The sequence below is a fragment of the Peromyscus leucopus genome, chromosome 18 (genome assembly GCF_004664715.2).
Source record: "Peromyscus leucopus breed LL Stock chromosome 18, UCI_PerLeu_2.1, whole genome shotgun sequence".
NCBI classification, from domain to species: Eukaryota; Metazoa; Chordata; class Mammalia; order Rodentia; family Cricetidae; genus Peromyscus; species Peromyscus leucopus.
The window spans coordinates 45534654-45678832 of NC_051078.1; the positions used below are offsets into that span (position 1 = coordinate 45534654).

The 144179-nt window shown below is 47.9% G+C and overlaps 2 protein-coding genes and 1 long non-coding RNA gene across 5 annotated transcripts in view; 1 reads left to right on the forward strand and 2 right to left on the reverse strand.

Moving 5' to 3' along the window:
* Positions 1-19426: 19426 nt before the first annotated feature.
* Nuak1 (NUAK family kinase 1) lies at positions 19427-87119 on the reverse strand. 3 transcript variants are annotated; one of them, XM_028883620.2, is made up of 7 exons: positions 86546-87119; positions 57154-57274; positions 39030-39181; positions 37267-37332; positions 25842-25961; positions 23548-23680; positions 19427-20606 (listed from the first exon to the last, which is right to left on the reverse strand). In XM_028883620.2, the coding sequence occupies exons 1-7, from the start codon at positions 86786-86788 to the stop codon at positions 19453-19455; spliced, it is 1989 nt and encodes a 662-aa protein (XP_028739453.1). In that variant the 5' UTR covers positions 86789-87119; the 3' UTR covers positions 19427-19452. The 3 variants fall into 3 exon arrangements, with proteins under 3 accessions (XP_028739453.1, XP_037052790.1, XP_037052789.1); XM_037196895.1 differs by lacking the exons at positions 57154-57274; positions 86546-87119 and adding exons at positions 40219-40280; positions 50564-52550; XM_037196894.1 differs by lacking the exons at positions 57154-57274; positions 86546-87119 and adding an exon at positions 40219-40540.
* On the forward strand, positions 86787-88905 carry LOC114702986 (translation initiation factor IF-2-like). The gene is made up of 3 exons (XM_037211924.1): positions 86787-86870; positions 86943-87659; positions 88236-88905. The coding sequence occupies exons 1-3, from the start codon at positions 86787-86789 to the stop codon at positions 88521-88523; spliced, it is 1089 nt and encodes a 362-aa protein (XP_037067819.1). The 3' UTR covers positions 88524-88905.
* A 55201-nt stretch (positions 88906-144106) lies between these two features.
* Positions 144107-144179, reverse strand: part of LOC119089272 — a 1252-nt gene continuing 1179 nt past the window's right edge. The window contains exon 2 of the long non-coding RNA XR_005093139.1: positions 144107-144179. This exon is cut by the window's right edge and continues 101 nt beyond it. This is a non-coding gene — a long non-coding RNA (uncharacterized LOC119089272).

Sequence of the window (144179 nt, forward strand, 5' to 3'; positions counted from 1 at the left end):
CTTCACTCATATACTCAGAGGTACGTCTCCTAGGTGATTCCTAATGGAGTCGGATTGACAATGCAATGTCTCCTAGGCAATTCCTAATGGAGTAGATTGACAATGCCATGTCTCCTAGGTGATTCCTAATGGAGTTGGGTAGGCAATGCAATGTCTCCTAGGTGATTCCTAATGGAGTTGGATTGACAATGCAATGTCTCCTAGGTGATTCCTAATAGAGTCGGATTGACAATGCAATGTCTCCTAGGTGATTCCTAATGGAGTCGATTGACAATGCAATGTCTCCTAGGCGATTCCTAATGGAGTCAAGTTCACAATGAACCATGACAGGCTGAGCAGGCTTGTTAATTTTTATGGGCTGTAAATCAGCCACCACTTTCCTTCCCAGAGACACTCCAAAATGATTTATTTGATTTTTCTTTTTTTCCTGTTGCTTAGTCTAATGGTATTGCCTAGTAAATATTCTTAAAGTCCAGTCTCTCAGAATGTGCCAGAGGGAGGCAAGGAGAGACATGACACAGAGGGAATTCAACTTGGAAAGTCTTTAATCTGAAGTGGCAGGTGCTGTGGGAGGCAAAGGAGGTGCTGAGAGTTATGGGAAAGATAGCTGGAGATGGAAGGAGGAAGGAAGGGAAAGGAAGTGAGGCAAAAAGCAAGGCTGGTTCCTCCTAGTTGTCCATTCCTAGCATCTGGTATAAGTGAACATAACAAAAAACCAAGGAGAAAAAGGGTTGCTGGGTGGAAAGAGAATGATGTTGATTTCAGTGCATTGAACTAGGGACCCCTGACGATCATTGGAACATAGAGTCGTCCCCATGCCCATCAAAGAGGCAAAGGAAGTTTGAGAAAATGAAAGCGTAAGTTAGAAGGGAAAGCAAGGGAGAGAGGGGGAAGAAGCCAGAGTGGAAAGCACCCGCAGGGAGCAAATGTAAGGAGGAGCGTCCCTCCTGACAGCCTTCAGTGGGAGTCAGAGCCTGGCCGCCTCCACGACGAGCACGTGATTCCAAGCACGTGACCCCAGAGTCCCATCTGCTGTGCACTCAACCGCCCCAGCTTTAACTTCCAGAGCACAGGTTGTGAGCATCCTTGTGAGTCTGCAGCCCTGCATGGGCCTGCTGTCCTCATTCTGCAGTGATAAAGCATCTCAGTGACATTAGGAGACTCCAGATGGCACTCTGGGCTTCCTGCCCACGTGCCTTATGCTTCGCAGCCCAAGAAGGGCACCACCACCTGGAGTCTTCTCTATTTCTTCCGAACACACTCCATCACAGCCTCTTTCTTCCTCTTCATCCACACAAGCTTCCACTCCCTCCTCTCTGCCTTAGAATGTCTTGGAAAGATCATGGGCTGTGGAATCCCATAGACCTAGGCTAGTTACCGGGCTCCTCTGAGGTTCTGAATACTTCATTACATGCAGAATGCAATATGTAATTGTATACCAATGGCCCTGTCGTGAGTACAATGCCTAATTCCATGCTTGGCATGAAGTAAAAGCCACATTGACATTAGTCTGGGCACACAGTCCTGCAGACATCTTTTCAGAATCTAACAAATCTGGCCAAAGTTGGGGGAGAGGGGTACAGTGCTAGTCAAGAGGAGAGAGTTGCTGCCTGGCTTTTCCACTTAATTGTGTGATTTCAGGCTAGTTATCCATGTGACTTCTTTGAGTCCTGATTCCCTCATCTGTAAAAACGAGGCCACAGCTTCAATGTCTCCTATTCAAAATGCTCAAGACTAGATGCATTTTGGATTGTAGACTTTTGCAGATTTTGTAGTATTTTCATAAACATAGTGATCCATTGTTGGGGAGGGATCCAAGTCTGAACATGGGTTCTTTATACCTAACCTGAAAAGAAGCTTCCAAAAAAAAAAAAAAAAAGAAGAAGAAGAAGAAGCTTCCATTTGATTGCCTGGTCTCCTGGGAAAACATGCCACATGAGCCTTCTTGACAAACCTTGCCCAAGTTGTGTCCACATGTGTCATGTCCTTGTTGGTGATGTTCTGGTCTTAAAAAATTAGCCTTCCCTACCACATTCACCATTGTGGCTTTTATCCTGTGCAGATCCTGTGATGCCTTTCCCATGTCTAAAGAAGTCCCCTTCCTAGGATACTTACTACAAGGTAGAGGTTACTATGGAAACTTTGTCACAGATGTACAGGCACATGCTCAAATCTACTCCAATCAGACAAAGCCTTGTCTAACCCTGACAGGAATTTAGATCCTACATGAGGTCCATTCTCTGAAGGCCAGTTTTCAGAGTCAGCCCTGACAAAGGTGCATCATTAATGTTTGGTCCTCAGCACCACTCTGTCACATGTTGGCAGTGCATGGGACAAAGTCTGTGACCACTAGCAATGACCCTAAGATCTCCACCTAATTCTATAGCTGAGTTTTGGTTCTATGCATGTAGTTTTAATGACTTGTCCTGCTGCTCTGTGTTTATAATGAACCTTAATAATTTCTGTCTCTTTTGGAAGGATGCAGAATTGTCTCCCAACATTTGAAGCTAAGAACTTTGACCAGTACAACCAGTGAAGTGATGGACCTTTTGGACCACAGACAGGATGAAATCAGAAGCCAAGCTTGTCTTAATTACCACCGAGTTAGTCTTAATCTCACGTTGTGTTCAGAAACCACATCAGTTAAGAACCCATCCACTGCAAGGCAACAGACAACAAAATCCAACACATTGAATCCAAATAAGGGACTTTCCGTCTGCACCAGGAAGCCTCGGTTCTTGCTTTGGGGATGGGGACTCAGAGGGACAGTGACGCTGGCATGCTGCCTTCTGACCTTCCTTCCACTCACTTTCTCTTGGACTTCACATGTAACTCATCTCTTTTGGCATTCGAAGATAAAATCTGCCACCAGAAGCATCTCTAGGTTGACCTCATTCCCATGGAAATTTAGAGGGGAAAAAAGGAAAGAAGGAAGGTGTGAGGAAGAAGGGAAGAAAGGAAGAGTGGGGGAGACAGGAAAGGATGGTGAGCATTGTAAATGTCTCCCCTGGCACCTCTACTTCATTCCAATGTCACTCATGGACCCTGTTTGGATCTTGGCACTAATGAACATTAGGCCAGATGTGAATCCAGGAGAAGGAGAAACCTGAGCATTAAGATGATGAAGACCTCTCTGCTCTGGCCAGGTGATGTCCCTCCCACCCCAAGCACCATGCTGTGTTGAGAACATCACAGCTGTGGACATAATACATAACTGCAAAAACTGACTAAAAAAAACAAAACATCCCGTTTCTGTCACCACGGAGCTAAATGAGGACGTAATATAGATCCAGTAAGTAAGTGCTGTTGTAAAAGGGACTGAAGTTCTGCTGGTATGAAGCCCACTTTCCTGCCCGCTACATATCCACACTCAGATAGACCAGGAGGAGCCATCAAATAGGCCTTGGGCCCCTAACCAAGGAAATGGCACCAATCCCAGCAATACCCAAAGGAAAGAGCTAGGTTTCTCATGACACCCAGAGGAAAAGAGACACCATTAAGTGAGGTGTCAACTTCCTCATTATGTTATGCAGCCCTCAGTGGGCAGACAGCGAACCCTTGTCATTCTCAAATGGGAGGATGATAAGCCTAAGTCTCCTAGGACTTACGCTTCGGAAGCTGTCAATAAGTTCTCTTACAGTCGCATGGATAAAGGCGAAAGGAGTAGGCTGTGCCGCAGTATTAGAGGCTGCAAAAGAAAAACTATATACTGCTGCTGCTGGCCTTCCATCCTCACTCTATCCCTGTCCTGGAACTGAGTCACCCTAATGAGCCAAGAACACTATTCCAAACACTTAAAAAAATCTACCAGACATTCCTGCCATTTCAGCTTTATTGAATTATTATCTAGTTGCAGCCTTAGAAATAAAATCATGGGAAGGCAGGAAATGCAGTGATTTCATTAACCCACCTAGCACTAATTCCAGGCCTGCTCATGCCAGGAGCAATAAACCTCCCAACAGACCATCATTTGATTCTTACTTCTCCTCAAAAGCCCTTTCTTTCTTTCCAGCTTGGTTGCCCAGATGTTGTGCAGAGCTTTCAGAGAACATCTCCATGTCTTTGTTAGTCATTCCTTGGTCTTCCAGGCAGTAGCTGGCCTGATTTCTTTGTTGACTTCCACTCCAATCAGCCGGCCACAATGGGGAAGAAATCATTCCCAAAGTTGGCAGCAAACATCTGGATGACACGCAAAAAATCCGAGTGGCCTTGGACACAAACCCTGACGCTCTGTGGAGGGGTTGCACATGCAGAATGCTTAATTGATGGCAGCAGTAATGAAGACAAAAACCATTTGGTCATCCAAGCAGCTCTGCATGCTTGGATGACAGAACAGAATTAGGACCAGAAACCCTTAAGTTCAAATTCAGACTGTGGACTTACCAGCAAAGTGGCTTGAATCCGTGCCTTTCCTTCTCTGGGCAACCCTTTCAGCACCGTTTCCTAAGAAGCCACATTGCTTCCCACTCTGACTCTCTGGGGCCATTTGCAGGGGTGCAGGTGGCTCTGCCTAAAGCCATCTTGTTCGTCTCAATTGTCAACTTGGTGAGATCTAGACTTTAATAACCCATTTCTTCTGGAGGAAGCGTTGCCTGCCCATTCAGGGTACTTGTGTTCAGACTCCTCTTTTACCTCATATTTTAATTTGTTTACAAAGTGGAGGGCTTCCATAAGGCTTTCTCGTACATTCTTAGTTTGGGTTAACCGACACCCACCCTCCTCTCTCTTGTTTTCCTGCCACCCTTATTCAGGCTCAAACCTTTAATCTCCAGTATCATCCCCTCCATCTGCAAAGCATGTGACCACACTTTCGGATGGATAAAAAGCAATGCCAGTGCCCAAGTAGGCACCATCTACAGAATCCTGTTCTAAATACAAAGACTCAGATCAAATGTAAATAAACAAGTACAACAGTCAGTGTAACACTAATAATAAGCACTAGAGGGGCTGCACTATTATCTAATTTCATCCTAAGCAGTACTCTTAGGGAAAGAAGATACTTCATAATGCTGAAGTTCTTATACCAACAAGGCAACATGAATATCATAAATTATGCTCCTAACAAATGAGCTTCAGAGTACATCAAGAAAATTATGATTAGACAGAAGTAGAAGTGGCAAATCCTCAGGAATAGGCGCTTCTGGAAGTTTTCTCTGTGTTGATAGACGAAGCCAAGATTTGTAGTTACAGTGGTCCTGAGCGGTGCTATCAGCCAGCTTGACTTCATCAACACTGAGTAGAACAATCAATACAAAACCACATGAATGTTCCCTACCGAACATGGACTGCCAACCATGCTAGTCCAGATATTAAGCATTAAGCCAGTTTCCATGAAGCTAGAAGGATTAAAAATAAAATGTGTGTTCTCTGACTACAGTCAAACAGTATAAAATTAGAAGTAGAGAGTTATCTGGGGGAAAAAACACTAAGTTTTTGTTTTTGTTTTGTTGTTTTGTTTTGTTTTTAGTTAGGCTATACAGTTATAAATAACCCAATCAGGGAGATTATTAACAAATTTAATTAATTGAAAATAAAAAATAGCATACAAAAGTTGTAAGCTGTAGTGTTAGAAGTTATTTACCAGAATACACAGCTTTCATTGTTAATATGTGAAAAAAAAATAAAGAATCTAAAGTCACAACTTAAGCTTTTAAGAATCTGAGGCAAAAAAAGGGCAAATTAAACCTAAAGTGAGTGGGGAAAGTGACCAAAATCAAATATCATCCCCGAAAAATCACAAAACATAAAGACAAATACATCCAAAACTTTATTCTTTGAGAAAATTTTAATAAAATCAATGAACTGTTGGGAGAACAGACAGTGTGGGAAAAGAGAGAATAAGAAGACAGCAAAGTAAGAGCAAAAGAAGGATCGTTGCTAGGGATCCTATAAAATTTTAAAAAGAAAAACGGTGAGCTATTAGGAACAAATAGCACACACACACACAAAAAAAAAAAAAAAAAAAAAAAAAAAAAAAAAAAAAACGCTAAGCTGGGTGCTGTGGGCTAATTCCTTGAAAGAGATAACTTTTCCAAAGTAACCCAAGAAGCTGAAATCTAAATAACCATGTATTGGATGAAGAAATGAAACTCCTAATTTGAAATTCTCCTATATAAAAGAAGCTCCGAGTTAGGAGCCTCCACTGATATATTATTTATCTCATTGCTGTGATAAAACAAAAACAAAAAGTCTGGCAGAGGCTTCGGAAGGACCTTGGGGGCAGGTGTAGGAAGTGGCCATGCACATTGTAGCCACCATTGGGGAACAGAGGACGTGGGTGCTCGGCTTGTTTTTCTCATTATTCAGCCCAGTTGGCAGGCGGGCTAACCTAGAATAAACCTCTCTCGGCCACTCTCAGAGACTAGCCTAACCTATGAATCCTCACAGACAGCCTGGAGGATCGCCTCCATGTGAGTCTCTGATCAATCAGTATGAGACATCATAACTGCTGAACTAAGCCAGGTATTGAATGAAGAAATGATAGCTGCCCTACACAAAGCCTTCAGCTAATAGAAGGGATAGTTTATGATCAATGTTACGTGGATAATAAAACCAGGTGAAGACACACAGAGAAAGAATGAGGGGGATGGAAAGACAGAAAGGGGAACCAAGAGGAGGAAGTAGGAAAGGAGAGGGAGATGAGAACCGAAAGGAAATTCCCTTTCGAAATTTTCAGCAATTCAAAATTCAGATATACAGAGAGAGCAGTAGACGTGGATAAGGTGAAAATTATGCTAGGAATACAAGGTGCGTTTAATATTTAAAAATCAAACAAGGCTGTCACCACATTAAGATAGTAAAGGAGAAAAGTCACAATTAGCTTAATAAATTCAAGAAAAATACTCACCAAATTTGTAAACCAATTACTACAACAACAACAACAACAAAACATTACTCAGCAGTCTAGGGAGATGAGGGAGCATGCTCAGCCTGAGAGAACGCATGCAGAGCTAAGAGGCATAAAACTGAAGTCTAAATGCTAAGTCATTGATTCAGAAGCAACCCGAAGACATTTGGCTTGATCTCAGCATCCGAGCAAAGGGTTTAGACCTGGCTTGACCATTCTATCTGCCGCTGCGTCTCCTGCACCCATAACAGTGCATGCAACGAGTGTTCACAAAATGAATCAATTAACAGAGTGGGGTAAGATGTCTTTCCTACCAAGAGTGTTTCTGAAGGCACAAACAACAGAGAGCGGCACTGCCGAACATATCTACTACACCTAAGCAGTGAAAACCCAAACAGCCTGGTGCAGCTATTTCTCTGTGTGTGTTTGCATCACTTAGAAAACTTTGTATTTTGGAGTGCTAAGAGTTAAACTCACACGCTATACAAGTGAGAGGACGGAGCAGATGCCATAACAGGCTGCTCAGTCTTCTCTCAGAGATCAGGCCTCAATTTCAGTTTCCTGAGACTTGAGCAAGTTGCTTGCAATTTCTGGGAGGTGCCATGAACAAAAGACATAGTCCTCGCAGTAGCTCCCTTTCTGCACGTACTCTGACTGCTCAACGTTCAGCCAATTGTTTACTGTCTGGGACCCCTCACCAACTTAGAGTCACGTGCATGAGTCAAGAACAGAACCTGGGCCACTGAGTCAGCCCCCAGAGTCAGGAGATGTGAGGCCAGTCAGCCTCCACGGCAGCTCAAGGACAAAGACAGGCCTGTCCAAAAATGATAACTGCAACCCCCAACCAGTAAATTCAAAGGTTACAAACCCTCACCCAATCATATGATGCAAAGGCTTGTGCCACTCTGCTTGTGGTTTTTCCCTTTAAAAACCCCTCACTCTGAGAGCTGAGGGCCGTCCTCCTCCACCCGCCGTGTCCAGTGTTGGACACGGAGCAAGCCCAGACTTGCTTGTTATCAACAAACCCCTGTGTGTTTTGCATCAGGTATCGGCTCTGTGGTGGTCTTCTCAGGGGTCTTGCGACAGAGGCACACCAACGTACTCTGTCACCATACGGCACCCCTAACCCACGGGCCTGGCATTTGTGGAGGCTCAAATGCAATGGCCCATTTTCAGACTCCCGGAACCCTTTGCACCTGTTTGGTGTCGGATTGAAATCGGCTGTGACACGGATACTTACACCACGGAAATTGGTGAGCGCCACACATCATTGCCACAGTGCAGCCCCTCTCTTTACACATGAGGAAACGGAGCCCATAAAGGGTAAACAAAAGATTAAGGTCACAAACAGAATACGTGAGAGCCCTTGACTCTTTAAACAAACAAACCTGTACAGCTACTTTGGAAATCAGTATGGTGGTTTCTCAGAAAATTGGGAATCAATCTACCTCAAGACCCTGCTATACCACTCTTGGACATATACTCAAGGAATGCTCAATCACACCACAAGGACACATGCTCAACTGTGTTCATAGCAGCATTATTTGTAATAGCCAGAACCTGGAAACAACCTAAACCTAGATGCCCTTCAACTGAAGAATGGATAAAGAAAATGTGGTACATATACACAATGGAGTACTACTCAGCAGAGAAAAACAATGACATCATGAAGTTTGCAGGCAAATGGATGGATCTAGAAAATATCATCCTGAGTGAGGTAACCCAGACTCAGAAAGACAAACATGGTATGTACTCACTCATAGGAGGATACTAGATGTAAAACAAAGATGACTAGACTGCTATTCACAACTCCAGGGAGGCTACCTAGTAAGAAGGACCCTAGGAAAGACACGGGGATCACCCAGTGATGGAGAAATGGATGAGATCTACAGGAGCACACTGGGAGTTGAGGGGGGTAATGGAGGGCAAGGGTTGGAGAATGAGAGCTTAGGGGAGCGGGAGGTCCTAGCTGGATCAGAAACAGAATGGGAGAACAAGGAAAGAGACACCATGATAATTGAAGACACCTTGGGAATAGGGAGAAGCAGAGTGCTAGGGAGGTCCCCAGGAATCCACAAAGATGACTCCACTATAGACTACTGGCAATGGTCGAGAGGGTGCCTGAGCTGACCTACTCTGGTGATCAGATGGCTGAATACCCTAACTGTCATGATAGAAATCTCATCCAGTGACTGATGGAAGCAGATGCAGAGATCCATGGCCAGGCCCCAGGCGGAGCTCCAGGAGTCCAATCGATGAGAGAGAGGAGGGATTCTATGAGCAAGAGATATCGAGACCATGATTGGAAAAAGTACATAGACAACTAGCCAAACTAGTGGAAACACATGAACTGTGGACCAATAGCTGAGGAGCCCCCATGGAACTGGACCGGGCCCTCTGGATGAGTGAGACAGTTGTTTAGCTTGAACTGTATAGGGGGCACCCAGGCAGTGGGACTGGGACCTGTCCCTAGTACATGAGCTGGCTTTTTGGAACCTAGTGCCTGTGCTGAGACACTTTGCTCAGCCTTGGTTCAGGGATGAGGGGATTGGACCTTCCTCAACTGAATGTACCAGGCTGAGCTGAATCCCCAGGGGAGACCTTGCCTTGGAGGAGGTGGGAATGGGGATGGATTGGGGGAGAAGGCTGGAGGGCAGGAGGAGGGAGGACAGGGGAATATAAAATGAATAGAAAATCTCTTAATTAAAAAAAGGAGAAAAATTACTCTGTGTCTTTTACATCATATATCTTGATCCCATTCATTTCCCTGTGCTTTCCCATCTGCCCTCCACCCCTGCCCCCCCGCCCCCCCCCCATTAAAACAAAATTTAAGAGAAAAAAGGGAAAAAATTAAAAATCTCACCATGGAAGCTGCAGTGTGACACAGTGGGTCACACAGTAACCCCCTTTGTCCCATGAATCTTTATTTTCAAATGTTCATTGCAAAGCGTCATTGGTCTGGTTCAAGGCCTCTGCTTTCTACTACACTGTCGACTGGGTCTTCACTAGGACTCTTCTAGGACATCCTGTTGTTGCCCTGTGGCATGGAGATCCTGTAGCTTTGGGTCTGCAGGACCGGTTCCTTTACATGCCCCAGCAAATCATAGATGGGGGTGGATGTTGGGGCGGGCCAACTCATAACCCTGGGCCTGGGCAGCTGTAGGGTTGGTCTGCCAGATGAGAAATGGGGACAGCTCTTCCAGGTTTACCACTTCAGGGCTGACTCACCTATACCTATACTAATAGGGTTGGCTTTCCTGCTCTTATGACCACCGGGCCAGCTCTCCCACAGGCTCCAGGCAACTGGGGGGATGGGAGGCAACTCTTCCCTGTCCATGCCACCACAAGACAGATGGGTAGTGGGGACAGCTCTTGCATGCTCACAACTTCGGGGCTGGCTCACCCACACCTCCACAAACAGGGTTGGCTCTATTGTGCTGCCCTGGCAAAGTGCAGGGCCTGTTTTCCCAAGTGTTGCAGCTGGTGGGGGTCAGGATGGCTCTCTCACTCTTATGACCACAGGGCCAACTTTCCTACCTGCCTCAAGCGTTGATGGGCGGGGAGGGCATCATTCCCCCATCCATGCCACCCACCACAAGACAGATGGGTAACAGGGACAGCTCTCCCATGCTCACAACTTCGGGGCTGGCTCACCCACACCCCTGTGAACAGGCTTGTGCCCTTGACTCTTCTTCAGCATTGGTGTCTATGTTGGGTCCCATGCCATGACTTGAGTTTGAAAGGATAATTCTCAAGTGAGGCGTTGGATCAGAAAATGTTGTCCAGTGCTGAGTGTCTCAAGTCTATGCTAACTAAGAAAGTCACATAACGACATTCAAGGAATGGGCATGAGGCTGAGAACAAAGATAAGACCTTGTTCAGGGCCAAGAAAAGGCAGAAATGGTTTGGTGAGTCGGGAGTGGGTAGGAACAGAGCACGGAGGCTCCAGAGATTGGCTGCAAGCATTATGGTTGACAATGAATCTGAAGCAGGATCACTGGAAATCAGCCAGAAAGGAAAGTCCAAGGCCAGGAAGACCTCATGGGTGTCATGATCAACCATCTTGAATCTCTAGAGGGCCTGATTGCAATCTTATTGGTTGTTTCTCTAGAAAAGGAGTTTATTTCCCACCTCCTTACTTCATCATCATATGTGTCTGAGAAGCCAGTTCAGCAGGCAGGGCCCACTTCCAGAGGCCATCTGTACTTCACAGGGATTGAACCCACAACCAGGACTCTTTGGAGCAAAGCAGCTGGCTGGCTCCGAGGTCTGCATCTGGCTTCCAGCTTTGCACACATGCTCTGTCCGGGCTCCAAAGCCTGATGGCTGCAGCTTCTGGAATGCCCTAGGCATTGCTGAATCAGATGTTTTTCAGCTTCAGTGATTCACAAATTCCAATGTGCAGAACATTCTTGGGGTAGCTAATTTTTGAAGCCCCCTTTTCTTTAGCTGCCTCTAAAATGCGGTGTCCTCTAGGCCCAGTTTCATCTGACAGTGAGATATGACTGAAGGGAATGTCTGTGCTGCCTCCAACTCCACCCCATGGCTTTGAAGACATCACTCTGCCCTGATGTCGGTATGACAGACGTTCCTTTTGCAGTACTAGACCCCCGGCAGGTCTGTGAAGCACAGCCCTGGCTTTCTATATGATTGCAGGCAGTTTGCTGTGAGCTCTGGGGCCTCTAGAAGGCTCCAGGGACTTCCTGAGGCCCAGCAACACAGGAAACATCACATGGAACCCTGTTAGCATGTGAGTACCGACAGCTGTGAATTGCACCTGGCCACTAAAGGCCTCCTGTCTCCTCTCTGGAATTCTGAGCAACTCAGCAAAAAGAAAGCTGAATCCCTCTATCCCATTCCACACTAGAAGAGTTAGGGTACATGACTCATCTTATGTTTCTCATCTGTTGAGACTGGATATTCTAGCACTTGCCGTCAATGGGGACCTGGGCGGGGTTGCTCTCTTCTTCCTATTGGTTTGAACAATAACTGGCTGTAGCCTGTGTCTTCCTTTCTAATGATGTCTACTGGGCTCGTGCAGGGAGATACTGTGTACACGAATAAGATGGTGAGGAGTCTGAGTTTCAGAAGGATCATTGTAAGTGGTCAACAGAGCAAACACAGCCAGCTCAGAAGCTATGCAGCCGGGCCCATATTTGAATCCAGCTTCATATTTCACAGTTGGGTGACTTGGGCAAGTCATTGCATTTTTTCCTAAAACAGTTTCCTCCTCTGTGATAATGGAGATAAAGGAGCATGAGAGGCATTAAAAGATGATAGATATGAAGGATGAGAACACAGACTACTTCATAGTCTCTTGGTTAATATTAGTTAGTTATAATTCTTTTTCTTCATGCTGGAGCTCCTCACAGGAAGCAGAAACAAGACGTAATGGAAATGTTGCCAAGAGTTCATCTGACCCCATTTTACTTTCTGCTACTAGATACTCCAACACTACCCATGATGGCAGGTTGGGGTCGGGTGACTGGGTTCTGACCAATGGGATGTGGACCCAAAGCATGGATCTAGGCCTGCTGTTTACAGGTTCTCATCCCTGGTCTCTCTCATTTGTACCATCAGGAATGAAGATGCCTGGGATGCCAAAGCCACAGGATGCAAGAACTTTAGCATGGAGAGGGCGAGAAGGGACAACTGCCCAACCTGTGCTGGCCAGAGAGGGACAGCCAGTAGCTTATTACATCAAGCCCCTGACATGTCAGGGAGGAACTAGTCAGTCAATATTCCTAGCTTGAGAGAGATGCTGTTATGAGTATTAAATGATCCCCTAACCTGCCCCAGGCTTGTGTTGAATGGTGACTCCCCGGCTGAGATGGCACTATTGGAGGAGGTAGAAACTTTGGGAGGTGGGCCTAGCAAGAGGAAGTAGGTCAATGGGAGGCATGCCTTTGAAGGTTATCCCCAATCCTTGGTCCTTTTCTCTCCTCTCTGCTTCCTGTCTACAAGGGGCCAACACCCTCTCCACTATGACTGATGGGAACTCTGAGTTACAATACACAATTCCCTCTTAAATTGCTCTGCCGAGGATTGGACCACCACTCTGGAAGACTAATATTCATGGGCAGTGTATTTTTTTCATCAAGAGGAAAGTAATCATTGGAACCTTAAAATAAAAATAACTGCTGACTTCTTGCATGATTCTCTGCTGGAACCAGACAGCTGTGCTGGCATGGGGCAGGTCTAGTCACAGGAAAACCTGATTGCGTAGACCCTGCTCTTCACGAATAGCATCACAGCCATTGCATGTCCATGCCCAGAGCCTTGCATGATCCTGTGGATTAAAAACATCTTTTCCATAAATTTCAGTAAGTGGCAGTCCATCTCTGCAGCAGAAACATATTCTCTTTTAAAATTGCACATCACAGCATGTGTCATGTCTGGGGACCACCTGTTGAAGGGTGCAGTCATTTGTAATTAAGGAAATACAAGGTCATAAATGATCACAGCCAGTCCTTGTTAGAATGTGGACACATATGTTTAAACAAACAGTACACTCCCTTGCCCATGACTGTCCTATGCCAATGGGGCAGAAATCAATCCTTGAATGTTTTTGAAGTCCCCGAGGTCTTTGCATCATCTACTGTGCCCTGTATGGAATAAATAGGAACGTCCACACTTACAGTGGCCAGCTCTTTTTTTCTTCTTCTGCAAGGTTTTATGGAACCCAGCATTCCTTCTGTGTGAGTGCAGACTTACATATTTCCAAAAGGTCCTACTTTAAGTAAATTTCAGCCTCGTCCCTTCCTCTGCAATGTCTGCCATTTGTTAATGGAGGCAGGGATGGCAGCGAGAATCAGCAGGGCAAATACACTAAAACTCACTGAAGGACTGGGGTGTAGTACGGCTAATACTAACGAAGAGCTTGTGAAGTAGTAGTGTGCCTTCCCATCCTTCATACTCATCACGCCCTAGGTATTGCTAAACTATCTGCAGGATCACTAAAAAAAAATATCTTAAACGAAGAAGAGATGAGTAAAAGCCAATGAATGTTGCTCCATAAAGAAGGGTCCATTGTTGCCTGCCCATGGAGTTTCATACTCAGTATAACTTCTTAAGAATTCTCTCACTTTTCTTTACAGCAAGAATGCTATCAATAAAGCCATTAGCAGCTGGAGAGATGGCTCAGGTGGTATGATGCTTATCTTGCAAATAGAGGACCTAAATTCAAATGCCAGAATCCACATTGAAAAAAGCCAGGTGTGATAACGTGTTTGTAATCCCAGCATGGAGGAGGTGGAGACAAGGGGACCCCTGGGGCTCACTGGCCAGCAGCTTAGTCTAAAGAGGCCTTTGTCTCAAAAACTAAGGAGGGTGGTACTTGAGGCCCCAAGACTATCCTGTTTTTTACACATACATGCAAACATGTGCACATATACACACACACACACACACACACACAATAGATAAGTAAATCAATGAATCAAAGAAGAAAGAAAGACAGAAAGAAAGAAAGAAAGAAAGAAAGAAAGAAAGAAAGAAAGAAAGAAAGAAAGAAAGAAAGAAAGAAAGAAAGAAAAAGAGAGAGAGAAAGACAGGAAGGAGGGAGGGGAGGGAGGGAGGAAGGAAGAAATCAAGCAAGCCATTAAACAGTTGAAAAAACAGTTAACATGTCCAGCCTAGAAGTGGAATTCTTTCTGCTGGAGCCTGACCTGTGAGGTGTGTTGTTTTGGATGAAAATGGCCCAAACAGGCTCACATGTTTGAATGTTTGGTCCCCAGTTTGTAGAACTGTTTGGGAAGGATAAGGAGGTGTGGCCTTCTTGGGGAAGACGTGTCTCTAGGGTGGGATTTTAAGGCTTCACGTGCCCACACCTGGCCCAGTTTTGCTCTCTACATGCAACTTTCAGATCAGACGTAAGCACTTGGCTAGTGCTCCGGCACTGTGCCCGCCTCAGCCAGTGCTCCAGGTGTGCCCGCCTCAGCCAGTGCTCCAGGTGTGCCCGCCTCAGCTAGTGCTCCAGGTGTGCCCACCTCAGCCAGTGCTCCAGGTGTGCCCGCCTCAGCCAGTGCTCCGGGTGGGCCCGCCTCAGCCAGTGCTCCGGGTGTGCCTGCCTCAGCCAGTGCTCCAGGTGGGCCCGCCTCAGCCAGTGCTCTAGCACTGTGCCTGCCTTCCTGCCACCACGCTCTCGGCCATGGTGACTTGGTCATGGTGATTTGTCACAGTAATAAGGAAGACAAGAGGCAACAGGACACTCTAAATCTGACAGGCAGAAGCCTATCACCCACCTTGATGATATCCAGCAACCACTGAGTTTAGCCAATCTAAGTCCCATCCAGTAAAATACAGGATGCTCAGGTACACTGGGATTCCAGGGGACATGTTTTTAAAGACATAAATATGGCCCAAATATCACATGAGGCACACACTAAAAATTATCCTGGTGTTTATCTGGAGATTAAATTTAACTCGGCATCCTGTACTGTTCGTCAGAGCTGAGGCTCTCCCTGGTCAGGAATGAGTATCCATTCTCATTTCTCTGTAAAGCCAGACTTTTCTTAGATGGAATGATGTTCTATGCTGAACTTTATGTCATTTGATATGGCCGGGATCCAAGAAATCCTCAGTTTTGCCCTATAAGACATCTCTTTCCAAGAGCTGTAGGTAGGGGCCCAGGGGTAGTGTTTGTTCATGGAAGACATCATGCTAACAGTATCACCAGACACCATAGGCAGGGCAGTGGCCCATCCCCTTAGAAACAGCGGCCCATTGACCTTGGCCCCAGAGAGTGGGATGGGAAGCTGGAGCATGGCGAGGGAACAGCATGGCTGTCAGCCCTTGGTGAACCTCCATCCCAGATGGAAGGGCTAAAATGTGAAATCTACCAGGAGTGGGGGTGCTGCATGACCAGAGAGGAGAAATGTAAAGGTGACGGCCACACCTGAATTCCTCCAAGGGCATCTGAAAAGCAAAAAAGCAAAGCATGCACCAGCCATTGCTCTGCAAAGTCACTTTTCTGGTGAGGAACACAGATGACCACAGCTGTGACGTGCAGAGCCTGGAGTGGAGACTCATTGTCCAGTCAACGTTAGCTACCTGACAATCCCTGGGTCAGCGAGAGACCCCGCTTCAAGAGAGCAAGGGAGAAAGCGCTGGAGGAACAGCAGCCCGAGGTCATCCTCCGGCCCTCACACGAGCGCACATGCACACACACATGCACACACTCCGGCACACACACAAGCACACACACTCCTGCACACACACATGCACACACACTCCTGCACACACTCCTGCACACACACATGCACCCACACTCCTGCACATGCACACACGCCCTAGGAGACACAGAGAAGCAAGCACAGTTAGCTCAGGTCCCATGGCAGGCCTTAGTTCCAGTGCAGTGACAGCCACAGCCCTGGGGGCTCAGCCCAGCACGGGTCGGCTTCGGGCACCTGTGCCACTGTGACATTTGAGTAACGAAAGACAACGAGCAAAACAAGGCCCTGGTTCAGTTCATTGCAATTTATTTAATTTAAAAATAAAAACAGAAACAAAAAAATGACAAAAGTCAGATTCCAATAAAAAATGAACACTTTGGGTAATTAGCCAGCTTTTATTTTATTTTCCCTGTAGGCTGTTCTCAAACCAGTCAAATAAGTGAAGACCGATTTTGACTGGAGCCATAAAAGCATGCTGCACCAATTAAATTACACCAATATATTATTATAATACCTTTGAAATGCCTTTTAGACCAATAAATAAAAGACAAGTTCAAATTAAAGTCAACTTTTTATTACCAAAAAATATAGAAATTAAATAAAAGTCACAACATGAATTTTAAAAAAATGTGCAGTCAAGTTTTCTCGCTCTCCATTCCTTTCCTTTTTTTTTTTCCTTTTTTTTTTTTTTTCTTCTTCTTCCTAGGAATGATACCATGCCAGTAAACCCCACAGAACGTTTCCAGTTTGGCGGCAAGCAGTCAGTACACCGTTCACATTTGTTCTCAAGACGGCAGGCCTGGGCGCACCCCACCCGAATTTCACCCTGCAGAGCGCTCCTGTGATAAGGAGTGCCTGGTCACAGAGACCAGATTCAGAGGAAATTTAGTCATGTTGCCTAGGGTCCTGAAGCACTTTCCTAAAAACTGATTGTGCCTTGAAGTTTACCTGTAAAACGAAGTACAATCCCACCCCTTTGGCAGGTGTGTAAACGAAGACCGCAAGAGGACCCGGGAAGCAAAGGAAGGACCAGGAGGCCTGACAGCCATCTCCCGGTCTGCCCGTGGGGGCCATCAACATGTCTCTCACTAGTGACCCCAGGAAAGTGAATTCAGCATACCATCTTTGGCTGGGGATCAGCTTGTAGGTAACAGGACTTCATTGGGAAGCTGCTTGTTAGGGGTCTACTCTGTTCTAACTCTTCCTTGCAGGGACAGTCGGCATCTGACTGAGGAGCAGACGGCAGGACCGAGCCTGGCCTTGGGAAACCATCCACCCAACTCTCCAGCCTCCACATATAGGAAGCAGCTCTCACACCACCGCGTGGGCCTGAGACCCCCAGATCTTACAGCAGTCCTGAACTCCATTCAGAGTGTCCCGGAACGGAGGACACACCAGAGCCTCTGTTCTGGGTGGGAAACCTGCTTTTCCTTTATCTTTGAACATTCTGGTGACCGGGAAGAGGGAAGGCAGAGGAGAATGGGTTTCCTAATGGAGTCACCAGAATGATGGGAAATACTAACCAGACCATCCCACCAACCAGCAATGGCCGCCATACCTGAGACCTGAGCCCGGCTGCATGCTCAGGGCCAGCAGTGAAGAAGCAGGGATGTTCACTGAAGGAGGCGAGGGGATGGGGTCAGAAGCTGCATGCTGCCGTCTATGCAGCCCCAAGCCCACACACCCAATTCTCTACCTGTATTTTTCTCCCTTTTGGCTCATACCAGAGTTCAGGAAGGGGGTGGAACTGAGAGAAAGGAATCCAAGCAGCTTCCCAAAATACCCTGCTCAGCTCAACCCAAAGAAAGGCACAGGCCTAAAGCCGGAGTGGGTGGTACACAGAGATGCAGAACAGCCCTGGAAAAGCAGGGCAGCATCTTCCTGACAACGTTCTCAGTGCTGTGGCAGACTCTGGGTCGTCCTCCTCCACCTCCTCTCCGAGAGGCTATCAGAAGGCAGTCACCTTAGAATAGGATTCTAATTTGCCCAAGCCAGTGGATTCCAAGGTCAGCGCAAAAAGACCATTTCAACCCCAGTATCACCAGGATGCTGACTGTGGGGATGACGTCACCTGGAATCTTAGTGTCTGGAGATTAGATAACTAGCTTGAACATTTTGAAGCATCCTGTCACACCTCTTCTCTGCCTCCTCCAGAGCCATCTGGATGACAACTGAAGACATGTCCCTACGCTTCCCCCAACACTCTCCTCTTTCAACATCTTGTTCCGGGGATGGATGGAACTTGTCTACTCCCCACAGCGCAGGAGAGCAGAGCCAGAATGCTTAGCATAGAGGAGACAAGAACCTTCAATCAATCCACACCTTCCACATTCACATGCCCATCTACACCCTAGCTCCCTAAAAGCAACACATGTACTGTTAAGGCTCCACACTTCTGGATGGACAGAGCCCGCAGCTGAACCAGTAATCCTCTGGAGGCCCTGACCACATCACATCCAATTAAAACATCCATGCAGGTGAGAAGCCAAGAGGCGCGTGTTCCAGTCAATACCAAGACATTTAAGAAAGTGGTGAGTTGCCCCGGCTGGCATGCCTCACCCTCCATCAAACCGTGCAAAAGCCACAGCAGCTCTTCGCCCTGCCAGACACGACGCCCTGGCCTCTCACACTACCATCCTTCTCTTCGCCCACTTTCAAGTTATGCTGAAGAACCAGGCAGGAAAGAGGAAGGAGATCCCAGGAAGTCAAAGACTTACCACCACCTGCCTATGTCCTTAGCAAAGTGTCCCTCTGTCTTCTACTCAAGGTCCAGGAGCAAATCAACAAATGCCATGGTCGACCATGAAGGGGTCAGCCGGCACCACAGGGCTCTGTAACCTGACTCCCAGGGCTCAGTCCTGGCGGGAGAGCTGTTATCGCCATTCCTGACCCCATGGCAGTTACCGGTACTCAGTCACAGCACCCTGTGCTGTGCCAAGGCTACTCAAACCAGCACACAGGACAGACACTGACTTGACCAAGTCAAGCTCAGGGTGCTGAAATCTTGCTAGCCCCTATGTAGTCAGACCAGGCTTGCTAATGTAGTCACCCAAAGCAGACGGTCTCAGTCTTCCTGCCCCTTCTCCAGAAATGCCTAGAAGACTTCTAGGGAAACACCCCCTTCCACATAATGCCCCCCTCCCACTTCACGCTGGCAACATCGCCTTCCCTGGAGAGCCAAGCCTATGTGAGATGCCATATGGGAATGCCAGTTAGGATCCACATTCTGAACTGGTAAAGAACCATTTCCATCCCTTTTAGGTGCAGACTCAAGGCTGCGAACACTGGCCGGGCCAGACCTTACCAGTTATCAGTCCTTTTCCAGTCCATTGCCATGGCCAGCAAAGAGGTAACCAGCCTGAAGCTGAGTTCTGTTCCCCACCTCCCTTAGACCCGCCCGCCCACCCATCCCATCCTCTGTGCCCTGAGGGGCTAGTTGAGCTTGCTGCAGATCTCCAGGGCTTTTTTATACACCTGAGTCACATCGTCCATATCAGTGAGGAGGGAGAAGCTACTGTCTGCCAGCCGGTTCCGGTACCGCTTCAGGTGCTGGGGCCGGGGCCGGCTGTGGGAGGTCTCAAAGTCCTGAAGCTGGAGGAAATTTTCAGCAGAGACGCAGCTGCGGATGCGCTGGCGGGCGGGACGATTCTCCTGGAGATCTAACAAGTCAAAAGAGTCACTGGACAGGACACTGTCATCGCTGATGACACTGGACGGGCGGCTGTAGCTCCGGGAGACGCCGTCAGGGGGGACACCAGGAGCTGACAAGGATTCCAGTGTGGGCATTTCGGGGCCGGCGAGGGCAGGGTCTGTGGCACCATCAGAGTACCTGCTGCTGTGTTTCAAGATGCCCTTCCTCCGGCAGGACAGGCTGTGGGAAGTCCCCCGGGCTGCCTCCGAGGAAGGGGAAGAGAGGCCACTGCCGATGATGACGTCGTTACTGTCCAGCAGCTCTGAAGACTCGCTGCGCTCCGGGGATGAATAATAACCAGATTCCCTCTGCTGGGTCTTTTTCAAGATGCCTTTCTTGGGCATCGTGGCTGACTGTTTGAGGCTGAGCTTCCCTGGCATCTCTGCCTCGGGGGAACTGGGGAGAGGGATGCCAGTCCGGCACAAATCTTGCTCCATTTTGAAAGGAGACGGTAAGGTGGGGCCCACGATGCCTTCGATGAAGCCGGTGCTGTGGGAGCGGTGCTCGCTGTTGCTCCGTTTCTTCAGAATCCCCTTGGGCCGCTTGGGACTCAGCTTGGATGGGCTTTCCGGCACGGCGTCCTGGCCAGGCGGGGGAAAGTCATTTTCCTTTTTGGACTTCTTCAGCGACCGCTGCCGCTCCAGCACAACCTCAGAGGCTCCGGGTTTGGCCAGGCCCTTCATCTTGGCTTCAGCCTCAGCCTGCAGGCTGGCGGAACGATGGTGCCAGTCAATGATCCGTGCCAAGAGTGGCGACTCGGAGTCGGTGAGGGCATCGCAGTCACAGACGCTGCTCTTGTAGCCCCAGTTCACCCACCAGTGGTTGGCAATGTCCTCGATGGTGGCCCTGCGGTCCGGGTTTACCATGAGCATCCACCGAATGAGTCCTCGGGCATCTAAGGAGTGAAAGACAAAAACCATCAGGCTGTCCGTGGGAGCTTTCCGCAGGGGATTCTCCATGAGTGGTTACAGAGACGTGCACACTTCAAGCAAAAAAAAAAAAAAAAAGGATCCATGTGGAGTGTGCCAGCCTCATGCTGAAGCAGGAAGCCAGCCCTTACACCACACGACACAAACTTAACCAAGGCTCAGGGCCACAGCCACAGAGAGGTCCCATCCTGACTTGTTTTCCTTTTCCTTCTGTGGTACATCTTCCCATGCGTCAGGTGCACGTGTGTGCTGGTGCATACATCTGTGTGTATGTGGAGACCAGAGGACAACTTCTGGAAACCCTTCCTCAAGCCCATCAGCCCTTTTCTTTTAAGATGGGGTCTCCCGCTGGCCTGGACCTCACCGAGTAGGCCTGGCTGGCTGATCAGCCAACCCCAGGGGCCCGTCTATTTATAACTTACCAGCGGCAGATCCTAATTGCGCGTTATCATGCCGGGTATTTGGGGGTGAGTTCTTAGGACCACACTCATGTTTTCATGCCTACCACCTGCTTTTCCACATGTTGAAGAAATGTCCTGGAACTACTGATCTCTCTGTCACCCCAGATCTGCATCAAGTCCAAAAGGCCAGGTAATTGGGAAAGAATTCAAACTCAATCTCACTACAGCTTTGGTCAGTATCATTCTTACCAAAACAAAAAGCAGGTGTTCACCAGAAGCCTTCCAGAGATGGGTACATGTAAACACACAGTCCTCAGTCACCTGGAAAAGGTGCTGGAGGCAGAGGATGGAGGGAGAGACAGAAGCTCACCTGTGCCAGGTGTGGCTCTTACCTGACACACCTGGGCAGGGAGAACAGCTTCACCCATGGCTGGCCCCACTCCCAAGGTCTTAGCCAGGATCTGAGAGGCACACCCAGTGAGCTCACCTCCTGTGGCTGACATAAGCCCTATTGGTATCCACCAAACCGAGGGAGGGCTGATCTTTATCTGCTACCCAGGTGGCCACAGCCTTTCTTCAAAAAAAGAAGTCCCTTTGTAAATTCTATTGCCAGGGATATAGGGGAAAGGCCCCCAAGGATGCTGAGGAAGCCACAGGAGCCAACCTCACAGCTGATAAACTTTCAGGATCAAGCTGTGCCCTGAGCCTCACCTGGCACTGAGTTTTACCCTGGGAGGCTGCCTCCTCCCCTCAGCCATGTCTAAAGGCTGATAAGAGGCTGGCAGAGCCTAGCAATGGGGATGGAGTGATCGACAGTCCTGAGAAGGGACAGAGTGATCAACCACTCGGTAAGGAGTTCCAGGAAGTTTACTGGTACCAGTTAGTGAGTAAAAGATCAGCACCACAGAAGTCACGTCTGTCTGTCAGTCTGTCTATCCTCTATCTCCCTCTCTCCCTCTCTTCCTCCCTCCCTCCCTCTTCCTCCCCCACCCTCATCTGTCTACCACTTACCTACCTACCACCCATGTTAGTCCTCATCTTTCTACACTGGCAAATTGACCTGAATCTGTTGGCGAGGCCCAAGCCAACGCCCAGAGCTCTTGTGCAGGCACCCTGTGTGCACAGAGCAGTGACGTCCCGGGCTCTGAAGCAGGCTTGCCTGGCGCTCTGGCTGCTGCTCTCAGGCTGGAAACATGCAGCCCTTTCTCCTTTTGCTTAGTGCTGGGTTTGTCACGTTTTTGTTCTTCCTGATAGAAATCTGCCATTTAAAATGTGCCCCCCCCCCACACACACACAAGGCAGAAGTTCTGTATACTGTCCTCAAATGCAAGAAGACCATGATGGAGAAAACATGTGTGGTAGATAAACTTCATTCAGACATGAGTAAAGGTGCCATTGGCCACTGAATTTGAGGTTAACAGATGCATACTAAATGACATGTTCCTAAACAAAAATATAGCAAAAAAAAATGTTACATACTGATAAAGACAAAAGTCCTTACCAGGCTCGGGGCCTTAAAGCTAAGCCTGTGTCCCCTAGCAACCAGGAAAGGTTCAACAGGCACTCGTTTTGTGTTTGTAACAATTTTATAAAACAAGTGTGGATAATTAAAAAAACGGTGTGTACATTAAACTGTTAACCACATTCTGTGCTGGCCACCTGCCCACACTCTTGTGTGCACCTGGTGCTCTCCCATGAAGACATAGAACTTTCTGACCAACAAAAAAGCCCCGGTGGTAACAAGAGCCCATTGCTAAGCACAATTAATAGGAACGCCTGACACCTTCTCCACCTTCAGAGCCCTCAGCTGGACAGTGAGGGATCCAGGCTCTGTTCCGGAATGACCAGCCATAGGGAGGCACCTCAAGAGTCAGAGCCCACACAGACAGGCCCAGAGGTAAGGGACACACAGCCCCAGCAGCAGCCCCAACTCCCAGATGGCTGAAAGTGGGTACAGAGACCCCAGGTGAAGCCAGAACCATACTACCCCACCCGAAGGACTGACAGACAGGAGTCCATGGTGTCGTTTAAACATTTAGGTTTGTTTTAGGGTGTAGCATGGTTGCTGTGTGAGAAGAAATGACGTAACAGCATCTGTGAGCCAGAGCTTAGGCAGCGGACATGGGGGTGAAAATGTGGGAGGAAGGGTCACCCTTGTGGCCCTTACCGGTAGGGGTGGGGGTTTTATGTTTACATGACCTATGAGGGACTTCAGGGAATAGAAAGCCTTTCCAAAGCTTTAATTTATGGTGGAGAACTGGCTTGCCATGTTTTATACAGAATGTAGAAGCAAGAAGGGCTCCTGGGCCAATCTAAAGAATAGCTGCTCTGAACACCTCACTTGGGGCAGTTGGGCAACCCTAAAAAGCCAGCTTTTCCAGAAACTATTATGAAAGAAGAATGGGAAATAGCAGGAGATGCCTTATAAACCAAGAACGTGTGTGTGAGCTTGGGCAGATAAACCAAGTACTGTCCCCTCGACCCCTGACCTCCACAGGACACACACCTGAGGGCTGCGTGGGTTCCCGGTATTCTCCGCTGCTGATCTGTCGAATGAGGTTTTTGTGATCAAAACCATCGAAGGGCATCGTTCCATAAATGAGAGTGTAAAGCAAGACACCCAGGGCCCAGCTGTCCACCTGGAGCAGAGAGACAGGACACATAGGAGCTAGGACGCAGACCCCAGATGCTTTCCAAACCACTGGCCACCCACTGTACCCCCAGGAGCGGGATTTAGCACTTAGAAGGCAGGTTCCCACCACAGCCCAACAAGAGAATGCAAGCCCACCCTGTTTAAGAATAGTCTGAAGTAGGGAACTGTCCCTGGTTCTCATAACGATTCCCTGAGGCAGGCAGGGTCTAGAATACTTCTAGCTCAATTTGAAAAATGAGAATAGAAAAAAAAAAAGAGATCGCTAAATGGCTTCCCCAGAAAAGCCCCTTCCAGGTAATGGAGGCGCCTAACCCAAGAATCGGATCCTCCCTTCACCACCTCAGAGGGCTCAAGGGTTCCAAAGTCAAACCCTGCCAGAGCCAGGCAGACAATAAACACACACAAAAGCAAGAAAAAACTCGGGGTGTAAATGGGGAAAGTTGGGGACAGAGACAAAGTGTAGCATGCATTCACCCATCTCAGGCAGGCAGTTTCTTCACGGCTTATACTACCGCGCACAAATGTACACCCAGCACTGCCAGAGGGTTTGGTTTTTATAGAGAAGTCAGAAATAGGACTTTTCTGGGGAATCTCTCAGCTATTAAATGTTTGTTCTTTTTTTTTTTTTTTTTTTTAAGGGAGATGAATGTGGCCAAATAAAGCATGTTTGCTGACCAGACCTGAGTGCCAGCTCCGTACCTCAGACACCAACCACCAACGACCAAAGAAGCATCCAACAACAAATTTACGGGCCTGTTTTAACATTTTTCTAAACTGAACCCTATGTTCATCTCTTATATTTTAGTTTTGAAGACCTTCTCTTCACTTTAATTGCTGGTGATTCTTGGCATTCTCCCCTTTATCCCAGCCCAGCCACCAGAACACTCTCAGACGGATAAACATTAGGAAGAAAGCGTTTCTACACACCAAGCAACTGCTATTTAAAGGCTAAGGGCTGGGTGAACCTCCACAAGGGGAGGCTCACCATCCGACAAGAAAAGTTACTAACTCATAGTTCCACAGACGCTGCGCTGGCTGATTTCTGTCGATTTGACACAAGCCAGGGTCACCTGGGAAGAGGGGGCCTCAACTGAGAAAAAGGCCTCCATCAGAACGGCCTATAGACCAGTCTGTGGGCACGTTCTTGGTTAATCAGACATGGGAAGGCCCGTCCCCTGGGGGCAGAGTCAACCCTGGAAGGCGGTCCTGGGTTATACAAGGCTAAGTGAGCCATGCAGGGCAATCCCGGAAACGGTTCTTCCACGGTCTCTGCTTCAGTTCCTGCCTCCGGGTTCCTGCCTTGAGTTCCTGCCCTGACTTCCTGCCCTGACTTCCCTTCGTGATGGACTGTGTGCTGTAAGATGAATTAAATCTGCTCTCCCCCAGCTGCTGCTTTTGATCGTGGTGTTTATTAGAGCAACTGAAAGCAGGCTAAGCAGATGTGTCTCTGACAGTGACCATGAGAGCCCTTCTAAGGCATGTCAAAATACAAAAGGTATTTCTCTTGAAAGAGAAGATGCCACTAAAATTTATTTCCTTAAACATACACACTACTAAATATGGGCAAAAGAGATAGACACCGATAACAGTTTTCTTTGTTCTCTTTATTTTGATACAATAGGGGAAAATTAAGCATCTAAAGGCAGGGAAATTATTAAATATATAATATTATATGCTAAAGCAAGATATTATGTGGTTATTACAAATAATATGTTAATAATGACATTGGAAGGTGTCACAAAATAATTATAAATTGGCAAGAAGTGTGTGAGTGTGTGTGTGTGTGTCACAGTATGCATAACTTGCCCTTTACTAACTTGATTTCAATTATTTTCAGATGATATCAACTATTTCTAAAAATGTTACCTTGGAAAAATCTAAAAAAAAAAATCAAGAACTCCTAAGCAGCTGCCGTCCAGTGGAACAGGCATCTTTATAGGAAAGGCATCCTGCTCTTTTAGGATTCTCTTAAGGTTTTCCCACATCTTCTCCGGGGCCTGTATTAACGTTCCTGAAATCAAACAATGGCAAGTTTTCTTTGTTTGGTCTGTGGGGGTTTTAAGAACTTTCCAAGATCTAGTTCTTGACTCCCTTCTTCCTCTCCCTGCAGCTTTCCATTCCATCCCGTACACCTGCAGGCTGCTCACCTCCGGCCCTCGGTAAGGTCTCCCATTGACAATCTCAGGAGATGCGTAGAGCGGGCTCCCACAAAACGTCTGTAAGTACTTGTCCTTCTGGTACAGGTTGGAGAGCCCAAAGTCAGCGATCTGCAAAGGGAAGCGAGACCCACGGAGCTGTTACAAAGTGAAGTGTCTGTAAACTGGTACCACCCAGGGCAGATAAGGACGCCTGGGCCACCACTGTCTCTCTAGTCCCTGGTCTGCATCAAACAAACAATGCTTCCCACTGCACCCAATACCAGTATGGCTAAACTAAAAAATGTCAAGGTTCTTAATGAACCACTTCCGCCTCGAACAAAACCACCAGCGGGGGATGAAGTGTACAAACACATGAGTTTTGGGGGGACATTTCACATGTAAACTACAGCATCCCAATAACAACAGCTACCACAAAAATCGCCACTTCGTGTTCCAAATAAGCATTAATGTGCAGGGTAGGAGTATATTCCAATGTTGCAAAGGGACACTTAAAACATTCAAAAATACTATCCCCTGTATCTGCTACATTTTTTTTCTATACATGCATGACTAGGATAATTTATAAATCAAAGCAGTAAGAGATATGCAATAATATATAATAATAAAATGGAACAATTGTAATAATATACCAAAATAAAATTAACAGGCAGCATCATTGCTCTGGCACTTTGTGCCATGATTAGGTAAAATAAGGTCACCTGAACACAGGTACTGCAACAGTCAATTTGACAAATGGGACAACTAGTGAATGACAGCTGGGTGGGTAGCATATACAACATGGATACCCTGGACAAACAGATGATTCATTTCCCATCAAGACAGATGGTACAAGACTACGTCACACCATTCAGAATGGCACACAATTTAAAACACATAGATTGTTTCTGGAATGTTTCATAGAATACTGTGGGTATTTAAAGGCGTGGAAACTGAAGTCTCAGTTAAGAGGAAGCAGGATTTTGAATTTTTTAGTTTGCTGTATTGAGGGCTGGGCCTAGGGCCTCAGGCGTGCTAGGCAAGCACTCAACCACTGAGCTACATTCCTAAGCCTCACCTTTTCCCTTTCCTGTGGCACTCAGGACGAAACACAAGACCCTAGTCCTTTCATTAGGATCTTAGGATCTTAGTAATTTCTCAGAATGGCCTTGAACTAACTGTATTCCAGGCTGACCTGTATGCTGTGACTCTCCTGCTTCAGCCTCAACCTGCTGGGATGAGAGGTGTGTCACCAGTCCTGACTAAGGGGACTAGTGGGCAACTTCATTTCACTACACCCACAGTGGATACATGTCACACTGCAGACCTTTTCTGCGTTGTATATGCATGTGACGCAGGATGAAATTCAAATTGTGAATCATTACATTTCGACCTAAACTCTACCACAGGCCAACTGTGTGACATGGAGATCCCCAAACCAGCTCCAAGCCAGGCACACCACCAGAGGACAGAAGCCAGGACCTCTACCTGTCCCTTTTCACAGGCCTATTACGAAAATAAGAAAACCATCCACTGAGATATGCTGGAGCACACAAGAGTCCTCCCTAATGTGTACGCTCAGGGTGAGTGTTTGAGCTAGCCTCGCTTCTGTAGTATTGTGCCCAGTGCTTTCTGTAATGCCCTTGAGAGCAATGCTGGTGTATCTGTATGTGTAAAGTATATGTGCACACATATGCGCATCTGTACATGCTGCACACACACACACACACACACACACACACACACACACACACACACACACGTCTGCCTTTTCTACCAGACTCTGAGTCCCTGTGGCAGGCTTCACGTTTTTGTACCGCCCTCATAGTAGGGTCCCTGGCCAAGACATGCTCATCACTGAAACAGGCGCTGTGTTTTGAAAAGCATAAGAAAATAAGAGTTATATAAAATAATAACAATCCCAATTACCATTTCTTGAAAACTCCCAATTATCCAACCCCATCGAGTCCTCTGATCCAATTCTATCAAAAGCTGTATTTATAAAAATATGAATATACTTTTTGTCAAATGTCATAAGGTCACCTAATACTTTGTATGCTAATTAAAAACGGATTTAAATTTTTTAAATGCTCAAAAATGTCAGTTTTATGTTATGGTAATTTTACCACAACATTTTAAGAACTCCTCTTAAACAAGGAAAGATGTCTAGGGAGCTGGAGTTATTCATCTGAAGATATGTGAGCACTGGACAGCCATGCACATGTGCGTCTCTCATACTTGGGGCTCCTCGGTCTCAGCCAGCCTTGCGAACTTGTTCAACTATGCCCAGCCTGATTTCCACTTGAGTGTTAGCAATGTGCTGGAGAAGCCGCATGCCGGGGAGCCGCATGCGGGGGGCCTCTGGTGCTGACTGCCAAAGACGCTTTTTTGAATGAAGCCCCTCCAATAAGCCTACTTTTGTTTAAAAAAAAAAAAGTCATCCTTGGATGAATGGAATGTCCTTCAAAGCAGCTGTGCATAGCCACCCTTAGAAAAAGCATTCTTGGGGCTCAGATTGCACTTAACTGCTCCGAATTCCACTTGCTTATCAAGGCCCCTGACTGGCTTGCAGGAAGTTGGTGGGAAGCTTTACAAAGTGTGCCCTGTCAATCAGAAGAACGGACCAGCGTCAGCTCTGGAGGTTCCATGGATCCCTGAGGCTTCAGCCTCTCTGCCTACAGCCCCAGCTCTCAGCCACAGCGCAAGCGAATACACTCAGCACTGCCAATACTGTCTGGGGCACGCTGGAGCTTCCAAACACATGAGTGTGAGCACACCCATTGCACACGCACAGAGTCGCCCGCCCCAGGAGCTTTCACACATGGGCTGGGCATCTCTGCTTGCCACGCAGGCACTCTGGGGAAAGTGTGTTTACATTTCAGCCCACTCCCATCCTCGCAGACTGGTGCTTATCAGCCTCCCTGTAAAACTGTCATTGCCGCGGACACAAGATTAATAGAAATCAAGATTAGCCGTGTTCTTGGCCCTTGAATGGAAAAGCAGTATTAATCAACACACAGGCAGTGTTTTCAGACCCTGAGCCACTCAGCTCTAGGATTTAAAGCCACATGGAGCTTATGCCAACTATTGCTAGTGGGGAGACACCACTGGGTGCGAATTCACTTCTTGGAAGCCTCAGTTCTCCCATCTGTAAAATGGGAGTAAGAGTCTTCCTGCCCGTGTTGTGTCATGACTACTGAATGGCATAAAGCATATATAAAGTGTATCCAACAGCGATGGCAGATTTGCCTTTAAATCCTGATAGGTAAGTGATCTGGGGACACATGAGACAGCCTTCACCATAACACTGGGGGCTGTCAACAAGAAAGGAACAGAAAGAAGTTCAAGGAGCTGAGCAGTCGCACGAGTGAATTACTTTGAATTAGGAAATGAAGAAGTCATTCTCTTCTCTGACATGAGTCAGGAAGGTGGTGAGTCACATGGGTCACATTAAAGCATCTCCCCATTTCCCAGAGAGACCCAACCAGCCTTGGCTCGCAGCCGGGAGCAGCGACCAACACCAAACAAAATAACGCTGCTATTGGTGTCTATTATTTTCACTCTTAAGCTTTTCTTTGGCTCGTGGTACTAGTTTTCCATCAAATGCCATTATTTAAGGCCTCCTTTCTAAGTAAGTACCACTCTACAAAGAGACTCAAACTAAATACAAAAGCCAGCAGCCTGAGAAAAAGCAAAATGCACAAGTGTGAGGGAAAAACCGAAATATGTAAACATAACTATGCAAAACCATCACACTTTAGAACCGATTGCCAGGCAGAAGAGACCTGAACGGCAGGAAATGAAGTTGCTGAAGGTTGGGGGTCCTCAGAAGATTTGCTGATGGTCACAAGATACATGGGGTCCCTCTGGCTGCCCAGCTCTGTAAAAGGACGTCTCCACCCATCACTCCATCTCTAACTAACGGAGGCAGGCCAGCCAGGCTGGCCCCGCTCCCATCTGGTCCTTGAACCAGCATCCCCAGCATCATTACACAGCATCTTAGAACACAGACTCCGAAGCCCCATCCTGGTGCTCTTTGCTGACACACTGTTCAGCTTTGGAGAAAGAGGCCTCTCTGTTTGGGGGGAGGGGGTAATTTGTTTTTGTTGTTGTTGCTGATGCTAAACTGTTGCCCTGTCATACTGGATCAGAACCACCCTTTGATCTCACACTGCATCCTGCATGCAGCTCAGCTTCCACCCTGAAAGGCATCAGAGAAGGTAAAGCTCATGAGTTTCATTTGGACTGTCTTTGTGGCTATCCATCCTCTGCAGAGGTGTGCCCTGCTAAGTGAAAATTGGAGTGAAAGAGATAAATTAGGGGGGGATCATTCCCATGTCAGCAGGATTAACCCCACTTCAACACAGGTGAACCCTGAAGACAAGTGCAGTTTGAAATAAGCCAGGCACAGAAAGACACTCATTGTCTGATTCTATTTATACGTGGTCCCTAGAGTAGACAAATTCATAGAAACAGAGAGTCGAACAGTAGTGATTGCCGGGGGCTGGGGGAAGAGAAGCAAGGAGCCAGAACTTAATGGGCATGGAGATCCAGGTACAGAGGAGGCCTGTGGTCTGCAGCTGGGTGCTGGGATGCTTCCTGCTTCTGTGCTAGATGCCCAAGTACAGTAGGTTTTCAGTTACATTACACATAGTGTGCCACCATCAAAACAGAATTAACCCCAAGCTCACTTGATGGAAAAGGAGGGACCAGCTGGTCGATTTGAACTGCTAATAAAGGAAGCTTGTGACGAGGCTTCTTAGGAATGTCCGCCAGTCCCTTGCACTGTCTTAGAGGAAGTCCCCTGCACTCAAAGACCAGAGGCTTAGGAGTCACAAGAATCAGGACTGAACTTTGACCTTGTCATCACTAGGTAATAATTGGTAGGCACCACCACGCCTCTCAATTGTCTATCTGCAAAATGGGCTCAGAATGCTCGTCTATAGAGTTGTTAAGAGGACTGGAGACTATAAGTTACAGCCATCTCCATTAACAGCTGGAGGCCAACTCAGAACAAGAGATACAGTTTTCACCCACATATAGGAGAGGCAGGTCCTGTGTGAGTGGCTACATCACAGGACGGGAAAAGCTGAAGTACTCTAGTTCCGACCCCAGATCCATCCCTTTCCAGCTCTGAGGCATGCCAGCCGGTCTACCACTACCTGGTCCTTGACCCGGCACCGTCAGCATCATCTCAGAGCGTCTTAGAAAGCAGACTCCCAGGCCCTGCCCCAGGCCTGCTGAATGGAAAGCTGTACTCCCAGCCCTCCCGAGCCTACGCTTCTTTATCTGTAAATCGTGGCTGATGGTGACACCATGGTCTACACACGGCAAATGCAAACCCCGCGTCCACCATACACAGGCTTTCAGTAACAGGGTTGTGACACATCCTTGAGTCTCAGTTGCCTCTGCTAGGAAACGGATCTGCAATAGCAATAACCAGGGCTGAGAAAATCACTCGGTGTAAGGACTGCATTGACCACAGCAGCATCGCTGTGAGCCAGGCCCTGTCCAGGAGCCCTCCCTAAACCCCTGTAAGGCGGTTCTCACAACAGCCCTCAGAGAATGGTCTCGTTATTATTCCCTCTTGGCAGATGGAGAAACTGAGGCAAGTGGCTTGCCTGAGGAGTCTGCACAGAGTCATCCTGGCTACTAGACTCCACGTCAAGGGGAGTTACTGTTCACAGGAAATGGACTTTCCATGACTGCAGCAGGGTAGTAATTCCATGCAGGAAGACACAGTCCATCGCTCCTTTCCGGCCTTAGAGCTAATTACTGTGGCTTTACAGGACAGCCGCTGTCCTGTGCAGCTGCAGGGAAGGCATCCAGTGGAACAGTGAACAGGAGGGGTGAACTGGCTTTCATCTCCAGAAAGCTCACATACCACCAACGATCTGGGAAACTCAATAGAAAGCGTGGCAAGGGCCACCTTGCAAAGGATGCTAATGCACAGCCGATGCCACCTAGCTGCATACACATCTCTCGTGTCCCGTGTGGCTGTTCTGCGCACAGTGACTCGATCAGCCTGGTCACTGGTCACTACCAGCACTTGGAGTTTCTCTCCCAGGGACAGCTGTCTGCAAATCAAACACTCTAGATAAGAGGAAATGGAAGGGCTCCCAGGTGAGCCCTTCAGACAGAGGGCAAATGTTGGAGTTGGCAGTAAACAGTAGACTCTGTGGCTGAGTGGCAGAGGTTTATAGCCAGTCTCGTTCCTTAGTAGCCATAGGACTCTCCCTTTCTCCCACAATGAGGCTGTCAGTCCCCCTCATCTGAGGATGTTCTAAAGAACAAAGGAGACACACAGAGGATCTGGCCCAGGCCACTGGCTTCCAGCTGGAGTTCAGTCAAGTTTCTTTTCCTCTGCATGCTCAGCATCATATCCCTTTCCATGGGACCCTTCCCCAGCCTCCAGAACTCAGATTGTCCCCGTTTCCTCCACAAGGCCTTCTGCTCCATCTGACTAGACAGATTCACTTCCTCCTGCTTAGCATGCCCAGATGGCATGGGAGCATCTGGCCTGCCAAGGGATAAGAACTTTCTGGAGGAAGATTCCTGAAGGACAGACAGACAAAGAGGAGTGGAACGGGCATTCCAGACAGAGGGAACAATATGTTCCAAGGTCAGGAAGCCAGAGAAAGCTCTGTAGATTTGAGGAGCCCAAGTGCAATGCAAAGGAGGCTTCCTGCACCACGCTCACTGGACAGCACCACAGGCTCCATCCCCACCTGACCTGACTTCCTTCACTGGACAACCGCATCATGCATTCCTTTGTTTATTGCTCTCAGCCCCAGCTGGAATCCCAAGTCCACTCGGGGAAAGAACCTTATCTTCTTTGCCTTCTCAACATCTGGTGGCTCATTATCACTAGTAGTTAAGATTGCTAGACTCTGAGCTCCAGGACAAAAGGGACCTGGCCATCTGACTGAGCATTAAATTCCCCAACACCCAGCACAGGATTAAAGATCTAGTATTTGAGGCTTGGTAAGTATTTTATGATCAAAGAAATATTGCCTACAGTAGATATTCAGCTCCTGAAAGAACAGGTGAATGACTGCAGGCAACAAAGGTATACTGCGATATAAACACGACACACATGTACACATGTGAACACACAATTAGTAAATGAACTGGTTAATGCAAGAATACAAGGTTCTCACACTCGTCTAACCAGCACGAGAGGCCCATGATTCCTAGCCTCATCGTGCTAAGCTGCCAAGATTCCTATCTCATCTCGTCCCTGCCATTCAGAGCTTCTTTTCTCATCCACAGTGGCCATGCTGTCATTGTCACAGGGGCAGCGGATCATCTCCCCTCCGCTCCTCTACCCTGAGCTCTGAGAGCTCAGCACATTCCCAGCCCTCTTGGAGGAGGTCAGCTGACCCGGGTGCCCGGCCCTCTTCCGGGGAGGCACTTTTACAGGAGCCCTCTATGGGAATTGTCAGCATTCCATTCTCCCAGAGAGTGGGATGTGAATCTGGCCTGTTTTTATTAATTGCAAATTAATGCTAGGCTGGGTGCTGTTTTCGTCCTCGCTTCCACAGCGGACGGAATGCAATCCGAAACACTGCATCGCAATCATTCCTTCTGCCGTTGGACTGCAGGAATATTTTTAGAAACCGCACCCTCTTGCCGTGGCCAGATAAATAATTTCCAAAACCAGATGTGCTCTTTGCAAATCATCCTCAGGCAGAGAAGGGAGAGGAATGGGCCACACAGCTCACACCAATCACACCAAAATTATATCAACATCTAACAAGCTTAAGCCAGAAGCATCCTTAGGGGCTTCCTGGCTGCCATCCTACTTCCTTAAATCAGGAGATGTGGACCTCCAGTGTGACAACCCCCACCCCACCCCACACACAAACACTCTTAAAAAGACCTTGCCACTCACATCTGGCTGGTTGGTGGACCCCCATTGTGCGCGCGCACGCGCACACACACACACACACACATATGCTCTTAGGAAGACCTTGCTGCTCATATCCGGTTGGTTGGTAGCACATTTGTACCCATGGTCCCCTAGGCCCAGGCAGCGATGGCCTCTCATTCACACAGAGGCCAGCTTGTGGACATGTGTCTGACTGCTTCTGTCAGCAAGTGTCCTTTCTAAATACGCTTCTGCAAAATGCTGAGTCAGGAAGAGGGGGGCCCATACAGCCGGAAGACAGATCAACACCAGCTGAAACACATTTCTAAAGAACCTTGGAAGTGGGTGTGAGAAGATGAGAAGAGTCTGCCTGGCAGTAAAACATGTGAGTTCTAATCCTAACTCAGCACCCCTTTGCCCCCAAACCAAACAGTTCTAAATGCCTACGGGTGCCAGGCACCATGGGGCAGGCACTCTGGGAAAACAAAGACACAATAAACTACTGATTCATGGCGTGATCTCAGGCACATCCCTTAGACGTTCAGGGTTGGTAAACGACCCTTCACACATTTTTTCAAGTAGAAAAAGAGGTCTTTGTTGAATTCTTTGAAACAATGGAGAAAACAGTAAATAATGACTTTTTAAAAGGAAAGATTTTATTTGTGTGTGTGTGTGTGTGTGTGTGTGTGTGTGTGTGTGTGTGTGTGTGTGTTCCCACCCTGGAAAATTTGAGGAGCAGAAGCAGAGATCCCTTAGAAAAATACAAAGTGAATACAGGACCAAACTTGAATTTTGTAAAGTACCATGTATGCTACTTGGCTACAAAAACATAGGGTCCCAGGTTGAAAACCTGGTCCCCGGGATCAGCTCACCCCAAGGTCACTGCTCCCTTGCATTTTCAAATGAGTTTTTCTTCCAGGCCGCTGCCCCTATACAGTTACTTTCTGAACTCCAGCCATTCTTCTCCTCTATTAGGGAATCATATGACTCCACAGGAAGCTATGCGTCTTATCACTTCTGGGACTACACCATGGGACCAAGAGGTCACACTGTGCCACAGAAGCCAGTCCCCAGGCGAGAGGCTCACATTCCAGACCTTGTAAAGACCACATTTAGTTCTGAGGGCTCTGGGCGACAGGTGGCAGGAAGAATCTGGACAGAAAGTCACTGAGATCAAGGGATGGTACAACCCCTCAGAAGGCAAGGCTCCAATCTTGCAGCAGGGCCTGGCCGTCACCTCCCGAAGCCACTTTGCCGGCAGCTGGCTTCCCTTGTGATCCCTCCTCCAGGGCCAGCCACTTAGGACACTCTGGGACGGACACAGTTAAGTGCTGGCTCCTTCAACTATATTTTTAGCTACAATTTTCACATTTGTTACCGGTGCCTACAATTGGCCCACAGAAACTCCCAGAAAAACTCACTGGAGATAATGAATAAATAAACTCTAGACACAGAGCTGGCCTCCCTACCTCACTGGGAAAACTAAGTTCAATGTGAGAAATGTATCTGAAAGCCTGCCATCAATAAGAGACAGAGCTGCCGCACAAACCTAGGCTTCCCAACTCCAGAGCCACGCCCCCTGACCCGGACTCATTTGTACACAGTGATTTCAACAGTTGAAATCTGAACACAGAGAATACCTTGGAAAGGCCCCAGAGCAAGTCTGTGGCTGTTACTATTATCAATTTTGTAACTGAAGAAATTGGGTTCTATGGTGTTCTAACGTCAAGGAGCTAGGAAACCCCACAGCCCTTAAGTTGATCCCCTGCCCCTTTTAATACCGAGGCTAAACCCAGGGCTTCATACATGATCAGCAAGTGCTCCGCCACCGAAATATATCCCCAATCCATAATTATTTAACCTGACAGTCAGTGTTCCTTCTAGAATAATGCAGCCACTTGCCGGAAAGGAAGAGAGAGGTCTTCAGATTTCACTTCCTGTTCCTAGGGAGATTTGCTTCAACCAATTATTTTCACCAGACTCTATGGATCTCACAGAAATATGTGAGTGAGGCCAACTATTCTGCTGAGAAGGAGGTCGTGGGGATGGATCTTTCAAGGGCTGTCAAAGGACACTGGTGACTAATGGCTGACTGTCATGTCCTACAGAGTCCAAGTCCTAAAACAGCGCCATCCTCCCAAGCAAGGACGTGGTCCCATCACACGGCCATCGACAGACAGCGGCAGCAAAAGAGGAAGGTGTGAGACTGTTTGTACGCCTTGTCTGGGGACCAGGGACGAGCCATTCACGTCACAAGTGTCCAATGGGAGGGCTCCTGCTGGGCTGAGAGTACTGAGTCCATTTCATAACGAAACCCATACAGCGAGCTCCGTTTATTTTGAAACGGTGTTTGCTTATTTTGCAGCCATGGTCTAAAGGACATCCAGAGTGCTCCCCAGGAGGCCCTTCAGCCCTGTCCAGCTTTCTCCAGCTCCAGCAGCAGCCAGAAAAAAAAAAAAAAAAAAAAAAAAAAAAAAAAAAAAAAAAAAAACTTGAACTCCATCACTTGCCCTTTCTCTTTTAAAGATTGATTTTTATTTCTAATTCTGTGTATGTACACGTGTCTGGCACGCAGGCCTATGCACACGTGAGATCAGGTGTCCACAGAAGCCAGAAGAGGGCGTACCATCCTCTGGAGCTGGGATTACAGGTGTTTGGGAGCAGCCCAGTGTGGGAGCCGTGAACTAAACTCAGGTTCTCAGGAAGAGCCGCAAGTGTTCTTAACTGCTGGGCCATCTCTCCAGCCCCCCACTCACTCCTTCTGAATAAATGCTACCATCATTTTATCCAGCTCTCAATTCCATAGCTGGTTCAAGTGTGGGAGAGTGAGGAGGAGGGAAGTCACAGAGAAGCGGCCAGGGAAAGGCTTCCAAGTCAGGTGTTCGCCTGTACCCTAACCCTCAGCACTTGGGAGGTAGAGGGAGGAAGCATCAGTTCAACGTCATCCTGAGCTACATAGGAAGTTTGAAACCAGCCCAGGATACATGAGACCCTACCTCAAAAGCCAAAAAAAGGGGGTGGGTGGGTGGGGGAGAATTGTAGGTTTAAGATAACTTGGGGCCCTTTTTATCATATCTGCATAGTGATGTAAATTTGGACCAGTGGGCTCAGACTACAACCTTTATACACCAACCGATGTTATCCTGGAGGCGTTAACTGATTTGTCTGTGCCTCAATTTCCCTATGTATATGTGAGTTATAAAATAAATGCTGCCCATCCTATGTTATCCAAAAGAAGTCCTTAGGAGAGCATTAAGCAAATGGGAACAGAAGTACATATGAAACATGTATGTCACTTTTGTGACAAGAATTCCAGATTGTGAGCTTCCTGCGGGCAGGGAATGTGTCTCAGTCACTGTGCTACCAGAGAGAAGAGAGTCTGGGAGGTTGTAGGGGTTTCCTTAAAGCCTGCTGGCTGAATTACACCGTCTCAATGAGCTGATTGCTGGGAGTCTTTCCCAGAGCCTGCCTGCCAGCAGAGGGAGTGGCCGCCCCAGATGCAGGCCTCTGGGAAGCCACACCCACCGGCCACACCCACCCACAATAGCCAGGCCCTGTCAGCTTTACCTTAATATTGCAGTTGTCATCAAGCAGTATATTCTCCAGCTTCAAGTCCCGGTGGACCACACCATTCTGCAAAGAGGAAACGGAAGAAGTGAACAGGAGCTGGTGAGATGACAGACACCAAGAGAGCTGGGGGGGGGGGGGAATAGAGGGGCCGTCTGACAGATGAAAGAGACGCACCAGCCCCGGTGGTCTTCACCTCCATCCTTCAGGCCCGCTCCTGCTGTCAGGACGCTCCCCAGACAGCATCCAGCGACAGGATAGCATTAGTCACTTGCTGTGTGGTTAAAGGAAAAATGACTGGAATCCATTCTCCCCCAGAGCCTGTAAACCAGCAGGGGGATTCTTTGTGGGAATGTAATTCCGCTGTGTGAGAGCAATATAATCCCAGGCAATGCAGACCCTGTCTGAGATGGGTTCCAGGGAAGCAGCAGACATCTCAGCTGGGGACTCTGGAGCATAGGGCTCCAGTGACTGCCTGCCTGCCTGCCTGCATCCCTCATGCTGGAAAGAGGCCTGACCCAGTCTCCTAAGCTTTGTCTGGGATACTTCCTAAGCAGCCAGCTGGAAAGACTTGAAAGTCCCTCTCCACTCTGCAGGCTGATGAAAAGGGAGATGTGGTTGCAGGCCAATGAGACCAGAGCCACTGGGGACTGTCAACCATGTGCCCTTTTCATTCAGGCAAGCTCTGACCGGTCTGGAAGCTGAACTTCAGAGCCAGCTTAAGGAGACGAGGACACGAAGGGCTGGGGGCGGGGCTCCGCCCAGCAGTGACGCCTGGGCCGCCACAAGTCTGTGGGGGAGGGGCAGAGCAGGGGACTGGGAATGCTGGGGGCTGTGTGGATGTGGTGGAGAGTGGGTTTCCAACACCACGGTGCAGAAGTAGCTTCCCTGGGGGAAGCTGCTGTGTTGAGCAAACTGGTGGGCATGGCTATAGCCGGTTCTTGGTAATTTGGTTTTCTTCCTGTGTGTCAGCCTCTAACATCTCAAAATCCCCACTGGAGAGAGATGGCTATTCCCACTACCCCTTTTGCTAATCCAAGCTCTGAGGAGTTGTCCTGTATTCACAAATGCAAAAAAAAAAAAAAAAAAAAAAAAAAAAAAAAAAAAAAAAAAAAAAAAAAAACACCAAGTCTCCTGGAGAAGAGGGAAGCTAGTTCACTTCAATCAAATACCAAGAGGAGCTGGTTCCCATGTCACATTCCTGGCTGACAGAAGAAGATGGAGCGTGTCTAAGAACGTTCCATTCATAACGAGCCACACATTCACACACTTCAGATAACGGAAATACAGTCTGTGGGGCTTTCCAGTGTTACTTGCAGATAAGTCTGATCACGCGTGCCTCTCATGTCCACAGAGGTCAACCAAAGGTTGTGGGGTGCATGTCTCTAACCCTAGCACTGACAGAGACAGGCAGATCCTCAGGGCTCACTAGCAAGCCAGTCTAGTGGAACTGTTGAGCTCCAGGCTCAGTGAGAGACCCTGTCTCTAAAACTAAGGTGGGAAGTGACTGAGGAGGACCCTTGACATTGACCTCTGACCTCTATGCACACATGCACAAATGAACACACCTGCACACACACACACACACACACACACACACACACACACACACAAGATTTGAAGATTTGAACAGGGAGGTTTTTCTTTCCCTACTCTGTAAATTCCCCACACTCATCACAATGAACTAACAAGGCCTTTGTGATATCAAAGGTGTCACAGGGTGTCAGAAGGCCACCTACAGCCGAAGTGGCAGCCCCACATACCTTGTGGCAATAATGCACAGCAGACACGATCTGCCTGAAGAAGTGTCTGGTCTCCCTCTCGCTGAGGCGTCTCCGCTCACTGATGTAATCATACAGCTCTCCTTTGCTGGCATATTCCATGATGATCACAATCTTATCTTTGTTCTCAAACACTGTGGGGGAGGGGAGGGAAATAAACACTGTTACCCAGCAGGGTTAATTATGACGGCAGAGATGGAGCAAGGACAACGACCATGGAGATGTCGCTGAGCCAGACGGGGCTGGGGGAGGAGGCGGGAGTCACAAATCTGTGCATTCAACATTGGAAGGACCTGGGACAGTGGTAGCTTCACTCTGTCACCACCTTGTACAGTTGAAAGAAGCATCCCTGGGTCTTTTCTGCAGACCCCACTCCCATTAACCAGGTCATTTCTCACCAGTCCCCACCTGCTTCGTTCTCTGTGGAGACGGCTCAGGAGGGAAAGTGCTTGCTGCCCAGCTGTGAGGACCAGAGCTCAGAACCCCAGACACCAAGTCAAAGTCACACAACAGCATGACATGTCCGTGACCCCAGTGCTGCTATGAGGGGAATGGGAGGCGGAGACACAAGCGTCCCTGGAGGATACCCAGGCTAGCTTACACAGCACAGAGCCAACCTGGAATGGAGTCAAGTACAGTTGAAGCTGACAAGGTAGGGGTGGGCAGAGGGAGGGTCTTCCAGGAAGGACGCACTTCAAGATGTGCGTAGTCATATCTTCATCTGAAGACATCATACACGAAAGCCTGGAAGACTCCGGTGGCCGTGGAGAGGCCGACTGAAGGGGTGCCAGGCCCAGAGCTTCTCTCTTCCTTGACTTTTTCTCTTCTGACCCTGTGTTGGCCTTGGGTGTCTGCCTACCTCAACGTCCAGCACCCCAGAACTGTCACCCGAATTTCTTACATTTACACATAAGCTGTGGCTCCCCCTCCCTGCTCTCCCCCTGCCCCTCCCTATCCTGGCCTAAGGATTCATCAACCATCCAGGCTTTGCTCATATTTATCTGCCTATCACATGCCTTCTGCCTCTTACATCCTGGTCCATACTTGCTCATGGCAACTTACTTCCTGGTTACATATTCATTTTCCTCGTCCTGGACTCTGAGCTTGGGCTGAGAGAGCTAAAACCCAGGATTTTGTCCCCCTGGCTATGGGACTCTAGGAAATTGCTCACCTTCTCTGTGCTTCTGTTATATCCAATGTGAGATGAGTGAAATTAGTAAGCATTTCTTACAACTGTTGGGAAAATGTATTAATAACAAGGAGTTAGATGCTTAGAACAAAGCCTGTATGCACAGCACTCAATAACGTTGGCTATTATTGATTATTTTAATATTATTGGACCCCAGCACCTGGCACCAACACACACACACACACACACACACACACACACACACACACACACACACACACAAAATGAGCAACTGCGTTGAACTGGAACCTGCCTGAGGCCTGGGTCTCCTGTCCTCCCAAACCTTGTCACTGGCTGCTAGAAGGTCACCCTCCCCACCCCACCCCTAGTTCCTTTCTGGCTCCTTCAGTCCAGCCAACGCTCTCTGATAAAATGAAGGGGAAGGAGGTAGGAAGCTGGAGAGGGAAGGGTACAGTCAGATAACACTGGCTGCCCGGGTGTCTGCTGGCCTCTCAGTACCCAGCCACTTTGGCTCCTACCAGGATTTCAGCCTGGAGTGCACTTTTCATTAACTCTAAACTCTGCCAAGTGGGAAGGTGGCCTCGGGGTATACGGTTGAGCTGATGAGGGTGTGCCGAACGCGGAGGAAGGGCAGGCTTTCTAACTTTCTCTTTCTTTTAGGGCAGGGAAAAGGAAGAAAAAAGTTAAGTGCTTTGACATGTCAACAAGGACCTCACTCTCAGACTCTGGAGCATCCCTAAAGGAGACTGAGACTGTCATCCGAAGAACAGGTGGCAGAGGACAGGACTATCCCAGAGGCTGGCTGGCTCCTCCCTTTCATCCTCATACTTCAACACAACGCAGTGACAACTTTTCCACTAAGTAACTCCTGCTGGCATGGCCTTATGGTGTGACTTCTAAAACACATGCGCTGGGTCCCTCTACCTGGGTCACCCCACCACAGCTCCACCCTCACTGGCTACTAACACTTCTCTGTCACCCCACGGCCAAATGGCCAAGAAGCTGAACGCCAGCACGGTTCTGCTCCTGGGAACACAGATCCCGCAAGGTATTCTGGGAAAAAGACTTTTGACAAAGCAGATGAAACATCTGGAAGATGCTCAGACCTGGGCTTGTCTTCCCTTGGACTGCAGGTTCTTATCTCAGGTTCTGCAGGTGAACCAGGGCACCTCCATGTTCCTACTTACATCCAGAGGAAGGGCTCTGGACCCAGTACAGGAAACACTGGGTGCGTGTGATGGTATCTGAATAAGACCACCCACCCCCTGGTTGTTATGAGAAGTCGGCAAGGCCAAAGAATTCCCTATGTAGCTAGGCCTGGCTATGGGACACCATCCACACACCCTCTATAGAAGGCAGGCCAAGTTTACAGTCAAGGCTCGAATATCACATTAGATGAGCTAAATGCCAAAGAGAATTCTACATTTGGGGAACATAATGACTCCATCAAGGAGGCTACTAAAGCCTCCTGAGTCCTTTCTTAACAACAGCACCAAGTACTGTAGGCCTACTATGTGCCAGTCCTGTGCTAAGAGGCATTTTGTGTGAATGATGTCACGTGGGTGTAGTCCTTTAACCTTGTTTTATAGAGGGGAACACGGGTAGAGCGAGGCTCAGAGCAGTCACCACGATTACAGAGAGCTCAAGCCGGGCTGGGACAGGACTGTGCAATCAGCCTGCAGGCTCCAAGCTCAGCCTCTGTTCCCATCCACACACACCCATCCCCCTGGCCTGACTCTCCTCAAACAATGACACTGAGAGAATTCGGGGACAGAGTCAGTGAGCTGAGTCAGGACTGCGCCTCCATCCCACTTGAAGAATTTTTTCCACCTGTCTCTTGGGCAGCTCTTCCAAGACAGCTTTCACTTTTCCAGTACTCACAATGGCTAAGGGTAAGGTCTTGGGGATCAGCACTGAGGAACAACCAGCTTCTGCCCTAGACCTGAGACGCCTTACCCACGATTAAGGTCACTATTGGAGAGTGGCAGGAATACTCGTGACCATTCTTCTCACAAAATGGGCTGTTCCCCTTGGGCACTATTACAACTGGTTATTTATAAGCCCAGAAATCTTGTCTGTGTTTATGTTATTAGTCACTAAGCAAAAGCTTATTTTCCATCAGTTGGGAAGGGTTTCCTTTCTGAAAAATGAAAGCCTGTGTCTCTTGGCCAGACAGTTTTACCCAGAAGCGTGGTGGCTCCAGGACGGTAAGGAAAACTGAGGCCCTTGACATGCCAGGCCTACCAGGAAACTGCAGGCCCTGAATAGAAACTTAGCTCAGCCTGAGTCAGCCCACAGCACTGTGCCAGGACCCTGTGGTGCCCAGCCTGGTGTCTGCCCAGCAAATCGGCAAAGCAGCACAAAGTGCCTACTATGTGGATGGCATTAAAAGGAGTCATTACCAGCTCAGGAGAGGGAGAGGACAGGCTCGCTGGCAGAAACCACGCGAGAGCGGCAAACAGGAGTGTGACCAGCCTCTGGCAGGTCCCAGAGAACGAGAAACAGGAAGAGAGCTATGAATGAATACTGAGGCAGCCGAGTGCCCATGAGACACTCCCAGGCAGCCAAGCAGGTGAGTGAACATTGCCAAGACAACAGAGAGGTGTGAAATGAAGGCCAGAGAAGAACAAGGAATCCTGGACTTGTCAGACCATTCAGAACTCGCTCCCTCCCACAGTGACCTCTCCCTCCCTCACGACCCGTCTGTGTCTCTCCATCATGCCACACACTCGGCACCGACTGGTCTCGATGGTCCTGTGAAACCAGTACGGGGACCAGGAGCTTGGGACCAAAGATGGCTTCCCTGGATCTTAGAATACCTGCATATACAAAATGATACCTTGAGGGACCCCAGTCTAAGCATGAAATTTACTTGTATTTCATAAACATCTCACACAGATAGGCTGGAGGTACTTGTGCTGGTTAATTGACACAAACTCAAGAGACACCAGACAGGGACCCTCAGCTGAGCCCTCACTATTTCGGTCTGTGGGGCATCTTCTTGTTAACTGAAGAAAGGCACGGCCCACTGTGGGCGGCGCCCCCCTCAGGAAATACACCCCCAGGCTGTATAAGGAAAGCAGTTAAATGACACCCCAAAAGCAAGCCGGCCAGCAGTGTTCCTCCACGGCCTCTGCTTCGCTCTGCCTCGGGTTCCTGCCTTGAGTTCCTGGCCTGTGTTCCCTCCGTAACAGACTGTAACAAGTAAGCGGAAATAAACCCTTCCCCTCAGCATTTTTTTAGTAACTGTGGGCATGAAACCAAGTTTCATAGTATGGGGTTTTCCATGTGTGGTCTATCACCTTGGTGCTCAAAACATTTATCACTTCGGAGCATTTATCACTTCTCTGACTTCAGATTTTTGGATTAGGGACACTCAACCTGTGTCTGCATTACTCCATTTCATAATTGGAGAACCATTACTCCCACCAAGGGCAACTCTGCCAGCACCCTTCAGTCACCCCACTCGGTTCCCTCTGCCACTAACCATCTCCCTGAGCTTATGAATAAGTCAATAGCATGGGGACATGGCTCAGCAGTTAGGAGCACTGGTTGTTCTTCCAGAGGTCCTGAGTTCAATTCCCAGCAACCACATGGTAGCTCACAACCATCTACAATAGGATCTGATGCCCTCTCCTGGTATTCAGGTAGACATGCAGAACACTCATACATAATATAAATAAATAAAATTTAAAAAGTAAGCCATTATCACAATAAGTTGATTATAAGCCAATCAGGTGGATGAGTTTTGCTTCTTAAACAATGGATCATGTAGGATGTATTCTTGTGTGTGACTTCAATAACCCCAAATACTGTATGTGAAAAAAATTTAAATTGTTCTGTGTCGTTGAAGAGTCCTCATTCTTGCTTGAACTCTCCATCTTACTGGGGTATTGTGGTGGTTTTAGCCATTCTGCGTCAGGTAATCATTAAGCCAATTCCAGTTGAGGATCCTTACGAGCAGAGTTGCTGGGAACATTTATTGCTTTTATTTTGTTATTGTATTTACTGATTTTGGTTTTATGTGTATGAGTATTTTGCCTGTATGTGTGTATATGTTCACCAGGTTTGAGCCTGGTGCCCTCAGAGGTAAGAGGAGGGTATCAGTGCCCCTGGAACTGGAGTTACGGGCAGTTATGAGCCACCATGTCTATGATGGGAACTAAACCTAGGTCCCCTACAAGACATTTAACTAGTGAGCTGTCCCCCACCCGACTGGGAACGTGCTTGCACGCCACGTCTTCTGATGCGTATCTGTCTGTACGCATTGTTGTTGGGCAGACACCCCAATGAGGCTTTGAATCCAAATGTGTGTGACTGAAAAAAATGCATGGTTCTACTCTGACTCTCCCTCCATTCATCACTCTTCCGGCACTCTGCTCAGCAAAGTTTCTGCTTGATGGAGTCCAACTCACAGCTTTTCCTGAACACCCTTTATCAGCCTATGAAGTCGCTGTCTGAGCATTCTGCTGTGTTAAAGCTGGTAAAAGGATACAAGGCACAGTCTTTGCCTTCGAGGAGCTGTGTCCTACTTGGAAAGAAATGGAGCCTACCAAATGATCCACGAGCCACACTATGCATGGCTCAGACTTTCAGTATCTAGAGGACCAGAGAGAAGGACGGTGATGTAAGTATGAACGAGTCTGAAAAGATTCCTAGAGAAAAGAGTCATGGAACCCAGCAGGCCAAACGACCAGTTCGCTTTCGTCGGATATCTTTGCTATTGTTCCAGAATAGCACAGAAAATCCAGGCGCTCCCCCTTTCTTCTACCAGTGTCTTACTTCTTCCCAGAAACCAACTTGGATTACTTTTCTTGTTTTCTGTTTATTTCTATTTCAAGGGAGAGAGTGGGGGCTGGTTGCTAGGGTAACGCCTGCTCCTCCACATTAAACCTGAATTTTATCAGATGTCCATTCTGACAGTTCACGTCTGACTTCTGATGGTCTGGCTTTCTTTCACAACTGCACTAATTAATCACAAGGTTCCTAACGATTCCCTTCTGCTGCCCCCAAGGTTAATAACACAACTTGTGTAGCTTGAGAAAGGGCACAACATAACAACAATATTCTGGCCTGGGAGAAACCCTGATGAGTCAGGTGACCGTGGGGTTTTTAACCATCCACTGGCCATTTTCTGAGCCAAATACACTAGGCCTTTTATTAGCAGGAGAGTGAGTGGGGATCAATTTACAGGATGTTCTAGGTGGGGGCAGATGGTTCTAGAAAATGAAAATCTTCTTCCTGTGGAGATAGAGGAGAACTTTGTGATTCACATGGCCTCTGAGGAAGGAAGATTGGCTTGCTGGTTTTAAGGACAGTGCTTAGGAGGTGACTGGTCAGAGTTCTCCCAGGGTCGGTTCAGATTCTATCTGTCCAGGGTACCTCTGCTCACACCAGACAGCAACAGTGCTTTATCGACGTCCTCAAACTGACAGAAGAACCTTCCCCTCCCAGGGGACTCACTTTTATTAAAGACAGGGAGATTCTCAGGGAAATTCCTAGCCTGCTTTTTATTTCAGAAACACAAGAATCTCTTCTTAAAGAGTCAGCTGCCACCTAATTAGTCACTGAATTATTACAGGATTAATTCTTCAAAAGTATTATTCCCAAGAACTAAATGCAAATACCTCAGGGGCGAATGCTTCACAAAACAGTCCTGTGATGTCTGGAAGCCCCCTGCAGTGAGGGTGAGAAAATTCAGCTGGACTAATAGCTCCCATTGTCAATGGGGTGGTCAGAGCTGAATCACAGACAGGCACTTCCCAGTTTGGACAATGGAAGGCTTTCTGGTTCACACATGTCTTACAATACACCAGCACTCTTCTGGCTGTTGGCGGGAATGCCTGAGGAGAACCATACCCAGGCTGGCCACCCACTGCCAGAGGTAGGCTTCGGGGAACTTAGAAGAAAAGGGGTGGCAGTGTAACCAGCTGTGGTGGTGTGTGCCTAGAATCCTGACTCTCTGGACACTGGGGAGGGAGGCGAGTCGGGGTTAGAGACCTGGTCTCAAAAACGTCAGATAACCAGAAAAAGGCAAGGCATGGGCACTGTCCGGGGAGAGGAGACACCGGAGGCTCGCTAAGTACTCTGCCGTATGCCAGGGCTATAAAGGCTGTGGGGACCAACGCCAAACTTTAGGAGATCCAAGGACGAGGCTAGGATAAAGAAGAGGGTCTCGAGGGTACCAGCCTGGACTAGTCACAGGGCTTCATCCTCCCAGTAGTGGTGTGGTGGGGCATCTCCATGGCAACTCAGCAGGGCTCTGAGGTGGACTTGACTCCATTGGTACCACCACAAACTCATCAGACTGGCTATGTCTTCTTCTACTGCTGTGTCGCAGCCTTACACACACACACACACACACACACACACACATACACACACACACACACCCCAGAGGGGGGCATGCGCATACCAGTCATATGCAAGGATGAGTGTCAGTCAGTGAGCATCCCTGGACTCTCACAACCACCCCAGAGAGAAGCAAGGGATCTAGACTGACACAGTCAATCTCTTTCAACAAGCATGCTACCCTGACCCGGCAGTGGCAGCCTTGGCTCCTCTTCCACAGACCTCAGCAGGAGGCTTTGCTGTGGGGGCTTGGCTCACTCTCAGCCACCCGGAAGAAAAGCCAGTACAGTACTCATTGCCCCTCCACTGTGGACAACTGAGTCATTCTGCAGAGCGCCTGTCACTCTCCACTGGGGCTCCCTTCTAAGTGCCGGAACACGAAGATGTGCCAGCCAGCCGCTGCAGCGGGCAGCAAGTGTCACGGCGTAAGACAAGCCTGGATGAGAGCCAGGGTCACAGATCTGCAGCGGCAGAATCCACCCACAAGAGCACATTTCTGTGGAGGTGGTGGTGGCGGCGGCGGCGGCGGTGGTGGTGAGGTGGTGATGGTGGTGATGGTGGCAGTGGTGACGGTGGTGGTGGTGGTGGTGGAGGTGATGGTGGTGATGGTGGCGGTGGTGGTGGTGAGGTGGTGATGGAGGTGGTGGTGGCGGCGACGGTGGCGGTGGTGGCGGTGGTGGTGGAGGTGGAGGTGTGAGAGAGAGAGAGATGGGAGGAGGTGAGAGGACAATGATGAAGTCAGTGAATTCACTTGTGTAGACATCAGACTCCTATGGCCCCGAAAAATTAAGTCCAGTCTCTCCCAGTCTCTCTCTCTCTCTCTCTCTCTCTCTCTCTCTCTCTCTCTCTCTCTCCCTCTCCCTCCCCCTCTCCCTCTCTCTCTCCTTGAAGATTTTTATTATAAAGTATATGTATGCATGTTTGTCTATGTGTGGATATGAGCTTGTGAGTGTGGGTATTTGCCGGCCAGAGAAGAAGGTATCCCTAGTGCTACTCGAAGTATGGCCATCAGTGTCAGAGTCCAGTGAAGTCGATGCCACAAATAACAAGTTACCGAATGAGGTATGTCAGAATTGCTGAATTGGGGGAGGGAAGCATGAATCCCCAATCAAAAGAGCCCAGACAGAAGTCATAGGTCACCAGTCTTCCTTCAGCAGCCACATAAAAGACCTCTCTCAGGGTTCTATGAGCCTTCCTTCCTAACGGCTGTTAACAGTCTAAACAAATGACTAAGCGGCCCCAGTTCATCTCAAAAGGCTCTATATTAAACATAATATAGTTTTATTTATTCTTTAAAAAAATTAGCTTCAAGTACAAGTGGCATTATTTAAAGCATTAGAAAATATTGAATTCCAGGAAACTCAGGAGGGCGAGGCAAGCCAAGCAGGGGGAAACATTGGTTTTCTGTTTGTTTTATTTCTAATCTCCGGCCTCTAGAAAAATGACTTGGGTGTAATCAAATGAAAATAAAACACTTGAAGGTCAAAGAGCTAATTTAACAGGAAGCTCATTTAAAATGTGGTTGCGCCGACACACAGCTGAGGCGCTCACCCCCACAGTTAAATGTGAGGAGAGCCCTCGGGGACTTAGGAACAGAGAGCTGTGCACTTGGGTCCAGTCTGCAAGGCCTCCACTGGGAACTTGTGAGGCTGGTAGCAGAGGGTGTGTTCAGTCATACCCAGGAATGTGCCATGTATTCAGAAGAGTAAACATAAGCATAACACACCGTTTTGCCAAGTTCAACAAATGGTTTCATGAGGCTCTGAGCTCCCTGAGGGCAGCATCCAAATGGCTTATGAAGTCAACCCAGGGCTAATGGTGTCATCCACTGTCACAGAGAGTATGTTCTCTGACTCCCTGACGGCAGACGGTTAGGACCAATACAGGTTTCAAGAGCAATGCTTATCGTCCTCGTGGTTGCAGGAATCACTCCACATTTCTCAGCCTGAGCAATTCAGTCAGAAGCCTTGGGGCTGAGGTGCAGACATTAGTGTCACAAACGCCACAGGAGTGTCCACGTGCACCTAATATGCCAATCAGGGGCCAGGGTAATCCGGTCTCAGCCGACTGCGCTGGTACCCAAACATCCACCCCAGTAAGTTTCACTCCAACCAGAAAGGACATCTCACTTATCATCAGGTATCATCAGGTATCATAGACATAATAATCAGGACAAAGAGACAGCTCCCTGGGTGACGTGCCTGCCACTAGAGTTTGAATCCCCAGAACCACGTGAAAGCCAAATGAGCATCGGTCCCTCCTATACCCTCAGCTGGAAAGAGAGAGAAATAGGGTCTCCCAGAGTAAGATGGCTAAAGAGACTAGCCATATCGGGGGTGCTGAGTTCAAGTGAGGCACCCCACCTCAATAAATAAGGTGGAAAACAATCAAGGGAGACCAACACCAATCTTGGGCCTACACACACACACACACACACACACACACACACACTAAGCTAAACTAAACTAAACAGTAATCCTCTTTAGCGTTCATTAAGCAGATGCCAGCACACGCCTAGCACCTCTGTCCATTTGCTCATGTGGCCCTGCAGCTGTGTGGAGTATCAGGACAATGAATGCCCCACTGGGGAGCTAAGGAGCCCGAGCTCCCTAGGCTTAGTCAGACCTAACCCTGACCACTTCCACACTTGAGCAACCAGGACAGTACTGAGACCGCAGGAGCGCAACACATTTTTGATGAACAAAGAATAACTCCGCAAATACAGGATTAACTCAACCCTCTCTGCCTTGTGAGAGCCCAAACCAGGACCCTTCCTAAATCAGGACCTGCTTGCGCATCTTGTCTCTCAAGAGCCCTGGATAAGCAGCACACTGGAGTCCACAAACACAAGGCACTCCCACCATCAGTGTTCCCAAACAAATAACGTAAGACGCTCAGTCCCATTTCGGGTCTGAGCTGCTATGGAGGGCGGGGTTTTCTTCTCACGAGTGGTTCTCACACCTGAGGACACATCACACTCCCGGCAGCCTGCTTGTAAACAGATGGCAGAGCAAGCCAGGGGTTCTGACTCTGGGGACTGGGCGGGCCCATCTGACGCTGATTTTGCTGGTTCTGGATCCCCACTCAGATGTACCATCAGGCAGTTCACCAAGGTCTTGGCATACTCCAAGGAACTACCTTCACTTGTCAGGGGATGGGCAGCAACATGCTCTGACCCCTAGACCTCTGTTGGATTCTGTGAAACATTTTACACAATCCCCCTGGCCCTGGCCACAGGTGAGGGTCTGTGGTGCACAATGTAGGCTATGGCCTTCTCCACAGACCTGTCTTTTCATTTCTCCTCTGCTGATTTGGATTTCTGGAACAGAGATTCCCCCCACACACACACAGGGAACAAAAGAGATATCCCATTCTGGAAGGGTCTATCAAAATCCCACATGGCACAGACAGCTTTTAAGAGGCGTATTTGGGGCTGGAAGATAGTCCACCTGGCAGAATTTTTTTTTTTTTTTTTTTTTTTTTTGGTTTTTCGAGACAGGATTTCTCTGTGTAGCTTTGCGCCTTTCCTGGAGCTCACTTGGTAGCCCAGGCTGGCCTCGAACTCACAGAGATCCGCCTGGCTCTGCCTCCCGAGTGCTGGGATTAAAGGAGTGCGCCACCAACGCCCGGCCTGGCAGAATGTTTACCACACTCTGGTCCTCAGGACTCAATACAAGATCGGACTGTGGCATTGCTGGTCTGTACTCCCTAAAATCCTAGCTGGCCAAGTGCGGTGGTGGAGAAGAGAATCCCTGGAGCTTATGGCCAATCTAACCAAATCAGTGAGCTCGGTCAGGTTCAGTGAAAGACTGTCTCAAACCAAGTGATTGAGAAAGAAACTAGACAGACAGACAGACAGACAGACACACACACACACACACACACACACACACACACACACACACACACATCAATAACTAGCATCCACCTGCACATACCCATGGACACGCATGCACATATGCACACTCGGGTGGGTAGGGTGGAGAAAGTTTTGTCATCAACTTGGTAAAATCACCTGGGATGAGAACTTTCGAGATCTGGCTGACTATGGGTTTGTCTTGGGAGATTGGCTTCATTACATCAATCGGCGGGCAGAATCGCCCACCCCGGGCAGCACCGTTCCTCACGCTCTGGGTCCGGGACTGTGTAAGTGATGCACGAGAGCTGAGCACAAGCAAGTGTTGCTGCATTCATTCTTTCCTCTTGACTGTGGATGTGACCAGCTGCTTTAGGATTCTACCTTAATTTCCTGGCAACAGTGGAGACAGGGCAGGTAATAAATAATATAAAAGCCTATGTTGATTTGCCTTCTAGAGAGGTGGGAAGAACTTTTCACAGACAGTAACTTCATCCAAAGTGCTCTGTGGTGGGAATCCAGCGCTCACTTGAGAATACATCTCCCACATCCTCTCAAGGCGCAGGGCTCGTATGGCTGCACAGAACTGACATGCTTATCAACAGAGGAGTTCATCGGCTTTGTTTCTTCTTTCTTTAAGTTTAAGGATAATATTTTAAACATTCTTACTCAAGAGAACGATCATAAGTAATGGATGCCAAAGTAAGTCTTTCTGTGTGTTGCCGGAAGCCAGGATCCCCCTCATCTAAGATCAAAGGAACGAAGGGGTCATCCACCCCCCAGCACACCACAATATAAAGAGCCAATAAAGAGATGCCATCAGCTATGTCCAGGAGGAGAGATTTCCAGAACCCCAAACAGAGGGCATGCAAGGGGAGGCCCAGGCTGCACCTCCCCTTTTTGCTTTCCAGAGCACTGCCAGATGGGATGCTGGAATTCCTGAGCCTTGTGCTGTGCAGTAAAGATGTTAGTCTCAGGGGGCTTGTGGATGGGGCTTCCTGGGTTTTCAAAGGGGACGTGGAGGGGGGGACAACCTGCCTTTTTGTCAGAACCACAGACAAAATCTGTTTTTATCTCTTCCATTCTAGGCGACCAAATTGAAAGCTCCTGTACTTCCTTTTTCTGCTGCTTTTCCATATTGTCAATCGGTTCCCTGCTGAGAGAATGGAATTCCTTTGAGTGGGACCGGGGTCCACCCTGAGATGCTGCCTGAGATTTCTCCCTTTGCTCCTGATTAGGTTACCCCGGCCGGTATCACACACCAGAAAGGGCATGCCTCTTCTCTTACTGGCTTGGCAGTAGACGCCACTGATGGTTTGTGTCCACACAGAGGTGACAAATTTGAGGGTCAACTGGACAGCTCACCCCGGAGTCTGCTTCTGGAGAGACATGTTTGGAAGGAATTAAGTTTGGGATCTGGTGACTAGCAGAGTCCACTCAGTAAAGTCCACCACTCGTGGGCCTGAGGCCACACAGCTTAGAAAACACTTGCTCTGTGAGCTGACTGGTGAGGGCTACAGGCTTCTTCTCAAGACATGGGCAGGAACGGCGTCTAACGCACCCCCCGCAGCTGGAATCTGTGCTATCAGGTACAGATGCCAGAAGCCTCCGTGTCTCACAGGGACAACGCCGTCCCTCAACGCAGGTCCCTACAGACCACCAGAGGCCCTTCATTAGGTCAGTGTCACTGGCAGAGTTCAAAATTCCAACCCTGCTCACTAAGTGATATGACATTAGGAAATGAATTTTGTCTCTAAGCCAAATTTCCCATGCGAGAGGTGTGTTTATGATTTTTAGTTATCAGCTACAAGGGCTAAGCGAGGTGGCACAGGGCACAGGCCCACCGCACTCTGTCGCTGTATTTTGTATGTATTACAAAATAGAAATAATAATGTAATATATAACATAGTAACCTAAGTTAACACATTTTCTTGGAGAGATGGCTCGGTTGGTGACAGGCTTGATTCGCAAGTATGAGGACTTTCATTTGAGTCCCTAGGACCCACACTAAAAAGCCGCTTCCTGGGGCTCAGCAACCAGCTAGTCCGGCCTACCTGGCGAAGTTGCAGGCCAGTGAGACCCTCCTGAGAACAAAGGGTGGAAGGCACCTGAGGAATGGCGTGCAGGCTGCCCTCTGACTTCCACATGTACACGCACGCACGCACGCACGCACGCACGCGGGATGATCCTAGCAGTCATTATTGAAGAGGAAACTGTAAAGTGCTTTTCTAAGGCCTACTCACTTAGCTAATGTCCAGATGGCCACTTAGACAATCCACGAAGCAAATGAACACGTCTGCTCCCAGCACAGACTCCTGGATGGCCTGTCATCCTTCAGTTTCCAGAAGATTCCCTCTCACTCTGGGAGTGGCGGGGAACAGCACACAATCCCCCAGACGTGCAAGGCCTCCCCTCTGTCCCCTGGGCCTCTGCACCTCCTCTGCCAAAGTTCAGGCCTGGATGGGCAACAAGGTCAGGAAAGAAAAGGTCAGGTGACATGGCCACAGAGCCAGCAGGGTGGAGGCACTTGGGAGGAAAAGAGGATGCAGTCAGGAGACCACCAGCGGGCTGTGTGACCAGCTAAATTGTGTCCCCTGCTCAAAACTGAGATTGAAGCCTTGTGTGGCCCCATCTAAATGTCCTCACGGAGATAATTAAGTTTAAATGAGGCCATTAGCAGGGACCCTAACCTAGTATGGTCCAGGAGGAGAGCACTTGCACATGGATATAGGGAAGATGGTTTGAAGACCCTGTGAGAAGATGGAGAAGCTTGGAACAGCTCCTTCCCTCATAGCCTCTCCTTGATCTTAGATGCCAGCCCTTAGAATGGAAAAGAAGCAGATTTCTGTTTTTGAAGCTGCCAGCCTGTGGTACTACATTACCAAAGCCCGAGCAAATGAGTACACCCAGCAAGTCATTATTTCCCTCCCAGGACCTCAGTGTCCACAACTACCTGACCTGCCCACCTCACAGATTGGCAGTGGGGATCCAAAGAGACTTCTGTATGCTGTAAAGGGTTCTACAGAAAACACTAGGAGATCCAACTCCACGCACGGAGCAAGACCCTGGGGTGCCAGGCAAGAAGACAAAGTCATGGGACCAAGGAAAGCAGGGTCCTAGTCAGAGGTGTGAGGGCTGGAACAGCCTCAGCAAGCCTGTTCCCAGCCCCCTTGCCCTCACCCCAGTGGATGTGGGAGACACAGGGCCTGTGTAGGAGAACAGACTAAAAGCTGAGAATTTTAAGAAACAAACAAAAACAAAAACAAAACACTACATGAAAGTCCCTGGGAAATTTATTTGCATAGCATTTGCTGGTCTAAAACACACAAAGACAGTGGGATGTTTTTATCCCATTTAACTTATCTACAGACAGGAATCCCTACAGCATCAATGAAAGGAATGTGACTTACCTTCAGAAACAAAAAGCAACCCATGTGTACGGACATAAACAATATATAGCAGCATTATCCAAAGGAAACTTCTGGGGTGATGAGAATGTTCTAGATCTACACTGCTCGGTATGGTGGCCACTAGCTGCATGTAGTGGAATGAGATAACTGTATTTCCCCGTCATAATTGTCTTTTTGAGTTCCTGTGTGTGCTGTGCCCTAGGAGAGAGTGGTCGCCATCCTTCTTACGGTACCATGGGGCCTCATGCACACTTGGAAAGTGCTCTGCCACTGAGCTACATCCCCAGCCCTGCCATGCCCATTTGATAGGTGTGTTATTGACCCCCACCATCTTCCCCAAACTCTTCTGTCCAGGCCACATCTAGAGCTGAACCCCAAGTCTGTCTGACTTGCAAACTCAAGCTCTTCTCTGACTGCCTAAAACATGCCCTCAAGGTACAAATGGGGCCCAAGATCCCTCCTGAGGCCTTAATAGAGATCAGTCCTAGTCACCAAAAGAACTTTAACTCACATCATTCACATCAGTAGCCATCTTTAAAGTTATAATGTCAGGGTTTCTCTTCTTCCAGAATCCTCCAGGAGGGGACAGACCATGACCAAGGCAACCTTGGCAGCAGAATATTTTTGTATAAGGGTCCAGCTCGGCCTTTCCCTTTGGGAGGACAATGGTTTCCTGTTCCCCACTGATCCTGTCTGGCTCCCAGCTTCTCTAACCCTGACCTGAAGTCACTTTCTCCATGCCGGAAGTCAGTTACTGCGGGTGGTCTCCTAAATAAGAAACCTGAGAAGCCCATGCCGGGCGCATAGCTGATCACCCAGAAACAGTAGTGTTCACATATCACAGGACTCAGCCTAGTCCATACTACACAGGGCATCCTTCACTTTGGTTCTCTGGTTTCCATAGTAACGGACCCACGTAGAGCAAACCCCTCAACAAGTTAGGAAATTCATTCTCGCCCACATTTGTGTATCTGCTCACTTCTAACATCCAGAAACATCTCCTTCACCGGGCAAGTTTAGCTTTGTTTTTAAAAGCGGATTTCTGTTTTTTCTAACTTTTCCCTCCAAAAATCTTTAAGGATCAGCTAGGATGCCCCACATCTGCATGAACATTCCTAACACTAAAGCCTCTGTGGACCCACTCTATGATGCTCACCTAACTACATAATACTTTTAAAAACACTCAAACCCAAGGCCTCACACCAGGCAAGTGCTCCACCACTGAGCAGCAGCCCAGTCCCCACATAATTAAAACGTTGTCTATGTCGCTTTGTAGTTCCTTGCTTATGATGCAAGTCTTATCCACTGCCGCATATGTAGTCCACTTAACCCTGTGCATAACCAAAGCTCGCCGAACTGCCTGGCCTGGCCTGGCCTGGCTCGGACTTTTCCATTCTGTGGTCCCAGACCAGGACCTGAGACTCATGTCTTCTCATCTTCTAAGGCTGCTGACCAGACGTTGTACTTCAAGGGCCACCAAAGAGGTGTTTGTAAAATCAATACGTAATTGAATAAGTGAAAATTTCCATTTAAAAACAATCCCATCCCCAGACTGTTAGAGATGGTTCAGAGGGTAAGGAAGCACACTGCTCTCCCGACGGTTCAGGGGGTAAGATAGTGCACTGCTCTTCCAGAGGACCCAAGTCTGCCCCAGCCACCACCTCAGGCGGCTCATAATCTCCTGTAACTCCAGCTCCAGGGGATCTAACCTCCTTGGGCACGGCTTTCACATACATCATCTACCCACACAAATAACAGTCATATAATTTAAAATTAAAATTAAATATTTTTAAACTCAATCCTGGAGGAGATCAAACAAACAAACAGCTCCTGGGATTGAAAAGAGCAAAAACGGTATTACTAATGTTGACTTCTCGATAAGAAGTAACAGGGAAAAAAGATGAAGGAGACAGATGAAGGAGAACTAAAAATCTGAGGCTACCATCTTGCTATCTTTACCTGAGACATTTCTATGGGCCAGAAATGAAAAGGAAGTTCATTTTTTAAAAGAAGTTCATTTTTCTGACTTAACAACATAATTAAAAATATTCTGGGGAGGTCTTTAATCCCAGCTTTCAGGAGGCAGAGGCAGGAGGATTTCTATGAGCTACAGACAAGCTAAGGCTACATAGTGAGACCCTATCTCAAAAAAATATATATATACATAAATACTTATTTTTAATTACACAAATACAAATATATTTAAAATATATCTTAGAATTAAAATAAAATACATTTTATTTACATATACTTATATATATGGGAAAACACTGGACTCAGTAAGTTTAAAAGCAGTAATTTTTCATAAGAAAATAATCAGAAATGAATACATAAATGGAGGTCCATAAACCCTGTTTGTAACAACTAGAAATCTGGAGTAACAGTAATGTTTGGCAAAAGAAATTAGACTTGATAAATTACAGTATGCCCCTAAATGAAATATTATAAAGCCTTGTAGAATGTCTTTATGGGAAGTCTTTATTTGACACAGAGATGCATGATATAAAATGATAAAAAGCCAGCAAAAGAGCAACCAGCACGGTATAATCTACCCCTGAATAAAAACCGCACATATAGAGAGAGAAATGAGGTGTTGTTGTTTTTTAATTAAGTAAGAATTATTTGTCAAACTGTGAGTGAAAAGAGAAACTGTTCTTGACTTTGAGGTTTGTTTTTCAATCTCTGCTGTAATGAACAGTCACGGCGTGTATAATATCTTTACAGAATATGAAGAATTACTGGCTGTGGGAGGTTTAGACATTCTGTTTCCTCCTGTAAAGGCCCAAAGCTAAAGTGAAGCTCAGCATTTTACAAGCTTTCCCTGCCCTGTGCTTTATAAACACCAGCTACAAGCTGGACTCCCCTTGGGAAGACTCCAGGGCCTTTTTTCTCCCTGACTCTTCAGCCTCTGAATTTATTTCCAACTCACGGAGAATGACCTGGAGGACCTCTTCATCCGAAGTGGCATCAGTTTGAACAATGTCGATGACGCTGACAATGTACCCACTGCTACTGGCCACCGAGCAAGCAGCCTTTTGTTTTTTTTCCCAGCACACTGGCTTTCAATAAGACAGGTTACTTAGCAACAGCCAAAGTGAAGGAACTGGGAAGAGGAAAAAGGCGCAGCCAGAGATGCTCATGACTCAGATGCGCTGCCCGACATGTATCTAGTTGCATTCAAGGTAACCAAGGAAGAGATAATGCTTGGCTATTTTTATATCATGAAGCAAAATATTTGGCTCCTGCCCAGAAGGGCAATTACCTCAAAGTCTTGGCAAGGCTGCTGTGGTATGTGAAATGGTAACTAACACAGAAGTAGAGGGGAGAGGAATTACTGACCTTCATAAATACTGATGATATGAGGATGGTTGAGGGATGACATGATCTCAATTTCTCGTCTGATGTGAACCATGTCTAGTTCATCCTTAATTTTGTCCTTACGGATGGATTTTATAGCAACCTATAAAGTCAGGAAATGAAACGTTAATCAGAGAACTAAACAGACGCCAATCAGCCATTGTTGGGGTGCGGGAGGCGGGGTGGGAAAATAAATACAGATGTTGCTGGTTGGCCAAACTGACAACACCACAACAGAGCTCCCCAGCCGCCCCTGTCAGGCCTTCACGTGCAACGCCTGAGCTCTGGGTCTGCTTCATTAGGCAGTGGCTGTTTAACCAGGCAAGATTCATTTATTCTAGGAGGCTTGATCCTTTGGGGGTCAAAAAGGGGTCAAAGGTGAGGCGGCTTTGCAGGTCAGTCATTGGAGGGGAAATCTAAGCATTTGATTGGCTGTGAAGCTGCAGTGATGACTTAAAAACAAGCAAAAGTCACTGGGTGGACAATCCCAACCCAGCGCCCCCTCCAGCCCCACGCTCTGAAGACTCCAACCCAGGCTGCGCGCACACATCTCCTTAGGCTTCACATCCTTCCGCATCCTCCTCCCTTCCCAGGCAGGTTCGATTACAAAGCAAAGGGCATGCATGACAGCTTCTCTCTGTGCCCAGCCCCTGTCAGCTCCAGAAGCTCCCCGCCAGTGTCTGCGCCGGGGCGAGCACACAGGCCACGCAAGCCTGTGAAAGGACATCAGACGGAAACAAGCGTCTAATGAGTCTGTCTGCGCACAAACAAGTCGGCAGTGGACAAAAACAGGGAAGCCTCCACCCAACCCACTGCCACACGTAAGCCTGCTTAGCTCCCCAGATGCGCTCTCCCCGGCCTCCATCCTTCCTAAGGCAGTTAACCCATCCCTCTGGGTTCTAAGGCATGGTGTTATCCGCAAAAGAACAAGTCCATGTGAGAAGCAGTCCACAACTAACCACGCGTTGACTACCACAGGTGACATCACGGGCCGCCAGCCCACTACAGCAGGAATGGAGCCACACCTGCAACTCCTGCCCCCCCAGCTCCCACCAACTATAAATAGAAACGCACGTTAATGAAAGCACTTCTACCTGAGACCCGTCAGGGACTGGGAGCCATTGTTACTGGCCTTGGTATGTGCTAGCCTCCTGGAAGCTGGTTGAGCTGCCACAGCTGTATTTGTCCTTACACCATCCCTCTCCAGGATGTGCACTTCCACAGCCCTTTACCTTCCCAGCTGGGGAGCTTACCTCTGCTGTGTCTCTGTCCTTGACCCCCATGCCGGGTGCATGCCAGACCATGCACAGGCGGGCAGAATCAGGTGGAAAGAAAAGGCGAGAGCAGCATGGGAGGGGCAGTAGACCCTAGACTACAGAGTGGTAATGGGGCAAAAGAGAAGAAAGCAGGGCCTGTGAGATGCAGCAGCAGTTAACAGCGCTTTGCAGCAAGGCCTGGAGACATGAGTTCGATTCCTGTAACCCACATTTTGAAAGAAAGGGAGGGAGAGCGGGAGGGGAGTGGAGCCAGCCAAACACAGTGGCTGCTGTCTGTTAGCCCAGCACTGCTGTGGTGACAGGGTGAATGCAGGGAGAGTCACCCTCAGAAAGGTCGTGGCAGCCAGCTCGCCTGGAGCACACAGTGCAGCAGGACAAAGGAGACACTACCTCAGAAAACAAGGTGGGTGGGGGAAAGCATAGCCTGAAAGGCAAAGTTGTCTCTGACCATCACACATGCACTGTGATACACATGAGTACACACGCGCACACATGCACACATGTACACACACATGTATGCACACCCACACACTAAATAAATGAACAAAACTCTTTATTTAAAGGGGGGAGGCACACGCACTAAATGATGCTGCCCATGCTCGCACATAAAGATGATCTCTGGTCTCCCTGACATCCTGTTTCCCTGGGTAATCAAAGAAGGGCACAAGTACAACACACAGGACACACAGCTGGGGATCCAATGGAGGCATCCCCCACCATCCTGGCTGGTTAAAGAAAACTTCGGGAAGATGAACGAGCTTCCAACTTCAAGGCCTCTTGTAACCACAGTGCCAGACTCAGTGCTGCTCAGGCCCCTCATGAGAGGTCCATTCAGTGTGCAGCAGGAAAAGCCGCCTCGGCTTACGTCAGAAGGAAAGCCATGACTGGAAAGCTTTATTTTGGCTGAGTGAGGCCTATATCCTGGGCGCTGATTCCTGGATGAAACAGACAGTGAACACACACAGGCCCTGGAGGATGTGGGTGGCTGCTGGACCAACTTCTACATTCCTTCAAAAACTAAAGATGGGCCAAGGACAGAGGCCACCCCTCTGGCTGTGCAGCAAGCTGAGCTCGGCCTCAAGGGAGCCCCATTGTCACATCACAACAGCAATGCATGCCTGCATCACCCAGGGTCAGAGAAGTAAGGACCTTCTAATCCATAGGAAAATGAGCCCTCTGTCCACTCCCTGCAAGAGTCCAGCGGCAGGCCAAGGGTCTCATGGTGCCACCGCCAAGCCAGTGCTTCCAGCTGGGCATGAAGGGAAAGTGTCCACATTCTGATCAAGCCCCACTCAGTGCGCAGAAACCCCAAGGCTCCACAACCACTAATAACCAGGGCGACTGTCCCTCCAACAAAAGCTCCTTTGCGACGGCAGCACACCTTCCGCTGAAAACGCCAGGGGCCCATTTCTGCTCCCATTTCGAATGGGGGGGTGGGAACTGTGGGGAAACAAAGGCCAGAAACCACTGAATGTAGTGCAACTGCCAGGCAGACGCTGGGTTCCCCCGTGGAGACGAGCCGGCCAGCCAGTTCAAACTGTCACAGCCATCCTAAGAGTCAGCATCCAGCCAGCATCTAACACACAGGCAGGCACTGTGAAGAGCTCTGTGCGCTGAGGGTCTTGGCATCCTTCTCCTTCTCACGGCAGCTTCTGCTTCATGCCTCCTCCTCCTCCAACTGCACAGCCACACTGCTGGCCCTCGTCTCTACCCATCCCACTCCATCTTCCTCGGGACGTCAGCTAACAACTGAGTCTTCTTTCTTGTTTGTTTCTTGCACACTAGGCTCATTTGTGTAGGACCCGGACAGTCAAAAAGTTCCTGTTTTAAAGCTGTAGAGAATGGAGACCCACAACCTCAGCCCCTACATGGGTTTCTTCCTCAAGAAGGAAAAGGGTAAACTGAGCTAGTGTGCAGGTATTATGGGTAAACGCTAGAAACATGGCTCAGTACCCTGGCTAAAACCATTCTCTAGCTGTGTGGCCTTGAGCAGGCTCTGTATCTTCTCCATACCCCAGTGTCCTTATCCATTTGTGAGGCGCTAACAGAATCTGTCTCACGGGTCCTGTAAACACTGCATGTGGGGTGCTTAAGACATGCTTGGACCAGGTAACTGCTCAGTAAATGTCAGTCACTTTTACTCAGAGTCAGTGTCCCATAAGTAGACCCTTCCTTTCTTCCTCAAAGCAAACTTGAACTCCCCTTGGTTCCTCAAGACTCAGTAAATGGAGGTCTTACATGTGGAGACCATGATTGTTTTCCCCAAAGTGAAGACAAGACTGGACAGCACCATCCTGGTCTTGGAATAGAATGTCACCTAAAATGGTATGCTCAAGACAGCTGAAACCATTGTTAGTACAGTGGTACCTGTGTCCTTAGATTCAGACCAAACAGGAAGGCAAACAGCCTGAACCCATAAAGCAACCCCAGGTCACCCCGATTTCCTTCTTGCAAATGCCCACCAGCTAAACAAGGAAATGCAATGTCATCGTGACCTCAGGCATCATCATCTGTGACTGTTCATTCTTTTTGAGCACCTGTCCCTGCCTAGGCCACACACGTAGGAGGACACGTCCATCATGTCCTCAAGGCAAGGGGTGGCAGAAATGCACCAACAATGGGAGAAAATTACAACAAAAATCATGTCACTCCTCTTGTGGCCAAACCATCTACGAGGCCATGTGTGGCGTTACAGAGGAAGCCCCCCTTTTTCCAGTTTTTCAATGTGCATGTCTACAAAGGATTATGGAGAGAAGCAGAGGACTTAGAGCTGATGATCAGATGTCTTAAATCACACATCTTCCCCAACCCCAAATCCACTTTTTTCCAGCACAAGGCAGAGGGCAAGTTTGGGGCAAGGGGCTCAGGTGTGTGTGTGTCTGACACACTGCAGCCACGTCCATAAATGTTCCCCAGTCTAGACAGCACTATGCGACGTATAAAACAGTCTGCTTTTAAATCAGGCCACCTATAGTTTAATGTAGAAACCTTATGCAGTAGCAGCAGGCTTGGCCGTGGGTGGGGCTCTCAATTCTGCTCCGTGCCGACTGCTTGCTGTCAGAGGCACACTGCAGCCCAGCCAATTCCCACCTCTTGTTAAGTATAACAGGCCCAGTCTTTTCTTTGGGGTTGGCAGATTTTCTTTCATTGATTAGTCTCCACACACCACCTGCTGTGCAGCCTGCGGGGCATCCTCTTCCAAGGTGGCTGCTCCATGCCAGTGACAAGCAGGAGAAAGAAAGGCAGAGAGCAGTTTGCACAGGCTTTCTCCTGGCGGGTGGCTTTGGGCAATCCCAGACCTCACAGCTCTGCTCGCTCACCGGTCAATGGGGTGAAAGACCCTGAACATCTGTTCACTGAACGGTAGTGTTCATAGACCAGGCCTGGCTGAAGGATGCAGTGATGCAGACGAGCCACGCCCAAGAGGTCGTTAGCCACAGCAAGTCATAACGTAGGCCGGGCCCCACACGCCCCCATCCTCCTCCATCCTTACACAGTGGCAAACACAGGCTGAAATTTAAATACATTTCCAGAGAGGCCATGGAAAGCATGCCAGTGTACAGCAGACGCTGCTCTGGGCATGAGGGAGGCGCTGCTCTAACCAAGGTAGTGGCAGGCCTCTTCGGTCCCCAGCCCCCTCATAAGAATGGTCACTTATGCACTGCCCAGCATAATACTGGCCAGCAGAGAACATTCTAAAACAGCACCTCTCCAACAAGACATAAATTCTAAATCTAGAAGTAGGGAGTACAGCCTGGGATTCCGGGTTTGTAGCAAGCTGCTCAGTGATGCAGTCATGCTATTCAAGGGAACGCATTTTCAGGAGCCAGTTATGACTGCCTGTCTTTAGTCCTGACATAACAACATTTGCAATAACTGACGGTATTTTTTTTTTTTTTTTGCAATATTGCAGATGGAACCCGAGGCCTTATGCATACTAGGTAAGCACTCTTGAGCTGCTCGACCCACCCTATTGTGTTTATTTATTCATTTAGATACAGGGTCTCCCTGAGTTGCCCAGACTGGCCTGCAAATAGGCCTATAGCTCAAACAGACCTTAAACTTGTGATCTGCCTGCCTCAGCCTCCTGGGTGGCTAGGATACTGACCTTTGCCACAAGGTCAAACTTCTGATGGTGTTCCTAGTGAGAGCAATAACTGACATCCATAGATCTTATTTCATTTGGTCCTAACTACAACATTTGATAGCCAGACACTGAGCCTGGAGACTGTTGACTCCAGACGCTGTGGATACAGGTAGAATGAACACTAGTAAGGGCCGGGTACACTGGCACACGCCTTTAATCCCAGCACTCCAGAGGTAGAGGCAGGAGGATCTACATAGCAAGTTATTGAGTTCCAGGCCAGCCAGGGCTATACAGTGAGACCCTTTCTCAAAACATTGAAACAAAAGAAAACTTTAAAAAAAGAAGAAGAAGACTGACATGGCAAATGACCGTGTTGAAGAATCCCTACGTCTCCGAAGGCTGGTGAACGGGTCTCCTCGGAAATGATGGTGAAGGGCTTTGGACTGAGGTCTCTGAAGGAAGGAAGCCTGGGGGCGTGAGCCTCACAGGAAGGGGCCTGTCACAAACACCACTCAGAACTGGAGTGCATCTAATCCCGGCAGGGCCAGCTGGCAGCCCCTCTGCCATTTACAAGGTGTGATCTCACACCTGCCACGTTCCAGTCCCACGTGCCACCAAAGGAGCTGCGGGACACTGCGTCAGAGGCAGCCTGGTAAGCATGGTCTTCTCTTCTTACCAAGGGGTCGGAGTCCACAGTGGGGGAGCAGCAGCCCCACAGCCCAGCCAGTGTCTGGGACTCTCACAGCACGACAGACTTGAGGGCAAAGCCCTGCAGGCTCCATATGGGCCACACACACCCAAGATTTCCCAAACCACCAGAGGGCCCCTATTCAAAGGTCTTTGCCTGGATCATGATAATGCCACCCAGAAGCCTATGTTGCAACCCAAACCCTAATCAATTCAGTGGCCCTCTGCTCCGCTCTGAGCAGCAAGCTGCCAGGCTTCAACAGGCCACGCAGGGCCTGTGCCAGCTCTGCCTGAGGGCAGGAGGCTCCTCTGCCTTCCTCTCTGGCCTGTTTATTCACGTTCCAACATGGGTGTTTTTGCAAGCAAGGGGTGGGGAGAAGCCAAGAATTGTATGTGTGTACCCTAAGGCAGCCCACCACTGCAAGAAGTTCTGGAAACTACAGTCCTCAACAACCTGTCTCGACCCTGTATTATCTATAACTCCCATCAGAAACAAAACGATTCCTCAGATGATTTCAATTTTTCTTCTACTACGAGAAACAACGTGCTCTAGCTCCAGATTTTAAACAGCAAAGGTTTGCTCTCTCTGGCCTGGGCCAGCTCAGAGCAATGATTGGGGACATCTTCATCTGCTCAGTCAGTCCTCACTCTCCTGTGCCCACCCCATCCACCCTTCCCCCTCCAAGGACTGTGCCAAGTATGCCCAGAGTGCAGTATCAATGTTGCAACAGGGGAACTGAGGGCCAAGACATCTCAGCACAGATTTACACTCCTTGTATTAGGTTTATAAACACAGTTAGTGGTCATGGCTGGCCTGGCAAGAACCAAGAGGGGTGAAAAGAAATCACATGGAAAGGCAGTGCCAGGTGATCATGCCAACAGCGAGCAATGGGCTGGCCAAGACGAGTGGGCAGGGTCTCTGAACCAGTGGCTGTCAAGGGTGGGCAGTGGACGCCCCAGCTGGTGAGTGGAAAGCAATGCTAAAACTCAGGAGTGGAGGTGGGTCTGGGGGAGACCCGGTACCACAGGGGTTTGTTTTGGTTTTTGGAGGGTTTTTTTTTTTTGGGGGGGGTCCTTGTTTGTTTTGAGACAAGGTCGCCATGGCTGACCTGGAATCCACCACACCAAAGACTTTATATCTCAGGTGATTTACTATACTCTGAGGTGTCATTGACCCTGCTGGCTCTTACTATTCTGTAGTTTATCCATAAGTCACATTACACATTCAATGACCGACAGAGGTAATGAGCTGCCCATGTATACAGAGGACGATTAAAAGTGGGCTGCTTCCTGCAGGAAGCCAGTGGCCCGGATAATTTACCCCCAGCACATGGAAACTTTGCTGCCAAGAAACAGTTCACTTGTCCTGGCTCAAAGCGAGCCTGTGGATGACGCAAGGCCACAGAAGCCAAGGCGGGCGGGTGTCTTCACGGTCTGCACATGGCCTGAGGCATTGAAAACCTGCTGGTGACATCAGAGATGCTAACTCTGACATTGTCGGATCCACAAAAGCACTCCAAATACAAGGCTGGGGGCTGTGCCTAGAAGCACCAAACTGCTCTTTATTTTTAGCTGTGTACATTTCTGAAAGCCAGACACACCAGAGCACAATTCTGCATGCAACTGATTTATTTTTAGTGCATGTGTGTGGTGTGTATGCATGCTTATGGGGGGCGGGCCACATGGGGTGGATACCTGTGTATGTGTGTGCACATACATGTGGAGGTCAGGTTGCCATTGTCCTGCTCGGTCGCTCTCCATCACAAAGACTGAGGCAGGGTCTCTCACTTGAACGCAGAGTCTATGGCACCGGCTAGTCTAGTTTGCTTACTTGGAAGATCTGGTCTCTGTCTGCTGTGTGTTGGGAACACGGGTGGACCATCACACCCACCCAGCCTTTCACAGGATCCAAACTCAGTTTCTCAAACTTGCACAGCAAAGACTTTCGTATTTACTAGTCCATGTCCCCAACCCATGAAGTGTAGCTGGTTTTCTCCCAGGTGACAACTGTCCTGAGAAGAGGTAGAAGGGATGAGCCTGAGGTTGGGTGAGCCTATAAGCTGGAAGACCTCCATCCCAATCTCTGGTCCCTTGCTGCCGTTTACAGCAGGGTTTCAGTAAGTCAAGGCTGGACAACTTGTATTTATGAACTTCTGAACCCAATCAAGTTCCAGCCGGGACGGCCAAGAAGGCAGCATCAGTGCTCAGGCCCTGCCAGTACTTCCACGAGCTTGCTGGAGAGGTCCTGGGTAAGCAAGTCCCATGCTCTGTTTCCCCATCTGACAATGAGGCTGACCTCAGGTCTAACCTCAGGATTCCCGGACATCAAATCAGGCTTTAGAGGATGGGGCAGGGAGAATGTAAGGCATAACCATGGCATCCAAAGCAGACATCAGACCTGTAAGGATGGTAGGATGGCCCATGCCCACCTCCCTACCCCACAGATGAGGAAACTGGGTCCCAAGGTAGTTAAAGGATAAGCCAAGGCCCCCAAACTTAACAATAACACACAAGGGAGACTAACAGCCCGAGCAGGAAGTCCTGGTAGAAACTGGTGCACAAAGGCTTGTTAACATTTGCATGTGAGGCAGGCTCCTGTGGCAGAACTCTTGCATTATTAACAAATTAAGAAAGAAAATGGTAGGCCTGTCTAAGCACACTGGCAAAACAGGAGTTGTTTCCCAGCCTGGTGCAGGGCTTCGGCCTCCTAATGTCAGGTGAGGCTGGGTGCAAAGCCGGCTCCAGTTTCGGAGGCCTGGCCTGCTGCTATCAGACACAGCGTCTACTGGGGCCGGGGGGCCATCATAGCTCCCTTCACTGCAATGCTTTTAAATATTAACTTTACATGGCAGCTGAATCGCCGACACTGGAAACAAACAATCAGCCAAGGACACAGAAGACCTAAGAGGCCAAGTTCAGTTCCAATGAGAAAGGAAACTAGTCTACTGCGTTCACCTCGGCTGGGGATCTGAACAAAGTCATTAGAGTCATAAGATGGTGAAATACAACAGGCAGAAGCAGAGGACTGGCAAAGCGGACCTGTGTGCCATGGAGCTACAGCAGAGCATGGCCACGTCTTGGTATGGATGCAGGGGAATGAGCCAGGTGAGCAAGTTAGCTACAGATGCTAAAATGCGGGGACCCTGGTAGAGAACACGACAGTTAAAGGCTTCCAGGGACACAAAGCCATTCCTTCCAATAGAACTTTATTCTCTATCTTTATCATGGATGATCTTACTGATAAGTAAAGGAAAGATTTGTCAGAAGTTATTTTTATCCTGGCAGAGCTCCTGCTATTAGGAAAAGTTATGAATAACAGTTATGGTGTGCAAGGCCATAATATAGTGGGAGTGGAGATGTCACAGGCTTCTGTCTGTCACCTCAGCCTCACCCTCTGGCCTCATCAGCACCTTTGTTCCTTGCATAGGGACGCCCTTACTGCTCACTATTTGGAATGAATAGGCTGATCCAAGTTCACACCCCTTACAGATCTTCAGGCTTCTCAGCTCCCTAATTAGCGCTCCACAGGCTTACCTAAGGATGCTCATGACAACACCCTTCTGGCTACAAACAGTCCCAAGCAATGAACCCCATGGAGTGTACTCCTCTTGGGTTGGCATTTCCTGAAGCCCCACTCAGTGGAGACTTAGCCAGTGTTACATCCTTGGTTTCCCACCCGTGAGTAAATTGAGAAAGGGATCTGTGATCATCCTAGGGACTCTGGGAATGGCCTGGGTTGAGAGAGTGTGATCCCGTCTCCCTGGAGGTCTGTGCCTGTCATTTTCTCTGCCAGGATCCTTCCACAGTCTATCTCTGCTAACTTTTCCATCTTGCCAAGGACTCTGCATCGATCTGGAGACATGGTCCTGTGTTGGAAGCCTGGGTCCCCTCCCATCACCTCCATCACCAATATTCATAAACTCTGTTCACACTGAAGCCACCTCTACAGCATATCCAAACCAAATCATAGCACATCCAGGATGGAGCGAGTTCCCAATACACTGTCCATACAGAGACTTGCTGTTAAGATGTACTCTAAGAGTTTTTAAAGACAGGTTAAAACAGACAAAACTTTAGTGGGTCACCTCATTCCACCAGCCCACACCTCAGCCACCGGCCACTGAGTCTTCTACTACATGGCTCTGAGGTGCTGAATCCCCAGTTGCTCCCAAATCACTTGACGGTGGACTTCCCATCTTTCCACACTCTGGAAGGTTCAGGCTGACTCACAGTAATTGCTAACAGTGATCACAATAATTACCAGTCATCAAGCTCTTAGTGGATGCCTAGCCTCGGGTACCATTTTGTTAAATCTCTCAGCCTCTCGCTCATTAAAGTCTTGCAACAACATTATTATGCTTTCTCAGGGAAGATAACCAGAGCCTGAGGGAGGGTAGGGAACTATGGTACAGTTAGGAACAACTGGTGAAAAGTAGAAATGTATCTCACTAGGAGACTGGGGCTCAGGGGATAGATAGCTCAGCTGTCAAACTGTTGATGAGTGGTGGCGGTCTGGTCAGGGAGATGAGCTAACCAGCACACTTCAGAGACACTCAACCCAGAGCAGTGCCTTCATGGCAGCCCTTCCTAACAACCAGGCCCTCCCAGCAGAACTGTCAACCCAGCCACCGGGGCCAGAGGCCTCCCAGCGGAGCCCCACCAAGCTGCTGCCTGATGTACCACACACACAAATACCAATGTCCCCAGATGTCCCCAGATGTTCTCCATGTAGAACATTTGGTTTGAGACACAGCTCTCCTCTCCCCTCCAACTCTTACATCTGTTTAATGGACTCCTTACAGTTCAGCTAAAACATTCTGGAGCAGACATCTGAAGCCAGCCTGTCTCTGATGGGAGCACCCCATCTGTATTGAAAATGAAGAAGGAAATAAGACAACCAAGAGCTAGGCTCTAAGCAGGTCATAAAACGTAAGCTATGTACAGATAATAACGCAAGTCGCTTTCAAGTCTGTTTCTGAGTAGATCTCAGAGTTAACCTAAGACTGATGCTCCAACAGACACTGGTCTGGCCTGCTAAAGAGGCCAAGTGCTGTTTCTTATCCCCTTACAACAGCTGTCCAAAATTCTGTCACTTGAGCAACATAGATGATTGCCCTAAGGGAAGGACTATTTTTTTCTGGTTTCAATTTTCCAAACAGCCATGGCTCCTTTTCTCCCAAATCACTTACCCCTTAACCCACAATCTAAGACACAAGTAACAGGTAGAAAATAGGAAATGCTCATGACCTTGAGTCATGACACCCAGTTCAGCCACATGCCAACCAAGTGATGACCCCAGGAGCCCTGCTCCCCACCGCCGGCTCATCCAGTGATTCAAAAACAGACTTCATTAGATTCACTCTCAGAACCGATACAAGAGTGGACCATGACCCCCAGAAAAGCCACCCAAAGAAATGGCCCAGAATCCATGCACTGGGTGGGCCCCTGCAGACACCCATGCAGAGTGTCCATGTTAATGTAATTGCAAAAAGTTTAGTCACAGCGAACAATAGAGAAGCTGGACACATGGACTCAGAAAGAGCCTCTCTGACAGAATTAAGACATGGCAACTACAGGGATGGGGACATGAAGTACTTGCCACACAAGCGTGAAGACATGGGTTCAGATCCCCAGCACCCACATAAAAAGCTGGGCACTGTGGCTTGGGTCTGTAGCCCCAGGACTGTGGAAGTGGAGACAGGAGGATCCCAGGGCTGCTGGTCAGGCAGCCTAGCCTAATCCATGAATTTTAGGTTCAGCAAGAGACGCTGTCTCAAAAACTAAGGAGGAGGGGGCTGGAAAGATGGCCCAGTGGCTCAGAGCCCATCCTGCTTTTGCAGAGGACCCACACTTTGATCCCAGCATCTTTATCAGGCAGCTCACAACCACCTGAAACTCCAGCTCCAGGGCACTGGACGCCTCAGCCTCATTAGGTACCTGCACTCACATGCACAGACTCAAACTCGCACAGGAAGGCACCTAACATCAACTTTGACCTCCACGTGTACGTACACACACACACACACACACACACACACACACACGCACACGCACACGCACGCACGCACGCACCTGCATATATGCATGCACACACAGACAAAGATACACATAAAGTTTTTTGAGACACATCCACTAATGTTAATCTTTAACTCCTCTGTCTCACGAACATTCAGGATTTGAGCGGGTCATTTCTTTTCCTATGAGAAAAGGAGAATTTCATCCTTCAAACAGGTCACAAAAAGAGGAATACAAGTTGATGGAGAAGACAGACACGCTGTACATGGCAGACATGAAGATCCCTGAGCACTGCTGGGGACCACTTAGTGGGGAGCCGGAGACGCTGCTAACTTCCTTGATGCCTACAGCTCAAGAGAACTGGTTCATCTACAAGTGGGCTTTGTCCTCTTGGAAACACATCTGCATCCAGACTGCTATAACTCATTACTATTTCCACATTAAACATGCGATTCGCCTGGTCCTGCGTGTCCTTGTCTGTAGCTCGGGGCAGGCTGAATGTCCAGGGGCTGCAAAGCTGCTTTCCTCATTCACTCGTGCCTGGTTCCCACGCAGCCAGGTCAACGGCCCCCAACACTGCACTCTCTATATCATGAAACACAGCATCTCTAAGGCCAGGAAAGTGTTGCACAATCATAACTCCCCCTTGAAAGGCTAAAAAGCCGATTTTAGACTTAGGTTTACCTCCGTCACTACTAAGAACAAGCAAAGTACAATGAGCTAAGCTATGGAAAGTGCCCAGACCCACTTACATACAGCGCTGTATACATTCCAAGCATGCTCATGGTTATTCTTATCAATGTTGCTAACAAACAGAGCTATGCAGACATATGTCTAAGAACATTACCATAAGACTTCAAACGCTAAGCCTCAGAAGGAGATGTCAGAGGGCAACGTGAGAAGGAGCTGAGGGAAAGGAAGCAGCTGTCACCTCTTTGGAGAGGCCATTTCAGGCCACCCCACTAAAAGAAGTCCCTCCAGACATGCCTCTGCAGCCCCCAGGGAATCGATACTTGCCGGATGGAATTATTTCCCTGAAATAAACAGACAGGCAAAGGTCACTACAACTGGGGCCTAGAAAGAAAACAAGCCAGCTGCCGAGTTACGGGCAAGCCTATGATGCAACAGGGCAAAAGGTCCCGGCCCAGGCCCTGTGAGATGGCTTGGACAACCAGGTCCCTATGGAGAAAGCACACAGGGGCAAAGATATGGGAGGCTCATTCTGCTCGGAGCGAGGCCCCAGTGTGACCAGGCCTGGGGACATCTTCAGGAGTGCAGACCCCAGAGCTTCCGTGACACAACTGGTTCTCTCCACTCTAGCAGGGCACAATGACCTGGGGTCACATTCGCTCAGGCAGTCCTTGTCAAGCTGTGCTATATGCCTTGTGCACTAAACAGGGCTGGCACACAGTAGGCCTACAGGAATATTCTCTGGATGAATTAAGTATGCTCCTTAGTTACAGAGATGTCGGCAGACAGCGATCCAGAAGTGGACATTGTAGCGAGCTATGTTCACATGGGTTACTTCTCTAAACACACTTCGTAAATGCACCTGAACTTGTCTTTAAGCAACTGGAAAAGAGGCACATCAGGCATTCTGGAGAGTTTGCGTAAGTGGAGAGGCTGTGAGTGGTGGTATCACAGCAGGTCAGGATTCAGATCCACTTACAAGCCTTGTAAGTGTGAACAAGAGCATCACTTTCCTGCCCTCAGCTTGTCCGTTTGTCCAATAGGAGTGACGTGGGGTCCCCGTGAGAATGAATGCAGATCAGCGGTTTCACACGACTGGGGTGTCTCTGACACGCCATGGCCCTCATGTCGTTGTTGCTATAATCACATTATAGAAGGGTAACAAGAAAAGAGATCACAAGCTTCTACCCCAAGACAAGAACCAAAGGTCTCTGCATGAATTGCGTGTTATAAAACAGACAGCAGACACCAGTGTGGTGTGTGGTGTGTCCCCAGACAACACTGGACTGTCCAAAGCTGTTACTTGAAGTGCCAGCTGTAGTGGGTTCCCTTCCTTTCATTCCCCGGAGCATCCTGGCTAACTTGCAGATGCTCCTTCATGCCCCAGAGACTACCCCAATCCTGCTCACCAGACTCTTGGCGGCAGGGGTGGGGGGTGGGGGTGTCAAGGACAGTCTATGAACGGTCACAGCTGCACCCTGTAGTCTGGCTTGTCCCTCCGAATTTAAATCATTGGATTACATAAGCACCCTAACTAGAGGAGCCTCATCCCTGCATCCCCAGAGGCTCACATGGTGCCTGACACACAGGACATGATCAAAAACACCAGGTAACCCAGTCAGTGGCAGCCCTGGAAGTATTTCATTTTGGGAAGGTTTCATGCATACACCAAACAATGCTGACACAGACATGTCCTCATTCATCTTAAAGCTCATTAAGTATATGCTATTTCCCAGGCTCTCATCTAGACATGGGGGGGGGGGGGACAGCAAATCCCTGGAAGAGGTGCTTGTGAGGCAGTAAGTACCGGGAGCTGTGGGGAGGAGGTGTACCTGTCCCTACCTCATTAAACTCGGCAGAGAGAGCATTAAATTCCGCCAGACTGCTGTGCACTATCCAATTGATCTGCCGTGCACTATCCAGTGGAAGACTCCAAGCACACAGGACTACTAGCCACTTAAAATGCGGCTTGTGCAATCAAGAAACTGAACCTTTCATTTAATTTCATGGTAATTAATTTTAATAACCACAGGTGTCCCTATTTGAAAGTGCTGGTCTGGGGCAGATGAGCGATAAAAACGAGAGGAAAAAAGACAGGCAGCACACACTGTGAGCAAGGGGCGTCCAGAGCACCACATGCCATCCAGCGCGTCTCACCCAATTACCGGATGGCCTAATGTTCCCGGGCTCAGAGATCACTGGACAGACTCGGGTGCGAGGCACTGTGCCCAGCTGGAAGTGGCAGGCAGGCCAGCCCTGCCGGGACTGAAGCTGAGGACTCGCCACCACCGTCAGCCGCAGCTGACAGGGATCTCTCTCCCCCATCACTCCACTGGTGGCCACTTTGTCCCTGGCAAGCACATCCCACTGGGTCCAGGACACTGGGCAGATTTTAGGAGATTTCTTCACATTATGCATAAGCACAAATACAAGTCTCTTAAATTCCTCCAGAAAACTGGTGGCCGGTCCAAACATTTCATAAAATTAGAGCTCATCGTGGGGCTGAAAGGAATGTCAGACGGCGCTGTCCCCAGAGAAATGCTAAATATTTGTTATATTTTTTCCTTCGTGAGCTGTTTTAAGAAACAATTGCTTTTTCTACTTGAAGCAAGAGGGAAGGGCTGTTTTTTTTTTTTAATTGTGTTTTTGTTTTGTTTCATTCGTGGTTTGCGGATGGCATCACCAGATGAAGCAGAAGTCCCGCCTAACGCGCTCGTCCTCTGTAGCAGTGGCAACAAACCCCAGCTTTTCCGCTACCTCTTGATTTATAAAAACAGCGGTTTTCAAAATAAATAAAAGTAATTTTTTAAAACTTTCGAAAATAGCATTTTCCTGGAAAATGGGGCTTGCACAGCCTAATTCTTTTCTTCTGAGGCCTCACTTAACTCCAGAACATTTATATCCCGGGATTTTCCCCCAGGGCTGGGGATTGAACCTGGGCTTTGCACATGCTAGGCACGTGATCCACCACTGAGCTGCAACCCTAGCCTTTTCTTATACTTTTTATTTTGAAACAAGCTCTCCCCGAATTGCCCAGGTAGGCCTGGAATTTAAAATCCTCCTGCCTCACAGTCTCTCAACTGGCTAGGATTATAGGCCAGGGCTACCAGGCCTGGCTTTGAGATTTCATTAGCAAAACAGATATTGCAATCACTCATGCACTCGGGTCACCCGTATTTCTCAGCCACACAGAAAAAACAGAAAATGAGGCACTGAGAGGCCCTGTAAGTGGGGCGTGTCTTACGGTGGAGGAGGACCAGCAGAGGACGCTCCGGCTCCTGCTGCTTTGATGTAATATGCAAACAAGATATAAGACCCACAAACATGCAGCCCCTGAAAAGGGCTGGACAGTAAGGCCCACGGAAGCAGAAACCCCACAGAAGCAGAAACCTGTCCGTCCGTCCGTCCTTTCATCATCATTGTACCACTGCAGCTGGGGGCCGTGTGTGTCTGATACTGCAGGTCCTTCACAAATGCAGCCAGTACACACACACACCCCACAAACTCATGATGGCTTCAACTTAGAGTTCCAGATCTGATTTGGGAAAGTCATTGGTCACGCCCTCTAAGTCTCCACACCCTTGTCTGCAAGATGACCATCATAATCACACCGGCTCAAAAGCAAGAAAGCCAAATCAGGTACCAAGGGCTGGGGATGTTGCTCAGTGGCAGAGAGCTAGCCAAGCCGCCACAGGCCTGGGTCCCATCCCCAGCAACCTGCCCCTACCACACATATACTCAAAGGAAAAGAAGAAAGAAGGGAGGGAGGGAGGAAAGGGCGGGAGGGAGGGAGAAAAGGATGGAAGGGGGAGGGAAGGAGAAAGGCAGTCTGTGTGCCTGGCACAGGCTTGTCGCTCAATAAAGTTTCCTGCCCTGCAGAATTCCTCCCTCTGCCCTGGACCTGTCCACATATCCAAACAATGGGTACCACTCAATGAGAGGTCTACTCAAGCCCTCTCCCTCCCCAGCTTGCCTGCTCAGCCCCGAGTTCGCCACTGCATTCTCCATTACTAGCACTCCATCTCTATTCCTAAGACGCCAAGTGGGGGTGTCCACTCAGAGTGGGAGCTTCACTTAGGGTGAGCACATCCATCATGCTGGGCTCCGAACTCCCCAGACACACCAACTGCCCTTAGCCTCTTCTGCCCACCACCCGGCAGCTGAAGACCGTTTATTTACTTCAAGGCTGTAAGAAGCACAGGAGGGAATTTTGCTGCTCAGAGGCCCCCTGCAAGCTTCTGTTTTCACCACCACTGAAGAAGCCAAGGATGCACAAGGGATACTGCGCAGGAAATGATGAGACTCAGAGCGATTAAATTTAAAAACAAAGTGGGGGAGGGAAACAGTCTTCTTAAGTGGACTAGCAAGGAGAAATCGGGATCTAGGAATGGCAAGGGTCAGGTACACATTCTAGAATCAAGGGTGAGCTATTTGGGGCCTATCTTGCCCCCCACTTACTCCTTCCCAGTGCCCAGCAGAGCAACACAAAAGGCTCCACAAACATGCTAATAAACGTCTTTAACCTGTTACCTGAGGCAGACTTGCCACAAGAAAAAAATGACAGACACTTCTGGTCCTTCTCTGGAATAGCAGCAGCAGCTCACTATTTAGAGCTCAGATGGACATGGGTTGTTTCTCTCCCCCACATCCTAGTCATTAACTGGTGTGGCCCTGGATCTAAGCTCCCTTTGTGGCCAAGTGGGGACAGTGGCAACACCTCTCTCGGGATCCTTCTGAGGGTGTGGTCATGCTTGCTGCAGGCCGCAGGAATACATCATAAGAACTCAATTGGTTATGGCAAAGTCACTACCTGGAGGGATCAGGGATTTCCTCTGGAGGAAGCCAAATTCCAAGGAGTTTTTGGTGCTATTTGGCTTGTTATATATCAGCTGTCTTCTGTTATGAAAATCATGTGTGCCTTCATAGTTTTCCCAATTGACTTTTCCCTAAGAAGGGCCAACAGTGAGGACCGATCACTCTCTGGACATACTCATTCCAGGTATCTTGAGAACAGCCTCAGGAAAGGCTTTCTCTGGAATCAGATATCTCCCTTAGCCATTTTCAAGGACTAACAGTGATATGCTAACCGGTCGTTAGCACTCAGTTGACCTCCTCTTTTACCACTCCCATTTTGGGTTGTTAAAGAAAGCCTGGTGGTCACTGCCGCAGGAAAAATTCTTACCTGCCTTTATGACCCTGGAGAATTCAAGCCTGGTGACCTTGCTCGACCAGGGGCTTGATATAACTGGATTCTTGGGAGACTTAGGTAGAACGTGGAGAGTGGAGGCAGGAGAAGAGAAAAGAGAATGGAAGAACTAGATGGGTAAGAGCTTGAGAGGAACAAACTGAGATGGGGAAGAACTAGATTGAAGGGCTAGAAGAGAGTACTAGAGGAACGAGATGGAAGAGCCAGATGGGAAAGAACAAGATGAGGAAAAACAGATGAGAGAAGAGGAGATGGGAGAGCATATGGTATGGGAAAGAACCAGATGGATGAGAACCTAGAAGGGGCAGAACTAAGATGAAGAAATTAAGATAGAACCTAGAGGGGACAACAGATAAATATAAAGAGATATTGGGCAAGAAAGGAGCTAAAAATGAGAGCAGAGTATAAGCTTGTAGAGAGAAAACTGGCAGAATAATAAAATGTATGGACTAAGGAATTTTGTGTACATAGATTCATTTCTTTTCTTCAAAGATTATCAGCTGGTTGTAGATTCTTCCCGGACCCTGGGAGGGGACTATCAAGGCTGGATCCCCATAGTCTCCAGTACACGCTGGTCAGGCACTTGGCACAGGGCCTGACCAACCAGAAATGGTCAGCAGTGACTGATGCCATCCATTCACCTCAAAGGGTGAAACAGCAGCAAACCCATCAGTGGAATCTTCAAGATGGCCAGAAACACCCTTTTTCCCAGAGCATCTGGGCAGCTCACCTGCTTTCCTACGTGCCTCCGGAAACCAAGGAGCCAAGCTCTCCCGGAACACCAAATGTCCCCCACCCCAAACCACTGGCCAAGCCCCTGGAGAACACAGTGTCTACCTATCCAAATGCAAAGCCAAGGGCAGCACAGCCACCAGCCTCGAGTCTCACCAGCTCAAACCAAAGACCCCCTTGAACTCTAAGAATGCAAACAGGAGTGACGTTCTTTCCAGGCACCTTAGCGGAATATGAGCATGCTCCCTCAACACCCCAAATAATCACAGTTCATGCTCATGGGTTGGGCACCGTTCTCCGCAAACGTTCCATCATGAAATCTTACATCATCAGAGCTGAGCCCTACTGCGGCCATCTCATCACACTGAGGGACAGACGTTCTCCAGATCTCACTCTAGACCCACTAAGAAAGCCGGGACCGCTGTGAGGCAGAAGCAGAGGCAGGGCGGAGACACAGAACTGAGCTACTTTTCCGTCCCCCATCAAGCAGAGCTCCTGTCCAGCCACAGGTCATGAAGTCCACACGTTACCAACCACATCCATGAAATAAATCCTAGAGCTGCTTCTCCTCCCAAGAGCAGTAGGGGCTAGAGGTCATTCTGTCTCCAACCCTCAATTTACAGGTGAAGCGAAGGCTCTGAGCACTAGAGTATCTACCTACTTGTGATAAATTGTGTGCTGGCAGGCAAAGGTGTGGAGGCCACCGGGACCTTATCTTCCACCCCCTGAAAGCATCCCCCCAAGAACACCACCAGCCAGCAGCTCTCCCTCAGAACTCTATTCCCACCTCATAGGTGCAGGAAGTGCATCCTGACCCTCTGCAGGTTACAAAGAGCATTTCTTGTTCACAAATGAGACCATCTGCTTTCCTGTCACCACCCTGAGAAGACTGGGACCAAGCTGGTCCCAAGGCACAGCACAATGACAGCCGGTAAGGACACACGCTAGTTTGCCGCAGTCGAAGGCCTCTTCCAGAGGATCCAGGTTTGATTCTCATCACCCACAGGAAGGCTCACAAGTATCTGTAACACTAGTTCCAGGGGGTTCAACGCCCTCTCCTGGCATCTTCTGGCACTGCACCCACATGGTACACAGATATACATGCATGCGAACACCCACATGCATAAAATTTAAAAAATAATAAATCTTTAAAAAACAGTTTTTAAAGGTCCCTGTGTCACACTAATGGTCAAAGCCTGGTTGGCACAGGCAGGTTGGGAAAGAGGATCACTGAAGGCACTCAGTTCTTTTCTAAACTGCCATCCAAAGGGATGGAAGTTGTGCCACTGAGTCCAGGAAAGGACATCATAAAACCCACCACAGCTTCCTCTCAATGCCTTCCTGATCGAACGCTCAGTGTGACTAATGAAAGCAAATGGAGTGGAATTTTTTCTCGTGCTGAAAGGGCAGATCATGATGGCATTTTTTCCAGACACGCACTAACTCCACCGTCCAGCCAGTTCACAGTTCCTAAAGTGTTTAATTTACAACCTGGGGAGAGTGTTTTGGAAACTTCCAAGATGCCTTCTAGCCTGCGCACTCTGCAGAGTTGCTCAGCTGGGCTGCTCAGACGGGAGGCAGAGGGCTGGAGCCTCCAGAAGAAGCCTGACGGACAAGGAGCGGCCAGGCAAGGAAGGTGCCGAGGTCCCCAGGAGTGAGGAGCCGATGCTGAGGAAGCAGGCTGTGGATGGTTCCGCCTCCTCCTCTCGCCAACCACACAGAAGCATCATGGAGATCCATGCTGCAGTCCAGGCTGGTCCAGTCTGTGCACAGTGGTGAGAAAAGCAGCGACAAAGCCCCCAGGGGAACTTCCTGTTGCCTCTGGCCTTCCGGGACTTTCCCATCTCAGGACATTGATACACTTCCTGTGGCAGTTGTCCATTCATTCATTCATTCAGAGTACCTACCATGCACACAACACCAGTGAGACAGAGCCTGGGTCTTCCCTAGTGGCTGATGGACATGAGGGGCTGCACACACAAAAATCCAACCTCCATGCTGGGAGGAAACCAAAGCTGAGCTGGGACAGAGGAACAAGGAAGGAATCTTGACGGCCATGGCAAATGTAAACACAGAACTGAGTCCCTGTAAACCCTAAGGAGGATTTTAACAGAGAAAGCCAAGCCAAGGTCCTCAGGTTCTCCACAGTACCCAGAGGTGTGCAGCACCGTACCCAGCTCAACCCACTTTTGACAGAAAGCATCAATCCAGACCTTATCAGTAATAAAATTACTAGCTAGTGTGTCTAAGGCCCTAGGTGCAGCAGGTTCTGCATCAGAAGCTTCCAAATCCTACTTCTAATGTTGAGTCTAAGTAATACGGTACTGGGAGATGCTTTTGCTAACCTCGAAAACATGCAGCTCTCCCGGGAGCCTGCAGCTACTGAGAAGCAAGTGGGATGTGATCCTCAGTCTGTCTACTACACTGCTGGCATTTCTTACACAACCAACCCCTTGATTTTATACTCTGGTTATTTCAGATGAATTACCTGCTATATTCTAAATTCTAGGTATCTCGATAGCATGAGACACCACAGTCTCCTCTGAAATGTCCCCACAGTGTTGGGCCCATTTTCAGCACACGTGAAACACTCCAGGTAACTGCTAAGTGGGAAGGAAGAAAGGTACATGAGTCCTGTGTCAGCCAGAGCAGGGCAGCCTGCCAGCTGGGAAGAGCAGAGAAAAGCTACAGCTACCACCTGGGCTTGCCAAGCAGGATGTGCATGCCCTGTGGGCACAAGGCCAGACAAGTGAACAGAAGACGTCTTTTAGACTAGCAATGACCCTGGCCACATGGATGGCGGTTACCACACCAGGCAGTAGACTTAGCTACATCATCTCATTGAATCCTCTCAACAAGCCACCAGATAAGATCCATCATAGCCTCCTGATAAGAGAGAGAAAAGCAGAAGCTAAAATAGAGTAACCTACCCAAGGTCACCTTGCTGTCAGGACTGGGATGAGATATGGATACAGAGAGTCTATCTCCAAGATGTGTGTGCGTGTGTGTGTGCATGTGTGTGTGTGCGTGCATGCGTGTGTGCGCGCGTGTGTCCCAAGGCAAGCAGGGTGCCGCCTTCCACTTCTTACACAAAATGGGAGTCTCGTGGGACTGCAGGTTTGACATCTTGGAGGGCTGACAGACAGACCATGGCCTTCCTGGTCATCACCACTCCCTGCTCCAAAGTCTCACATTTTTCAAATAACAGTTTTCTTGAAATATGATCCACATGTCCTTCAGTCCACTCACTTTAAAGTACACAAGTCGGGGGTTTTAGTCTGTTCTCAGAGTTGTGCAATCATCATCACAACTGCAAAATATGTCCATGGCCCCCCAAATAAACACACCGGTTAGCAGCCACTTCCCACTTACTGCCAGCTCTACCATCAGCACTGACAATTCCCAACCTTCCGGTCTCTACGGTCTGGCTGACGTGGGACATTTCACAGACACAGAATCTCGGTGGTCTCTCACAGCCAGCTTCTTCCACTTAGTGCCACGTCTTCAAGGTGGCTCTGGCTGCAGCATGTAGCGAGTCCTTTGTTTCTTTTCATTGCTGAATAACATTCCACAAGTTCTCAATAAATAAAATTATGCAAAGGATCACAAGAATATTCCAAGTAAAGTGAACACACCATATTTCATGCAGCCATTCATAGGGAGGTGAACATTTGTACGCCTTCCACTTAGCCGTTCCAAGTCTTTGTGAACACGTTTCTATGAGGACATGTGTTTATATTTCTCCTGGGTAGACCTAGGAGTGAAATTGCCCAGCCTCAGTTTTTACATACAGTTAAAAGCTTACTGAAGAATCTCGCCATGAAGCCAACATCTGGCTGCTCCTGGGCTGTTTCCAGGGAATTTTATCAATTTCGCCAGACTCCACTCACGGGTGGGTCATCTGGCCCAGCCCCTCCCCTCCTGGGGCCTGGGATCTTCTCACAGTGACACTTGCCAATGTCGTCTGGACCCGCACAGTGATAAATGCATTCTGCTTTAAAGTGGATACTTCACAAATCATAACTTACAGATGCTCCAAGACTTTCATGTGGGAAAGATGAATGAGATTTCTGCTGTCTGACTCTGGAGCCACTGAGGACAGGAAGCCACAGCCAGGAACCCGACAAGCCCTGGATCTACGGCTCTCCCTGACGAATGCATGAGCAAATGTAACAGCAAAGGAATTCGTGCAGGGAAGGGTCTGCCTGTCTTTGCAGACATCGCTCTGCTCATCCATTCATCTACAGTCTTGTGTTTCCTTGCCAACTAATGTAAATGTTCCTCGGGGTCATGGAGGATAAGCTTCAGTTGCTACACCTCTCCGCTATTCCCTAGCTAGATTTATCCATCTCAGCTCCATCCCGCAAGTCTTGGTTGGGGGTCTATTTCATGCTTAGCCCTCAGCGAGACATCTCTGGTGGGCGGCCGTGTGTGAGATGGGTTCAAGGCGGTTAGACAGGGTGTAACACAGACAAGGAGCCTCAGCTGACCTGCTTATCTCCTGCCACATGCTAAGAGGAAGGAGATTAAGAAATCCTGGCACACTGTAGGTGCTTTTTTCACTACAGGCTAAGAAAGCGAACTTGTTCACCATGGAAGCCCCCCAGCCCCAGCCTCACCCCCAGGCATTCAGGACCAGGCTCTTTGAGGAACAAAGAATGCAGTGTGTGTCCAAGTGAAGAGCCCCTTGGTTGGTCTGAGTCATTAACATGTGCTTTGGGTCCAAGAAACAACACCTTGGCATCCCTGGCCCATCTCTCTCCCAAGACGCTTCCAACTCTTAATCTTTTCACACCTCAACTCTTAGGAAACCATCCCTGCTCCAGGCCAGCACCCCAAACCTCCAAGCACAGAACCCCTCTATGACCTGCATCCAGCTCTGCTGACTTCCAAGAGTCTCTGGGGCAAACACTGGCCTTGCTACTGAATGTGACCCTGTAGAAGCTGGATAACCTCACTAGGCCTCAGCTCCTTCTGGAAAACGGGACGATAAGATGTTTAGGGAAGTTCAATCTGTTAGTATGTACCTGGCACACCCCCAACACTAGAGAAGTATTAACTGCTACTATTATCAACTATCCCAGCCCCCATCTACCTGATCAGTCTTGCATCCCACCACACCCCAGCATAAATCTGACATCACCCGTCCCTGTGATGTCCCCAGGTCCCAAGCTTCTGAAACCCAGATGCAAGGACAGCTTCAGCGATACTTGGCCTCCCCTCTCCTTGGCTGGTAGGCTAGAACAGCACAGGGGTGTCTGCAGACTGTCTGCTTCTGTTCACTCGTTACCAGCCATGCCTTCCGTTGTCAACAAATTCCAGTGCTTTCTGAGGTCATGGACAGCAACCCCTGGTCCCCACCCCTCCGTGATAGTCCTCTGCTCTGTGAATTGCCCCCGTGCCATCCTGGAAGCTTTGGTTGCCATGACCCTGCCTCTCTATTCACTTCCTAAACTACAGCAAGAGCCCATCTCAAAAAAGAAGCTGCCGCAGCTGACCACTGGCAAAATGGTCACCACTGGCAAAGTGGCATGTCCAGAGTCACCGCTGCGTGATGTAAGGAAGGCTCCTGATTCCTCTAACAGCAATGCATTTCCAAACAGACAGACCTATGAGACACTGTCCAGCTGTGACCCTCAGCTCATTACACACCAACGTGTTATTTTCTCCATCTATAAAATGGGTCCAACTAGAGTTTAACACCTCAGAGAGGGTTTAATGAGGGACATGTGTGCAAAGTTCTAGGCTCAGCATGACATACCTCATCTCAAAACATCAGCTGGGGTGGCTGGGAAACGGCTCAGTTGGTGTATTACTTGTGCAAGCAAGAGGACCTGAGTTTAACCCACATAAAAATGCTGGCTATGGTCATACTGGAAATCCCAGCACAGGGGAGGTGGGGACAGGCGAGTCCCTGGGGCTTGCTGGCCAGCCAGTCCACGGCCATACCAATGAGAGACATTCTCAAAGAGAAAGGGACAGCACCGAAGGATGACACCCAAGGTTTTCCTTTGGTCTCCACATGTTCACCCACATGAACATGTAGACCACATATACACAGGGACAGACTAACACACACATATATACACACCCTTACATATTCTGTCCCTCTCTCTCTCTCTCACACACACACACACACACACACACACACACACCACATATATTCTCTATCGCACACTCTTACATAGTCTCTCTCACACACACACACACATATTCTCTCACTCACACGCACTCTTAAATAGTTTCTCTCATACACACACTTACATATTTTCTCTCTCACACACATTCTTCTGGTTGTAACAGCAGGAACAGGTGTGTCTCACACACACACACACTCACACTCTCAAACAAACTCACTCTTTTTTTTTTTTTTTTTTTTGGTTTTTTTTTTTTTTTTCGAGACAGGGTTTCTCTGTAGCTTAGCGCCTTTCCTGGAACTCACTCTGAAGCCCAGGCTGGCCTTGAACTCACAGAGATCAGCCTGCCTCTGCCTCCCAAGTGCTGGGATTAAAGGTGTGCACCACCACCGCCTGGCACAAACTCACACTCTTACATTCTCCCTCTCTCCTCTCTCCTCTCTCCTCTCTCCTCTCTCTCTCTCCTCTCTCCTCTCTCTCTCTCTCTCTCTCTCTCTCTCTCTCTCTCTCTCTTTCTCCTTCTCTCTCTCTCTCCTTCTCTCTCTCTCTCTACTTCTCTCTCTCTCTCTCTCTCTCTCTCTCTCACACACAATTTTCTGCTTGCAACAGCAGGAACAGGTGTTTCTGCTCAGGATCAAACTCGTATTAATGAACTAAGCTCCATCAAGCTGGTGCTGGTCACCCCCTGAAATGATGACACCTCCATAAAGTGTGACACCAGCCTGGGAACTGTTCCCTCCCTGTAGGCTCCATGGGCTTATTCATGCCTGGCTCCACATTTAACATGGTGAGTGTGCGCGGCAGACAGTATGAAATCTCAGTCACACCATCTAACAGAACTCATTCAATATCTGCAGATGCATCTCACATCTGCTGCTAGAGATGAGCTCTTAAAGAATGAGGACCACGTCGTTAAACAAAGGACAGACAGACATCTCTGATCAAGAATCAGGTTTCTTCACCCAAGCTAGTCACCTAACATCTCTGTGAGAGGTTGGGCTGACATCGGCCGAGAGCTCTGGTTCTCTGGAAACTGGACTTGAGCCTTACATCTAACACAGCACCTCAGCCACTGTGCACGTGACGCTCGTGCATCACCAAGTCTGGCAGGCCAGCTTGTTCGCTCAGCTCTCAGATCTACAGTTTGCCATCACTGGGCTGCAGGAACTGCTTTTGGCAAGAGCTTATGCTTGTAAGATTCACTTTGGTCAAATGGCCCCAGAAACTGTGTGTTTGGGTTCTATTTTTGTTCTGTTGTGTTGTGCAGTGATCGTTTTAGCAATGCTTTGTGTGCCCTGAAGGTCCAAGGAATTGGCTCCCAAAAAGTGCATCCTGTAGGATGACCCAGAAGTTCATCCAAACAAAGGTTGTGTAATAAATGGGGCCCAAACTCAACACTGTAGAAACACATTCAGATCCTATCTGAATCTGGTCGACTGTCTTGCCTCCCTATGCCTGCACCTCCCTAATTAATCTAATTACCCTGGCAAAGTGAGTAGCTCCCTTGCCCCCCCCCCCCAAGATCCAAGGCTAATTGGCCGTTGCAACCTCTCTCTCTGATGGCCTTAAAATATAGAGGCAATCATAAATGAGAATAAGACATAAAACCCACCAGGAAGGGACACTAGAACATTTCATTTTTTTCCCCTTTGAGACTACCCAGTTTATCTTCTGCAACTCTCAAAAGTCTAAGAAGTTGGTCTTGTCAGCATCCAACTTCCCAGCTGAGGAAACTGGATTTCACAGTTAAATAGCTTCCCGAAAGCTCCAGTGCCAGTAAGGGATCGGTCAAGAGTCTGAGTGGCGGCCAGAGCCTTTATGTAAGGCTGACCCAACGTTAGGCTCGTCATCTCAAGCCACTGTGAGTTCCTGCCTTATAGACAAGCTTAAGCTGTGGCTGTGAGACCACATTTGGGGATGACAAGGAAAGAGCTGGACCACGCAGAGGGCTGAACCAGCTGGCTGCAAGCTCCTCAGTCTGTCACAATGCTGTGCCGAGTTGTGTCTCACCCAGAAGGCCTTTCCAGGTAAGAAGTTCTAAGCTACAAGAAATGACTCTCCTCTGTGAACAGGACCCCTACGTTGGGCAGGAATGCTGACTCCCCAAGCATTTCTGACTGGTTGACTCACATTAATACCCAGCACCTGATTTACATCAATAGAACAGGCGAACATCACTGCTCCCGCTGAGAGGTGCCCTCCAAGGGACTGGATCAAAAGCATCCACCGTAGCCAGCAGAATTAAGCCTGCTCCTGAGCTTCCTCCTCAACGGGAGCTTGGAAGCGAGTTGCGTGTGCCACACCAATCTCATGAAATTTTTTGCTGCTCTTGACATTGAGTCACCAGGCACTGAACAGGCAAGCACGATGCCGACCAATATTTTTGTTGTTGTTGCTTCTCTTATTTTCTATGCAGCCAGACATGGGGAATTTCCACCTGACAGTTCCAGTTTCTCACTTGAGCTCTCCTGCCATCTGTGAACAGCGCACTCAGCGGGGGAGGATGCTGGACTTCTCTCCTCCAAACTGTCAGTTTCCTATCTGTTCAGGGCAAGCTGTTCACCAGAGAATCTTGCTAGCACTCCACTTAGCCACCAAGGAGAAAACAGCCCACGAGAAGTGAAGCAGTCTGAGAACTGTCAGTTCCTGGGCCTGTATCTACTGCCAGCTCCAAAATCTTTACATAATTTTTTAATGAAACAAGAGATTTCGCTGCAATTAATAGGACAATGGGAGGTGAACTAGACAATAACAGCCGGCTGGTCTCGTAGAGGAGAACGAGGCTCCGCCGTTCTCCGGGCGCCCCCTAGTGGCCACGAGGCCAAACCCTGGCAGAATGTTCAGTTTTGTGCAAATAAAGAGCCAGACACCCACCGAAAGAGGAAGGCAGGCGCCTGCCTACCAACGCAAGTCTAACCCAGCCTGGGGCTCAGACAGCAAGAAGAACGCCTGACTGAAAGCCACAATGGAGCTCGGCAGGCAAGCGCATGCCACAAAGACTCAGTGCCGCTGGGCTGACTCCTGAGCACTTGGGTGCCCAGAGAGACGCAGCTGCCACTCAACCCCTCACATTCGCACATCTTCAACCTGCGCCCCAAACTACGTCTGGTTTTCATTATCCAGCTTTCCAACTCCTCAGCACGATTCTCCAGCAGCTTTAAAGACAACAAGGGCAAGGAGCTACTCTTCGTTTTCTGCTTATTCAACACCCAGCCTGGGGAATATCAACTCAGAAGAGATGCATGAATGAAGCGTGCCTCTCAGGCTCTTCCTTCATCAGAGAACACCTTTGCAACCACTGCAGCCTGTGAAGCAAAGGACACCTGCGCAACGGCTTTGCAACTTGCCGCAGAATTCATGTACGGCAGTGCAGTTTATTAAGAACACAATTCCCGATCCCCAATTCATTGATAACAGACTTTTTAAGTGATAATGTTGTGTCAACCTGGGGGGAGGGGTACCTAGCTGGCCACATATTTGAAAATTAAAAGGGTAAACCTTGCTGACGGCCATCATTTTCCACAGATCTATCTCTGTACAACTATAAAACAACACCCAAATGCTACCTGACAGCTCACTTGCCTCCCTTGTAGCCACTGGTTAGGTTTATAAGCATCAGTGGGGCCCTAAATAAACCCCAAGTGCACACAAGCAGTCTCCTAGTTAGTTTCTGACTCTGGCCCTGCATCGATGGAAACACATCTGATACACTTTAAAATTAAAGTACCATGTTCATTTCTGCCACACACCACAAAAAAACCTTTCTGCAGCCTTCTGTCCCTCTGAACCCCACTCTAGCCACAAGCAGTGTGGATTCCAAGGGCCTGTTCTGAATGACAACAAACCAAAGCTGGGACCAGAGGGGCAGCTAGCCAGACCCTTGAACGGGACCTGGAAGGCAAGCGAGCCTGCAGCCAGTCAGACCTGTGTCTAAATGGCCACCCGTGCCCTGGCCATGTCGGTCCTGCCAGAGGCCGGAATGCAAACTGTCAGTAGCAGCTTTTGGTTTTTCCAGGCAGAAGTCTGTCGTCCTGTGCAGCAGCAGCAGCAGCAGCAGCAGCAGCAGCAGGGTGGTCAAGCTCAGTGTAAGAAGCAGAGAAGGGGGACTGTGGGTAGATGGGAAAAAGTGAGAGGGGTCGGGAGCAGCTATGGGACACAAGACCTGAGAGTCCAGCCTCGTGACTAAGGATGAGGGTCTTTTTGGAGATGTACAAATAAGGAACTCTTGGGCAAGGTCTGAAGGTGTGTCTGCGGGGGAGACCCCATGTTCCCAAAGCTGCAAAATGTTTGCGAATCCTAAACAACTACTTTGCCAGCTGAGACTAAAGGGGGAGCCCCAAAATATGTGCAGACAGGATGTAACAAGTGTTTCCAGAGATATACACCTGAGTCATAGGAGCCGAAAGGAAAGTGAGGAGTCTGACTGGGGGGCTACTGCTGAGACCTCTGTTGGTGGAGAAAGCCCGGGTTGTGTGGTGTGCCCAGACCCCACTCGTACCGCCGCGGAGCTAGCAGGTACCACCCAGGGGGTTCCCCTACTCACCACTCGACCTGAAAACCTCTCGGTGGCTCTCTTGACTTTGCCGTAGGTACCTTTGCCCAGGGTCTCCTGCAGCTCATAGCGATGCTTCAAGTTGTGCTTGTGGTGATGTCGCTTCACCCCGTGCGGCTTCTTGGGCTCCGCTGGGGCTGCAGTCGCCCCGGCCGCCGCCTCCCGCAGAGAGCCCTGCGGCCCCGGCTCCACATCAGGGCCATCCCCTGCCGCAGGCACTGCGGCCCCTTCCATGTCCGAGCGCGGGGCGAGCCGGGCTAGAGAGGGCAGGACCCGGCACAGGGGCTCAGAGTGGTCCCCGCTGAGGGAAACCAGGGTGCGTTCAAGGTCGCCCCCGCAGCATTGCTGAGACAACCGGACCTGGCTCGGGCTGCCGCTGGGTCACTAGCGGCGGCGGAGACTGCACATCTGGCGCCCCGGGCGCGCACGCTCGGCGCACCGCCCCCCCGGCCGGCCGCCGCAATCTGCCGAGCGTCCGGCGAGGTGGCGGCGGTGTCAGGGGAGGCGGTGGTGTTCGCGAGAGGAGGGGAGAGGGTGGCTCCGCGCGCCGGGAGGGGAGTGTTATGTGGGGCGCCGCGCCCCCCGCCCCCGCGCCAGGAGGACGCGCAGACGGGGCGGGGCGGGAGGGGAGCGCGGGGCGGGCGCCCGGGTGTCCCCACCTCCGCGTCGGGCCACCGCGCAGGGAGGGGGCGGGGTGCGTGTCGCCGTTTCACCCTTTGTGCGGCGCGGCGCAGGCCCGGGCGGCGGCCAGGGGCGCTTTGTCCTCACCGGGCGGGGACGGACGGTCCCGGGTGGGGTGGGGTGGGGAGGGGTCCTCAGTGCGCTCGTCCCCTCCCCGGGCGTCCCGCACTCACCCTCCGCAGCCACTGCCGGCGATCTGCCGCTGGCTTGGGCCCATCGGCCCCGGATAAAGCTCGCGGGGCCCGGAGGCCGCAGAGGCGACTACGCACGGAGCCCGGGTGGCCCAGGCGTGCGCGCGGTGGCCCGGGACTGCATCCTCCCCGGGCCATCCTTCATGTTTGTTATGGTGTCGCGGCGGCCACCAGGCCCGCGAGAGCTGGGGGAGGCCGGGGAAAGGAGGCCCGGCGGTGTTGGGTTACCGGCGGTGAGTCACGGTCCCCTCCCGCTGCCGAGGCCCTGCAGGCCCCCAACTCCGGCCCGGCCAGGGCAGCGCCCTCCTTGGGCAACCGCAGAACCAGGAAAGTCCCCGGGAGGGATGCTTCGGGACCCCGCACCGGGCTTTCTCGGGGAGAAAGGCGGAGTCAGGACCGAAGGGAGGCTCGAAGGAGGAACCCGGGCCTTCTCCCGGGCGCCGGTCTCCCCGTGAGGTCCCGGACAACCTCCAAAGAGGGGAGGAGAGGGGCCTGGATGGAGCTGGGTTCCCTGAGCTGCCCAGCACCAGTGGGAAGGCCCCTTTCCGAGATGGACAAACCATGGCTCCGGGTGGACTAGGGCCTGGGCCTGCTGAGCAATTCCTTGCCCAAGCCAGAGGCCATTTGCAGGCTTCTTGACCCCCACAGGTGATGGGAATTTTCCGTTGACTTAAAAGGGTCGGACCTCACCCCACCAGGTGAGGGTCAAGCAGGAAGGCCTCCCAGCTGCGTCTAGGCTGAGGGAGGAAAAATAAGACAGGCCTTAGGAAATTTTTTTAAGTAATTGCATGTAAATGGCAATGTTCCAGACTAGGGTCAGAAGAGCGAACAGGGAAGAGCGACTGGTGTGTCCCGCAAGTTGCCTGACCGCTCTGGCGCTTCCTCTGCACTCTGGGGTTCCGCCCGCCCTCCGCATTCCTTCTGTCTTCACTCCTGTCCACTTATCACCTCACACTGGACTCCGGCAACAGACTGCCTGCGCGAGAACCCCTCCCTGCTGCCAGAGTCATGGCCTGAAACACCTCAGGACTCAGATCGCCCCCCCCCCGCCCCCGCTCCGCTCTGCACTTGATAATCTTATCTCCAAACTTCATTGACTTATTTCACTGACGCCTGAAACCCCTCTGCCAGCCGCTGCCTCCCTTTAAAGCACCCAACAAACGGCAAAGGCCATGTTTATTCTGATCTATTCATTCCACCAGCCCTTACAGAATCCCCCTGCCTTCGTCCTGAAGCTGTATGATGCTTTTTCAAACAGTCCGTAGACGTGCATGTAGAATGTGAGACAAGTTAGTGGCGTGCAGGTAGAGTCCTGGGGTCCCCGTTGAATTGGCTGGGTGAGTTTGGTCAAATGACTTAACCTTGTGAACCTTCTTCAGTTTGCTCTTGTTAAAATATGTGTCACTGGGTCTGGTTGATTTTAGTTTTGGTTTGGTTTGGTTTTCAGGAAAACAGATTGTGTCTGTATTGGTAATTAAACTGACAAGTGTTCTGGTCTCTTCTGTCCCCCCCAGGATGTGGTAGGAAACTCTTACCCGACTCTCTCAAGGTACCATGTGGCCATATAGCTTGCATAGGTTGATAGAATCCGAGCAAAAATGATCACTCCTCTACCTGGAAGCTTTGACAGCAAACTGCCTTGTGCTCTCCTCACCTTGACAAGCAGTGCAGAGAAGGGGTGAGCTGAGACCCTGGACAGCGAACAGAAGAGTCCCAGGACGCCTGAGCTGGCAAGGCAGTGTGAGCAAAGCCTCCCGCTGTCACAGCCGTGAGATGGTGTGTGTTGTTACAGGAGCAGAGCCTGTTCTGAGAGCATCTCTCAAGTGTAAGGGCTTCGTCCCACCTGCTGAATGGCCAGAACCTGCCACATGCTGGGAACCGTTTCACAACTACCAATGCTGTGGAAGGTAGCTGCTGTAATCTGTTTTCCTTGGGTCAATCATATCAGAAAGGTTTAAAACTTTGCCTAACATTACTCAGCTTGTACTGAGTAACAGCAGCCCTCCCTGCCCCTGGCCTACAGGAGCCAGGCTACCTCCTATAAGTGGGAAGGAGGTAAACCCAACCACAGTGTGCGGCAGGCACACAGTCGTGTCCAAGCACTGGCAGCTCCTGCCAAGCCTGGATTCCTGTAGCATTGATCAGTGTGGGTTTTTTTATTACATGTACCTGTCCTGTATATGTATATATGCATGTGCGTATACATATGTGGAGGAAAGAGGAGAGCTTTCAGAAGTCAGCTCTTTCCTTCCACCGTGGCACCCAGGGACCAGACTCTGATCATCAGACTTGATGGCAAGTGCCTTTATCTGCTGAGCCATGGCCAGCCCATGTGTGGTTTATTTTACACAGGACATCTCCTCTAACCGGCCCAGGCTCCTTGGTTCAGAGTTTGAGTTCTAGAGTCAAACTAACCGGGTTCAGATCCTGTCCCGACATTCACGGTGACTGTCTGGAACCGTTATTTCCTGTGTCACTGCCAGTTGTAACAGTATGTCCCACACAGTTGGTGTGGGTCTTAAAGGATAGGATACATACTCAGTAGATGATGGCTATTACTGTCACGCTCGTATTTCTTTCAAGTTCCCGCCAGAGTTCTGAGGAATTATCAGCAGTTTGATCATACTGCTTGTCAGCTTCTGGTTCTGTGCTGGATACTAGACAGACGTTGTAACATCTGTACTCACAACTTAGAGTAGCCTAAGATTCATCACGGGGCCTTTCTTACACTTGCTGTTTTCAAAGCAACTTAAAGTGTGTATGTTTGCTTTCTTGAGAAAGCTTTGTTCAGAAAACACAATAATACCGACTCTTGTTTATCCCGTGTATGTGTCTGTGTCGTGTGTGTGTGTGTGTGTGTGTCTGTGTGTGTCTGTGTGTGTGTGTGTCTGTGTTTGTGTATGTGTCTGTGTGTGTGTGTGTCTGTGTGTGTGTCTGTGTGTGTGTGTGTCTGTGTCTGTGTGTCTGTCTGTGTCTGTGTGTGTGTCTGTGTGTGTGTGTGTCTGTATGTGTATGTGTCTGTCTGTGTCTGTGTGCGTGTGTGTGTCTGTGTGTGTGTGTGTGTCTCTGTGTGTGTGTCTGTGTGTCTGTGTGTGTCTGTCTGTCTGTGTATGTGTATGTGTCTGTGTCTGTGTGTGTGTGTGGTATTAGGATCCCCGTTTCACTGTTGGGAGAAATGTCAACAAAGGTTGACTACATTGTGTGCTATCAAACAGTAACAGTGTAAGTCAGGATTTGAATCCACTCATCTAAGGCTCCAAGCTGCCTGTGGTACAACTCGCATGAGTTGCTATTATTGGTCTATACTGATAGATGAGGTTTGACACATTACCTAAGATTATGACATTCCTAACTTGGATCTGTGAGCTGATGGACAGCTGACTGGGAAATAGCCACTTGAGAACATGCTTATTCTTCACTATGGCCGAAGAAGTCTGTCAACCAGAAATTCATACTCCTCCTTCCTAGGCCTTTCTGCCTGGGGTGTGTGGTGTGGTGTGTGTGTGTGTGTGTGTCCCATTCAAACCATATCCATGTGATATACATATGATGGTTTGAGTAAACTGAACTGTTACCTATGGATTTCCATGTTTGGACACTTGTTTCTCATTGGGTAGTGCTGTTTTGGGAGGTTGTAGAACACTTGTTTCTCATTGGGTAGTGCTGTTTTGGGAGGTTGTAGAACACTTGTTTCTCATTGGGTAGTGCTGTTTTGGGAGGTTGTAGAACACTTGTTTCTCATTGGGTAGTGCTGTTTTGGGAGGATGTAGAATCTTAGAGTTGGGCACAGCTGTGGGAAGTGGATCACAGCAGGGAGGATCTGATGATTTATTATAGCCCTATCCCAGGTGATGTCTGCTTCCAGATCCCCAGAGCTGTGAGTAATCCCAGCCAGACTCCCACTGCCATGAACTCTGCCATGACTTCCCCACCACCACGGACTGGAGACTTTCAAATTGTGAACCAGAAGAAGTCAGAGTCTCCTTTAAGTTGCTTCTGATTAGAGGCAGTGAGGTTTTATTTATTTATTTATTTATTTATTTATTTAGTATTACTTGTATGAGAGATCTAATTAGAGAAGTATTCAACAGTTTTATTAATTGGTACAAAAGACAATCCCTCCGGTAATGCCTCCTTCGCTGCAGTGAGTTTCTATCAGGCATGGCCCCTCTTCTTCCAGCTACCAGCCTGGAGGAGTGAGGAATAAACAGTTACAGCATCCAGCTGACCTCCAGCCTAGTGGAGAGAACTCATGCTATCTGAATATGGGATAGATACCAGCAAAAATCAGGAATTGATAGCAAAGGCTCAGTTTCTTCCCACCTGCTAAGTGGCCTGTAACCATGGCAACTGGGGGGGGGGCACAGGTTTAAGAATCAAAGGCTGCCAAGTTCAAGTCTTCCTGGCTGTGTGGTCCTGGGCTGCCTTCTCTTTATGTCTGTTTTCTCATCTTTAGAGGCATTTTAAAAGTTTTGGTTGAAGATTCTTATAGTTTGGCAAGTGTCTCCTAAAGATGGGTGTAGAAAAGCTTGCTCCCCAGTGTGGGACTACTGGCTAGTCCTCTTTAAGATGTGGGCCTTGCCGGGCGTTGGTGGCGCACGCCTTTAATCCCAGCACTCGGGAGGCAGAGACAGGCGGATCTCTGTGAGTTCGAGGCCAGCCTGGGCTACCAAGTGAGCTCCAGGAAAGGTGCAAAGCTACACAGAGAAACCCTGTCTCGAAAAACCAAAAAAAAAAAAAAAAAAGATGTGGGCCTAGTAGCAGATTTTCCCACACTGGGGGTGCTCATGAACAGAAGTGTGGGCTTCTCGCTCCCTCTGCCCGCCTCTATTAGTCATGGAGTGAGCAGTGCCCTGTTCCACTGCATTCCCCCACGGAGGGCCTGTTACTTTGACACAGGCCCAAAGCAGTTAGAGTCGATCAATCATGGAAATGAAACCTCCAGAATCGTGAGCCTACATAAACTTTAAGTTCATAATCACATGGATTTGTTACAATAACAGAAAGCAGATTACAGGAACCATGAGTTCGTGCAGAAAACAGAAAGCAGTAAGAACAGTGAGACCCAGGCAGCAGCCTGGACTAAATGTCAGACGTAAATATGCTCTGCTGCCTCCCAGTGGGGTTACAGTTTGTCATCAAACATACACGACAAGGTCTGTTCATGGGACTGATAGGTGGGGTGGGAGGCGATGCAGAGAGTTACCTAATCCAAAAGTCCAGAGTGGCACAGGAAGAGCACAGCGGATGCTCTGGGCCATGCACAAGATTAGCTAAATGTTTACATGATCAGGTCCTATGTGTAAAGTTCCATGAAACAAGTGGATGTCTGTCTACACTTGGGTCCTAGCCTCAAGATATCTTGTCATGCATATGCAAATATTCCACAATCTAAAATAATAAAAATAAAAATCTGCAACACTCACTTCTGGTCCCAAGCATGCCTAATGAGAGGTAAAAGTTTGCAAAACAATTGGGGTAATACAAGCGTTCTAACAAAATCACTCAGACTAGCATTTTCTTTCCTGTTTCTGTACTTGGCGGTTGAAAGGCGGAGGAGTCCGTTGGGAAGAGCAAACAGGTATTCATCTCAGTTTGGGGACAGTCAGTGAGACAGGAGATGACCCATGACCCCCTCCCCCCCCCCCCCCAGTGCTGACAGTCCTCAATCCTTCAGAGTTGACATTCCTCATACACGGCCATTTTCCTCAGCTCCTTGTGCACGTGGGAAGGGGTGAGGCAAGGGGTTGAAGGCCCTCTGTCTTTCCCTTCCTTCAACTTCATACTGAAAAATAAGAGCACTCCTCTCAAGAAAAGGGAAATGGACATGTGTTGAATCCCCTGCACTGAGCACACCAGAGCAGACAATACCCATGCCACACCAGGAAGAGTAGCAGCCGGGGGAAAGTGGAGAAGTTGAATAGGCATTCAAGGATGTGCTGGACTGTGTGGGAGGAAATGGCAGATAGCTGCAATAAACAGGCCTGGGGATTTACTGAGGCTGCGGGGCTTGGGAAGGCAGGGTAAAGGAGAGCAGATAAGGATGATGTGGAACAGGGAGGCTTCAAAGACATCAGCATTGGACAGTCTCAGTGTCTTGGGGAGGAGCCTTAAAGGCCAGTGGACTGGTATGAGCAAAGGCCCTAAGGCAGAAATATCCTTGGCATGACCTAGGATGGAATGCAATGGGAGGAAGTGGTAGGAGTTAAGTCCAGAGAGGGGACAATGGATAGCATCCCTGGGGCCTGGTAAAATGACGTTAGCACTTTGGATTTTATTCTCTCAGGCAGACAGCCACTGCAGATTCTGATTTCAGCCACACTACCTCCTTCCACCAAAGCACCTCACATTCTAGGGCACTTCTCCATGACATGTGCCTTGTGGTCTTTGCACATGCTGCACTCAGTTCTGGGAAATGCATCCTGCCCTGCCCTGTCCTCTCAATGACAAGCCTCTACTCATCTCAGAGACCTGGCAGAAGATATCACCTCTCTGATCCTGCACGGGACAGAAATAAGGCTTGGTTCTCTGTCCCCAGAGCATTCAGTTCCAGGGTCTGTTATAGCCGTTAGCTCATGACATTCCAATGATCCATTGTGTGCCGGCCTGGCTGCCCCCAGCTGCCTCCTGCTCTGGAATGAGCAGGTGTAGTAAAGCCCTGACCAACAGAAATTCAGTATGAGCCACATACAGGAATCCAGCCTTTCCAGACGTCACATCGAAAACAAATGAAACACATTTTAATAATGCCTCTGATATTAGCAGATATGTCAAAGCATTGCTTAAATATTTAATTTAGTAAAATGACTCACTGGTGAAATAGTTTACATTCTTTTTTATGCTGTCTTCTAAAATTGATTGTGTACATCAAGCTCACTTCAGGGCTAGTGTTCAGTGGCTACGCTGGGATGTGTATGACACTGTCAAAGCAATGAAATTTCATTTAACAGAAAAAGTTAGGGCTGCCTCTGGTTTGTTTGTTCATTTAAACTTTAACTCATTGTATAGATTGTTAAGTTATTGCATCATGTAGCCAACATTTCACGGATTCAATGGCCTGATGTAGCTAGTTGTTACTAGACACCAAAGTACAGACCTACATCTTATTCATATCTGCAGCAGGGGAATAGATCTGACTAGTACTCATTTGTTACCTTACAAACATGGATGGATGGATGGATGGATGGATGGATGGATGGATGGATGGATGGATGGATGGATGGATGGGTGGGTGGATGGGTGGGTGGGTGGGTGGGTGGGTGGGTGGATGGGTGGATGAGTGGGTGGGGGGGGTGGGGGGGGTGGGTGGGTGGGAATGATGCATAGATTGGTAGATGGAGTTGAATAACAAGGAGTAGATGAATTTGTTTTATTTCCTTCCTAAAGTATTACTCAATTTCCTATCCTGGAAATGCATAACCCAAGAAAAGAAGTGAAGACGAACCCTGGGAAAGATGAATCCATAGAAATGGGAGCCGGGTGGTGGTGGCGCACACCTTTAATCCCAGCACTCGGGAGGCAGAGGCAGGCGGATCTCTGTGAGTTCAAGGCCAGCCTGGGCTACAGAGTGAGTTCCAGGACAAAGAAATCTTCATTAGGTTGTAACCTGATCGTTTGGCCCACGGAACAGTTTATCAGCAGCTGGGTTCTGTCCTCTGATCCACTGGACTCAGCGACCTAGCCTCCCCAGATGCCACCTTTTGTTCCTCCCTGTCCCAGGCAGCGTCCCCACCCTCTCTCTCTCCACCGTCCCACATCCTGCCTCCTCCGATGCTGTGTTCTTCACTGTTGCACTTCTACCATCCATTGCTCCTGTCGCTTCTCCGCCCCTCTGGCTGCACACCGGGATTTTGACCGCGTTTGACCATGTTACTCCACGTGAACCCCTGGTGGCTGGTACATAGCACAAGCTTGATAATAGTTTGGGGAATGAACAGAGGAGCAAATGATGGTTTGAGTTTCTGTCACTAGTTCTAAGATCCAGGAAGTGGCTGGACTTCAAATTTCCTCTCCATAAAATAGCTATAGTATGTCCTGGGGCGGCCTGAGAGAATCCTACAGGGGTCATAACCACCTTAAGAGACCAATTAAGATAATGCCTAGGAAGTGCATAATAACTGTGTGGAGAGCATGGACAAAATAGTAGTTGTCATTACTACTATTTACACAACAGACTTATTATTAGATTCTTCTACTAGATCCATGACCACCACGTGAAACAGTGACAATTTCCCAAGTAGTTCTGTTCCAAACAAACAAAAAAGTAGGTCAGGAAAAAATAGGCTCAGATGTGGCTTTGCTCCACACTTGTCTGTGTTTGTGTACCTGTGCTGTGTCTGTTTGTGTTTGTTAACCATGGGAGACAGGTTAGTCAGCCCCAACCCGCTCAGATCCAGGGTGTCTCAGTGTCAGGCCTGCGTCCAGGGTGTTTACCATCACCAGGGACTAAGACCTCTAAAGTGGGCATGAGAAGGATGACATTCCAGGCCGGTCAACAGAGTGCCATGATGGATGACAAAACTCTAAGTCCGCCTGCTCTGAGAGAAGTCACTCCAGCCTGAGATGGCCTGAGCCTGGCAACCGGGCCTGAGCAGAGCCAGGCTACCCAAGGGCCAGCTGGCTGGGGATGTGCTAAATGCTTTCCTAGCAGATGAGGCACAAGGCCTGTAGTCCTCTTAAGGGCCTGCTTCTCTGGCTCCCTCTCCCAGCTTTATCCTTTGAGGCCCGTCATTTACCAGGCATGTATCCAGTCTGTCCCCTGCTGCATGGAGCTACAGACACACCTACTCATCACTCATCTAACAGTGAAAGTGTCTGTGGTGACAGCCATAGTGTCAGGCCTGGGATAAGAAGACATAGAATGGATCTCTGCCCACCTGGGGTTTCTGACACTGCCATTGTAGTTATATTTTACTGTTTACAGGACATCTTACTACCAGTGATCTTTTAATACTAGTACTAGCATTTGACAGGGAACTTGATATTTTTATGTTCCCTATTCCTTGTAGATATGCAGAGAGATTGAAAGACCATACCGAGCTCTTGCAGCTTAGAGATGAGGAGGCAGGACACAATTATTTCTCTATCACATGACATTTAAATATAACATCTCTTTTACAGTCATAGAAAAATGTTCAAAACTCAACTCGCAGGAAGATAAGGGCCACTGAATTGTATAACGTGACTTCAAAAGAAACTGCAAGTTATGCATAGTGAGGAAAAAAGTTCCCTCCAGAGCTGATGGGGACCACTGAGGAACTTCCAGAAATGTGATGGCTGGAGACCCTGTCCCACCCATCTGGCTTTGCCTTTTTCCTTCAATACAAGTGCTCTCCTTAGGATTTATGAAACACCTGACCTCAGAGCACAGACTGCCCGAACTAGCAGGTTGTGACCGAAAACTGAGAGCACACACTAGGAAAGCACACATGTCCCCACACCACCACCACCACAATCTTTCCAGCCTGCACCAATTCTGATGTCTGTACCTCTTCAAACCCGAATTCTGAGTGTTCAAGATGCCTTTACCGGGGCAAATGTCTTCCCACAGCGCCACCCAGTGGCTGAGTCTTTTTACACCACAAATTCCCATTTACTAGGAGGAGACAGCTGGTTCACCTCTCCCGAGCGAGTCCAGGCACAAAACTGACAATGGAAAGCAGTAGGCAGAATAAAAATGGGTGGAAATTCAGGGGAAACCCAGAAGCATGATGTCCTCAAGGTGAGGACAAGTAAGATTAGCTCCCCAGCTTTACAGTTGAAAAGAAGGCTCACTGCTAATTGTGCTAAGAAAAAAAAATGGTGTTCTTTGCTAGGTGGCTAGGGGGAAAGAAATAAAATAAGAACAATCTTTGATGATTTCAATGCAAATTCCAGAGACAGAAACAAAAGTGTACAGGAATCCAGGCATGTCCACCTATTTAGGAACGTCTGTGCCTGCTTCCAAGCTCTAGGTACAGAGGTGCATGGAACGCCTGTATAGGTGTCCATTACAGCAAGGGAAAATGTCCAAATCCTGTGATAGGGGCTTGGGTGTTGAGATGGAGAGAACAACATGAAGTGAGAGGGACCACATCCACCACTGACTGATCTTCAGAATCAGACAGATCCCTGATCACCAGATTTGTTGAGTGGTTCAAACAAACAAACAAACAAACAAAAACTAATATACTCAAAACACTCCACTGACAGTGTAGGAAAATACATGCCATGTCCACTATTAGATTAGAGCCAAGTTACAGTCAGGGTCCCCGACACCTGCTGCCACATTGATGACAATCTCTTGGTGCCTCCGTCCCCCTTCTGTAAACAGGGGTGAAAATAAGCCCTCGTGAGAGCTGTCTAGTTTGGGTCTCCAATATCCTTTCTACAATGAAATGGAACACAATGGATGTTCAGCCTGTAGGCTAGAAGATCATAAGCCAGGACAGGACAGAAGGCTTAGCCTGCCTCCTGCTTTTGAAGAAAGAGCAGCTGTCTTATCCTGCTGCTCTTTTTGAAAAGAGGTTGATTGGATTGTTGGGACCTTTGCTTTCCTGCAAGGGCACTTTGGGAAATCAGTTTCCATGGGGTTCTTCTACCCAACAGTCCCTTTATCCTTGTTTAGGAGGTCTCAGCCCAGACCTCATGTTAAACTTGTGCTCAATCTTCAGATCTAGTACCAGCCACAGCTATCAGACACATGGCAGGTAATGAGTGGACTCTGGCCCCGAGGATCAAGTCCCCATGCTGAGCAAGAGGGGACATGGGCACACCCCCAGGTGTTCAGGAGAAGAGGTGAGAATCTGCTACTGAGGCAGGAGACTGAGCAGCCCCTTCCGTTCACTCTAGCCACGGCACAGATCCAGCAGGGATCCAGAGTGATCCCCTCGGTACCTTAACTTTGATGTCCCAGAAGGGCTCCCCAAAACGCCCAGGCCACAGCTGTACCGCTCCTGTGTGTCCACCCAAAGGACTCCTAGTCACTGTATCACAAATACCTGGACATGTTGTTCTTGCTGCACTGTTCATAACAGCCAAGTTATGGAACCAACTAGTGTCCAGCAAAAGAGGAATGGGTAAAGAAAGTGTGGTGTGTAAGCCTGGAGGGATGGCTCAGTGGTTAAGGGCACTTGTTTTTGCAGAGGACTAGGGTTCAGTTAACAGCACCCACCTGGTGGTTTGCAACCATCCGTAACTCCAGTTTCAGTGGATCTGATGTACTCCTCTGACCTCTGTGGGCACCAGGCATGCACATGGTGCACATACATACATTCAGGCAAACACTCATACACATAAAAGTAAAGATTTTGTTTAAAGAAAATGTGGTATATGTACACAGTGGGGTTTCTTTTCAGCCATAAAGAAAAATGAAATTCTTTGAAATAAAATGGATGCAAATGGAAACAATTCTATTAAGCCAGTCTCAGAAAGGCATACATTTTTTTCTGTCATTTGTGGTTCCTAGATTTTATATAGTCACATTGTTGTACCTGTTTCATGAAACCCCCAGAGACCGCCAAGGAGCTGGTTTCCGATGCAAGCACATAAGGGTCTTTTTATTCAGGCTCAACCTGGGCCACCACATGGCAGATGGAAGGAAATGTGGTGGCGGCCATGAGCCCCGGTGTAGAGGGGTTTTATAGGGGAAAACCACAAGCTGGGAATTGGCAACTTGAGATTGGGTAGAAGAGATATGGGGCAAGGCGATTTTTTGAAACTATTGGTCTGGACTTTTGGCGGGGAACCACAACCCACTGAACAGGATTATCTGGACTGCTCAGCAGGATTATCTAGATATCTCCAAGGGCCATAAACCACAGACAGGATCCTGTTAAACTTTCCTTTATAAACTGCAGACAGGATGTCTGCAGGAGGATACTGCTCTGTATCCGTTCGAGTTATGGTATATTCCTGAGCCTGTAAAGTTAAGTCTAGGCCTTCACAACATAAAGTCATGTGTGTATGTATTCAGAATGAAAACAAAGTTGTCTAGAGGAACAGAAGGTATGTATGGGAGGGGAAGAGGTGAGAAAAGGAAGTGTGGAGGGAATGGAGTAGAGTAAAATATGTTGAATATGCAACATATTCTTAGAATTGCTTTACCATTTAACACTTTGAGTGCCAGGATTATTGCCTACCTGCCATCTCAGACCATCACATGACCATGTTGCACCTGAGCCCACAGTTGAAAGAATAAATAACAGGAATTCCAATGTGGAAGAGACTGCAGAATCCTGTGAATGAAAGCTGATAGTCAAATCCTAACCCCTCTATGTCTACTAGGAAGTTCTTGGACAAATCACTTAACCTCTTTGGGCCTCAGTTTCTGCACCTACAAAGTGGGAGTGACAGGTTGGTGAGATGGCTCAGTGTTTAAAGAACTTGTCATACAAGTGTGATGACCTATGTTCCCATGACCCAGAACCCATGTAAAAGATAGAACTGGCCCCACATAACAGAATTTTCCCAAGTTCCAACCCTGAGAAAATTCCTCCCAGAGTCCTAGGGAAGATGCTGTGTCTGTCATGGGGTATCTGAGGGATAGGAATCTACGCGCACTACACTCTTTTGTCCAAAACTCTATCTACACAGCTTCAGTTCCGCCCCGAGTCTCAGCTCCTCTCTGTACCCACCTTTTCTGCCCCCTCGTAGCCCTGGTAATAACTAAGCCCTTATGCTCTTGGTATCAACTTCATCCTCTGTTCCTTTGTCCTCCATCTATCCTTCCTGGCTCCTTACCCCTGGTCCTGATAAACTCTACAAGAGATCTGCCTTAGCCTCTACTGAACCTCTGTCTTCCTCTCTTCTCTCTGGCCACACTGTTCTGTGTCTGCCTGTGGAATTCCACTCCAGTCCTTACTGTACCTGTTATGTAAAAAGCCCTACTGTCCTCAGTCAATCTCTCTGCCATGTCCCTAGCCTGAGGGAAGGGATTGGTCTGAGCTTCCTTTGCACAAGAAACAAAGGTATGCATCTAGGAGGCTGCTTGTCTCCTAGACTCAGCAGGGGAGTTAGTTACCTAGAGCTTTAGCAGGTCTGAGAAGCTGAACCGTTTGCCAAGTGGTCTATAGTATATGAGCACACAAGAAATTCATAGCAAGGCACAGCTGAATATTTAAAGCTGTATAACACCAAATATTCTGTGATAAAATGGCTTCCCATTTGATGGACCTTTGGTTGGACAAAGTATAGCTTTAATACACAGCTGAATCTCTATAATATATTCTTGCGGCCTGCACGACCCACAAAGTTGTCCTCTGGCCACCACATAGGAACCATGACATGCATGTGCCCCCTACTGCATATAATAATAATATTTTTTGAAAATGGGAATGATGCCTGATATAATTTGGGGAAATATAAAACTCAAGTAAGCCGGGCGGTGGTGGCTCACGCCTTTAATCCCAGCACTCGGGAGGCAGAGGCAGGCGGATCTCTGTGAGTTCGAGGCCAGCCTGGGCTACCAAGTGAGTTCCAGGAAAGGCGCAAAGCTACACAGAGAAACCCTGTCTCGAAAAACAAACAAAAAAAAAAAAAAAACTCAAGTAAAGAGTTTATTATTATGGGTTTTGTTATTTTGAGGCAATGATTTCTCTTTCGGCACCCTGGTAGTTCCTTGTACTTTAAAGCAAGGCTTCAAAGAACCACTTGCTAAGTGTGAATGAAGGAATGTGTTCAAGGATGGATGATGGATGGATGGATGCACAGATGCATAGATGCATGCATGCAGGGATGCACAGCTGCATGGATGGGTAGATTAACTAGCAAAAAAAGATAAATGTTAGGAGAACTACACATTATTGTGTTCAACTTGGAGACAAGCAAAGTGGAGGCCAAAGAACGTGCATCATCCATAGAGATTTGGAATTCAAGCCAAGGTCTTGCTTTTTAGTTTCTTTAGAGGCCTCTGTTTACCCAGCAAAGTAGAATCATCCGACTTATCATATACCACTGTCAGGGGCATCAGGGACAGGATGGAAGTGCAAGAGCATCCCTGTCCTGGTTCAATGTGAAAGCCCACTCTCCAGGTGGGGATGCATTTTAATGTGTTTTTAATCTTATTTGTTATTTGTGTATTGTGTGTATGATTACATATGTGTGGGAGCATGTTTGTTATGGCCCACATTTGCAAGTCAGAGGACAGCTTTTTGAGTCACTTCTTTCCATCCACCTTTATGTGGGTTTCAGAAATCAAATTAGCGTCACCAGCACTGCTTAGAAATCACCTCTACCTGCTGAGCCATCTCACTGGCCCTGTATTTTAATAATACTCAGAAGAGTCCATGTTTGGCTTAACCAAAAAGATACAAAACCGGGACATAGCCAAATAGGCTTGAAAAGCCGACGTGGGTGAAGGAGACTTCCCACCCCTTTGAAAGTGAGTGCCGTATGGTAGCACAGGCAAAAGGCAGCCTGCCTTCAGAGGCTGGACTTGGAGCGTCCAACCTGGCCTGTGGCTCTGACCTTGTGAGTGATACCTGCAGACAATGAAGCTACGGAGACCCTGATAAACACCCCAGAATCCATCTTACTTTAGCAGAAGCATCTGTCAGGGTCCCTTTACAAAGCACCCAGTCAACGCCACAGGGACCTGAGGAGTGTGACAATCATGCCACCGGCAGGCTCCAAGGCTGGTGCCTATTGAATGAAATCTTCCCAGCTCTTCTTCCTCTCTCTCTCTCTCTCTCTCTCTCTCTCTCTCTCTCTCTCTCTCTCTCTCACACACACACACACACACACACACACATCTTCTAACCTTAGAAAGATCATCCAATATAAAAATTACCTTGGCTGTCTAAATAAAACCTCATTAATATTCACAGACACACAAATGTTCCTTGGTATTCTCCAGGGTTCCAGGACCTCCTACAGAGAACAAAGTCCCTTGAGCCATGTTCCAGTGACTTATGAAAAAGGCATAGTCTGCATCTACATCCATCCTCCATATACTTGAAGTCGTCTGTAGATTACTTATTGAAGCTTAATCAAGTAGTAAACAGTCATTATACTGCAGTGTTTAGAGACTGGTAACTGGAGTACTGGTTGGGACAGGTCATTTTTAAGCATTTGGAGTCTATGGTCAGTTGAATCTGTGGATACACAACCTCCAGACTGAGGGCAGACTATATTCTTTTGGGATCAAAGGCTCTATCAGTCCATTAATATCTAAGAAGGTTCTAGTAAGAACCCTGTACTCTAGGATCTTCTCAGAGCAGAGAAGAGTCTCTGATCTCCAAGAGGTACTCCAAAGGAAAGTAGCTGAGGGATGTGCACAGCCCTTGCCCCTACTCCCTAGCTGGTTGCTATTATGGGGTCTTGAGCTCTAAAGTGAGGACTTTCTTTTCTGTGATTGACTTCCCTATGGTTCTCCCTCTTGTTCTGATTGGCTGTATGCAAATAAGCAAGCCTACTATGTTCCTAGATAGCTTGTCTGGTACCCAAACTATCTCTGCTTCCCCACCCATTTCTAGGGCTACCTTCGGAGGGTGTATTTGTAGACTCCAACCTGGCTATCTTATAATGTGGAGACTGAGAAGATACAGTGGTCCCTGAGTGGCATCAGGGAACTCTCTTATGCTGATGAACTAGGACTTCAAGTTAAAAGTAGTGTGTCCACACAAACTGTACAGCCCAGAGTGGGCAATAAGTATTCTTTTTCCTCGGTTGATTTGTATCAAACTTCCACACCACCTCAGGATGTCTACATGCCCCTGCTTTTCCTGATTTTGTTGGGATTATCTGCCCATCTGCCCGTCCCTCTCCTAAATGCTGAGCTTTTGAAACCATCAAGTCTGGGTCTTTTTCTCTGCACCTCTGGCTGTGGTAGCCACTAACCAGGTTGGTAGTGAGCAAATATGAATTAAGTTATGCTGCCAGCCATAAGTGCAATTACACACGTACAAGAGGAGGCAGCTAAAGGCTGATTGTATCTTTAAACAAACACACCAGAATGCAGAAATCCAAAGTCAACATGTCCAGTTCTAACTAGCCAGCAAAAAAGGGACAGATGGGAGGGACCTTTTGGGGAAAGTCTTTTCAGTGTACAAAACTTTGTTTGAACAGTCTGGGGGTGGGGGTGCACTTTCCTCAGATGGGAGGAGGGATTACAGCAGAAGGTTTTCACCCTGAAGGAGCTGAATGAGCAGGTGCAGGACTGTGACCATAGAAGGAGAGGAAGCCTGGGGGTAAATTGTTTTGCAGTTACATCAAGGATATAGGCAACTTCCTCTTTTGCTTAGCTTTTTGGTTTTTGTTTTTGTTGTTTTGTTTTGTTTTGTTTTGTTTGTGTGTGTGTTTTGTTTTTTAAAGCATTTAGGTTATTACCTCATGGGCACAGATAGCTGCACGGTCCCAGATATCACACTTTCATGCTATCAATTTAAAGAGAAGGGCTGAAGATAGGCCAGGGGAACAAGGGCTCGGAAATACTTCCCAATACGAACTGATCAGAATCTGGCCATACAGCTGCCCAGCAAAGGCAGCTGGGAATCCGGCTTACTCAGACTGATAAGAGAGGAAAGGGAAAAAAAAAAAAAAAAAAAAAAAAAAAAAAAAAAAAAAAAAAAAAAAAAAAACAGGCTGAGGGAGAACTGCTAAGGAAGTAACAAAGAAAGTTTCTCAGAGTTATCATTCTGTTAGAAATCGAAATTCAGTTTGAGGCTGGGCAGTGATTAGGCAGTGAACCCATAAATAATCGTAGTATCCTGGGTACCAACTCCTTACAAGCTTTCTCGCAAATCCCTGGTGTCACTGCTGCCATTAAACGCAACATCCCTGGGCAGCCACATTGTGAGCCTTATTTTTCCCCCCTTTGAGGAAACCGAGATCCAGAAAGGTCCTTCACCCCAGGGAGAGGCTAAGGAAAATTCAGAGAGGGCTCTCAGTCCTGGCTCATATCCAAGGCAGAGGTGAAGAGTCATAGTCTGCTTTCCAGTTTCCTACGCCCCAAGCCATTGGAGCGTCAGAACAGCTTGTAAGAACAGCTACACTCCAGGGCTGGCGCGATGACTCGGGACGGCTTAGCCGGTAAGGTGCTTGCTACCAAGTCTGCTGAGCTGAATTTGATCCCTAGAACCTACACTGTGGAGAGCTGATTCCAGCAAGCTGTTCTCTGACCTGGACATGTAGGCACTGGCCCACGGGAGGACATACACACAAATAAATATAATAATTTTGACAATGTACGAAATATATGCTCCCGAGGGACTTCTGTCCACCCCACACCTATTATTGCCACTTTTCCTCTGCTGTAGTACTCCTGGGGCTGTTAGAGTTCTACCTGGACTCCGACAACCTCAACAGCTAGGTTGGACCTCCTGTCTTCAGGACACCAAGTAAATACATAAGAAATGGTAAAAAGCATAAAAAGAAGGTTTATTCAGCGTAGCCACATTGGGAAGAACAAATAAAGAGGTTCAGGGACCCACCTAAGTCTGTCTTCCTGGCACTAAGATTTGGGTTTATGTAGAGGACAAGATGTACGTTTTCCTGAGCAGTCCTGTCCAAGGTACGGTCCTGCCCATCACTGACCCATCCTTGTCTTAGCTCCACTCTGGCCCACAAGATGTGTGACGAATTGTCAGAACTGCGTAAAATTCCTTCCTGGGAGACAAGCTCCCCTTGGGCTGGCGCTGGGCTTCAGCCCCACCCATCCCCCCACCTCCCACCCCACCCCACCCCAGCATAAGATTCCTGGGGAATTCCCAATTCCTTGAGATCCATTGTTTCAGTAGTCCCATAGCAAAAGGGAGGGGCGCAAAGGTGTCCCTCCTTAGAAACCCTGGCTGCTGCTGAGGACAGTTACAGCAGTAACTACTTGGCACCCTTGTCATAGCCAATCTTACACCATTGGGTAACCAATATTGTCAGCCCTTTGTTCCACCCCACCTCTTTAAGGAAGGTGAGGTTCTAAAAGGTCTTCACAAAATAAATACATGACTTCTTCTCTGTACCAGTTGTCTCCTTGGTTTGTTGGTGTTGTGCTGGTGGCTGCTGCTGTTGAGGAGATAGGCAGGGCCTCACTGTGTGATGCCGGCTGGACTGGAACTCCCATAGACTCACAGCAAGCAGATCTGCCTGCCCCTGCCCCCACCCCAGCACTGGGATTAAAGGCCCGTGCCACCACGCTGGGTCTTGTCTCTATACGAATAGAAGTCTTGATTTTTGACTGTATGAATGCCCACTCAGAGTGAAGACTAGCTTCCCAGGCCCTCCTGGAAGCTGTGTAACCATGTGACTAGATAAACAATGAGAAGAGAGTAAAATCCCAAGGCTGTGGACTTTGAGACAAGAGTATGCTATCAGCCCAGACCAGGGCTCTGGTGTCATGGCTTTATCATCTCTATTTCTCATCATAATGGACTGCTTAAACGCCAGATGTGGCGGCACAGACTTGGACTCTGAGAGCTGGGGAGTCAGAGACAGGTGGATCCCAGTGTCTCATAAGCCCCAGACAATGAGAGTCCCCTGCCTCCACATGTGTGTAATGCACCTGCAGATGCATGAACATGCTCATAATACACAATGAATAAATAGATAACTCTTCATAAAAACTAAGCTCATTCTAACCACTGTCACTGTGGTCCTGGTCGACCCTGTGGGCCTCATTCTAGGATATCCCTCGGGTAAATTGGGGGTTAGCTACCCAATGCTTTTGACTTCCTACTTCACCTATAAATATTAACTCCCCGATTTATGTGTATGCTCCATGACCTTGGCCTGGCAGACATGTGAGTGTACAGTCAAGTCTGCAAATGAGTCAACATCACAGCCGATCATTTGGGTCAGCTTGGAGCTGACCTCAGATGCGTGAGGCCAGAGGACAGAAGTTGAACCTCCCCCAGACAGCAGAAACAAACAACAGTCTCGGAAGCTAAATGAACGGCTGTGGATTTCAGCCGCCATGTCTTAACACCCTTTGTTACAAAGCTCACTAACACCACAGGCAGCCCCGATTTGTACACGGTGGTGGGGACGGTGAGGAGAGGGGACACAGGGGACAGACTCTTGCAGGGACAGAGAACTGAGGAGCCCACCTACTGCCCTCAGCAAGGAAGCTGCAGGGCCGGTCCGCCTCTTCCCCTCCGCCCTTATTCTAGAGGCCAGTCACTTGACCACCGGGACGGGAAAGGGCCAGCCGTGGTCCCAACACTGTGAAAATAAACCCCACACCTGAGCTCATTCCAATCTCCAAAAGCATCAACACACCAAACCTCAAACCTGAGACGGGCCTGGCTTTACCAGGAAGTGACTATTGTGTAGCCCAGAATTAGAACACAGCAAAGGAATGTTCTGTGAAGAAAACAGCACCAGGAAGGCTCTTGAGTCATTCAAAAGGAATGAAACCAGTCTGTCCGGAGTGACAGGACCTTGCAGAGGACACTGCTCTGCTCTTCTGTTTGGTGATGGACTTTGCATCTACAGCAATGTTCTCAAACCAAGACCATGCCTCTGCCCAAAGCTTCTGCTTTCCCTGCCTACCCATCTCAATAAGCTAAACAGAACTTCTGATCACCCGGGAAAGAGGGACTGTATTTCCTATTAACCTCTTCAATGCCTTCTTCACAGCTGTACTCACACACCCCACCTCAGTAGCCCTAAGGTGCATGTCCCTGGAGTCAGCAAGGCAGAAACAAGCCTTGTCTTAGTTAGATCCTTTTTTTCATTCATTCTTTGAAAAACGTCTAGCAAGCTGGCCTACTGGTAGACCCCAGAAATAAAATGATGAAGAGATGCAGAATGTAACTTCCAGAAGGATGGACCCCCAAGGGGCAGCAAATCTTCCTAAGCCTGGGATTGGGACTTGGGCTGCTAGACTTTGAGTTGTCATGTGTTAAGAACCTGACAAAGCTGAGCTCAGGAATGTCCATAAACAGGATCTACTTCAGAAAGGTGAGATTAACTAACTGCCATTAATAACAGTGTCATAATACTTGGCTTTATTTATTTTCTATCACATCTTGGTGATAAAATTGTGTGGCAAAGTTTACTGTCTTGGCCATTTTGTAAGCGCACAGTTCAGGAACAGTGCTCTTCATATCACTGGACACCGTCATCCACTCCGTCTCTCTCCCCGGTCCCTGGCAACCACCATTCTCCTCTTGTCTCTGTGGATCAAACTGCCCTAAGTGTCTGAGGTAAGTGGCCTTGGTTACAACATGTGCTTTTGGGCCTAGTTAACTCCAACAGACATAACTTCAAGTTTCACCCACATTATAGAAGTTTTCAGAATCCCTTTCACTTCATAGTCCCCACATTTGTGTAGACTGCACCTTGTTTATCCATCCATCCGTCCGTCCGTCCATCCATCCATGCATCCATCTGTCTGTCCGTCAGCGTTTAGGTTATTTCTATGCTTTAGCTGCCGTGAGCAATGCTGTATGCACATGTATGTGTAAATATCTCTTCTGGCTCCTGCTGTCATTTCTGAGATACATCCGTACCCAAAAGTTAAATTTGTGGATCATGTGGTTATTTGTTTAATTTTCTTGAGACCCACAATCCTATTTTCTACAGTGGCTACACTATTTTTCCAGCCTACCAGTGCACAGAGGGTCTGATTCCTCTGTGTCTGCATTAACACCTTTTATTCTCTGATTTTTGTTATTGTTGTTGTAATAAATAATGACTATCTTAATGGGTTTGAAACAATAGTCCATATAGTTTTATTTTTCATGATTAGTTATGTCTTGATTATTGTCCTACCCTTATTGGTCACTTGTAGACATGGCCATTTCTCTGTGATTTGGCTTGTTGTGATCACATATGACTTCCATATTTCCTGCCAGGCTCCTCTGCAGCCCCACAGGGGCATTAGTCATTTAAATTTGCTAAAAGCAAGTGAAGAATGTTACTCCAACTTTTCAGCTGATGCAATTGAGTCTTTTTTAATGATTTGCCCCAGTGCACACCCAGGTGGAGCAGAGAAGGATCTGAGGCAGGCTTGTGACCCAGCGGTTCAGACAGCACGTTCTCTGGGGAGGGAGCCAGGCGGGAAAGTGAGTGAGCACTTGGCCTGGGCAGCTGCTCTTTGTGTCTCCAATACAACATTCCCTTTGGTGATCCCTTCCTCCCACTCGCTCCATCCCCTCCCCTTTCTCTCTTTTCCAGATCTGGGCAAGGTAAACAGCTCCCTCCTGCCTGCCAGGGGCTGGTGAATTCTCAGAACCTCTGTGAGACTCATTCTTTCTTCTGGAGGATTTTCTTTTCAAAGGCTGAACTGGAAAAGAAAATCCCTAAAAAACTCTCTGGGGGGGGGGGCACTTACTCGGCTTGCAGAGGGAGACTACTTACTGAATCTAACCCAAGGTGAGCCAACATGAGAAGTGAGGGACAAGCAGACCCCCACACACACACATACACACAGGAACTGGCTCTTCTTTTCCATCAGAAAATGTTACCCAAATGTTCCCAGTCTCTTTAGGGTGACTTGTTGATGAAGCTGCTTGCTATGTGCCGGGTGGCATTTTTAATATCATTTACTCATCTAGGTCTCCTAAGTACCATGAGTCTCGTTGTGATGTGAGAAAACTGAGCCTTGGAAGTAAATAACAGTTCACACTTGCACAGGTGGTAAGTGATCCCTTAGCACTCAGCTCAAGCCCTCTTGATCTGGTTCTAAGACTGCACTTAATTACTAGTCTACACTGCTTCTGATTGTTTCCTAGGATTTAGAAATAGATAATGTGATAGATCAAGATAGATAGATAGATAGATAGGCAGACAGATAGATGATAGATAGATAGATAGATAGATAGATAGATAGATAGATAGAGATAGAGACAGATAGACAGATAGCTAGATTATATAGAGATAGACAGATGATAGAAATGTAAACAAACAGAAGATGACAGATGCACAGATAATGGACCGGAAGCAGATTTCTCATTTCTGACTTTTCATTTCCTCGCAGCATAGTCTTGCTGTCCCCATGGTTCCCTCACTCCTTTCTCCCAGGAGAAAGACTTGTCACATGACTTCCATTCTCTTGCCCCAGAGGTTCACACACACACACACACACACACACACACACACACACACCCTGTGAGCTGTTCCTCCCATCCTGCACTCCACTGACCTCTGGCTTCCAGCTGGGGGTAGCAATGGGAAGCTCTAGCAAGGAGCAGAGAGGGTGGTGCAGCCCTCTTGCCAGCGGTCTCTGGATCCTTTCACAGCCCTGTATCCTGGCCTATAGCCACGGGCTCTCCAAAAGGAGCCCTCTGCTTTCCCAGCATCCCCACAGGAGGCTGAATTCTTTGTTGTTACTGTGGGGCCGTTGCTTATTTGGTCCTTAACCTTCACAGTGCCAGTCATCACTCCTCTTCATTTGGACCTCTCCTGCCTGTGCTCTCAAGAGGCTCAAACATAGCACAGGAAAGAGGGGTGTTTTGTCAGAGCCTGTGCACACAGATCCCAGATGCTGGGGGACACATGCCCCGCAGTTACAGCGGGGAGCTCTAAGCAGGGCTCCGGGAGCTTGGTTTTAATTTCTTTTCTTTTCTTTCTTTATTTATTTTTTGGTTTCTCTGTGTAGCTTTGAAGCCTGTCCTGGACCTCACTCTGTAGACCAGGCTGGCCTCGAACTCACAGAGATCCGCCTGGCTCTGCCTCCCAAGTGCTGGGATTAAAGGTGTGCACCGCCAACGCCATCGCCACCGCCACCAGGCCTGGTTTTAATTTCTTTAGGGATATCTACATTTTCTGTGACAATCACAAGCTTGATTTGTCCTAATGCTCTTGTTTCAATACAGGCCCTCTCATCCCTTGGTGAGAGGGCGGTTGGGGACACAGTCAGGGGCCGGTGGGCACTGCTTCCCTTCCCTTGGACCCACCTCAGGGACAGAGCCACACCCACACCCCTCTTTGCAAAGACCCTCCCCAACTGGACAACACAGCATCTTGAGATCTTCTGTGCCTCCAAAATGGCCCGAAGAGGCAGTAGGCCCTCCTCCTGGGCCCTTGCTCCCCAGCATCTCAGCTCCAGGGGGGTGAGTCTCCCCTTCCCCCGAGTTTACTCCCTCATCTCTAAGAGGAGTCAGGGGAAGGCTTGAGGCTCATCTGGACTACCCAGGCTGCCTGGGCCAAGTTAAAAGCCAGGCCAAGGTCCCTCCAGGCAACATCAGTCCTACAGAAACACTAGCTGCCCACAGAGTTCAGCTGTACTCGCAGGATCTTTTTTTTTCCAGAAGATTCTAGAGGGGCATCCCAAAGTGGGGTTTTCATGGACGGATACCTTGCCTGGGTTGGGGCAGTCTGCGGACTGTGACCATCCTGGCAAGAACAAAAAGATTCTAGGGAGATACTTGTGCCCTTCCCTTTGGCTACCAGACTATTGACACAATGGCTCCCAAGAAACTGGAATTTCCCGGGACTCTCATGATGGGTGAAGGAACAGACCGGAAGCCTGGTGCCAGCCAGGAGAGGATCTCATCTCCAGGAAAGAGATTTTTCAGTTCTGACATCTGTCAGACCACCATGCAGGAGAAACTGGAACCTGGACTCCGGTGACTAGAGAGGCCATGCCTTGGCCAGGTCCGAAGAGCTGTGCTTACCTCTTGCCCTCTGTTTAAACATAGACTTCCTTCAGGAAACTACAGATGAACTCGGTAGGGTTCACTGGACCTCTTTGTTCCTCTTCCCAATGTAGCTACATTGAATAACTCCCTTATTCTGCTTTTCATTAGTAATTGTGTCTTTAATTGGACTGTGGAGGACAGGTGGCTGAACCTGGCTTCTTAGAGGCTCCCAGGGCCCAGGGTCTCACCCTAACTCTGGTAATAAGACTGACTTCAACGGCTCTTGTACTTCTAAGTAGAATCACCCAGGCCACTGCCTGTCTACCATCAGCCCATCTACCAAAAACCTAGCCACGCCAGAGGGAGGCTGGTACTGAGGTGTGACATTGGGTCTGACCCTCCCCGTCCCCCCTCCAACTCTGATGAAACCATTCAACTGCTGCAGTCAACCCAACCCGGAGTGATAAGCAGCCCAAGGGCTGTGAGGTTAGAAGTCCTCTGCTCTCTTTGGAGCTGAGTGATGTTTGTGAGCTCCTAGACCTCTCTGGGCCTTGTGCCACGATTAGCAATAGAGAAGGTTGGAATTGATGGAGAAAGATCCCCTCCAAATCCAGCCTTGCTATGAGTCCCTTGTTTACTTCTCCCTCTCTTCCATCCCACCCTCACTACCTCCCCTCCCAGTGACTTACCCAGACACAGACTGGGAGTCAGCTCAGCTCAGTCCAGGAACCTCTGGGAAGTGCCATAAGCCTGCCTCTCCCTGTGGTCTGTTGTGGCCAGCCAACTGAGCGTCTGCCTCCTCCCAGGTCAGCCAAAGGGAAGAAAAGGCCTGCCCTGCTCTCTGCTGGTTGAGTCTCTCAACCCCGCATGCAGGATTAGCCCAGGCTCCTCACTGCCTCTCCAGTTTCAAAACAAAACAAACCTTTGAAAGAAAGCTGCATTCAGTGGAAAATCCCCAGGTTAAGAGGCCCCTGGGAGCATTTGGGGAGCACCATCTGTCAAGCCTTAGCTGCGTGTGACCTGTGACCAAAACAGCCTTTTAATGTCAAAAGCAATCATGCTAAGGACACCTTGGGTTCGGACTGCGCTGTTGACCTTTCTAAGGTCCTCGTCTGGGCTTGATTCGGCCTCGGGCATCTCTATGAAACAGGCAGGATAAGGGGACTTTAGATAACCTGACAATGCTTTACAGAGGGGGGGATCGAAAGCCAGAGGCAGGAAGAGACGCTTAGAACTGAGCTGAGGTTCTGAGTCAAAGTTCAACATGCTTGGTAGCACCAGTGCACCCAAATGCCAGCTGCACACCAGGCTCAGTGCCTGTGACACAACCTCCCAACACGCTGCATAAAACCCACAAGTAAGCATGTTTTAGTGATGTGCAGACAGGCTTGGGTTAGGGGGTGGGAGACATGTATTATGCCAGGTCCACAGAACCCGGAGATCTGGAAACTTTCCCTCAATAGGCTCCTTGCATCCCTGGGGGCACAGGCTCCGGTGCAGGGACAGCCTGAGAACAGCGGGCCCTGGAAGGTGGAATGTCCTTCTCATGCATATCCCAGCCCAGCTGGCTGGTGGCATTACATACGCAGGGTTCCCCTTAGCTCTGACTTCTCTGTGATGTATCTAGGAAGTCAACTCGAAGCTGACTTTGAGTTATTGAGACTGGCCTCAGGATCAGCAGCAACAGAGCGGGAATAGAAGCTGGTCTGCAGAGGAGGAGCTGGGTAGCAATGTGGTTACAGACAAAGCTTCAACTGCCTGGAAATACCCTGAAGCCATGGTGGCCTTTAGGGTTGTCCACATTCAAGGCTGTACACTCACAGAGAGACACTTGGCTACCTGGGAAGGGGTGTGATCTTGGACCCATAGACTCCTTGGTAGAGATTTGCATTGAGAGCTGCAATCTGGCAGCTACAGAGCCTCCCAGTCCTGGAAGGTGATCTGTTTGCAAGGCTTTAGAAGCTGATATATCAGCTGCATTGTTTCTCCTCCAAAAACATGTAGGCAGAAGTCCTAACCCCTAGGGCCTCAGGACATGACCTTATTTGAAAACAGCATCATTTACAGATGCAATTAAGTTAGCATGAAGCCATCAAGATGTGCCCTTAATGCCTACTACCAGGGTCTTTATAAGAATGGAAACTCATCTGCATGCCCACTCAAACAAAGAGAAGATTGAAGCCACAGAGAAAATAGTCATCTACAATCCAAGGAGAGAGGCCTTGGGCAGCTCACATCCTCAGGACAACCCTGCCAGCACCCTGACCACTGGCTCCCAGCCTCATGATCTGTAGGACAGTAAATGGCTGTCATGGAAGCCCCAACTGTGTGATGCCTTGTTAGGAACCCTGGGGAATTGCTCCAGAGGCACTGCCTAGGAAGGCCAAAGATGGGTGCTACCATGTGACTTCTGACTGGAGGGGAAAAGGAGAAAACATCTTCCTGAAGGTTCCAGACGCTTCCCCCATCACCTCCGTCCACACGATGGAGTCACGTGAGAAGAGACTGAGCAGCCATGGGCAGTCATGGGCCCAGATGAAAACTCCATCACTAAAGACTGGGATCATGAACAAGCAAAGTGAATCACTCCAAGGAGCCCGCCATAAAAATGCATGCCTCTCTTAGAATTCCTTGTCAAGATTACCCTGAGCCATATCCAAACATCTCCTGCGTCCCTGGCCTAAGCCGAGCTCTACTAAGGGTTTGAGATTGGGATGGGCACCTGCAGCTGACATTATGAACGTCCCAGCCCATTTAGACTACCTGTGGTGATAGCTCCCCCAGCCTTCCATCATGCAGGGACTGAAAAGGTGTGGCTCTGTTCTGATAAAATTACGTTTCCTCTGGTACTCCGTACCAAGGGCCAAGAGACAGCACAAAGACAGACTGGAGCCTGGGAATATAACCGCTGGGGTCTCGTGTTGGGGCCTGAGTGGGGAAAAGTCGAGGAGCTGACAGATGAAGGGCCGAGGCAGGCCAGAGAGATACTCTACACAGGACTCAGGAAGGAGTATGAACATCACCACAGAGTCTTAGGAGGGTCCCACACTCCTCCGAGCCGTGATGGAGCCAGAGTGCCTCTTCAGTGTTCTCGGTAGGAGGAGCCACATGTGTCCTGTGTGTGGTGCTACCTGGTGTGTGTGTGGTGTGTGTGTGTGTGTGTGTGTGTGTATGCGCGCGCACGCGCGCGCGCGTGCGCGCACGCATGCCTGCTCTGGAACTGGGAAGGAGCTGGTGCCCAGTCTTTGGCTTTGCCTCCTATGTGTCTTAACCAAATGGTTTAGTTTTTGTTCAGTCCTGACTTCTTCATGGAAATAAACAGAGGTTTGTTTGACTTCTCTTAGAGTTTCTGTGAGGAGGAAATGCAGTTGTAGGAAATGCAACCTGTCTCATAGAAATAGCATGGGCTTAAGACCAGCTTAAGCACGTACTGGCTGCCGGACCCACCACACGGGCCCCATGTACAACCTAACCCAAACAAGTCCAGATATCCTTTCTCAGGTTTGTAGTTGATGCTCTGGAAGTCTGGTTCCTCGGTATCGGCATTTGGGCCAAGATGGCAGGTAAGAGCCAAGGTGGCTGTTCTGGATCCTATGTTCAGAAATACAAGGGGAACCTTGGGGTGGAAGGAGGAAGGCCCCAGCCAGAGGCGGCAGGGTGTGAGGGGAATGTAAGGAGGAGAGGACAAGAGGAAAGGTGGGGTGAGGAGACACCGGGTGAGGAGACACCGGGTGAGGAGATGACTTTGTCAATAAAGTGCTTGCCTCACGAGAAGTTTAGTCCCCACACCCACGCCTTGCTGGACCGCCCATGTCACACTGGACCCTGACACCACTCTGGACCCCCCCCCACCATGCTGGGTCCCTCATACCGTGCTGGACTACCCACCCCACACTGGACCACCCACACCACACTGGACTGCTGTGGGATGGTCTTGCTTATGCTGTGAATACGTGTTGTTCCCATTGGTTAATAAATAAAGCTGCTTTGGCCTATGGAAAGGCAGGAAAAGAGCCAGTGGGAAATCCAAGCAGAGATACAGGGAGAAGAAGGGTGAAGACACCAGCCTGCCACCCAAGGAGCAACAAGATGCTAGCAGACTGGTAACGCCACAGCCAAGTGGCAACACATAGATTAATAGAAATGGGTTAATTTAAGATGAAAGAGCTAGCTAGCAAGAAGCCTGAGCCCTAGACCAAACAGTTTGTAATTAATATTAAGCCTCTGAGTGATTATTTTACAAGCTACTGAGGGCCAAATGGGACACTTAATCTTAATCTATAATCTTACCACTGGGGAAGGGGAGACAGGAGGGTCCCGGGCTTGCTGGCTCACCAGTGTGGTCTAATCAGGTTCAATGAAATATTGCCTCAAAAAAATAAGGTGAGGTGAGATAGAGAAATACACCCGACATTGATCTCTGCCCCCCTCAACAAACACAGAAAAAATAAAGAAAGAAAAGGGAGAGAGAAGGGAGGGGAGGGGAGGGGAGGAGAGGGTGTCGTCACACACTTTCATGAGCCTTCCCAGGATCCCACTGAACCCTTCTTGGTGATGAGCCTGATCTGAGACATTCGTGTTTTGGGGTCTCCTGCTATTCTCCTATCTTTTCTAAATCGTTTAGCTGCTATGCTCTTCCTATAGGAGATGTGAGGTTTGTAGGGCTGGGCTCTGGTCAAGGAGGCTTTGGCTCAGGGCATCAGAGCCAGTATTCCAGTCCCAATCAGCCTATCCCCCAGCAGAAAGACCATAGATGGATCCTTAGCTGGAGAGAAGGTACAATCACTGTCCAGGCAGGTGACCCCAGTTAGTCACCACATTTCTGCAATCGACTTACCTGTTCAATAAAGTGAGAACAGGGAGAGCCCCTCCCCCACCTTATTAGGTCAGCTGCTGAAATCCTGTCTGAGTGGACGTTCTGAGCCACACGGCACTGCACAAGCTCCAGTCATTATTTTCCCAGAGCTTCTCACAGCTCTGCACATTTCATGAGAATTGGAAGCTGAAACTTCCATAGATAAGAACCTTGTCTACCCAGATATTTCACCCCCAAACATCAGAAGCCTGCTGGTCCTTGAGAAATACTAAGTAATTGGAAGTTGAGCTTGCTGATGCTTCTAGTGCACAGAATGTAGATTTCAAACATAACTGGTCTATTTCTTGATTCACTTTTCACTCACTGGTTATTCTTGGAAAGGTTATTGGATAGCATTTGGGGTGATCATCACAGAAGAAATAATTTATGAGTGACTATCTTTTTTTAAGATTTATTTATTATATATACAGAAGAGGGTGCCAGATCCCATTACAGATGGTTGTGAGCCACCATGTGGTTGCTGGGAATTGAACTCAGGACCTCTAAAAGAGCAGTCAATGCTCTTATCCTCTGAGCCATCTCTCTAGCCCATGAGTGACTATTTTGCTTCTTAAAGTGTCTATTGAAAATACAACCAAATAGCAAGTGTTTTTCCATGCTCTAAAGTCAAGAATTACAAAGCTGTTTTTACTCAGACATTTCCAAAACAAATCACCTTTTGTGATGGAAAGTGTTGCCCAAGGAGACAGGTTTTCAGGAAAATGATGAATGACAGAAAACAGAGCACCAGACAGAAGTCCTTGCTGATGAGGACAAGGGCCTGAGACTGCCTGCCGCTCCTGTCAATGGGATGTCTCCTGGCTTGAGCACTGGGACAACTGTGAGAATGCCTGCTGTTAACTTATCACTTCCCTCCTCTGACTCTCAGTTTTCCCATCAGAAAAATGGGAGAGAAATACCTTCCCCCAGGGTTCTAGAAAGATTCCAGGAAATTAAGTACAGAAAGCTCTTGTGATGTTGTGTGTAGAGAGTCACCCTCGCTGTCTGAGAGAAAAAAGCTCTAGGCCCCTCACCCCTGTGGATCCTAAAACTGGCAGGGGCTTAGGTCCCTGACAAAAAAAAAAAATGGAGTGGTGGCTAGGGAGACAGTTGAGTGGACACTTGCTGCACAAGATGGGCACCTGAGTATGAATTCTCAGCACTCACATAAAAAGCTGGGCATGGCCATGCACATCTATAGCCTTGGTGCTGTGGGAAGCGGAGAGGAAGATGGCTGAGTCTAGCTGGTTGTCTATCTAGCTCCAGGTTCAGTGAGAGACCCTGTCTCAAGGACATAAGTTTGATTGGTAGTGACAGAGCAGGCCGCACAGTATCTTCCTCCACTTCCTCCAGTCTCAGCACGTGTACATGTGGGTGCATTTACCTGTACACACACACACACACACACACACACACACGTGCAAAAGCCACACATGCTCAAATAAAATAGCACAGCACTTGCATATAACCCCTGAGCATCCTTGAGTGCACACTTTAAAAGACCTCTGATGTGCTCACCCTGTCTAACAGTGTAGGTGTTGGATAGGCAATGGTTGTGCTATATTGTTTAAGGAATCATTAAAGAAAAATAGCTACACATGTATAATATAAACTCTCCTTTTCACACATCTTCAGTCTGAGGCTGGTTGAATTCGAGGATTCAGAACCCACGGATGTGGACGGCTATTGTAGTGACACTCCACCTAGGATCCCAGTAGACATGCAGCAAGACAGAACCCAAAGGCATCCTCCAGGATCAATGACTCGCTCTCTTCCTGGTGATGGAGTCGATTGGAAAATCCTAATCCTAAAACTGAGATTTTAGGGTCTGGAGAAGTGGCTAAAAGTCCATGTCACTCTTATAGAGAACCATAGATTCTCCTGGCCTCTGAGTGCATGTGCACACTTGTGGTATACAGACACACATATATGCATGCACACACAGAGACACACACGTAAAGATACACACATGTGCCCACACGCATATTCACACACACACACAGACTCACACACATTTTAAAAACTAAGATAAATCTTTTTTAAAACCTGAGATTTTTGGTCTCATGTTCTGGCTGTTAAAAGAAGAGAAATTGTGTTTAGAAAAATAAATTATTTCATTCTTTCATGCTACCTGTTGTTTAAAATAACAATGTCAAGTATAAAGACAGAATGGAAATCACTCCACATATATACTGCCAGCTCCTGCGGGTATGAAGTGAGCAATGCCATGAAAGGAAAGTGGGGGGCAGAAGTAGACTGAGGGGGACGGGACCCTGAGGGGTAAAGGGAAACCCTTACTCATTTTCAGGTTTTTTTTTTTTCTGGTTTTCTAATCTACTTTTTATTAATTGTGTGCATGTGCCTATGTGTGTGCTTGTGTGTGTGTGCATGTGTGCGCATGCATGTATGCATGTGTACATTCGTGTATGTGTGTGTGAGAGAGCGTGCAAGAGAGAGAGAGAGAGAGAGAGAGAGAGAGAGAGAGAGAGAGAGAGAGAGAGAGAGCATGCGTGTGCCGCACCTTGCATGTGCGAAGTAGAAGATATCTGAACAGTAGAGGTAGAAGACATCTGAACAGTAGAGGTAGAAGACGACATCTCAACAGTAGAGGTAGAAGACGACATCTGAACAGTAGAGGTAGAAGACAGTCAGCTCTCTCCTTCCACCACACAGGTCCTGGGAATCCTTCTAAGAGCATCAAGCTTGGTAGAAAGCACCTTTACCCATGGAGCTGTCTGGAGAACTCAGCCTTCAGTTCTAATATTCCACTAGCATACATATATTTGAAACTAGTTAGATGAAATGTTAACAGTAACTCAAGGTGGCAGGAGGTTTGTTAAATTATTTGTACCTTTCTCTATTTTGTCAACGTCAGTATCATTTTCAATCAAATGAATTATTCATCATTATAGCAGTGTCAACCCCACTAACAATTTAGGGGACACATATCCTATGGCTTTGTGTGTGTGTGTGTGTGTGTGTGTGTGTGTGTGTGTGTGTGTCTGTGTGTCTGTGTGTGTATGTGTGTGTCTGTGTGTCTGTGTCTGTGTGTCCATGTGTGCGTGTGCACACGTGTGTGTTTGACTTTACACATGTGCAGAGCTGTGCTTCAGAGAACAGGAGAGAACACGTTTCTCCTTAAGCGTGCCAGGATGTCAGAGTGACAGCCCTGGGGCATGAAATGAGATCTACTGAGTAGAACCAGCAGTGTTCACCATCTACAGGCTGGCACCGAGTGCCTTGAGTCCAGCCAGCTTCCAGGGGGCTGCCCATGGTTTAACCAGCCTGGTTCTGGGGTTTGGGAGTCATCACGATCTCATGGCTTCCTGCTCCTCCTCCTTGGTTATCTCTCCACCAGTCACAGATGCCTGGATTCATTCTGTGGTTGTTTACTGGACACCTCTATGAAACATGTCCTGGGCCAGGTGACTGCCCTGCTGTACTATGTCATCCTCCTGTGTGGGTCAGCTTCCTGTTACTGCAGCAAAATGACTGTGACAATTCGCTGCCTTTGAGCTCACATTTTCAGATTCACTCCATGGTCTCTTGACCCTGTCTTTGAGACTGTGACGGCACCACCCTCATGGCGAGAGCAAGTGATAGAGGAGTCAGTCCTGTTCTCCTGGGAAACAACGAGAAAGACTAGCCCTGGGTTCCAAACCCCTCTTCAAATGCATCCTCCCAGGGACATAAAGGTCTCCGCCACCTTCCAGTGGTGCCACAGGCTGGGGACCAAACTTTTAGCACACCCTTGAGGAGACTTTGAAATACAAATCGTAATACCTCCCCTCTTCTGTAACTGCTTTTCAGAGTTTCATGTTACTGTGGTCAACTTCAGCCTGAAAATACTGAAAAGAAAATTCCAGATGTCACGATAAGTTTCAAGATGCCTGCCATTCTGAGTAGCAAGATCATGCCCTTTCCTACCATGCTCCACTTGGAATGAGACTCCTCCTTCAGTGCAGTGCATCCACGGTGCATGTGGTGATGCACTTGTGATCACGAGTGATAACTGTCCATTAGCCTCGTGATAGTCATTTCCATTACCAGGGCCACCATCCCCGCATCCCCATGCTTGGGCACAGGCTTGGTGGCATTCATGCTCACTTAATGGTGAATATGCATGAGGCAGATGGAGAGACAAAAGAAAGTGAGCAGCCGGGTTGGTTCTCTTTAACATCTACCTGTGCACACCTCCCTTGTGGCACCAACAGAGCCACCCTTGGACTACTAAGGCCAAAAGGAGAGCGGCCTAGCAACCTCAGGCCCAGAGGAAGTTGAAAAGAGACAACCACTGGGAAGGGTAATTGAGAGATACCTCACCTGTTATTCCTAAAAAGCATAGTTTTGTAATGGGTTGTTTTTGCTTTTGGGGAGCCCACCACTCAGCTCCCAAGTAAATCACACAGAGGCTTATTCTTAATTATAAATGTCTGGCCTTAGCTTGGCTTGTTTCTATCCACTTTTTTTTTTTAACTTAAATTATCCCCATCTACCTTTTGCCTCTGGTATTTTTCCTCTCTCTAGTTCTGTTTACCTTTCTTTGTTTCTTACTCCATGGCTTGCTGTGTAGCTGGGTGGCTGGCCCCTGATGTCCTCTTCTCCATGTTCTCTTATTTCTTCTCCTTTTCTTGCTTCCACTTCTTTCCTCCTAGATTTCTCCATATATATCCTCTGCCTGCCAGCCCCGCCTATCCTTTCTCCTGCCTTGTTATTGGTCATTCAGTTCTTTATTAGATCATCAGGTGTTTTAGACAGGCACAGCAACACAGCTTCACCAGAGTTAAACAAATGCAACATAAACAAAAGTAACACAATTTAATAATATTCCCCAACACAGTTTAGTGGTCTCACCTGTAATCCAAGCACTTGGGAGATGGAGGCATGAGGATCAGGAATTTAAGGCTGACCTTAGCTACATGGAAAGTTTGAGGCCACCCAGGGCTACAAGAGACCCTGACTCAAAACAGACAGAGAAACAAACATGTTCTGAATGTTGAAAGTGTCCACACCCTCAAACTTGGTAATAGCTTCTGGTATATGGTTGTTAGATAGTAACCATCCACCAGGCATCACTCCAGCACCGACCAGCGTCCACACCAGTACCATGAGAGGAGGCTATCCAACTCAGATTCCAGAGGCAAGGAGCTGGAGCTCCAGCTGGGTGTGTGGTTCATTCAGAGAAATGAGACCTCGCAGCAGGAGGTGGGTCACTAGGGCACATCCCCGAAGGCATCCTGCCTTAAAAACCCTCTCATTTGACAAATAAGGAAACTGATATGGAGAGGCTTAGAAATGTGTTCACGGACACCCAGCTGGGTAGAATGTTTCATCGTTACTCTGTTGGGACTAGACCACGAAGGCTATAACTTCCAGCCCACTTCCCATTTTTCTTTCTCCTAAATATCCATTTCATCCTTTCCTTAGAAAAGACTGATGGTCCTAGATGGGAGAGAAAACATGCTTTTTGTCCCCAAAAGATTTTATTTCTAATATGGAGTGGGCTATTATAAATACAATGGTCATTGTAAATGACAGTGTAAAGTTGCTGAAACTGCCCTATGTAAAATGAAAGCCAGTTGCTGAGAAAGTGGCTTCAAAGTCATTTTTCAGAAATGAGACAAAAATAAAATGTGGCAGAAAAATCCCAATAGACCCCAAGTGAATATCTGGCAGGTCCAGGACTCTGCCGAGAGCTGGAAGGAGAGAGGCTCCCTTCTCTGATCCCCATTTTCCGTGTCCTAATCTCGATGCAGTCTGACATTTTATGGCTTGTCTGTCTTCAAAGACCCCACCTTTTCCTCATTTACTCGAACATCTCTGGCTAAGGGAGAGCTCAGGCAGCTGGTGTGTGGGCTCCTCCTGCCCATCTGTGTTACTCTGTTTTCCAGCATCCCTGGGCCCTGGGCCCTGGGCCCCAGCATCCCTGCAGGGACATCAGCCTGGGAGTCATCCTGGCTGTCTTGGACAGCTGAACTCCCTGGGACTCAGTTTTCCTGTCTAACAAAAACAACACATGACTTGTCAATGAGTAACTACGGTCCTGTGTAAGACACAGTCTGCGCACAGTGAGCACCCACCTATAAATTCTGGCTTTATCTGCCCTGATGCCTTCGATGGCACACCTGACTTTTTTTCTTCTTCTCCTTTTAAATCTTAAACAACTTACTGGTTCACATTCAAAGTGCTGCAAAAGATTCCAAATACTTTAAGATTTATAAAAATTGAGAGTGTTTTTTTTTTCTTTTTTTTAATTGAGATCTTTTAAAAGATCAGAACTGAATGCAGGTAGAGAGATGGCTCAGCAGTTAAGAGCATTGGCTGCTCTTCCAGGAGACTTGAGTTCAATTCCCAGCAGCCACACGGCAGCTAATAACCCTTAGCAACTCCAGTTCCAGGGGATCTGATGCCCTCACACAGATATGAAGTAAAAACACATAAGATAAAAATAAATAAGTCTTCAGGGCTGGAGAGATGGCTCAGTGGTTAAGAGAACTGGCTGCTCTTCCAGAGGATCTGAGTTCAATTTCCAGCAACCACAGGGTGGATCACAACCATCTACAGTAGGAACTGATGCCCTCTTCGGGCATAGCATCGTACGTGCAGACAGAGCACTCATATACTTAAAATAAATACATATTTAAAAAAAAACAAAAAAGACAAGAATTGATAATCCTAAAACACATGACTGGAGATGGAGTCTGATGACCCAGAAGCTAAAGGTGTGAGAAGTCCTGCAGAAATAAATCTGTATCTTCCTGCTTCACGTAGCTTTTTCTACATGGCTCTGCCAGGTGGGGCCCAGAGACTCTAACTTATTTAAGTATTTCAGGAGCTGTTCAGTTCTCAGGAATGTTCACAGCAGTCTCTGGTTGAGATGGCCTTGTTCCCTAGGTGCTTCAGCCAGCCCATATCTATTCATACATGTTCAAGAACCATTTCATCCTCAGGAAGAAGGGGCATAGGGCAGACCTTACACACACACACACACACACACACACACACACACACACACACGGGACGCAGGAGCCCATGACTTACCAACTCCAAAATCAGCAGCCTCTCCCTACTCTCCATACCTCCCTGGCCTGTACCTCTCACCCCTGCAGCCAGCCTGTCTCTCCCTCTAAGAGCCACCGAAGCCAACATGGGGCAGGGTTCACTCTTAGTCAGCAAATCTGCATGGAGACTCCACCAGACCTTATCCTCTCGAGGCTGCTCATCCATGTCTGAGGCAGGCTGTAGACAACACTGACCAGGAGGCTTTGCTAGCAGTCATGTGACTTCAGACTGCCACACCTGGAGGAGAAGCTGCATTCTCATTCTGTATCTACAGGCTGGAGTCTCCTTATTCAAATCCTCATCACTCCTCGAATTTTCAGATGTCAACTAGGAAATAAGCAGGGTGTGCCTGAGGGCAAAGCTCAGGGGTGCAAACCAGTCCTCCACCACAAAACAACCAGACTTGATCATTTTATGAAGATGGAGGTTAGGAAGTCCAACTGTCTGGGTAGGAATTCTGGCTCCCCCACTTCCTGTGTGATGAGAAGAAAGTTACCTAACCTCTCTGGTCTTCAGCTTCTTCATCTGTCAAACAGGATTAAGTCATAAAGGTTATTTTGAGTGATGAAGTGATTTAAATAGTACCTGGCACGTTCTAGACACTTGCTAAATGGTAGTGATCAGCATTCCAGACAGAGACAGCCCCTCCCTCACACAGCTTCCCCTGCCTCCCTCCTCTCAACCCTTTTTACTCTCCCTCCTGGCCTCAGAGCTTGAGTCCCTCAAAGAGAGGTCTTCATGGAGGGTGAAGGCAGGCCACCCTGACTAAGGCAAGAGAGGCTGACATCACCAAGCTGGACAGGCTTATGTGACCCACTGAGTCCATAAAAGGTCAAAGGCTACAGTGGGGTCACCAGAGCCATTCAGGGACACCTGGCACTGTGCTCGTCCCAGGCTTCTGGGCCTCTGAGCCTCTGTGGAGGAGGGGCCTGTCTGCTCCACCAGGCTCAGCCCCGCGGAGCCCCCACAAAGACCGAAGTTGTCCAGAGCTGCCCCATAGGGCCTCATACCATGGATCTCTTTCCTGCAGACAGGAACAGCACACAGGACAAGCAGCAGCTGCTGAGCTGGGATTCTCCCCATAACAGCAAACGATGGGATGGAAGCTGCTGAGCTCCAGTGGGTCTCCACCGTGTGCTCTTGAGGTGTCCACACATCCTGACCCCCATCTGTCAGCCTCCTGGGAGGGCTGAATGGAACACTGTGTGGGAAACTGCTGTAAGATATGGAAAACATCGTGGCGTGTGTGTGTGTGTGTGTGTGTGTGTGTGTGTGTGAGAGAGAGAGAGAGAGAGAGAGAGAGAGAGAGAGAGAGAGAGAGAGAGATGGCAGAGGTCACCAATCTCCGCTGTCATACTTCAGGAACCATCCACCTTTTTTTTTTTTTTTTTTTTAAAGACAGAATCTCACTAGCCTGGAACTCACCAAATAAGCTAGGCTGGAAGTGCAGTCAGCCCCGGGGACCCTCCCATCTCCATCTCCCAGGATTACAACAAGCCCTGCCACCTCTTGCCTTTTTTAACTTGTTCTAGGGATCAAACTCTGGTCTTTGTGTTTGCAGAACCAGCACGTTGCCTCTGAACTACCACCTCAACCCTCACTTATTCTGCAGAGCAATCCTCTGAGGCAGAAAATCTCCCATTTCCCCAGTGGGAAACCTGAGGGCCGCAGAACTCATGACTTTGAGAGCTGGGTTCACACCTGGCTCTGACACCAGTGACCATGCTGCCGATACGTCACCTCCTGTTCTGAGGTTTCAGATGGTCCCTGTCCTCATTGTCCTCTGATGGAGACAAGGTGAAGTGGCTCCTTCACCAAGCTTGGGACAGGCGCAGAGGAAGGGGTGGTGTGGACAGCGGCAACCACTGTATCTACCCTTCCAACAGGAGCTCCCGCGAATAAAATCCCAAACAGGTGAACACTCCACAGCTGTGCTGATTTAAACTATAATTTATTAAAGTTAAACAAAATGAACTAATCCACTCTACACTCACACAAGCCAAGTGCGACAATTACAGCTCCTCCTCCCCGCATGGCGCGAGGGCAGCGTCCCTTTGTCTCAGGTGTTCCTGTTGGAGGGTACCACTTGAGATCACCTAACCCTATGATCTGGACATCTAGAGCCAGCAGGCCTCCCTGAGGAAGCAGCATTTGAGGCAGAGCCAAAGGAAGAGGGACGGTGGGAGAAAAGCCCTCGTGGGGAACAGGAGCCGTCAGCCTGTGGAGAAAGGGACCTCAGCACCTGAAGGAAGGGTGAAGTCCCTGAGGGTCTGGCTGCCTGGGTGTGAGTCCCGGTCCCCACTCATCTCAGCCATGTGCTCTTGGACAAGCGATGGGGCTTGTTTGTCCCTCAGCTCCTTCCCCTGAAGGAGGGACAATAACAGTACCTTCTCTCGGCATTGTGATAGAAAAGGGGAGAATCGGAGACGAGGTTAGCAAAGGATGTACATTTGCTATTCCTATAAGAAACAAGGTGTAGTCAGAGAGGCAGGCATGAACTAAGTTGCCCAGGCCTGTGGGCCATGGAAATGATGCCTGCTTTCATCCCAGAAGCCATGGGAAGGCTAAGAGTTCAAGCATGGTGGTGAACAGTGTGCTGAATACAAGCAAGCCCCAAGCAGCAAGCGTCAACACCAGCCAGGCACCTGAAGGATCAGCTGTGCCCACAGCGGGACCAGGACTGCTGCCTTGTCAAAAGGCCAGAAATCCACTCTCCTAATATTTTTAAGTAGGTCTCTTATTCCCAGTGTTTTTAAGTATTGAGGAACATACCAACCACCTGCTTGGACATCTGGTCTACCCGTATAATCTGTACCTCCAAACCTCAATAAACCAACATCTATAACTGAAGCCAAATCACCTGCTGAGCCTGGTCCCTGAGTGAAAAAGCAACAAACTATGTGGAACAGAGGTGGTCTATCAAATAAAACAAAATCACCGAATTAAATCTGAACGAAGCATTACCCAACTGGCTAGAGGCAAGGGGGTTCAGTCGAAACAAGCTGAAGCCCTGATTTTTATTTCATAACATTTGGGGCAAAAAAAGAAAATGTATGAAAAATAAAATCCATTTTGCTGTGAGGCTGTTAAATGAGTCAGAGTCTCATATTCTTTTTTGGGTCTCTCAATCCTCTCACCCCCAAAGAGGTGGCAGGTGTGCCTTTAGGAGTCAGTGGCCCGTGTCACTGCCTGGTACTAGGTTACAAGGCAAAATTGTTTAGTTAAGACAAAGAAGTGCCTGGAAGGGTAGGGCAGAATACAAGGGAGGTCTGACTTGATGGTTGAGAGGATTGACGGGGGCCTGGGCTATAGCTTCATAGTAGTGCATATTTTCTTATCTCCAGATGAGGAGAGCAAGAGTCACAACAGGAAATATCGGTTTGGACCTTACACTTTGTCCAGTCCCTCCTGGGAACTCTGTCTGCCAGACTCTGAAGCCAAAGACACAGAAATTCATTCACAGACATGAGGGAATATCCACCTTCTCTAAACCCTATGTGAAAACGAAACCAGAAGATGAGCAATACTTAGTTTTCATGCGGCTTACTCAGAATTCACTCAACACAAGCTGTGGGTGCCCTCATGTTCCTGGACCATAGTGACTTGTGTGACCAGCTAGCTAACGCAAGCTCACACGTAACCAATAGTCAACAGTCAAGTCTCATAATGGTGGTAAGGGAAGGGGGTGGCTGAGAACAGAGGTAGGGGATATAGCCACATTTTTGATAGCTGCCTTGTGTCGGATTAGAATAAACTCTTACCAGTTTGACTTTTCCCCTTACTCGACAGCTTGGGGAAAGCAGAGGCTTGCAGGGAATTAGGATACATCGGTCTCTAGCATCTTCTTTGTGGCTATAGAGAAATGTGCTGGAGCAGTGCCTGAGGCCAGGCTCCGTTTCTTCTGACTGTGACGACAGTCACTCTGTCTGCAGTTCAGTCATGGGAGCACACAGGAGAAAGGGTCCTGGAGAAGCCCAGACATGGTTCTGCAGTCAGTTCCTGAGGCAGAGTGAAAATGAGGTCAACTCCCTGATGGCAAGGCCCAAGAGAGGCGGTGAAATACCACAGAGCCCCCATCCTTGGTAGCCTCAAGGACACACTTCTAAAAATAGACCAGCAGTACCACTCAGATCTGCTGGAGATTTCACAACGGCTGGCCTAGCACAAGCTGTTTGGCTATGGCCAAGTCAAGATGCAGTAAGGTTCAGCCAGGAAGCTGAGTGTCACCAAGGTCAGCAGTCTCAGGGTAGCAGCATCCCTCTGTCCATGGCCTTGACCACAGAAACATGGAGACTCACAGCCCCGGGTCCTGTTTTACTGACTCTGCAACCCACAGAGAGCTCCTAGCCAAGACTTCATTTCAGGGACATGGGAGGCAGCCCCAGTGAAATGTTGCCTCGAGGAGAAGAAAATGAATGAGCAATGTCCATGATTCCAGTATAAGGGGGAACGCTACAGGCATGGTGTGGGGGTGGGATGGGATAAGAAAAGACACTTTAGAGAAAATAATTACAAACACGTGAGAGGGAGAAAGCGGGTGGCCTCTGCTAGAACTGTGTAACAGCAAAAGATACAAAAAGATCTGGCGTTCCCTCCATCTGAGGCTTTAAAACCCATTTCAAAGCTGACAGTTAGTTCTACAGTGGTGACAAATGTCTATTGTTATGATTGATAGGAAGAGCCCAGAACTTCCCTCAAGCTTTTGGTGTGTCCTGTGAGTTCATCCTATGGGGCAGAAGCTAAGATCACCCCACCCCTTTTTGGAAGATAAGGAACATGATTTGGACCCTGGAAGCTGGAGCAGAACTTACCAATCACCTACCTAGAGGCTCCTCTCTGCCTGACTTGTTGCCGTGGTTAACTAGCCATGTCAGCTAGATTAGACTGAGAGACAGTGAGCTTCTGGATGGGCTGGAATCAGCTAAGGCCATCTTACTTTCTCCTCAGCGTCTCTTCAAAACTGCTCTGTCTTCCTGGTTCCTGGCAATCTTTGTGCTCTTAGGAGATCTGTAACTCCGTCACTCTTGGGCATTAAATACCAGCCTCATCCTTTGGGTAATAAAGCGCACTTGGGTGTGTCTGTGAGGACCTCTCCAAAGCCAGTCGGCATTAAGAACAGTAACTGAAGAACTTCTCCATATGTGGGTGGCACCGTCCAATGGGCTTGGAGCCCAGATGGAACAGAATCAGGAGAAGCAAGAAACCCACCAGCAAGCTTGCTTTCTGCCCATCTGCTTCCTGGCTGGCGTAAGGGGACCAGCTTTATTTCGCCACAGGTCCTGCCACTGTGAGGTTCTCCTTCCCCAGCGGCCTCTGCTGCCGTGGGCCAAAACAAACCTTCCCTCCTTTGAAGCTGTTTCTCAGCTATTGTGTCAGAGTGATGGAAAATGACGAACATGCGTGTCCACCTAAGACTTATCCAAGAATCCTCAACAACTAGATTCTGGAACCTGTTGTAGACACCCAAGCCTTGTATTTTGTCTTTTCAATGCTCCCCACAGATGACTCTCAGGTACAGCTTGGTTTGGAATCCATTCAACCAATCTAATTCTCTCTTCATCTTCCAGACTGGAATACTGAAGCCTAAAATGTTTGAGTGGCATGCTCAAGGCAGCAGGCTAGCAGTCACAGAGGCAGGACGGGAGCCTGGGGCTCAGAATATGGCCTCAGTCTCTTCGCCTGAGTCACCAGGCTTGATAACACCTTTACCAGCTCTTACCTGGATCTTCACTTCATATCAGTGAGATGACATCAAGATTGACTGAGCATGCTCTACGAATTACACACTGCTTAGCACTTGGAACTCCAAGGGAACAAGACTAACCTGTTTTCTTACTCTTACAGAAAGAAGAATGTTCTGGAAAAATGTTGCCAAGCTTCTGAATAAGCTGGAATCAGCTAAGGCAATCATATTTTCTCATCTGTATCTCTGCCAAGCTGCTGTCTTCTGAACCCTGGGCATCTTAGTGATCATAGATGCCTCTGTAACTACCTTCATCATGCTCAGGCATTTAGTAATAGGCTCATTCTGTAGATAATTCATGTCTCATCCAGTGACCCGTCAAAACTGAGTGCTCTCTCTCGTTCCTGTGTGTGTGTGTGTGTGTGTGTGTGTGTGCACATATGTGTGTGTGTTGTACTAAGGATGAAATTCAAGATCTTGCACATGCTAGACAAGTGTTCAAAACTAAGTCACATTCCCAGCCTTTGGTTGTTGTTTGTTTGTGTGTTTGTTTGTTTGTTTGTTTGTTTTGTCTCTCTATGTATTCCAGACAAACCTAAAAGTCATGGTCCTGCATCCATCTCCTGAGGGTTGGGGGTTGCAGGTGTGCACCACCACAGCCAAATAAATCTGCAATCTTTTCATCAATGAAAAGTCCTCTTCCTCCTTCAGGATCAGGAAATAGTGGAAATGGCAGAGAGGGTGTTGTCTGGACTTCTCGGTTTCTCCCTCTTCCACCACTCACTTGTTTCTTTAGGGTTCTCTAAGGCCAAGGCCAGGCACCCAAAGAGCAGGGAGAGAGAATGTGAGTGTGGACCTTACAGAACCAAGAGCATCTGTGCTGGCTGAAATCCTCCATCATGCCAGCGATCTACATGCTGCCTTCCTCCCAAGAGACAGACCAGCAGAAGCCCATCCTCCTGAGGGGTGTTTACTTGGATGAGGATTAGCATTGTTAGGATAAGTTCCCAGGTGGAGACAGGGAAGAAGGTTTATTTCATGGCAGATCGTTGTGTAGCTGGAGAGTTTTCTCTCCAGCTCCTGCCAAGCCTCTCTAGTCCCAGAGCCCACTTATAAAACAAACACACAGACTCTTATATTATTTAAACTGTTTGGCCTAATGTCTCAGGCTTCTAGCTATTTAGTTCTTCTATCTTAAATTAATCCGTTTTGATTAATCTGTAAGTTGCCACATGGCTCGTGGCTTACCGGTAACTTACATCTTGCTCGTCGTGGCGGTGGCTGGCAGGTCTCTCCCTTCTCTTCCTGTTTCCTCAATTCTCCTCTCTGTTAGTCCCGCCTATACTTCCTGTCTGGCTATTGGCCAATCCGTGTTTTATTTATATAGAGTGATATCCACAGCATCTTTGTATCCTGCACCACTTAATGTTTTGTTTTGTTTCTGCTGAACAACCAAGACTGAGGCTGGGGGATGGCTCAGCCAGGACACCAGCTGTACATACATGAGGACAATCCAGATCCCGGCCCTCGCAGAAAAACCCAACACTGTAGCATGCATCTGCAACCCCAGTGCTGGGGTGAGCAGAGACAGGTAGATCCCTGAAGCTCATTGGCCAGCGAACCTAGCCAATCAGTGAACTCCAGGTTCAGTAAGAGGTACTGGGGATTAAGCCAGGAGTGGTGGTGCACACTTTCAACACCAGCACTCGGGAGGTAGAGGCAGGAAGATCTGTGAGTTCAAGGCCAGCCTGGGCTACATAGAGAGACTCTTGTCTCAAGAAAAGAAAAGGGGAGCAGATAGAAATGGCAGAGAAAGGAATCAATTTTCACTTCTGGCCTCTATGTGCAGGCGTCATAGATGAGCAGTCTGTAGGTGTAGTGGTGTTTGCTCTGCCCATGACCTTGGGCTGTAGGGCCCAGAGGAGGTGGTGCTTCCTGCTATGACCTCTTATAAGGGAAGGGAGAAGGGTCACGTGCCCCTTCTCCCTGCTCCTGCCTGCGAGGTGGATTCGCTCCCGGTCAGATCAGAGGATAGCTTCAGCTGACTATTCCATTCTGTATTTGTGAGTGTATTTCCTCAGTTTATATCTTTTTAAATTCTGTTGCCCTTTTAATAGACTCACATGGATTCGTTGTAATATGCTGGCTTGACTGACAGCTGTCAGAGCCTTCCCCATACCTAGCCAAAGCTGCCTCTTCCCAGGAACTTGACTGGATGACTAATTGTGTTTAGCAGAAGGCCAGATTGTATTAGAACAGGTACTTGATCCCCCGAGTGGAGCAGGGCTGTAAACAGTTCCTGAAGTCCCCTCCCAGTGGCCACACCCTCACCGTAGGAGTTATTTTTCTCATCAGTAGGACTAAACACTTGCCCAAGACAACTTGAGGGGTGGAAGGATTATTTTGGCTCACAGCTAAGGGTCCAGTCCATCATGGCTGGGAAGGCGTGGCAGCAGGGACACGAGGTGGCTGGTCACACTACAGCCACAGTCAAGGAGCCGAGAGCAATGAATGCTGGTATTCAGCTCTTTGTTTTGATTCAGTCCGCGATTGGAATAGCACTGTCTGAATTTAGGGTGAATCTTCGCACCTCAAAAGACTCAATCTAGAAACTCTCTCACAGACATGCTCAGAAGTTTGTCTTATAGATTTCATCAAGTTGACAGCCAATATTACCCATCACACCATCAACCCAGCCATTTCTTAGGAGTCCTGGGAGTTGGCAACCAAAGCAGCCACGCCCTCAGCTTGTTTCTCAGCACTTCCTCAAGCTGCTGTATCGTGGCTGTTTGGGAAACCTCACAGCTGCTCAGAGAGACTGATCCAGCTGCCAACACTTGGAAGAGACTTCAGAATGCTGAAGATACCCTGAAGACTCCTGTCCCCTCGTGAGAACCATCACACCTGTTGTGGCCAATGCTCCTGACAGTGACTGTTTCTGGAGACTTTACTTTGGCTATGGCAGCTTTTGGTGACCCTTAAATGATCCTATTTACAGGCTTACAGCTACTCTAGATACACACACACACACACACACACACACACACACACACACACACACACACACTTGCTGTAGCCCTCCTCAAAGCTGTCCTCAATCTGGTCAGGAAAGAACACCTCCCCTGCCCATGACAGCTAGGATAGATATATGACTGGCTACGCAAATAACACTCATCTTACCCTCCTCAGAACAGACTAGAAGACTTCCTTCCTATGCACTGCCCTGCCCATAGTGCTGCAGCCTAGACCCTAATAAATCTTCACCTAAGCGCTTCCTTGTCTACATGTGGTACATGGGTAACATGAAGAACAGACAACTCAGTGGGATGCCGACTAGAAATACCCGGATAGCTAAGGAGATCTGTAGAATGGTTTGCAGCCAAGACTGAGGAGAGAAGAAAGCATGAACAACCGAGGAGACCTGACACACTGAGTGACTGAGAAGGCAAGAGACGGCTGAGCGCTGGCACCACGGGAGATAGGTGCCAACAATGGGAGAGCCCAGAGTCTGCCACAGGAGGTTTTAAAAAGACCACTGGGGATCCACGCAAGCAGAGAATCTTGGGGCTGAGGCACGAGCACTTGAACCCTGGAGTTATAACGCTAAGATCAGAGGGTCCCAACCCCCTATGCTTGGAGTTCATGTCATTAAAAAATTTGTCCTGTGCCTCTCTGTGATTTTCCAATCAAATAGAGAAAAACTGCCCTCAGCCAATTAGTAACACCATGAGGGCTTCCTCTCCAGTCTTCTGATATTAATGGAATAATTAATAACAATTAATGGGGAAGATGCCTATAATTCTCTGTTATAAGCTGTTCCTTCTCCAGGTGACATCTGAACCCATTGTTTCTAATAGTCTTTCCTGTTCATTCTTTGTTGGGGTTACTGTGGTGGTTTGAATAAGAATGACCCTCATAGGCTCATATCTTTGAATGCTTAGTCACTAGGGAGTGGAATTCTTTCAAAAGATTAGAAGGATTAGGAGGTGTGGCCTAGTTGGAGGAAGTGCGTCACTAGGGGTGGGCTTTGAGGTGTCAAAAACCCATGCTAGTCTCTCTCTCTCTCTCTCTCTCTCTCTCTCTCTCTCTCTCTCTATCTATCTATCTATCTATCTATCATCTATCTATCTCTATCTCTATCTCTCTATCTCCCCTTCGGCCTACAGATCAGGATCTGCCATGATGATCACGGACTAACCTCTGAAACTGTAAGCAAGCCCCAATTAAATGCTTTGTTTCCTAAGAGTTGCCTTGGTCACAGTGTCTCTCCACAGCCGCAGAACAGTGACTAGGACAGTCTTCTTGTCCCTTTATGAAGGTTCCCTCTTTGATAAAACTTCCTGAGGCTCTTCTGGGCCCTTTTCTCAATTGGGCCTCAACCTTGTGGCTATGATTGAATGTGGCCACCTCCAAAATTAGGTGTTAAGATCTAAGATGCTAAAGTGACTTGGCCATGAGGTCTGTGCCTGTGTATATGGAATAGGTCATTATGAGAGAGTAAATCCAGCCCTTCCTGCCCCTTTGCTCTTCCACCTTCTACCATGTGCTGATGAAGCAGCCTCCCCCAGGACAATGCAGCATTCAAGGCGCCATCTTGGAATCAGAATCATAAAACCTGCAGGCACCTTCATCTAAGGCTTCCAGGCCTCTAGAATAGCAAGCCAAATGATTTGTTTATTATAAATTATCCATTCTGGCACTCAGGAGGCAAAGGCAGGCAGATCTCTGTGAGCTCAAGACCAGCATGGTCTACAGAGTGAGTTCCAGAAGAGACAGGGCTACACAGAGAAACCTTGTCTCAAATAAACAAATAAAAATAAATGTTAATAAACTGTCCATTCTGCAGTATTCTGTTGCAGTACAAGACAGACTATGATACCAGTCTCAGGCATAGCAGCACAATGCAGACTAACAACCTTGGCCCATAATATCTACAAGCTATCACTGTAAAGAGCTCCAGTTACCCCCTTCACATTGCTCATAGTATGGGGCTCAATCAAACACCAGCATGGTTCCCAACAGCTCAGGGCTGAATCTCTAGCAGGCCTATCATCTCTTATCAGGTCTGCCAAAGAAAGATGGCGGCTGCAGGAGATTTTAGTTTCTCTCCTTTAGACATTCCAGAATGCGATCTGCACCAGTTCCAAAGTCCCTTCAATTCCAGGGACTGTCAAGGCCTGGCTTGTCTAGGTTGGAAGAATTGATGAGTGACGTGAGCCTCCCCATGAGGAAGAAAAGGCAAACTCACCTAACTCTGGCCCTTTCTCTCAACAGAACTACTTACTCCTGGCCTTCCCCATCAGTCTCCCAGCTTCCCATATATGTCTTCTTTATAGACAATAAACTAAGAATTTTTAAATTAAAAAGCTGTGGTGATATTTTGTTTGTGCTCTAACAAATAAACCCTGACTGAAGATCAGAGAGTGGAGCTAGCCATTGGTTAACCATAGAGGTCTGGAGGTCTGTGTAGACAGGAACAGGAAGTGATATGGCTGGGCAGAGAGGAATATAAGGCGGGCAGAGACAGGAGTTCAGCCCCTTTTCGGTCTGAGGAGTCGTGGAGACAAAAGGTGACTCTGGCTAGCTTCTTTACTTGCGTGACCTTTCAACATTTGCCCCTATACCTGATTCCAGGTTTTTATTATTAAGACCAATTGGAATCCTCACCACAAAAAAACATTTCACAATTTCTTAGCATGTACTAGATAGGTGTTCTCAGTCATTGGGTACTTTAACCAAAATACCAAAAGTCAAATTAATATCCCGTTACCCAAGAAATTACAAAATTAGAATGGCAAGGGGCCTCCTGGGGGGGCATCTGGAGTCAGCCAGCTTTCCTCCATAGGCTGCTTTCCTCAGTTCCTCAGGAGAAGGATCAAGTGTCTTTGTTGGGCCTTAGTAGACACTGAATTTCCAAAGAGCAAACACTAGCTCATGGTTCTCCTTCCTATTCCACAAAAATAAATTATAAATAAATAAATAATAAATAGAAAGTTCCACTGCATGGTACCTAGTCAACACTGTAAATGTGTGGGGTCAACTACCTTTAAAAATCATAGATTATAAATTTCCATGGAAGGTAGTCCAAGATCTGTCTAGAGTGATGATGATGGTATTAATAAGGATGATTGTGATTAGAGATGAGGAGTAGGTCTACCCAGCCTTTAAATTCTATTACACATTGTGTGTGTGTGTGTGTGTGTGTGTGTGTGTGTGTGTCTGTGTCTGTGTGTCTGTGTGTGTGTGTGTGTGTGGTATAGGAGATCCCAGGGCCCATGTGGCGGTCACAGGACACTTTGTGGAGTCAGTTCTCTCCATCCGTCTTCATGTAGGCTCCAGGGATCACACTCAGGTCATCAGGCTTGCATAGCAAGTGCCTATCTCAGTGAGCCATCCAGTCGGCCCTTACCCAGCTTCTTATCACTGTGACTGACACAGTCTAAGGAGATAACCTTCCCAAGAAGAGGTTTCAGTTGACAGTCACCGGATCCTGTCACTTTGGACTAAGATGAGGCAGGAGAACATGATGATGGGTAGTGGAGTGTGGAGACGGTTAGTTACATTAAAGAAGCCAAGAAGCAGAGAAAGGGAGAGAGGGCGACCACGGATAACTATACCATTTTGGGAACACCACTAGTGGCATACTTCCTTCTGTTGTCCCCCACCTCCTATTTCTACCACTGCCTAGCAATACCACAATCCATCAGTGAGTTAACCCACTGACGAGTGTGTGTGCGTTTATATGTATGCAGATGTGTGTGTGTGTGTGTGTGTGTGTGTGTGTGTGTGTGTGTAGAGGCCGGAGAACAACCCCAGCTGTCATTCCTTAGGTGCTGTCCACCTTGGTGTTGTTGTTAGTATTGCTCTTTTTGGGGGGTGCACCACCCAGCTCCCTAGTAAATCACACACAGAGGCTTATTCTTAATTATGAATGCTGGTCCTTAGCTTGGCTTGTTTCTAGCCAGCTTTTTTTTTTTTTTTTTTTTAACTTAAATTATCCCATCTACCTTTTGCCTCTGGGCTTTTCCCTTTCTCTTACTTCTGTAAATCTTACTCTTTCTCGGTGGCTTGCTGTGTAGCTGGGTGGCAGGCCCCTGGAGTCCCCCTTTTCTCTCTTTCTCTCTTCCCAGAATTCTCCTTCTATTTATTCTCTCTGCTTGCCAGCCCTGCCTATCCTTTCTCCTGCCTTGCTATTGGCCATTCAGTTCTTTATTAGACCATCAGATGTTTTAGACAGGCACAGTAACACATCTTCACAGAGTTAAACAAATGCAACATAAACAAAAGTATCATTCCTTAAAATAATATTTCTCAACACCTTGGATTGGTTTGGTTTTTGAGGTGTGTCCTCTCATTGTCACAAAGCTAGCTGGCAAGTCCCAGGAATCCACCTGTCTCTGCTATAACCTTACACCACCAAACCCAGCTTTTTTTTTTTTTTTTAACACAGCTTCTGGGGGAATCAAACTCAAGGCAAGCACTTTGATGACTGCTCTACCAGCCTGGCCCTTTTTCTCACTATTATTTTGTTACCCAGGTTTCTAGATCCAACTAAAGAAATCTATCATTCCATCAAAACCATGAAGACAGTCTGAGCCAACACGGCTACTTCTGCCTTATGAGAAGCCTGAGCTGGAGGAAGTTACTCTGAGCACCCAGCTTTGCTGCTTCGAAGTCCATTGTGTCATTAACCTGGCAGACTTGGTAGTCAGTCATGCCACAGATGACTGAGTTACAACGACTTCTAGTGTGGTGTGATGATTATCTTGATTGTCAGCTCTGCAGGGGGCTAAAGTTAACTAGGAAACAAGCTTCTGAGCTTGTCTGTGAGGATGTTTCTAGAGAGGTTTGTGAGGATATGTTGTGTATCCTAATAAACTTGCCTGAGGATCAGAGAACAGAGTCAGCCATTAGATTGGACAAAGAGGTCAGGCAATGGTGGCACACACTCTTAATCTAATGTCTGGGTGGAGAAAGGTATATAAGGTGTGAGGAAACAGAAATTCACTCTCTTTAGGTTGAAGATTTTGTAGAAGTAAAAAACCAGTGGCTAGCTGTTCTGCTTCTCTGGTCTTTCAGCTTTCACCCTGATATGTGGCTCTGGGTTTTTATTAAAAGACCATCTTGCCGGGCGGTGGTGGCACACGCCTTTAATCCCAGCACTCAGGAGGCAGAGGCAGGTGGATCTCTGTGAGTTCGAGGCCAGCCTGGGCTACCAAGTGAGTTCCAGGAAAGGCGCAAAGCTACACAGAGAAACCCTGTCTTGAAAAACCAAAAAAAAAAAAGACCATCTAATCTAAGATTCAAACAACATCTGGCGTCCAACTTGTGGCGCATGAATTCACAAAAAAGTCACTTGTCTGTGGCCTTGCAGGCCCAGGTCAGGCCTGAGCTGTACGCAGCCGGAGTCTCCACCCTACGTGGGCCCGAGTCCCTAACCTGCTGGCTAAGGTCAGCCGCAGCCTCTCTGCAGAAAACTCCATAGGTTTTTTTTTTTTTTTTTTTTTTTTTTTTTTTTTTTTTGGGGGGGGGGGGGCTCCAAAAACCATAGGAGTTAGTCACTTTCTCACATTTCCTCATGAAGATTGCTGGCTCTTTGGTTTCTTCTCTCCTGGTGGGATGTGGGCTCTCCCTGGATCCCCATCTTGAGCTGCTACCACACTAGGTAGATGCTTTGAAACTTGCTCAGGCTTCTACTGTTCTATGCAGAAGCAGTCAGCCTCACATCTGAATCATCATTGTTGGCGGATTTGGTGAGACAATTGGGATTTCTTAAAGGGAGAAATTAGTTAAAAAAGATTTTTTTCCCACATTAAAAAGTGGGAAACATTTTTACAATGGAGGGGATTTGGTCTCTGTTTGATAATATAATTGACAGTCTGAAAACAGAACAATTAAATGAGAGGAAAATTAATGTAGATGGGATTTATATAATGTCAATTATAAATATTGTTTGATCATTTCTGTTTTATCATTTAATAAGTTGGTTAATACGAGTGCCAAGATAAAAATTTCAGAAAAACTTATTAAAACAGATCATAGAGAAATTCAGACAGGAATTTAAAGGTGAACCAATCTCAGCATTGCATTATATGGTTACAAAGAAACAGCCTAAGGCTTTCAAACAGCCAACCTTAATCTATCCAGTAACCTCAAAGGAACTGCCAAATGCTCAAGGCTGTGTAAGGACTCACTGGACTCCTGTACAAATGTTAGATTTGAGGAGATTCAAAGATGCTATAGTCTCATATGGTATGCATTCCCCGTTTGTGAAGCAGATGTTAAATTTATGATTAATTTGTAATAGAATTATCCCTCAAGACTGGAGAGATTTGGTTACAGCTGTCCTAGAAGTTGTTCCACAGTTACAATGGAGATCTGGTAGAAAGATGAGGCTAAGATCATTGAACAATGAAGTAGGGCTAGAGGTATGGAAATCTCCAAAGATCAATTTCTTGGAGAGGGAGATTATACTAACGTAGAAAGCCAATCTCTATATGATGACCACACCCTAGCTTTATGCCAAATAGCAGTCTTGGATGCTTGGGACAGAATTGAAGAAGTAGGAAAGAAAATTGAATCATTTACTAAAGTTATACAGGGCCCAAAAGAAACTGTCACTGGTTTCTAGAATGACACCAAATTCAGAAGCTAGACAGATAATAATTGAATCTCTGGCTTTTGAAAATGCTAATGCACAATGCAAAAGGGTAATTAGGCCATTAAAGGCAAGATCAGCACCCTTGGAGGAATGGATCTGAGATACAATTAATATTGAATCTCATGACCATGATGATGCTTGTATAGGAAAGGTGATTTCCAGAGATTTGAAGAAGAATAGAAATGTCAAATGTTTTAATTGTGGAAACAAGGTCACCTAAAAAGGGACTATAAACAGAGTGTTCCTAGAAATAATGTTTTTTCAAGGAATAACCCTAACAGAAGGCCCCTCCCTTCTAGATTATGCAGAAGGTATGGCAAAGACAGACATTGGACTAACAATCAATGATCAACAAGGGACAGGCAAGGTAATCTTCCAAGGCCTTTGCCATTGGAAAACACCCTGAGGAACCTCTCAAAGATCCCATGTCAAATTCTGTTCAGTCTTTTCCTGTCGTGGTGGAAGAAATTTCTTCCCAGAGCAATTAAAGAGCCTAATGCCTATTATAAAACGACCATTCTGCTCTGGATGATAAAACAGATATAGAAGAGAGAACAAAAAATCAAGAGAAACTATAAATCAAAATTGACAAAGATTAGATTTGGAAACTCCACAAAGTTAGGGTTGGGAAAGGGTTTTGTTTTTGTCTTCCAGAAGAATGAAGGCTAAGGTATCTGAAGACCACTGGACAAATGAGACATCTGAAGAAAAAGGACAAATCATCCAGGAAAAAAAAATGATGCCCCTTCTCCCTTAGGTTTCATAATTCTCAGGGTTATGGATGATGGTTATAGGGTTGGGGGTGGAAGAAAATATTAGACTCAGTATTCTAAAAAAAAGGGGAGGGGGAAGAAATGGAATGGATAGATATAAGATATGATGGTAGATCATTGTATATACTAGTAAACAAATTTAGTAAAATAGCAACCTTAGATAATTTGCATTGTAATTTGTACTGTTATGGATCTTATATGTTGATACAAATGTAAATTATTTTTATACTCCTGTTTAAGATAATTTGTATATTGATACAAATACAGAACTATATTTGTTATAATGTACATATATTTCTACTCTTATTTGAAATAGTTTTATATTGATACAAATGTAAATTTATATCTGTCATACTTTATGTATGTTCTACTTCTGTTTAGGATATTCGGTATATTGATATATATTTAAGATTATTGTCTTATTGCATATCACACTATATATTCCTACCTCTGTTATAAATATCTTGTGTATTGTCACCATTTTGAAGTCATCGTTCTTCACCATACATTTGCTTATAGACTGTTTACCTTGTTTATGTGAAGCCTTAGTCCTTAGGTTATTTCGGTAGATAAGACTTATAGATTTATAGTCACCTATGCCTGTCATCTCTATAGTTACGTTAGTTAGGTTATCCAGATTTACAGATACATAGGTCAGATGGACAGGTAATCTTCAAACACTTCATAGACCTAGAGAATATGGCATTTAAATAACTTAGAATTCTGTTGACGTAAGACACAATTGCTCCTGGCTGCACCAATTTGATCCCAAGAGAATGTTGGGCTTCTAAGACATTTCCATTTAGAAGTTTGTCTTTTTGGCACAAAATGGCCTACTGGGCAAAGAACTGCCCTTGCCCTGATGGCTGACAGTACAAATGCAATGCTGTCCTTTCTGAACAAGCGAGACACAAGGAAAACAACCACTGTACTCTGCCAAGACAGGGTAAGATGGTCTTCCAGAATTCCTGCTTCTGAAAATGGTCTGTCAGATACTCTAGGCCTGTAGCCAATTTGAATGCACCAACAATGCTGAGAAACATTAGGTGACTGTCCAGGCTGCCAGCTGTCTTGGTCTACTCTTGCAAGATTCCCAAAAGTTGCTTGCATCCATCTACCATTTCTCAGGTACCATTATGTTCCTTCTCAGGTCTTTGATGGGATTGAAGACTAGCAGTTATAGTTACAACTTAGTATACATAATATCTTAGATAGAACATATTAAGTATTAGATTCAGGTTCTTTAGGATAGGACACCTTTTGAAATGATCTTTATAACACGCCATTTACCTATGCTCTATACTTCTCTGGATTTTAGTATGTGTTTTTTGCTTGATATTGTTTGCATTGGTTGTAGTTCCATCTTATCTAGGTCATTATCCCTCATTATTCCTGGACAATATTTGATAACCATTCCTTTGTATATAGTCTTGTATTAGTTTAGAACCTTCTTATTTAAACAAAAAGGGGAGATGTAGTGGGTAGCCATTCCAGCTTGGATCTGGAAGTTCCAACCCCCATTGAGACTCTGGCAACTGTCACGCCTGAGGCGGGCCCGGGGGAGGCACCTGGAGACCCGAGACCTGGATGGGCAAGCGCTCTCTGTGCTGGGACCCTGAATGGTGGAGGTGGACCGAGCAGAGCTCCAGAGAACACCGCTGGACTACGATACACCTTCCCCAGACCCTGTGACCTACCTTTCCCTTTTTGTAAGTCACCCACTAAATAAATCTTCCTTTTAACTAAGTGGAGTGGCCTTAATAATTTCACCAATAGTGAACCATGATCATCCCCAGCAGTGACCTTTGGAATCTCCAAAACAATGATGGGGCCACACAGCAATTGTTCCATCAGGATAATAACACTAAGATGACAAAGACCACCCAAAGATCAGCTTTGGGCTACAAAATGGTCAGGACAATTTCGAGACTTTTAGCTGAGATGATCCAGCATCACTGACTACTCAAGCAAGGACTTGAGACAAGCCTGCACTTTCCAATTGTGCAGAGAATGTACAACAAATGAAACAGCTAACTCTCCCAGGACTTAACAATTAACCCAACAATTTTCTTTTTCAGGATCCCCTGAAGATGCCTTTGCTCCCAGACAGCAGGAAGTAATTTTAAGAGCACAATGCCCACATTCCCAAGAGGTAGGGTGGGTGGGCTTTGGTCATTCAATGGGTTATGGATAATTGTCATTGTTTAGGAGGGTTGGTTACAAGTTGTTATTGCTAATGGTCAGGAAAAAAGCTAAATAAAGGAGATTAGATTTAGGGTTCTTGTTTGAAAAAAAGAAAGAGAAAAAAGAGGATAAAGATATAGATAAAAGGTAAATTATTGAATCTACTTTTAGAATGGAACTACTAGTTTTAAATATTTCACATTGGATTGGATTTTTGTATATTGTATATAAATTATGTATATTGATACAAATTTGAGATTGATTTTGTTAGAAAATACTTCTACATATATTTCTAGTCTTGTCCAATGTATCATTCCTATACAGTTCATTTCACAATGCAATGCAGTTTTCAGTCCTTGAAAGTTATTGCCAACTATTTAGGATAATAAAGAAATGCAGGTTAGTAGTTAGTCATTACAATCAAACCTGTAGTCATATTAGGTCTGTTCTCAAGGTCAAGCAGAAATATATTTTAGATAGACAGGTCATCTTAAAGCACTTCAGAGATCTTCAGAATATGGCATTGAAAATGATAACATAGATTTTTTTCTTTTTTTATGACTAAGAGACATGTCTGCTCCTCACAGTATCAATCTTCTTCAAGAAGACAATGGGCATTGAAGAAAGTCAATATAGTGTTTACTTTATTTGTGGCAAAGTTAGCCACTGGGTAAGAAAGTGACCTTACATCAACTGCTGACAGTATGCTGTCCAAAATGGACAAGCAGGACACAAAAAAAGGACTGCTGCACCTTGCAAAGACAAAGTGGAAAGGCCCTTCAGAAAATCCTGCTTCTCAATGAGTCTGACAGATATGCTACGCCTGTAGGCCAAAGATGGATGTCCCAATGGTGCAGAGAAATCTTGAGTGGCTATCCAGGCAACCGGCTGTTTCTGTTATTTCTCACATTTTGTGGAAGTCACTTAGTTATAGTTCCTGTTTACTCAGTTAATATTATTTCCTTCTCAGGTCTCTGAAGGAGTTGAACATTAGATAGTTATAGTTTTCCTTGTTAACAAATTCAGAAAAGAAACTCACTAAAGAAGTGTAAAGTGTATAAGTTTGAAAGACACCAAAAGATAGTTTTCAGTTGGTACTACAAGTTAGGATAGAAAGTGAATTAGATACAACATTTTGGACTCACCAAAATAGGATAAATAATGGAGTATTTACTCTGAAGTTGTCAAATGTTAATGGACTGGATATTGTTAATGTAATTCTTGACTGTATATATTGTATGTACTTAATTATACTTATTGTATATAGTTTTTCTTATATTAGTTATAACCTTTTATTCTTTTATACAAAAAGAGGGGAAATGTGGTGGTATATTGTATACCCTAATAAACTTGCCTGAGGATCAGAGGACAGAGCCAGCCACTACACTAGACATAGAGTCCAGACAGTGGTGGCACACACCCTTAATCCAATCACTCAGGAGGCAGAGATCCCTCTGGATCTCTGTGAGTTCAAGGCCACACTGAATACAGAGCCAGGCAGTGGTGGCACACACCTTTAATCCCAGTACTGGGAAGCACATATGCCTTTAATCCCAGCAATCGATGTCTGGACAGAGAAAGGTACATAAGGCATGAGGAAACAGGAACTCAATCTTTGTAAGCTGATCTCATAGAGGCTAGTGGCTGGCTGTTCTGCTCTCTGATCTTTCAGCTTTCACCCTGATATCTGGCTCTGGGTTTTTTATTAAAAGATCATCTAAGATTCAAACAACAAAGGTTTAACTAAGGAAGAGATACCTGAGAGTAGGTGACATCACACCACACCCTGGGGTCCCAGATCAAAAGGAGAAAGGAGAAAGAAGAGTGAGCTACACATCACATGTCTGTCTGTCTGTCTGTCTGTCTGTCTGTCTCTCTCTCTCTCTTGTTGTGGAATCTTATTTTAAGATGTGTTGCATTTCTTTAACTCTGTGAAGCTGTTACTTTGCCTGTCTGTCTAAAACACCTTATGGGTCTAATAAAGACCTGAACAGCCAATAGTGAGGCAGGAGAAAGGATAGGTGGGGCTGGCAGGCATTGAGAATAAATAGGAAGAGAAATCTGGGAGGAGAGGATGAGGAGCAAGAGAAGAAAGAAGAGGACAAAGAGGCCAGCCACACAGCCACACAGCCACACAACCAGACACAGAGTGAAAAGTAAAGAAAAGATATACAGAAATAGAGAAAAGTAAAAGGCCAGAGGCAAAAGGTAGATGGGTTAATTTAAGTTAAGAAAAGCTGGCTAGAAATAAGCCAAACTAAGGCCATGTACTTATAAGAAAGAATAATTCTCCGTCCATGTGTTTTATTTGGAGTTGGGTGGCAGGCCCCCCAAAAGAGTAAAAAGAGTAAAGAATCAAAGAAGTAAACAAACAAACAACAACAAACAAACAAACAAACAAACAGACAACAACTACTCTCTCTCTCCTTCTCTCTCTCTCTCTCTCTCTCTCTCTCTCTCTCTCTCCTTCTCTCTCTCTCTCTCTCTCTCTCTCCCTCTCTCTCCTTCTCTCTCTCTCTCTCTCTCTCTCTCTCTCTCTCCCTCTCTCTCCTTCTCTCTCTCTCTCTCTCTCTCTCTCTCTCTCTCTCGCTTCTCTCTCTCTCTCTCTCTCTCTCTCTCTCTCCTTCTCTCTCTCTCTCTCTCTCTCTCTCTCTCTCCCCCCTCTCTCTGCTTCCTTAGTCTGTACACCATGTGACCACCCCCCCCCCCCCCCCGCCACCATGCTGTCTTCCCAGCCATGATGGACTCAAGCTCAGAGCCAAATGACCCTTCCCTTCCTTAAACTGCGTCTGTTGAGTATTTAGTCACAGCAACAAGAAAAACAACTACTTACGGACTCTGTAATTAGTGTCTGGGTATTGACCTCAATGCTGTTCTTACTGGGTGATTGTGAGCAAACTGCTCACTACTCTTGAGCCTCAGTTTCCCTGCCTGAATTGGAGAAATAGCTACACCAAATTCATCAACTTGTAAGAAAGTAATTCATTGAGACACGTGTCAGGTATCCGCCCCACTGGAGGGTGGATCACAAAGGAAGGCC

What these genes read in the sequence shown, in the direction of transcription:
- Nuak1 (XM_028883620.2), bottom strand. Translation starts at nt 86,788, where the DNA reads ATGGAAGGGGCCGCAGTGCCTGCGGCAGGGGATGGCCCTGATGTGGAG. An exon ending in TATCATCAGTATTTATGAAG is followed by an intron (nt 39,182 to 57,153) that starts GTCAGTAATTCC and finishes CCTCCCCCACAG; the next exon opens with TGTTTGAGAACAAAGATAAG. An exon ending in CTGTGCATTATTGCCACAAG is followed by an intron (nt 37,333 to 39,029) that starts GTATGTGGGGCT and finishes TCCTCTTTGCAG; the next exon opens with AATGGTGTGGTCCACCGGGA.
- LOC114702986 (XM_037211924.1), top strand. Translation starts at nt 86,787, where the DNA reads ATGTCCGAGCGCGGGGCGAGCCGGGCTAGAGAGGGCAGGACCCGGCAC. An exon ending in CCCCGCTGAGGGAAACCAGG is followed by an intron (nt 86,871 to 86,942) that starts GTGCGTTCAAGG and finishes CTGGGTCACTAG; the next exon opens with CGGCGGCGGAGACTGCACAT. An exon ending in GCGGTGTTGGGTTACCGGCG is followed by an intron (nt 87,660 to 88,235) that starts GTGAGTCACGGT and finishes GCAATGTTCCAG; the next exon opens with ACTAGGGTCAGAAGAGCGAA.